Source organism: Rhinoderma darwinii, chromosome 6 (assembly GCF_050947455.1).
Source record: "Rhinoderma darwinii isolate aRhiDar2 chromosome 6, aRhiDar2.hap1, whole genome shotgun sequence".
Classification (NCBI taxonomy): domain Eukaryota; kingdom Metazoa; phylum Chordata; class Amphibia; order Anura; family Rhinodermatidae; genus Rhinoderma; species Rhinoderma darwinii.
In genome coordinates this window covers 13,537,795-13,648,936 of record NC_134692.1, presented here as the reverse complement: position 1 = coordinate 13,648,936, position 111,142 = coordinate 13,537,795, and the positions used below count along the sequence as shown (strand labels likewise).

General features: G+C 41.9%; 1 protein-coding gene across 1 annotated transcript; it reads right to left on the bottom strand.

The window, feature by feature from the left end:
* Positions 1–11,065: 11,065 nt before the first annotated feature.
* Positions 11,066–101,173, bottom strand: LOC142655268 (unconventional myosin-X-like). Its single transcript, XM_075829191.1, has 41 exons — positions 100,766–101,173; positions 78,262–78,360; positions 64,422–64,580; positions 62,833–63,020; positions 61,678–61,806; positions 60,282–60,406; positions 54,217–54,230; positions 54,011–54,095; positions 51,922–52,025; positions 51,150–51,279; positions 50,372–50,490; positions 49,373–49,519; positions 48,689–48,789; positions 47,263–47,329; positions 46,076–46,168; positions 45,479–45,547; positions 44,817–44,899; positions 44,615–44,723; positions 43,753–43,833; positions 42,550–42,674; positions 42,074–42,188; positions 36,990–37,096; positions 31,598–31,888; positions 31,250–31,289; positions 30,177–30,965; positions 29,726–29,849; positions 28,888–29,134; positions 28,708–28,803; positions 27,367–27,460; positions 27,136–27,191; positions 25,709–25,851; positions 25,044–25,238; positions 24,803–24,960; positions 23,056–23,179; positions 21,556–21,853; positions 21,222–21,429; positions 20,397–20,533; positions 18,611–18,737; positions 16,350–16,799; positions 14,359–14,550; positions 11,066–12,401 (listed from the first exon to the last, which is right to left on the bottom strand). The coding sequence occupies exons 1-41, from the start codon at positions 100,784–100,786 to the stop codon at positions 12,288–12,290; spliced, it is 6,153 nt and encodes a 2,050-aa protein (XP_075685306.1). The 5' UTR covers positions 100,787–101,173; the 3' UTR covers positions 11,066–12,287.
* Between the last annotated feature and the right edge of the window lie 9,969 nt (positions 101,174–111,142).

Here is a 111,142-nt window from a genome sequence, read left to right as displayed (position 1 = left end):
AGAATGTGGCCTTCTCTTCCCATCAGTGTATTTCTTCACCGCACCACCACCTGCAAGGTCACTGACTTGGTTTGTTGCCCGAATTGGAGAAAGCTTTAGTAGGAAATATTGGCTGCGGGAATTTTGGAGGTAGAAGGCACTCGGAGAGGCACACGAGGATGTTGGCTGTAAACTATGAAAAACGGAGAAGTCGCTCATACACTTGTATGATTATTATATGCGAATTTGGCCCAGGGAAGGGGTTGTACCCAGTTGTCATATTGAGCTGAAATAAAAAAGGCAGAGATAGTTTGAGCACTTGATTAATTCATTCAACTTGGTCATTGGATTGAGGATGGTACGCAGAGGAGAAGTCCAGTTTTACATCCAGAAGTTTACACAGATATCTCTAGAATTTGGATGTGAACTGGATGCCACAATCAGAGACAATGTGGAGAGGCAATCCGTGCAGATGAAAGACAGGCTGAATGAAGAGATTTGCCAGACGAGGAGCTGAGGGAAGACCAGACCGAAAAATGAAATATGCCATCTTGGAGAAACTATCTACCACGACGCAGACACTGGTGCATCCAGCAGAGGGAGGAAGATCTGTAATACAAATCCATGGAAATATGCTGCCAGGGACTATTAGGAACTGGCAGAGGTTGAAGTAGAACCGCAGGCTTGGAATGAGTAGCTTTGTTTTGGGCACACTTGGTACAGGTAGAGACAAAGTCCTGGACATCCTTGGGTAGCGTGGGCCACGAATAGTGGCAGGTGATGAAATTCTGGGTTTTTCGAATGCCAGAATGACCTGCCAATTTGGAATTGTGACCCCACGAGAAAACTTTCCTCCTGTCTACAGGAGGGACATGGATTTTCCCTGGAGGAATGTCTTTGATCTGCTTAGTAAGGGTATGTGCACACGGTAGCAGACTTTTACGTCTGAAATGACAGACTGTTTTCAGGAGAAAACAGCTACCTCGTTTCAGACGTAATTGCTTCATTGAGTTCAATGAAGAACGGCTCAAATTACGTCCGAAAGAAGTGTCCTGCATATAATGTATATAAGTGTCCCGCATATAATGTATATAAGTGTCCTGCATATAATGTATATAAGTGTCCTGCATATAATGTATATGTGTCCTGCACTTCTTCTGACGAGGCTGTATTTTTACGCGTCATCGTTTGACAGCTGTCAAATGACGACGCGTAAATGACAGGTCGTCTGCACAGTACGTCGGCAAACCCATTCAAATGAATGGGCAGATGTTTGCCGACGTATTGTAGCCTTATTTTCAGACGTAAAACGAGTCATAATACACCTCGTTTACGCCTGAAAATAGGTCGTGTGAACCCAGCCTAACAGTTATTATGTGTGAGGGTCAATGATGTGATGTAAATCCTCTTCGTGATCGGTTGTCTCAAATGATCGGGATAGCGCGTCTCCCTTGATGTTTTTGTCCGCTGGACGAAAATGAAGTTCAAAATTAAACCTGGCAAAGAAAAAAGTGACCACCTGACTGGACGAGGATTTAATTGAGGTGCCGACTGTAAGTAGGTAAGGTTCTAGTAAACCTTCCAACAGACGTCCCCACTCTTCTTGGGCCAACTTGATGGCTAGAAGATCACGATCTCCAATAGAATAGTTCCTCTCCGCTGCCGAGAAGAGTTTAGACAAAAAGCCACATGAGACAGCTTTTCCCTTAGAGTTTCTTTGGAAATTGAGTGCTCCATCACCAATTGAAGAGGCGTCAACCTCCAACGAGAACTGACGGCAGACATCTGGATGGTGTAAAACTAAGGCAGAAGTGAAGGACCTATTAAGCTCTGAGAATGCAGATTCAGCTTCAGGGTGCCAATCCTTTCCGTTGACTCCCTTTTTGGTGAGGGCTGAGATGGGAGCAAAGAAAAATATTAGGGATAAATTGTCTGTAGAAGTTTGCAAATCCCAGAAACCTCTGTATAGCTTGAAGACCTTGAGGACGAGGCCAATCTAGAAAGGCCTTTAACTTTTCCGGATCCATCTGAAGTCCATGATCACAGATAATGTAGCCCAGGAAGGGCAGGGATTTCTTCTCAAAGATGCATTTCTCCAGTTTAGCATAGAGGTTGTTCCCCCTTAACTGCAACAGTACTTGGCGAACATGCTTCTGGTCTGTCGTCAGATCAGGTGAGTAGATTAAGATGTTGTGTCCAGATAAGCCACTACGCAGACATCTAACAGATCCCGTAATATATCGTTCACGAATTCCTGGAACACAGCTGGAACATTACACAAACCAAAGGGCATCAGGAGATATTCATAGTGACCATCTCGGGTATTGAATGCGGCTTTCCATTAGTCACCCCCGCGGATACTGATCATGTTATAAGCCCCACGGAGATCCAGCTTAGTGAAATTCCTGGCTCCACAAATACGGTCGAAGAGCTCCGAGATCAGCGGCAAGGGGTACTTGTTTTTGACAGTGATCTTATTCAGACCATGACAGTCTATACAGGGCCGAAGGGATCCATCTTTTTTCCCTACAAAGAAAAATCCAGCTCCGGCTGGAGATATTGAATTTCTAATAAACCCCCTCTCTAAGTTTTCCTTGACATATGCCGACACGGCTTGGGTCTCGGGCAGAAAGAGGTGGTGAAGTCCCAGAAAGCAACTCAATTGGACAGTCGTATGGGTGATGCAGAGGCAAGGTCTCTGCCTCCCTCTTGCTGAACTCATCTATAAAGATTTCTGGGTCGTGGGTAAGTGGAGACGGTCTACTAAAGCCTTGTGTATGAACTTCCTGGCCGCTCCAGAGTTCAGACAGGCAGAGACGGAATGTGAAACTTCACCAATGAGGATAAAGACTGTGAGCAAAAGTTTTGGAGAGGATGTTATAGAAGACATGGGTTCACCAGGGTAGTCTCTCGGCTTCTGTGGACACGGATGCACATAGTGACCCTTCCTACCCCAGTACATACACAACTTAGCAGTGCATCTGTGCAGATGCTGCTGGTCCGATATTCCGACCCGTTCAACCTGCATAGGCTCTTCAGAAGCAGTACTGGAAGGAGGCAGCAGGGGTCTTTGAAACTTAGGTGCCAGTCTAGAAAATCTCTATCTTGAAGGGTTTCTTGAGAGCATTCCCGGGAACCTCAGGGGGATGGCTAGCAGAATCAGGGCATTCAGAGAAGATGGGAGATCACGACCTGCCAATTCATCTTTGATCCTACTAGCTAATCCTTGCCATAAGGTTGCCACCAGAGCGTCATCATTCCAGGCAAGCTCTGCTGCGAGAGTACGAAATTAGATGGCATACTCTCCACAGTGGAACTTCCCTGACTTCGATAGAGAATGGAAGTAGCGGCTGAGTATTTACGGCCCGGTTCCTCAAAGACGGTATGGAAGGCGTCCAGGAAGCGCTGCAGATTAGTGAACTCTGGTCTTTCACATTCCCAGAGGGGATTCGTCCATGCCAAGGCCTTACCAGACAACGATGAAGGCTATTTTTGTCTGGTCAGACGGAAACAGATGAAAATGCAGTTGAAAGTGGATTTTACATTGATTGAGGAAGTCTCGATAGGTTTTGGAGTCCCCATCATAGCGGTGTAGAAGTGGTAATTGAATTCCAGCTCTGGAGCTGACTGGAACTATGGCTGGCTGAGGAGTAGCTGGAGCTACCACTTGTGGAGCTGCTAGAGTAGGAACAGGAGCGATGTCCGGGCAACTGGCGATGGTATTGACCTCCTGCAGAAGCTGGTCCTGGTATAATCGTCAGTTTCGCATATCACCCTGAATACATTGAACCGCCGTCTTGGGTTTGCCAGCGGGGTCCACAGCCTGAGCAAACTGTAATGACCACTTGGGACGTGAACCCTCTGGGCTACTCCGCTGTAATGGAGTAGCAGTAGACCAGACAGATATAAGACAGTCACAGGTAGATGGTACCTTGGTGGCAGGCTGGACACAGTCCGATTGCAGGCATTGGAAGCTGGCTGGTGCCGGATTACTGGACTAGTCATGGACACTAGTCTCAGGATACTGGACTTGACACGGACACTGGACTCAGGATACAGGACTTGACACAGATACAGGACTTGTCACGGACACAGGTTTCAGGCAACAGGATACGGAACCTTCACCAACACTGGGTTAGTAACAACATTGCTCCGGCACTGGGCTAGTGGGCAGGGTTCCTTAAATAGTCCAGGGTATCCAGGGATAGACTGGGAACACTCTTATGGGTGCACGCTCTGGCCCTTTAAGAGGAAGCACTAGCACATGCGCACTCCTACAGGCAGAGTCCAGGGGAGGACGCAGAAAGCAGAGCGCGCCAGCATCCCTGGGAAGGGAGACACCGGCCAGGATTCACAGTTCTGTGGTAGCCTCTGACAGAGGGGAATGCCGGCGGTCAGCGACCACAGGGCATCAACCTTTGCTCTAATGCAGAGTACACAAAAAATTAAGCACCTTTATAATTAGTATATTCAAACGAGTATTGTGCTTACCAGGTGATGTTGTGGCATGCCATCTTAGGGATGGGTTCCACCTTGACTTACCTAAGAAAATCTAACATGCTAGAAGAGGTCAATGCACCATTGATGAAGTTTTCACGGTTTTATTTGGAGCACATAAGAAAATAACAGCGCCGTTTCAGCCAACCCAGTCTTTTCTCAAGCTGTTTAAATTGTGAAGTCCTGATTAAAAACCCCTACAGTTTAGTGTATACAGCTAGTATGTCTCCATAGTTACAGACTACAAACAAACTCCTGTAGTCTGATCCTACAGTCATATGTTATTCCCTGCGTCGCTTAGGCTTGCCACCTGGCTGGGAAACCACCGGCCCAGATGGTATTCAGCAATTCCATTGACAGGGCAGGGACGGAGGGACGGGACGCCGGGACTGACACGCCCATCACTAATAACGCACCAACCCACAGCCGCCATGTCAGAAGATTGAACAAGGGATTGGGACCAATTGTGGGTTCCCACGCATTGCAGGGACCAATTAGAGGAAGGAGGAGAGTCAAGGAGGCAGGTGCAGGGAGAGCGCACTGGCTTGATTATCTCGCTTCCTCTCCCCACTCCTGGGCACTGCTGCAGAAAGATGTGAAGAAACTGGACCGGTTGTGTGGGGTCTGTATAAAGGGAAGTCTGGTCTGGAATCTGTTTGAAGGGGTCTTTGATCTATGGGTCGGTGGTTTGTATAAGGACTGGTCTGGGGTCTGTTAAAAAGATCTTAAAATAATTATTGTTGATAATTAAAAAAGATCCAGACCGCAGTTCATGGGTCTAGTGATTAGTAATGGAGACTTGATTATTCCCAGTCCAGTGGTTACTTGGTCTGACTTAATGTGGGTCAGTGCATTCGTTAGCACCTCTTCTCACTCTACACTTTTTAGCCCTATTTTTCTGAGCCCTATTGGTACTATGCCGGAGCACCCACAACAAAAAGGGAGACCCAAGTACCACTGGATATCTAATCTTAACCTCCTATATGTCCCTCCCATCAGCTGCCAGAGGATCTGGTCCTGGGTTTACATTAAGGGGGTCTATTTTTTTTTCCATAGTTTGTGGTCTATTTTTTTAGGTGGCTGCAGGGGGATCTATTTAGGGGGGTCTGACGTTTCTATTGAAAGTCTTCCAGGGGTTTGTATTTATGGGGTTTAGGAGAAACTGGATTTATTTAGAGGTTTGTATTCATGGGGTTTTGGTGTGTCTGCTATGTGGAGTTTAAGGGATCAATACTTATACCAAACCAGGCCACAAAATTCATATAATGATCTACGTATATCAATACATAAACACAATCCCTATAATATATATGTAGATACTACCATGTTGAAACGGAAATAACATAATAGCACACCATAGGTACCATACGAAAAAGACTTTTATTATATTTAATCAAATGTTAAAAACAATGGCCATCAAGACCTAAAATGACACACAGGTAAAAAACAACATGGTGGTGGTGGGAGGGACTACAATATACAGACAGCACTGACATACAGTATTGTACTGTGTATACTTGTCTCTTGAAACCGTGTCTATCGTTATAGCATGTGATATTTTATGATATATATATTACTAGTGCTTCCTTGTTATATTACTGGTGTGATATGCGGTTTTGTATGTTGTAGTCCCTCCCACCACCACCATGTTGTTTTTTACCTGTGTGTCATTTTAGGTCTTGATGGCCATTGTTTTTAACATTTGATTAAATATAATAAAAAAAAGTCTTTCATATGGTACCTATGGTGTGCTATTATGTTTTTTCCGTTTCAACATGGTAGTATCTACATATATATTATAGGCATTCAGTTTAAGGGATGTGGGGGTCTATTTATTTATGGGGTTTGGTCTAGAGTCTATTTTTAAGGTCTGGTCTGGGGGTTTGAATTTTCTTCGGTTTCTATAGAAGCTGGGTGTGGCCAAGGCGGTTCAGGCCTGGTGGAGAAGAAAAGAAAAGATAACGACTCCCATCACAGAAGACATCACCTGTAAGTCATTGGATTTATAGAGGAGCGGTCACATCTCCTGACATGTCTGTTATAGAAAATCCATCTATTACACAAAAAGTCTGCAAGTAGCCCAGGACTAATTGACTACGGATTGCTACCAGTGCCCTTGTCTAGAGGATGTGTCTCTATATAATCAGCGATGATTGGACACGGTCAGTGAGTAATTACATAGCCCTTTGACAAGGGGAATGGTAACATCCAGTTCTCAATTTATTCATACAAGCAGAACAAGCACATACTGTGTAACCAGAATTACACCCGCTACCACGGAAAGTTGGCGTTCACTTTAGACGTGACGTGGCAGTGGGCAAGGGGGACCCCATGTTGGTGGAACAGTCCTGGGCCTATGGTCTACTTAACCTGCCACTGCTCATATCATGTGTAAAGTCACTGTAAACGGTCAGGAGAAACCATGTTTAATTCCAAGATGGAAGTATAATATCAGACTCTGCCTTTTTTGGGTAATAAGGTGGAAACCCTATATACGACATTATGCTATAGGTTGGTAATTCCTATATTAGGTATATCGGACCACCCCCAATTAAAGTGATGGCATATCCTAGCGAAACCCCAACAATTTATAAGATGGGAATACTCCTTTAAGACCACTCATACTTATACAATGAATACTATATACTGACCAAGTCCTGCTGGTTTAGCGTCCATATTACCGACTGTGCATGTGTAGCACGGCCTAAGCCTGAAGGAGTCAGTTGTTACGTTTTTCCACAAGCCTTGCAGTAGACTTGGGTCAGTCCTAAAGCTTATGGGAGTTTTAAGTAATATTATTCTAAGGAATTGCTATTTAAGTAATTGTAATTTATTTTTTGGATGGCCAGATCTGGACATTTCATCACAGCATTACAGTAAGTGAATCAACGGTGTAAATGAAGGAGGTAAAATGTTAGTTATGGACTCGCATTAAGTGCAGAACCTGTGATGATGAAATCGGCATCAACTCTATAATCTTCCTCCGCCTTAGGCCGTTCCTTCAGTTGTGCAAGAATTACGAGGTTGGCAGATCTCGCTACCAAATTTGAGATTTATAGCATACATTGCTAAACGGCCAGATATTCCTCTTCGCTATTAAAGAACATTTCATCCTAAAATCTTAATAGTCCCAATAAATATAATTCCTCGTCCGTTGGACGCCATCATACAATTAATACGGACAGTGTCAGGGCGGCTTGCGCTGTGTTGCCTCCCGCGAGAACACACACAGACTGGTGGTTTTGCAGAGAGCGCTCTCCCAGTCTGTGTGTATTCTCATGGGAGGGAACACAGCGCAAGCCGCCCTGACACTGTCCGTAGCTGATTGGACAGTGTCAGAGCGAAGACATCACACCCCCTTGCCATTTAGTTCTATAGAAACGCCCCATTGACAGTTTAGGGGCTTATTTACATATCGGACGCCAAATATAACGGCACCGATATGTAAATAACGGAGGAAGTTAGAAAAATTATTTCAAGTGAGACAGTGTTTGTGCAGCCCTGCCCATTACATGCTGCATTTAGGTTCTCTAACTTTATTCTCTGGGTCAATACAATTATGGCAACGCTAAATTGACATACATTTTTTTATGTTTTTAACACTTCTTACAAAGAAAAAAAAAAAAACTTGTTAAAAAATTATTTTGTCACCATATTCTGGGAGCCGTAACTTCTTTATTGTTCCGTCGGTGGAGCAATGAGAGGGCTGGTCTTTGCGGGACGAGCTGTCGTTTTTATTGGTGCAATTTTGGGCTACATGCGATATTTTGATCTTTTTCTTTTCTACTTTTTTGGGAACATAATGTGACCAAAAAACAGCAATTTTGGCCTTTTTCATTTCGGTTCTTTACGGCATTCACCGTGCGGGTCAAATAACGCTATATTAGAATAGTTCGAGTTTTACGGGCATTTTTTTTACTTTTTGAAATGTACAAAAAATATATTAAATCAAACTTTATTTTACTCTTTTGTCCTTTTTTCCCCACTCCCTTTAGGGGACTTGAACAAGTGATTATTTGATCGCTGGTACCATACACGTATTGCAGTGTTTGGTCATTTTTACCGGCTCCTCTTAATAGGACTTAATAGGAGCACAAAGATGGCAAACCTGGGGGCCTTCAGTAGGCCCCCAGACTGCCACGACAACCATCAGCACCCTGCGATCGCGTCGCGGTGGGGACGATAGGCTGATCGAGTGGGCCACCCCCCCTTTCTAACATTAGATGCCACGGTCGCTATTTTTAGATACACCCTGCCTCTTGTGACCAGTTCATGGAAGAGTCCCGTGGAAAACAGGACTGTTGGGGGGGAATAAGGTTACCTGCAGTGCTATGAAAAACAGCTTCAAATTAGTTATGAATTTCAAGCAGCCTGCAGCCACCACTAGAGGGAGCTTATTGCATACTGTGTCTCAGTGTATAAACAGAATGCAGTAAGCTCCCCCTAGTGGTAGGTTCAGAAACCAGAATTGTATCATTATGCAGGATATTTTAGTGAATCTAAACAAGCAGGTTGCAGTGCAAAGCATGGAGGAGGAATAGAGGAGCAGCCTGAGCCTATGATGAGAGAGGAGGTGGACTTTAGCTTAGCGGCATTGTCTAAAGACAGACTGGAGTCACTGAACATAGATGTGCTCTAATGGAGAAGAGCCGAACAGGCGGCGACACCAAATGAATCCTGTAATATGGATGTGAGATGACAATAATCTGCATTATATACAGTCACACACCGTGTGTTTAAACGCAATAATTTATTAGCAATATAATATAAATGCAGTAACAGTCAATTCCACCATCTATTATAATAAGCAAGATACATTCAATCCTGGGCACCACCGCCTGCAGCAGCCCAGGAGCACGGTCTAAGACTGAGGCCGCAGAGGTCGCACAGACATAAGTCAATGGCCTCCATTAGCCAAGCAGCAAAAAAAATATATAAGAGAAACTACCCCAGGTTGCTTTTGGATGACAATAGATCTCTAGATCGTGTGTTCATCTTAATGATCTGTATTTGGGTTGGCACTGCCAGCATCTGGATGCCATGTATGTTGGCCTTAAAATACAGTTCCCCTTTATAAAAAAAAAAAATCCAATTTGAATTGAAAGGGGTTGTACAGAAATATAAAAACATGACTGCTTTTTCAACAAACCGCTGTAATACCACATACAACCTGTGGACAGGTGTGGCGCTGTTTTTTGGACGAAAATAGCCATGTTATTCTAATCCTAAAGTCTTCGAGACGTCTTTCTATCCAGTTATATATGCTACAAGTTTGAAGTAAATTTTCTATTGGATTCATGGAAAGCTGAGCGACAACCAATATGACTGCTATTAAATCTCCCACAGCGGTTGTCAACGAGCTTTCCCATAGCAAATCAGTCATTGAATATTTAGGTCATTCAGGAGTCTAGACAAGTTGGCAGCCATATTGATTAATACCCGGCTTGAACAGCCAAAGAAGGGGGAGAAACTGACTTTAGGGTTACAGGAAGCAGTGATGAGGTGCAGCTGCTGGTGAGTCCATGTTTAACACTTTAATACACATCATCTCCAGAGTTTTTAGTCTTAGAGAGTCCTGATCCTTTTCCATAATTGTCCGAGGAAAGACGACTAAAACGGTTTAAAGAAATACTCCGGGCAAGACTGATGCATTGTGGTATGCCAAGTACAGGATCTGAAGGGGCGGGGCATGACAATAATTCTCTCTGGTATAGCTTGAATTCTTGTTTCATGCCCCACCTTCTTAAAGGGGTTTTCCAGTTTGCAAAATCCATTTTCTTAAAGAGGCTCTGTCACCGGATTTTGCAGCCCCTATCTGCTATTGCATGTGATCGGCGCTGCAATGTAGATTACAGTAACGTTTTTATTTTTAAAAAACGAGCATTTTTGGCCAAGTTATGACCATTTTCGTATTTATGCAAATGAGGCTTGCAAAAGTACAACTGGGCGTGTTGAAAAGTAAAAGTCCAAGTGGGCGTGTATTATGTGCGTACATCGGGGCGTGTTTACTACTTTTACTAGCTGGGCGTTCTGATGAGAAGTATCATCCACTTCTCTTCACAACGCCCAGCTTCTGGCAGTGCAGATCTGTGACGTCACTCACAGGTCCTGCATCGTGTCGGCACCAGAGGCTACAGTTGATTCTGCAGCAGCATCAGCATTTGCAGGTAAGTAGCTACATCGATTTACCTGCAAACGCCGATGCTGCTGCAAAATCATCTGTAGCCTCTGGTGCCGACACGATGCAGGACCTGTGAGTGACGTCACAGCGTGATCTCTCGAGAACACGCTGTGTCTGCACTGCCAGAAGCTGGGCGTTGTGAAGAGAAGTGGATGACACTTCTATACACAACGCCCAGCTAGTAAAAGTAGTAAACACGCCCCGATGTAAGCACATAATACACGCCCAGTTGTACTTTTACTTTTCAACACGCCCAGTTGTACTTTTGCAAGCCTCATTTGCATAAATACGAAAATGGTCATAACTTGGCCAAAAATGCTCGTTTTTTAAAAATAAAAACGTTACTGTAATCTACATTGCAGCGCCTATCTGCTGCAATAGCAGATAGGGGTTGCAAAATCTGGTGACAGAGCCTCTTTAAACCATTTGTGAATTCTGAGTTAATAGAGGGGCGTCCTGTTCAGGATCCTAAACCCTTGGACAGTGTAGAGACCAGTAACTAGGATCATCTATCTTTGGAGAACATGTGCTGTCCTGCAGTATAAAAAGAATCTATTGATGTGAATGAACACGGTGTAATGCTCAGTTTCCCCTGTGGCGGCACTGCAGAGAAATTGTACAGCAGGTTTCCCAACAGATGACACCTGATCGCCGAGGTCCTATCAGGGGGACATTTTCGGATTTGCCTATTGTCAAGAGAGCCTTCTAAGAATTAGGGATTGTCCGAATCCCTTTCAGCTCTGCACTAGGCATGACACAATGATTCAGATTTGCCTGGAGTGCTCCTTTAAAAAAGCATTTCTCAGATCATGGGATTGATAGTCCCCCTAGTAGTAACCTATGGCCTTGAGTCCCGTTTCTTATGCCGAACAATTATTCCAGGAACACCGTATAAGATGAGGAGAGAAGGTGTCTCAATCATGTCCTTCGGATAACAGGAGTCTTACCCCAGCGTGCCCATGTCACCAGATGCTACAAAGGGCACAACACTATTCAGTAACGTAAAACAGGAGGATGATGCCACACGGCACGAGACGTCACCATGGCGGCATTGGGAAGACAGATAAAATAGTTTTGAAAATAAATAATACTCCATGTGCTTTATATATTACAGAGAAGATCTCCCAAGCACGAAAACGGAAGACAATCTTTCCACAATTATCCACAATGGGTGGGGGGGGGGGGGGTAATACTGTCAAATCTCCATTGGGTACAAAGGCCTGGCCCCCAGTCAGCGTCTCCAGTAAACACCAGAAATCCATTCCCTGCTAATCTTAAATCCTGAAGAAGGATTCAGAGGATCGAACTGGCGCCGAGATGGCAGAATGTCGCGTTTTCTGCAGGAAGACAGAATTTTTATAGAAAAAAAAATGTATATTTTTGATTTTTTTTTTCCCATGTTGATTTAGCAGAAATAAAATTCATTGTGATGACAAGGCTCCAGTCTGTTGTGCAAGGAGCTCGTAGAAGATCATGGTCCAATTCCAGGTCTAGAGATACAAGTACAAAAAGAATCATCTACCAGTCTATTATGCCATTTACATAAACCAAGAAGTCTTCATATGAAATCAATTCCGTGACCGTCATTGGAGGGTGTCATGGATTCCCACCACCAGGGGGCGTGGCTTGGTCACCTGGCCCAGCTGTTGAATTGACTGTCCTGACTTGTTACGGACTTGACGCTGCAGCGCTTCTTGACGATCATATTGATGTAGGCTCTCATGATCTTAGTGATCTCCCCCACCTGGAGGAATAAGGACATGACAAGGATGGTGTTTTACTAAGAGTATCAATAAGGAGCAACTGCAAACAGAAACACAATATTTATTCACTGTGACTTCCATATCCAATTAGCAAAGTAGAGTCTGCAGGGAAACAAATTAATACTACACTACCACAATTATGCCACTACTACACTATTATTAGCCATACTACTACTATTAATAATATACTACTACACTACTATTAATACTAAACTACTACACTACTATTAATACTATAGTACTATTATTCATACCATACTAACACTACTAATGTTAATACTATACATTGCAGAATAATAAGCTGAACTGGATGGACATATGCCTTTTTTCAGCCTTACGAACTTTGATACTATGATATACTACACAACTATTAATGCTATACTACTACTACTTACTATTAATACTACTTACTCTGTTGATACTACAACTACTTACTATTGATACTACTACTTACTATTGATACTACTACTATTGCTGCTACTACTACTACTACCGTACTACTTACTATTGATACTACTACTAACTATTGCTGCTACTACTACTTACTATTGCTACTATGGATACTACTACTACTATTGATCCTACTACTACTTACTATTGCTACTATTGATACTACTACTATTGATACTACTACTACTTACTATTGATACTACTACTACTTACTATTGATACTACTTACTATTGATACTACTACTACTTACTATTGATACTACTTACTATTGATACTACTACTACTTACTATTGATACTACTTACTATTGATACTACTTACTATTGATACTACTACTACTTACTATTGCTACTATTGATACTACTACTACTATTGATACTACTACTACTACTACTTACTATTGATACTACTACTACTACTTACTATTGATACTACTACTACTTACTATTGATACTACTACTACTTACTATTGATACTACTACTACTACTTGCTATTGATACTACTACTTACTATTGCTACTATTGATACTACTACTACTTACTATTGATACTACTGCTACTACTTACTATTGATACTACTTACTATTGATACTACTACTACTATTGATACTACTATTGATACTACTACTACTACATATTATACTACTATTAATACTATACTACTACACAACTATTAATACACTACTATTAATGTTATACTACTAAACTACTATTAATACTATGAATGCTATACCACTACTCTACCATCAATACTTTGCTGTACTACTACACTACTAATACAAAACGACTACTTATACGACTACTATTAAAACCATACTGCTGCTACTAAACTACCACTATTAGGACTAAACGACTACGCTACACTAACATTAGCCATGAATAAGAACACAGACCGTGTTCGAAACGCGTAGGCTCTCTTATTTTGCCATCTGAGACCACCTTGTACTGCGTTCTCCTTCCCGCGTTCTATATTTTATTGTTTATCTTCAATAAAGTTGAAACATTGTTTTCCTTTTAACTACTATACCTCGCTGGATCCTACCTTCCTTTCTTCTAAACTACTACACTACTAGTAATACTATGATGCTGCTACTACACCATTATTAATACTATACGTCTACCACTAATCCTATACTATACTACTATTCATTTTATACTACTATTCCTTCAAATGCTGTACAACTAATGCACTACTATTATACTACTAATACTATACTACACTATTAAAACTCTACTAATACTATACTACCACTACTAATACTTTATTATATTACTACTACACTATTACTGAAACTACTACTACAAGAACTATAATGGGAAGTTTCCGATGCTCCTATTAATCCTTATACTATTTCTACTATTAATACTTTACTACTAATAATATAATATAATAGACTACTACTATAAAGCACACTCATTCGGACGTTTCTGACGCTCCCATTTATATCTAGGGAGAGGAAGGGGCTCACCCTATTCTCTGACACTGACCTGAGTTGTTTCAAAGAACATTTCTCGGTCGTCTACTGTAATCTTGAAGGTGTTGGGCTGTGGAGCACCAAAGAAAATGATGTGTTCATACTGAAACGTCTCCAGTGGCTTTGGGTCTCCACGTTTGTAAACCGAGACATTTTCTGCACTGACCCCGAGCCATAGATCATTAGGAAATCCTCCTTCTTTATACTGTAAAAGGAGGACAAAGAATGAGTAGACAGCAAATATGTATAATAATCAAACACCATAATTGCCTGGTGCACAGGCACCCAGTCCATACAGCCAGATGTCCATAGGGGGCAGCATTATAGTAGTTATATTCTTGTATATAGGAGCAGTATTATAGTAGTTATTTTCTTGTACATAGGAGGCAGTATTATAGTAGTTATATTCTTGTACATAGGGGGCAGTATTATAGTAGTTCTATTCTTGTATATAGGGGCAGTATTATAGTAGTTATATTCTTGTATATAGGGGCAGTATTATAGTAGTTATATTCTTGTATATAGGGGCAGTATTATAGTAGTTATATTCTTGTATATAGGAGCAGTATTATAGTAGTTATATTCTTGGACATAGGAGGCAGTATTATAGTAGTTATATTCTTGTATATAGGGGGCAGTATTATAGTAGTTATATTCTTGTATATAGGGGCAGTATTATAGTAGTTATATTCTTGTATATAGGGGGCAGTATTATAGTAGTTATATTCTTGTATATAGGGGCAGTATTATAGTAGTTATATTCTTGTATATAGGGGGCAGTATTATAGTAGTTATATTCTTGTATATAGGGGGCAGTATTATAGTAGTTATATTCTTGTATATAGAAGCAGTATTATAGTAGTTATATTCTTGTATATAGGAGTCAGTATTATAGTAGTTATATTCTTGTATATAGGGGCAGTATTATAGTAGTTATATTCTTGTATATAGGGGCAGTATTATAGTAGTTATATTTTTGTATATAGGGGCAGTATTATAGTAGTTATATTCTTGTATATAGAGGGCAGTATTATAGTAGTTATATTCTTGTACATTGGGGTCAGTAGTATAGTAGTTATATTCTTGTATATAGGAGCAGTATTATAGTAGTTATATTCTTGTATATAGGAGGCAGTATTATAGTAGTTATATTATTGTACATAGGCGGCAGTATTATAGTAGTTATATTCTTGTATATAGGGGGCAGTACTATAGTAGTTATATTCTTGTATATAAGGAGCAGTATTATAGTAGTTATATTCTTGTATATAGGGGCAGTATTATAGTAGTTATATTCTTGTATATAGGGGGCAGTATTATAGTAGTTATATTCTTGTATATAGGGGCAGTATTATAGTAGTTATATTCTTGTATATAGGGGAAGTATTATAATAGTTATATTCTTGTATATAGGGGGCAGTATTATAGTAGTTATATTCTTGTATATAGGGGGCAGTATCATAGTAGTAATATTCTTATATATGGGGGGCAGTATTATAGTAGTTATATTCCTGTATATAGGTGGCAGTATTATAGTAGTTATATTCTTGTACATAGGGGGCAGTATTATAGTAGTTATATTCTTGTATATAGGGGGCAGTATTATAGTAGTTATATTCTTGTACATAGGGGGCAGTATTATAGTAGTTATATTCTTGTATATAGGGGGAAGTATTATAGTAGTTATATTCTTGTATATAGGAGGCAGTATTATAGTAGTTATATTCTTGTATATAGGAGCAGTATTATAGTAGTTATATTCTTGTATATAGGGGGCAGTATTATAGTAGTTATATTCTTGTACATAGGGGGCAGTATTATAGTAGTTATATTCTTGTATATAGGAGCCAGTATTATAGTAGGTAAATTCTTGCACATAGGGGGCAGTATTATAGTAGGTAAATTCTTGCACATAGGGGGCAGTATTATAGTAGTTATAGTCATGTCTATTGGGGGTAGTATTTTAGTATACACAGTACATTACTCAGCAGGGAGAGCTCCTACCTCAACATCAAAGAGAGTGGATCCATATCCCGGCCACTCAATAACAATTGCCATATAATTCACCATAGCTTGGTGCTGGGACATCCCATGAAGACGGCTCCATTTCTCCGCTATACTTGTGCGGGCGGCAGAGAGTTCCTCTTTTACCCACATCTCCATCATCTGTTCTTCCTCCATCTTTTGTTTTTTCATAGAGCCCACTTTGAAGCCACGTTTCAAGGTCCCCTCAAGGAAGCTGGTTCTCCTCCTCTCCAGGGTTTGACCGGACGTGCTGCTGCTTTTGGTGGCCTGTAGAATCTTGTTTTTTAACCGCTGAACAGGGTAAACCGTTTCCAGGGACCATAAAACCTTGGAAATGTTACCATGTTGATATCGTAATCGTAAAGCAGCCAAGTGCTGTAAAGTGTCTTCAGGGGCTGGGAAGTGACCATTTGTAAGACTTTCATGGGCCTGGACAAATTAAAAACCATGAGCCAATCATTAGAAGCAGCACGTGGACACCTATAATAATCTAATTTCAAACAACACATTTCCTTTTGCTACAGATCTGATGCAGACTTACGAATTCATGTTCATGTTTTGTGTTGATTTAAAAAAGTGAAAAAAAAACCTTACAGGCCCAGAGCTTGCAGCATCTCTACTGCTGTGTCTCCATGACAACACTTCCGGCTTGTACTCTGTCCTCTGTACTTGATCAGAATTGTCATTGGGGCACTTCTTAAAATCCATGTCCATGTCCTTACTGGCAAAATAGTGGCAGTGTCGTTTTGTTTGTTGATTTACGGATGCCCCAAAATACTCAGGTAGTATATATTTTTTTACCTTTCTTTTTTTTGACATTAGTAAAGCATTTTTAATTGTAAAAAACCATTTTTGTTTTTTTTTATAGTTTTAAATATTTTAACTTATTTATCTTCTTTTTAGTCCCACTAGGGAACTAGACTTATTCGCTCATGTAATACACTCAAATACATTTGTACCGAAGTGTATTAATACTGGTTAACGTAGGTGTACTAAGAAAGCAGACCTTTGGTTCGCTGTCCCTCAGGCGCCATAGAAACCCATCAGCTCCCCATCGTGGGCCAATGTGGTGATGGAAGGAGCTCCCTTTATCTAAGGGGCTAAATAGCCGGGACTGGAGACCTCTCCGATACGGCAGTTAAAGCGGGGTGACAAATGTATAATATAGCTGGCACCCACAATTAATGGCGTGGGAATATCTCCTTTGCCCACTCCATCTATATCCTAGAAATTAAGGTCATTTTGCAGAACTGCATAGTTCCCATGACGTAAATCTACGTCTTAGGGCGGTAAGTTGTGAGTTCCTTTCAGTTGATCAGACTATTGCGCTAGGGGAAGCTTACAGCATCCAACCTGGCAGGAAGTGTTCAATTTCCCTGCAGCGCCACCACAGAGGAAAGTAAGTATTACACTGTTCTCATTTAAATCAATGTGTACTCTCTGCAATACAGGACAGGTCCTCCAGAGCGAGAGACGCCCTATGTAACTGCTCTTCACTCTGGCCAAGAGATGAGGATCCGGAACAGAGGACCCCCCTTTGTTACCTCAGAATTCGCTAATAGAATGCATAGAAATGGCTTTTCTAAACCGGACAACCACTTTAAAAGGGGTTTTCCAGCCAGTAAAAATTGATGGCCTATCATCAGGATAGGCCATCAATAGATGATGGGTCGGGGTCTGACTACTGGGACCCCCGCCGATCAGCTGTTTTGAAGGAGGTGCAGCATTCGTACGAGCGCTGCTTCCCCTTCAAAAAAGCTGTTCGGTGAGGGTCCCTGGAGTCGGACCCCGACCCTTCAGAGATCCATGGCCTATCCTGAGGATAGGCCATCAATTTCTACTGGCTGGAAAACCTCTTTAAGCTTCCTCTAGTTTAGTTATTTACTAAAAAACTATGCAGGAGATTTGGAGCTCTATCAGAAAACCATAAATCCCTATAAAGATATATTCTGAAATTAAATCAACACAGAATTTTTGACCCATTTACAAAAATATATTCAATATATTTCTCTAATTGAATTCCTTCCAGCACTTAAGATTTAATAAACCGCTTCTGGAAAGATATCAGATAAATAAATTTCACAATTTCTATAAAAATCTCGCCTTTTGTAGAAATTCCAATTTGGGTAGAAGAGATAGGGATCGTTTTAAAATCTTTTCACTGCATGACTTTCATCACCTAGCAAGATGAAACGCTCCATAGACTTTTATTGCTTAAATTACCATGAAATAGCACAGACCTGCTCAAACATGAAGGCAAATTCAACACCCTCCTTAGGAACGCTCTGCACATCCAAGAAGCAGTAGAGTTTGAAATACAGAGTCCACTGACCCAATTCTTCCTCCTCATCTACTGAGCTGACAAGTCTGAGGGGAGAGAGAGCGAGGTCAATAAGAATGATGATGTGCGTATGAAGAGAGCTAAACATCTGTATCTGGAGTGGTCATTTAAAGGGTATGTTACACCTTTGGACACCACTTTACAGTTTACACAGAATTAATAAAGTCAGGACTCATGCACATGAACGTATTTTTGCGGCCGCAATTCACCTGCAAATCTGTGGGGGAATGGCGTCCCCATTCATTTCAACGGGGCCCATGCACACGAGCGTGGTTTCCACGGTCCGTGCATGGCCCAGGAGCCTGGACCGCAAAAAGACCGAACATGTCTTATTACAGCCGTGTTTTGCGGTCCAGGCTCATAGAAATGAATGCACGCGGCCATGTGCACGGCCCTCGGGTGACACTCCGCAGCCGTCCGACCCGAAAATCACGCCCGTGCACATGGCTACGGTCGTGTGCATGAGGCCTTACTGTGTACATACATTACCTATCCTGTACTATACTCCAGAGCTGCACTCACTATTCTGCTGGTGGAGTCACTGAGGATCAGTACAGGATAAGTAATGTATGTACACAGTAAGGCCTCATGCACATGACCGTAGCCATGTGATATCCTGTTTAGTACTCCAGAGCTGCACTCACTATTCTGCTGGTGGAGTCACTGTGTACATACATTACATTACTTATCCTGTACTGATCCTGAGTTACATCCTGCATTATACTCCAGAGCTGCACTCACTATTCTGCTGGTGGAGTCACTGTGTACATACATTATATTACTTATCCTGTATTATACTCCAGAGCTGCACTCACTATTCTGCTGGTGGAGTCACTGTGTACATACATTACTTATCCTGTATTATACTCCAGAGCTGCACTCACTATTCTGCTGGTGGAGTCACTGTGTACATACATTACATTACTTATCCTGTACTGATCCTGAGTTACATCCTGTATTATACTACAGAGCTGCACTCATGAACAGGTCATCTTTACGTCAGGCACTGTACAGTTATAGAACGTTGGAAAATCTAATTTCCCCTGTATTATAGCTAAGCTGGTAGGTGGGTGTCTGACGGCAAGTTTGCTGACTGTTTCCACTGACAACCAGCAAAACTGAACGCAGAGTGGGAAAAGCTTCATCCTGTTGGTCTCCTAACTCCCTAGTGCTGCTGCGCGACTCTTGTGCTGCCAAGTTGGGGGTTTACTATATACAACAGTGTAAAACATTATTAAGTATTGTGCTGCAGAAAACTATAATTTAGGCATAAAAACCTGTGAAAATTCAATTTTACAACGCTTACAGCAGAGCTATTGATCCTACTGCAGCCCCACCAATATTCAGTTGCAGTGGTCAGTACAGATTGCGCCCCTTTGGACGTGTAGTAATACTTATCAGATTTAGGATACTGTTGTGGAGTTACCTGCAGTCCTACGTAAAACCACAGAAAACACATTTTGATACCACATTAAGATGGGCAGGAGTAAGTTCTGCTACTTTAACTAACTGAGCTCAGCTATATCCGTCTATCTTTTGCACGGTAACAGTATTTATTATTGCAGCACTGAGGACATTCTTTGTACAGAGCTACAGATTTGTTGGCCCCATGTAAACAGAAGGTTATGCCCTTTAATAAGAAACTAAGCACAAGATCTAAAGAAGATAAAAGAAAAATATCAAACCTCTCAAACTTTGCCAGAACGTCCGCCACAATAACCCGACTCTCCACCGCCCGGTCTGTCTGCTTGTTGCGTTCAAAGAGGGCGAACATGTTACGACTGTCATCCATGGACAGGCCACGGATTAATTTCTCCACCACCTGCAACAACATAAATCGTGACTTGACTTATTACTGGTTGCTAATTATTAATCATATTTAGCGGAACTACTACTGTGTGTGTGTGTGTGTGTGTGTGATTGTCAGCTCCTGGGCCAATAGATCAATCTGTAATGTATAATGCATGAGAAAACTAATTTAGAAGTTGTTTCTATGTATATGCAGATGTGTTAAATCCATACATATGTGCAGCACAAAGCCACCACTAGGGGGAGCAAACTGAAGACCAATTTATACAGCTAGTATAGAGTTCAATACTGAAATCTGTCTTCAGTTTGCTCCCCCTAGTGGTCGCCTTGTGCTGCAAAAATTGTGTCTCATTAAAGCTGCACACATTAATAATTGTTAACGATACGACAGGAAAGACAATCCATAACGATTATTGGTATTTTTCTAAAACTCAACCCAACCTGTGGATTCGATTGGACGTAATAAGACTAGGGGTTTACTTTAAATTTCCTGGGTTGTTATTTCATTACGTTCACTCATTATTGCAGTCGGCAGTGTATGCACCTTTAATGACCAGCATCCTAATGATAAAAAATATTGGAATTGGGGGAAGTTGACCTGTATATGTGGCCGGCTTTAAAGGTCCCTGTACATCTTGGGGCCATATGTCACTTGAACATGGCATACAAAGTCAATGCACCCCCCCCACCTTCGAACTAACCTCTCCGGCCGTGGTATGAGAGTGAATACTGATCTGACAGGAGCCTCCGCCGTGACAGTAGACCGTCGTGGTCATGTTGCTGCGTGTGAGCAGTGCTGAAATCTCTTCTTGTGATGGAACCAGCTCCCTACATTTAGTTTTCTTCAGAGCATCAGCAATAAAGTGAGCAAAATGTTCAACCTCCGTGCCAGGAAAGCTGTCCCGCAACCTGCAAGAGAAGAACAAGTCCGAGATCAGTCAACAAAACGATTCTTAACATTTCACAGTAGATCTGCAAGTCCATCTGCATCCACTAGGTGGCGGTAACATAGGTAAAATTGAATTTGAACTTCACCTTTTAAGGTGGAATTTAAGGTAGCGCAGGATGTCTCGACCGGGCAGGAACGTACAACTCATACAAGTGAGCAGCTGCCAGTGGCGCAGGTTGCCTGGGCTGTTGGGTTGAGGGACATGATTGGTCTGTTTGATCAGCTGGCAATAAACTTCATCTCTTAAGGGCTTCAGGTCTTGGCAGGTCTGCAGGATGCCCTGGATTATAGGGACTGGATCAGGGACAGTCTCAATCTCCTGGAGAGAGTTGAAGACCCTCACCGCCTCGTCCTGCAGTGTAGTGTAACCCTTTTCTTTTTGCACTATAGGAGAGGGAGAGAATTCTTAGAAGGGGAAATGTGTGCTCCGGTCCTATGGTGTATTGTGGACAGGGACACTCATGGTTATGAATCTGTAATAATGGAAAGTTTACACCAGGACCATCAACTGCTAGAACCGCCTCCCCCAGCCTATCACTGTGGGTAACAAAGGGGAGGACAATCCCACAATGTATTGATTATGCATTCAAGGACTATCAGGACATGTCTGTCTTCGTAAATACCTCTATTCGAAATAAAATAATTATTCTGGAGCACTTTTTCTTAAAACGCAGCATTGTGATGTTCCTCTATTGTTCCTCCTGGAAATGAATAAATGAACTGACAACTGGGAGTTAACCGTTTCCCTTTTCAATTGGGTGTGTCCCTACACATACAGATACTGGCAGCACTGATTGGACAATATCAGAGTGTGGTGGGACACGCCTATTTTACAAGGGGAATGCTAACATCGAGTTGCCAATTTACTCATACATTTCCAGGAGGAATAACAGAGGAACAGCACAATGTAGAGTCCTAAGAAAAGATGCTCCAGAATTGTTATTTCATGGGGAAAAACAAGTATTTAGTAAAACAGACATGTCAGGAGAGGGGACAGTGACATGTCAGAAGTTTTGATTGGTGGGGGTCTGAGCACGGAGACCCCCAACAATCGCTAAAACTAAGTGTCAGAACGCTCATGTGAGCGCTCAGCCACTTCACTTCTGTTCTGCTTTTTCCAGAAAGCCGATGTAGCGATGTAAGAGCCCATGGACTTTTTATTGAGCCCGTACTCCACTACAATCGTTTCCGTAAAAAGCCGAACAGAAACAAAGCGGATGAGCGCTCACACGGGAGTTCTGCCGCTTCGTTTTAGCGATTGGTGGGAGTCTCCGTGCTCGGACCCCCCACCAATCAAAACGTCTGACATGGCAGAGGTTTTCTGAAAGTTTAGTTACCCTTTAGGCCAAACCGTTTCAGGCTCAGACTCCAAAAGTTCCTACATCCCTTCTTTCTAGTATACGCTGCTGGACTTAGGTTGTGCACCACGTGAGCGCTCGGTTCTATTCATTGCGTTAATCAGTGGAGCAGTAAGACATGAAATAATAAACTCCACCTGAACTTTATTTTATATTGAACCCAATGCCGGGCACAGGAGACAGCTCATCGGCCCCTGCACATTACAGGAGGATGAGGCGGATACGTACAATTGAGGTTGACATCCCCATAAGGCAGCGGTAGAAGTGGCGAGTGCAAAGGATGCTGGGTATATCTTAAGATTGGGTTTCTTCTGTACGTCTGCTCCACAGCTTCACTGTTCAGACTGTTCTCCTGATGGAGGGGGAAGAGGACAATTACCACCTTATTATATTTGGAGGGGTAAGAAGCAAATAAAAAAGGAAACTTGGCATGAATATAAAATATAAGACATTGCTAGTATTATGAAGGTGGCGATAACCCGTATCAATATACTCTATTAGGACGTGGAGCAGAGAGCCATTGAAAATATTCCGGTATCATGCAGACAGCCCATTAAATTAAATTAGAGAAATATCAAGCTGCTTACCCATTTAAAAACAGCTGATTGTTGGGGGTCCAGCTGCTGGGATCCCCCAAAATCAGCTTAAAGTCGAGAGACCATTCTAAGAAAAAGCTTTGAGCTTGGTCAATTTTGAAGTCTGCAGTACCTCCTTTTCACCACTGGGGAACAATATAACATCAATCACAGAAAAGGATCATAGGATTGTTTTCAGATTACAAGATTATTTTTAAAGTGATGCACGCTGTGTGATAAATTTGATGCATCAGGCACTTTCTCTTCCTTCTGCCACCTATTATTTAGCTTAATTTAAGGCATTTTTTGCGCCTAAACTTTTAAAATACTTTTGACATATCATAGTGACATGTCAGAAGTTTTGATCGGTGGGGGTCCGAGTACTGAGACCTCCACTGATCGCTAAAATGAAGTGGCAGAAGCGCTCGCGTGGGCACCGGAGCAGCTTAGTCTCTGATCACTTTTTCCTCGGAAAGCCGAGCAGTTGGTGTACGGACTCAATAGAAAAAGTCTGAGCCCGTACACCAGCTGAAAACGAAGCGGCTCAGTACTCACCCGAGCGCTTCTGCCGCTTCGTTTTAGTGACCGGTTGGGGTCTCACTGCCCGGACCCCCACCGATCAGAACTTCTGACATGTCACTATGTCAGAAGTTTTTTGAATGTTTAGTTACCCTTTAAATAAATGAGACGCACAGCATGTACACCAGAACTCTGCCGCATTTTGAATAGTAAATCTGCGCCATTGTGACATCCGTACAGTTAGGCTCCGTTCACCTGGTGTCAGTTCATAGCGAAAACCAGGACGCTGTGCTGAATCTTTCGTATGACGGACACCACTGACCCACGATGGGGTCTGTCGGGTTATGTGGAGGTGTCTGTCATTTTTTCAGGAAAAATAGTGCTGCGTGCAGAACTATTTTCCGGTCAAATTTAAAGTAATCTGCAACCAGGTGTGAACAGAGCCTAGAAGATCTAGGCAATAACAAGTAGTATTTTACAGTTCGCGTATAGAATTCATTGACATAAAAGGCATAAAAAGTAACTTTGTAGAAACATTACATTACTTATATTTTATTAATCCTGAGTTATAGCCTGTAGCGCACTCTGGAACTGCGTTCACAATTCTGGAGGCTTCACAGCTGAAATCTCCCAGCAGACCTTGCTTGTTCAGTATCTGCACAGAGCTCACTCTGCTTCACCAGGCATTGTACAGCTATGAAAAACGAACAGCCTCCTCCCCCTGCATTATAGAAGCTCAGCTAAACTTTTTCCAATGAGAAGCAGCAGAATTGTGAATGCAGCTCTACAGCTTCTATATAGGTATATAGGTTTAAAGACTGGATTCGGTTCATCCACTTTGCATGAGTTACTTAAATTATATTCCTATCACTTGCATTTACCTTGATGTCCCGGATGAGTTGCTGGGTAGGAGTCTCTATGGGGGCTTTGCTGTCAATCACTCCCTGGATGGCGTTGGCCCACCTCATGGCCTCGTTGAGAAGCTTTGTGTACAGTCTGTAGGAATGTTTCCTCCCATACACGACAATGTTCCAGTATCCTATATAAGAAGGTGTAAAGTTACTGAGCCCAGTACAGGGAGGACAATGACGGTGCTTCCCTGCACTCCTCTGCTTACTGCACCTGTTTCGGTGTGAGTCTTCTCATCTGGCTGCACCACAGAGCACAGGCTGTTCAGGACCAAGGTGCCCAGTTTGGATGCCGTTCGCTCGGAGGACTTGTAATAATCTAAAGCATTTCGGGTCAGCACAAACCAGCGACGTTTTAATTTGAGAGACGCCATCTTGCTGCTGTTCTGCACTTCTTTATGAATCCAACCTGTGAGCAGAAACTCGAGCGATGAACAAGGCAGGAAAACAAAAAGTTCTTACATATTGAGAGACATACGTAGGCAAACACTGCCCCTCTGCAGCCAAGGTACCGAGATCAGCGCTCACATATTACATACAGTAGATACGTGTATTTTCTTTTACTGTGTCCCTATGACAACACTTCCTGCCCACGTGTTTTGGTAGCTCAAAATTGTCATGAAAAAACTGGGCCTCATACCTAATGGATTCCAGTTTTTATTTTTTAGTAAAAGAAAGATACTAAAGTATAAAACCGCAAAAGTGAGCAGGAAGTGTTGTCATGGGGACACAGACCCTACATTTTTTTCCTCGCAGGTAAAATATTTACAGCCGTTGATAACTAGGTACAGCTGGAAAGGATTACAATTTTTACACAGTATTAGATCTTGTATTCGGACCTTTTGCAAAAAAAACAAAAAAACTTTCCAATTCATTTACCTCTCACAAGAAACTCCTGTCCGTCCACCTTGGCTTCTCCTCGAGGTTTCTGCAGTAGAGAGATCCAGTGGTGCATTTCCTCAGGAATATCCGTGTTGCAGTGAATGACGCGGTTCGCAGTGATGATCACAAAGGAATTTGGTCTGTATTAAAGAGACATTACACATAAAATAGGTCAGTGGCCGGGGCAATGCAGAATTGAAAGAGGGGTGGGGGGGGGCGAGGTGACCGGCTTCATGCACTCAATCACATTTTTTTCATTGGGAGGTTAAGGGGTTAGTGACGGTATTCTTCTAATATTGCTGATATTAGTGCGGCAATATCCAGTAGTTCTGGTGGTTTATGGTGATGAATGGGTTAATGATGATTTCCATTATCCATGGTGGTCTAGACTGGTTATGGGTGCATTTAAAAAATCTCTGGAAGCCTTAAGTGGTTTAAGAGTTAATACCCAATATTTCCTGGTAGTGTGGGATGGTGAAGGGGTTAATGGAGGTGGTTCAGGGCAGGAGGGAACCTATAATTAAATTTTATGTAACCTTAATAGGTACAAAAAAAATGTTTTTAGGGGTTAGAGCTCTGTTTTTTTCGCACATAGAGCTCCAATTCCTAGCAGCCACCACTAGGGGGAGCTCACTACATAGGGATTTATACAGCAAGCGTGGGTTCCAATAATAAATCCATGTACAATGAGCTCCCCCTAGTGGATTTTTTTTCAAATGTCTTCTGCAAGGCTAGGAAGGTAAATGGGACTGTAATACCACCTAGTAGCCTGTAGAGGTAGCTCTGTTATACCACAATATTTGGATTCCGCACCATTTTCTAGTATTAAAGGACTACTATAACTTTTTACAAGTGCACACGGATCGAATGCGATTTAAGATGGTTCCAGACAATCACTGCTGTGGATTACAGATTAGCTTTTTGCAGGTCAGGGCCTAATTGCATATAGAAGTTATTCATTTAAAATCAGTAGTCTTGAATCTGTCTCTACAACTACAACCCACAGCATGACCGGACAGCCTGGTTTAAATGGATTGTACAGGATTAAAATAAAATACTTAGCTGCATTTTTTGAGAAACAGCGCCACACCTGTCCACAGGTTGTGTCTGGTATTGCAGCTCAGCTCCATTGAAGTGAATAGGGCCGAGCTGCAATACCATTCACAACCTGTGGACAGGTGTGGCGCTGTTTCTGGAAGAAAGCAGCCATGTTTTTCTAATCCTATACAACCCTTTGAAAATCCGCTCATACCAAAGCTTCATAACTGTATTGAACTGTGCACAATGAATTAACCAAAATACTTTAACATCTCTCCTTTATAGTACAGACCAAACATCATGAGATTTATGACAAGGGAAGTAGAATTTCTTATTTGTAGAATTGTTAATATAATTTAAGGGAAATTAAAAGGAGCGCTCGTTACCTATCAGGGCAGTCTGAGGCGCAGACAGAATCAATCAGCCCCACGTCCAGGGTTCCCTGCGGGAGACAGAAAGAAGAGCCGGATTCTCAGAATGGAGGAGACGCGGGATAATGACAGATTGCCGGCAGATTCATCGGGGAACGTCGTCCGCTCCGCCGGACACTTGAAGAATCTCTTCTGAAGGAACGGAGACTCCTGAGAACATGGAGTGACTCGCGCACGGACACTTACCACAGCGTTCTTGGGGTTGGCTTGTTCATCCCTCATATCGCGAAGCTGTTGGGAAGTCGCGCTGTGAACTCGGCTCAAGACATTAAACCAGCCGCTGCAAGAGGAGGATACGGCGGAGATTAAAGGGATTGTCTGGTCTTACTTCTAGGCCATGTTCACACAGGGCGGATACGCTGCATAAAAGCACACAGTGTACCCGCCCTGGTCGCCACAGGGAATTCCGACCAAAAAACCGCACCAAATTGTGGTGGAGTTTTTCAGCCGGAATGTCTTCAGCGGAAAACTGCACGTAAAGAAACGTGTGGAGGAGATTTGTTCAAACCTGATCCACGCTGCTGCTACTGTATTCTGCGGCCGATTTTCCGCAATGAAATCTGTTGCAGAAAATCTGTAGTATTTACTCTACGTGTGAATCCGGCCTTATGCTTTCTAATATACTTTTTGTTTCAACTTCTCACTATTTTAGACCTCTGTTTGCTGTCAATGATTGCCAACAATACTAGACTTAATATGTCTCACAGTTGAGGGTTTGCTATAATGTACCAGTGTAGAAAATCTCCTACGAGATAACAGCAGCAGCGCAAATCCACTCACCAACACTTAAATTCCACAAATCAGGACATTTAGGCCCTGCCCCTGCCCTGCTAGAACCCGTCTGTAAACGCCCACTTTTCTTGCACATTTGCATAATCCTACCCAATTATTGGCCAGGATTATCCTGACAAAATCGGGACTGTTGGCAAGTATGCAAATCTAACCCTTGTCCAGATCGTTTGCTACAATGTATCAGTGTAGGTAAAATGGTTCACACAGGATTCCGGGCTGTTTAGTTCGCTTAGGATTGCCTAGACTCGACACATTGTAGCAAACTCTCAGCAGTGAGACATATTAGGTTTCTACAGTTTTTTCAGCCTCTGGATGTAAACAAGATTATCATTCATTAACTGCAAGCATAGATCTGGAAAATGGAGACAAACTGAAACACAAAGTATATTTGAAAGTTGCAGAACTTTTCATTGTACAATCATTAAAGGGGTATTACCTCTAATATACAAAGGATATACCAAAAAATGACTGACAAGTGCAGGTCCCCGATGGGGGTGACCCCTGTTCATCACTTCATGGCTGCTACAGTCTCTATAGAGTTCATTGCAGAGGTTGCCCCAATAGCATGTGGCAAGAGTCTATGCCCCCCGATAGACGAGGGTCCCATGCCTATCAGGCATTTGTGACATGTACTGCAAATATTCCATAAATGCTTAAGATGGAAATACCATTTATTTCTGATTTTGAGTATTACAGCGCATGTTATAGGAGGGTTCATGGTGATGTAGCCTTTACCTTGCATCTTCAGGAGTCTCCGCCACAATATGATACGTTCGCTCCTCCGTAACGACATCCAGAGCGTTTTCCTTCTCGTGAATATCAATGATGGCTCTGAAGGACGCAGCACACAGAGAAGTCACACATATATTCATACTCTAATCTATCAGGCGTATCTCCATCAACGCTGGGACTCACTTGGCTCTGCGGACATCGATGGTCCCCCTTAGACGTTCTTCACTATCATTCTCAAAGTACATGAGCTTTGACTCTCGCAGCACAAACCAGCGACGTTTCCAGTTGCGTCGGGACAATGTTGACATCCCACCTCCCTTCTTATAGAGCCAGCCGGATTTCAAAGCCTCCTGCTTAGTCCGGAACCACATGAAGGTCTCGTCTTTGAGGACACACCACCGACGTCTCCACATGTTTATAAGGCCACCAGCTGGGAGGACAAGGTCAACACTTATGTTATAGCCAGGAAGATAAAGACAAGCCGGATATCATACACCATTAAGGGGGCCCAACGTCTGATTACTCCATCATCACGCAGCATGTGGACGCCTTAAAGGAGCACGAAGTAGAAACCTTCTATTAAAACCTAAAAAAGAGCATCTGATATCAGTCACATCTATGTATGAATGTTTCTGGAGGTTCTAAGCACTGGAGATACGTGACAAAGTAGCGATTATGGGGTGGGTCATATTCTTCTTTACTTCCAGTCAGTTGAGTATTTAGATGGGGGTCACCTGTTCAGGGCCCCCATTTATTAGCCTGGAGGATCAAGCATGCCCATGCATTATACTGACAGCCAATTCATTTCAATAAGATGTGTAATTCTTCATTTTCCCAAGTGGTGGCGCTGCAGGGAAAATTAACACTTGCTAATGGGTTCACCCACAGCAGATCGCTGTGGATCTCAGGAGTAGGAGATCCTGTGGTCATATTATGGTTACGAGAGGATTCTAATAAGCAGAGAATATCGAAAATGGACAGTCCATTTAATATGAACTGTCAGATAGATCAAATGCATTACCTTTCATATACAGGTAACTGTGAAAATAGGGTGGGCCCCCTCCATTAAACAGAGTGACACGTGAGGTCATCAGTTCTTCATCGGTGTCAATATGGCTGTCTGCTTCTTCATCGCTGTCCAAGAACTACAAAAAAATTGAACAAACTTCAAACAGTCAACATTGGGAGCATTTAAAGGAGTCTTCTCATAACCGTTCTGTGATCTCAGCACAGTCAACACTTCCTGCAAAGCTCAAGAAAAACCACTAAAGTCCAAGTACAGTAACAATAAAAACCTTTTCTGTGGTCACTAAAATACAGAGGAACTCAGAAAAGTCAATATAGCAAGTCTATGCAAGTGAAAAACAGGAAATCTACGCGTACCAACCCAAGAAGTGCCACCATATGCACAAGATTCTAAGAAGAAGATCAGGCAATGAAACATTATTTTTGGCCTAGCTGGGCATACTCACCGAATCCATACTTCCACACTGTGATCCATAGCTACCCGGTTTGGAGATACGAAGAATCTCCTCGTCAGTTAAGTGACCATCACTTGAGTTCCTGGCATCAGTAGAACCTGGAGGACCTTCATCAAACTCTTCATGGTCATAGTCCGATTCCACATCAGGGGGATAACTGTAGATGGGCTCTTGGGCCTCCTCGCTGTTACTCTGGACGTCTGACAAACATTGATAAATACTCTCAGATTTATCAGACAGGGCGCTATATACATCTTGAGTAGATGGAGGCTCTAGAGGGGACACCTGTGAATCAGTGGAGTTGCCAGGAATTTGAGTGTAGGTTCCATTCTCTGAGAAGCTCTCGCTGGTCTTAAGGACGTCATAGTCGTCTTCATAAAACATTGGGGGTGGAGGCGGTAAGATCTCATCATCTGCGTGAAATCCTTCATCTACCTCCTCTTCAGCCAAAGGTGCTACCATACTGCCTTCCACATTCAAGGTTCCATCAACTCCATTCTCCAAGTTGTTGGCGCTCTCATCCAAGTTTCCAAAGTCTAACAGCTCCAGGAACTCTTGAGCCACCCGAGAGGCTTCCTTCTCAAGCTTATGGATCTGCTCTTCCCGTTGTCGCGTCAACTCGTTCCGAGTATCCACGCAGGTGATGGACACTCCGTCTACCTTCTGTTGCTGATGCAATTTATCAATCTCTTTTTCCAGTCTCAAGATCTCGTCCATCTGTCTTTTTTCCTCTTCTTGTAAAAGAAGGTTCTCCAGGTTCCTTGCTCTCTCCTGTTCTTCCTGCAAATTAATGTCACAAGGTTAATACTGTACAGGTTTTCTTGTCCTAAATTAGGGATGGAAAAAAGGTTCATTGGATGGGAGAAGCCAAACAGTGTGTTTATCCATGGGTTCCATCCATAGAAGATTCAGTTGAATTAGGCAGATGGTGTTTTTACAGAAGAATGGAGGTGGACACCGATGTATGGAATTATTTGGCCAAGTTGGTAAGGACTGGCACATTCTCTGAATATATAAAGGGCCCAAAAGTAAAGGTGAACCCAGAATAAAGAGTAGATCCTCACCTGAGCAGCCCTGAGCTCAGCCTCCAACCTCTCATGTTCCCTAGAAGAAAAAAAAGAGTATTCGTAAATATTGAAGACCAACTCAAGCAAAGAGACAACTCCGAAGAACTTTAGAGTCTTCAGACCGAGGATTTAATTAATAAGAGTACGGCGCATTAGTCAGTGGTTCCCAACAACACAAGACTGTTGGCCGAATCCTACCAGAAATGGCCTTATTGAGCGATAGTAATCCACTGTCTATGGACAGCAACACAAGAAATGTCCTCCGAGTTGGAGCAGGATAAAGGATGTATGCTCCAACCAAGCCACCGAGGCAAGAAGAGTTCCAAAAAATGGAGGACTCATTACCGTCTTTCTTCCTCTTCTCTTCTTTTCCGCTCCACTTCCATCTTCCTTTGCTCTTCCAGTTCTTGCCTTCGTCTTTCCTCCTCTTCTTTCCGCTTTCTCTCCTCCTCCTCTCGTCGTCTCCTCTCCTCCTCCAGCATTTGCTGATACAAGCGTCTTGCAGTCCTCCCACGCCAGTGCTTCTGAAGCTGCAGAGCAGAGTGTCGGAGTCTTCGGAATGATTTTTTCCAGAAATGAGCACGATAATTCTTCTGAATTGTGAGGATGCTGAGATGCACGAGCTTATAATGCTTCCTGCAAGAAGAGGGAGAGCAAGTTAGTGAGTGGATGAATTGCACCAAGGACATTGTCAATATGTATGTCCAGATTCCTGCTATTCTGCACCTGCAGCCTCCCTGACCCACAGAATCATTATACACACCTTATCTCAAATCAAAAAGTAATGCTTCAGAAGGCTCAGAATACTTCACAGGTCATTGTCCATAGGGGGCAGTATTATAGTAGTTATATTCTTGTATATAGGAGCAGTATTATAGTAGATATATTCTTGTATATAGGGGGCAGTATTATAGTAGTTATATTCTTGTATATAGGAGCAGTATTATAGTAGTTATATTCTTGTATATAGGGGCAGTATTATAGTAGTTATATTCTTGTATATAGGGGCAGTATTATAGTAGTTATATTCTTGTATATAGGGGGCAGTATTATAGTAGTTATATTCTTGTATATAGGGGGCAGTATTATTAGTAGTTATATTCTTGTATATAGAAGTATTATAGTAGTTATATTCTTGTATATAGGGGCAGTATTATAGTAGTTATATTCTTGTATATAGGGGCAGTATTATAGTAGTTATATTCTTGTATATAGGGGAGCAGTATTATAGTAGTTGTATTCTTGTATATAGGAGCAGTATTATAGTAGTTATATTCTTGTATATAGGAGGCAGTATTATAGTAGTTATAGGTTTGTATATAGGGGGCAGTATTATAGTAGTTATATTCTTGTATATAGTGACAGTATTATAGTAGTTATATTCTTGTATATAGGAGACAGTATTATAGTAGTTATACTCTTGTATATAGGGGGCAGTATTCTAGTAGTTATATTCTTGTATATAGGGGGCAGTATTATAGTAGTTATATTCTTGTATATAGGGGCAGTATTATAGTAGTTCTATTCTTGTACATAGGGGGCAGTATTATAGTAGTTATATTCTTGTATATAGGGGTAGTATTATAGTAGTTCTATTCTTGTACATAGGGGCAGTATTATAGTAGTTATATTCTTGTATATAGGAGGCAGTATTATAGTAGTTATAGTCTTGTATATAGGGGCAGTATTATAGTAATTATATTCTTGTATATAGGGGGCAGTATTATAGTAATTATATTCTTGTACATAGGGGCAGTATTATAGGAGTTATATTCTTGTATATAGGGGGCAGTATTATAGTAGTTCTATTCTTGTATATAGGGGCAGTATTATAGTAGTTCTATTCTTGTATATAGTGACAGTATTATAGTAGTTATATTCTTGTATATAGGAGACAGTATTATAGTAGTTATACTCTTGTATATAAAGGGCAGTATTATAGTAGTTATATTCTTGTACATAGGGGGCTGTATTATAGTAGTTATATTCTTGTACATAGGGGCAGTATTATAGTAGTTATATTCTTGTATATAGGGGCAGTATTATAGTAGTTATACTCTTGTATATAAAGGGCAGTATTATAGTAGTTATATTCTTGTATATAGGGGTAGTATTATAGTAGTTATAGTCTTGTATATAGGGGCAGTATTATAGTAGTTCTATTCTTGTACATAGGGGCAGTATTATAGTAGTTCTATTCTTGTATATAGGAGGCAGTATTATAGTAGTTCTATTCTTGTATATAGGGGCAGTATTATAGTAGTTATATTCTTGCATATAGGGGGCAGTATTATAGTAGTTATATTCTTGTATATAGGAGGCAGTATTATAGTAGTTATATTCTTGTACATAGGGAGCAGTATTATAGTAGTTATATTCTTGTATATAGGAGGCAGTATTATAGTAGTTATATTCTTGTACATAGGGAGCAGTATTATAGTAGTTATATTCTTGTATATAGGGGCAGTATTATAGTAGTTATATTCTTGTATATAGGAGGCAGTATTATAGTAGTTATATTCTTGTACATAGGGAGCAGTATTATAGTAGTTATATTCTTGTACATAGGGGGCAGTATTATAGTAGTTATATTCTTGTACACAGGAGGCAGTATTATAGTAGTTGTATTCTTGTATATAGGGGGCAGTATTATAGTAGTTATATACTTGTATATAGTGGCAGTATTATAGTAGTTATATTCTTGTATATAGGGGCAGTATTATAGTAGTTATATTCTTGTATATAGGATCAGTATTATAGTAGTTATATTCTTGTATATAGGTGGCAGTATTATCGTAGTTACATTCTTGTATATAGGAGCAGTATTATAGTAGTTATATTCTTGTACATAGGGGGCAGTATTATAGTAGTTATATTCTTGTACATAGGGGCAGTATTATAGTAGTTATATTCTTGTATATAGGGGACAGTATTACAGTAGTTATATTCTTGTATATAGGGAGCAGTATTATAGTAGTTATATTCCTGTATATAGGGGGCAGTGTTATAGTAGTTATATTCTTGTACATAAGGGACAGAATTATAGTAGTTATATTCTTGTACATAGGGGGCAGTATTATAGTAGTTATATTCTTGTATATAGAGGCAGTATTATAGTAGTTATATTCTTGTATGTAGGAGCAGTATTATAGTAGTTATATTCTTGTATATAGGGGCAGTATTATAGTAGTTATATTCTTGTATATAGGGGGGCAGTATTATAGTAGTTATATTCTTGTATATAGGAGCAGTATTATAGTAGTTATATTCTTGTATATAGAGGCAGTATTATAGTAGTTATATTCTTGTATATAGAGGCAGTATTATAGTAGTTATATTCTTGTATATAGGAGCAGTATTATAGTAGTTATATTCTTGTATATAGGGGCAGTATTATAGTAGTTATATTCTTGTATATAGGGGGGCAGTATTATAGTAGTTATATTCTTGTATGTAGGGGGCAGTATTATAGTAGTTCTATTCTTGTACATAGGGGGCAGTATTATCGTAGTTATTTTCTTGTATATAGGGGTAGTATTATAGTAGTTCTATTCTTGTACATAGGGGCAGTATTATAGTAGTTATATTCTTGTATATAGGGGGCAGTATTATAGTAGTTATATTCTTGTACACAGGAGGCAGTATTATAGTAGTTGTATTCTTGTATATAGGGGGCAGTATTATAGTAGTTATATACTTGTATATAGTGGCAGTATTATAGTAGTTATATTCTTGTATATAGGATCAGTATTATAGTAGTTATATTCTTGTATATAGGATCAGTATTATAGTAGTTATATTCTTGTATATAGGTGGCAGTATTATCGTAGTTACATTCTTGTATATAGGAGCAGTATTATAGTAGTTATATTCTTGTATATAGGGGCAGTATTATAGTAGTTATATTCTTGTATATAGGGTCAGTATTATAGTAGTTATATTATTGTACATAGGGGGCAGTATTACAGTAGTTATATTCTTGTATATAGGGGACAGTATTACAGTAGTTATATTCTTGTATATAGGGAGCAGTATTATAGTAGTTATATTCTTGTATATAGGGGGCAGTATTATAGTAGTTATATTCTTGTATATAGGGGGCAGTATTGTAATAGTTATATTCTTGTATATAGGAGGCAGTATTATAGTAGTTATATTCTTGTATATATGGGGCAGTATTATAGTAGTTATATTATTGTATATAGGGGCAGTATTATAGTAGTTATATTCTTGTATATAGGAGGCAGTATTATAGTAGTTATATTCTTGTATATAGGAGCAGTATTATAGTAGTTATATTCTTGTATATAGGAGCAGTATTATAGTAGTTATATTCTTGTATATAGGAGCAGTATTATAGTAGTTATATTCTTATATATAGGGGCAGTATTATAGTAGTTATATTCTTGTATATAGGGGCAGTATTATAGTAGTTATATTCTTGTATATAGGGGGCAGTATTATAGTAGTTATATTCTTGTATATAGGGGGCAGTATTATAGTAGTTATATTCTTGTATATAGGAGGCAGTATTATAGTAGTTATATTCTTGTATATAGGAGCAGTATTATAGTAGTTATATTCTTGTATATAGGGGGCAGTATTATAGTAGTTATATTCTTGTATATAGGGGGCAGTATTATAGTAGTTATATTCTTGTACATAGGGGGCAGTATTATAGTAGTTATATTCTTGGACATAGGGGGTAGTATTTTAGTAGTTATATACTTGTCCATGCAGTCTGCTTTGTTCCCGTCAGGCTACATTTCCCTGGGTGCACCCACAACTGCAGAAAAGGTGAAGGGGGCACAGAAAAACATTTTCCCCCCTTCTGCTCTACTATTTTTGGATAATTCCTGGATGGACAGAGGTTCATAGGAACGTGCATCTTACATATGACTCATATCGCTTCCACTCATCCCTGTCGCACTGATTTTCTGCAGCAGTTCACCATCCTGAATTCTATTCCCTGAACAAAAACATCACCTTGTCCTACATCCTGCCAACTGACCCAAATAACAGCAAAGACTAAAAATAGGCCGGCGTGTTTATCGCCATCATCTACCTCCAATCACAGGACGACCCCTGACAATGAACGGCTATATCATAACTTGGAAGAATTTCTTTACCTGTCGACGTCTAATAAAATACTTCTGGTCGCTTTGCTCAATATTTTAAATATGTTTATACTTTATTCATAAAGATGTACGTGAAGAGGAAATTAGGCTGTAAGCTCTTGAGTTTGGGACACATAAGAAGCAATAATTACAGAATTTTATTAAAAGGAGAATAATGGGGGGGGGGGGCAGCGGGAGCAACCTGCATCTCCATGCCCAGCCAGAGTTCCAGGGTGATTGCTGGAAGGTCCCGGTGGGGGGGGGGGGGGATATCAATCGGTTTGTATGATGCAGAACTTAAGAGTCTGCCATATTCTGCACATCTAAATTCACATTTTATGAGTCTCTTAGTTGTGCCCCTTTCGAGGTTGGAGTAAAACGGGTCTAAAACACAATAAATATGGCGCATGCCATGTACTCCATTTGTTGGCGCAATGAAGTAAATATCACCCATTATTTTCCAGTCATTGATTAATGGTATTACCCTCACGTGCTCAGGATTGGGACCACGTCTGGTAAACCACGATATGTATTTATTGCCTCACCTTGGGAATATCTTCAAGGTCATCAAACATAACAATGATTGGAGTTCGCGCTGAGTGCACGGACATACGCCTTACCTAACAATGTATCCCTGGATGTGAGCTCGGATGACCAAAGCCGCTCTCCTCAGCTCCTGATCCCGACTCTTCTCCAGACGTTGCTCCAGAGCCTCTTTGAGGAACACCTGTGGGTGAGCAAAGACACCCCCTATGTGAGGAGACGGGAGCCATAGGACAGGTAGGAATCGCAGCAGTGAGGTCTGGGAGACTCTGTACTAGGATTTTCCTTTCACCCTCTAGCACCAAGTAAAGTCTGGAGTCATGGGGAGGGGTTGAGCAGAGGAGGAGTAGGGGGTGATCTTCAGATATGAGTCAGTGAATTGAAGCTGGTCACTACTCAAACAAGATAAGGGCATGCCCCAGATTATATAGAATGGAATTGCAGAAAACACACAGATGTAGCAGAGTCGGTCAGGGGCAGCGTTGGCCAGGGGCAGCAGGGCAGCGTTTGTCAGGTGCCACCACTCATTAGGAGGTCACAGCATGTTTTCACTGCTTTTACCTACAGATGTAGCAGAGCTGAACTTCTTAAACTTACCACATTGGAGCTTCATTATTCCATTGTCACTAAAGATAATGTAGTAGGCTTATTTGCAGTCCTATGTAATAACCCGAATACAGGAGTTGTGCCTAATGACAAATTAAACTCTGAAACCAGGGACAGTCTCAGCTCTGTATCTTTGTAGCAGAGGGGAGTTTGTCATTTGGCACAACTCAATCTTATAATGTATCATCCCTTATTCTTTTACCAGACTGCATGTAAAGCTACTAAATTAGTTTAACTCCGAGATATTGTAGTGATTGAACATTGCAGTCCCAAAGAGTTAAAATGACAAACTCAGCTCTGCTACATCTGTATAGGACACACAGGATGGGAGGGACACTAGGACATAGGAATGCACACAGGATGGGGGGAAAAAAAAAGACACAGGATACAGAGATGGGTTTGCAAGAAGATCCACAGACCCATACAATGCAGAACCGTATAAGATGCACCAGAAAAAAAAAAAAGATAAAAAAGACAAAAAGCACCAAAGACCCCAAAAAGAGGACAAGCTCAGAAAATACAGGCGCAATGATCTCCAGACATACACACCAGGGGTAGAGTCACAAGTAGATGGCACTGCCCAGCAACACGCTCATTACCCTCCAAGTAGCATTTTGTTCTCTATAATGCACGAGAGACTGCAGCGGTTTTATTTGGTTAAAAAAAATATGACAAAGTATCTGCCCCCTCCTTGTGCTCCCGGCTTCCTTCCAGAAGTTGTTCCTTCCGTTCACAAACAATCGACGGGAGAAAAAGCACATGGAGCAGAGTCAATGAGTTGGCTGGAAGTATGTATGCTATATAGTGCAATGTGGGGAGGGGGGGGGGGGGCTCCCATCTCAAACATAACCAGAACATGACATGGGGCGTTTAATGAAACAGTCACCATGTAATGGGGTGAACCTAATGTCTATCTTTCAATGGGCACCATGTAATGATTTATTTTGCCTGTGGTGGCGCTGCAGGGAAATTATACACTTGGTGGCACACACTACTGCTGATCGCTGGGGGTCCCTGCAGCGGGACCTGCTCTGATCAGCTTACAGTCAATAGACTCTTCTAATAAAAAGTGACTGTCCAAAGCAGAGAAGGTCTTTAGTTTGGTACCTGTGGCTGAGAGGGCGACTGTCATGGTCTTTAATGGGTTGACTGATCGGAAGTACAAAAAACTCCCCACGATCACTACTTCATATCACATAAAATACCGATGCCAAAATCATTGAGTAGCCGAATGCTTCCCACAACTATCCTCAGCAGCGTGAGATAAGGCTACACAGCGACTACCGCCATTTGACGAAGTGCATGGTGCCATTGAAATCCATTAAAGGGGTTGTCCCTCTAAAGAGATTTATCAGCTATCCTAGGGGTTAAATGTCTGATCGCTGGGGGCCCCACCGATCACTGAAACAGGTGTCCAGAGCCCTCCTTTCTCCACCCTGCACGACAGCAGGAACATTGAATGGAGCGGCAATTGAGCGTTCACGATGCCACGTTGAAAGTCAATAGGACTGACTGAGACGGCGGAGTACAGCGCTCGACTCTTTCCGTCGGCCCCATAGACATGGAACGGAGCAGCAGGCACATGCGTGACTTTCGCTCCATTCAAACACCTCAACTCTGCAGTCGTGCTGCGTGGATGTAGGGGGGAATCAGGACCCCTGTTCTTGTGATCGTTGGAGTCCCAGCAGTGGAGCCCCAGCGATCAGACATTTATTACCTACGATAGCTGATCAACGTATTTCGAGGGACCCCTTTAAATGCCATGTACACCTTTGAAATACATTTTTATTAAAAAGCAATTAACTCTCAGTGTGATTGGTGCAACTTTTTAATTACTTTTTATTTAAAATTATTTTTACTTTTTGGAGATACAGCTGCTTTGTATCCTGTATACAGAGCAGCTGTACGGCCTTGTTCACACAGCACTCAAAAAAACCGACGCGTAAACCTGTCAAAAACGATCGCATTTTTGTAAAGCGCTTTATGAAATACAGGCATTTTTGACACGTTTTTGTCGCGTAATTAGGACTCCCATTGACTATAGGAAGTAGGCACATTTTCGGGACGTTTTATGCGCCAAGAATTGACCTGACGCTTTTTTTTTTACACTACCCGTTTTTAAACACGCCTGCGTAAAAAAACACGTCGTATTTACTACAATGTGTTTTCCAATTGAGTTCAATGGAAAGCTTCAAGCATGCATTTTTGCCGCGTTTTTGGTGTGTATAACTTGTCAAAAACGTGCCAAATACACGCCGTGTGAACAAGGCCTATCTAGCACTGAAACCTGAATCTGTCAGTTCAGCGGGACTGACTGGTTCAGGGACAGTGGGTCCTGCGTGCCATCTGCTATCCATTACATCTAAGTTACAAACTTAGATGTGATCGATAACAGGTGGATCCTGCGTGTCAGACAAAGAACCCGCTGACACTGTACCCGTCAGTCCCGCTGAGCTGACGGATACAGGTTTCAGCGCTACATACAACTGCTCTGTATACAGGATACAAAGCAGCTGTATCTCAAAAAGTTAAACATTTATTTTAATTTTAAAAAAAAGTATCGAGAGTTGAACCAAACCCACTGATTTTAAAAAGGTGCACAGCCTTTAAAGAGGTTTTTTTAATTCCATGTAAAAAGTTCTGCAACTTTCTAATATACTTTGTATTTAATTTCTCATCATTTTTAAATCTCTCCTTAAAATTTCTGTTTACCTCTAGAAGACTGAAAATATTTTAGGACCATAGCCAGCTCACACAGCTGAGGGTTCGCTACAATTGTATCCAGTCTAGACAATCCTCTGTCAGTAAAACAGTCTGTACTTCAGGCTGATACATTTTACCTGCACTGATACTTTGTATCAGGACAGGAGAGCGATTTGTGCTGCTGATATATTTAGCTCAGGTTGACAAGACTGGATACAATTTTAACAAACCCTCAGCTGTGAGAAGCATTCTGTCTGTACAGGTTTTGAGCCTCTGGTCAGAACACCATCATTGACATCAAGCAGAGATCTTGAAAACGGTGAGAAATGTAAAAATTGGTATATTAGAAAAGTTACAGAACTTTCCACTCTACGATTATTCCGCTTTGTTGATGTGAACCGGAGATATATAGCGGAGCTGCAGGCCACGCGATAATTACAGGGAATCGGGGCTTTACGTAGGATGGACACTGCACAACAAGGGTTAAGATTAATATTAACTGCAATAACACTTCTCGACTGTCAAAAGAACACGTCCCATTCAAAGCTCAAATACGAACACACAAAAGGCGCAGCCCGTGACCTTGAGAAGACAAAGAGCGCTTTCTGTGCAGCATGCCCGAGGCAACGAGCTCCAGATCCCATCCACAATAACCCACTGTAACTACTCCGGCATCCACCAGCTCCCGACTTGTGCCACCCAACTGGGGCAAGCTCCATGTGACTCCCCGACGACTTTTTCTTTGACATATCTCCGCTTGATGTCACCTCATCCATGACCCACACATACCCCCCGTACCTCCCTCGCCCACTGCCTCATACCGCAGGGTGGAGCCCCCGCTGTCACAGGGCAAACACATCAGTCATGGCGGTTTATTACATGACCCTCAGCGCAGAAACAATACTTATTTCATAACACGCAGAATATTTAATAGGACTTGATCAGAAAAGAATTTGCCGCCCTATAAAAAATCCTTTTCTCTTATAGGAAGAATACGATTTCCTATCTGCCCGTCGGCTCCGCAAAAGTTTTATCTATAGCCGCAGACCATGCGCTTTGTAAGGAGAGGAGATGTAGACCGTGCCGAAGGACAATTCTACAAAAGCTGAACTTGTATTTTAAAGGCAATGTCCACCTTTGAACACCCTCTTTTTTCTTTTTTTATCTAAAAAGTTTCACAATTCTATGCTGTTTAATTTCTTAATCCATTTTTGTGGTCAGCGCTTTATTTTTCTAGCAGAATTCTCCAAATCCTCTACATAACAATTTTGCTAAAAGATAAAATTCTAGCTGCCTGCAGCCACCACTAGAGGGAGCTTACTGCATACATTTATACTTATAAGTTAATAAGACAGTATGCAGTAAGTTCATATGCTCCCCCTAGTGGTGGCTGTGGGGAGCTACAATTTTATCATTTAACTATGTTTATGCAGGGGATTTGGAGTTCAGTATAAAAAGAAAATGATGCGGTGTCTGTTATAAAGATATATTAAAGAAGTTATTCAGCACAGAATGCTGGACCTTAAAATGACATGATGATAAAAAGTGGAGATTCACAATTTCATTTGATTTAATTAATTATATCTAAATAGCTTTATAGGGGGTTCGAGCTCCGTTTTTCTGTTATAAAGCTCCAAATCCCTAATAGTGTTTATGGATAGGAGTAGTGTAAAGCAAACAACCCCTTTAAAATGATAATATTTATGGCTGTATGCACCCGCCACTAGAGGGAGCTCACTGCATATAGATTTATACAGCTCCCATTGAATTCAAATGAGAAGCCCGCATTTAATGAGCTCCCTCTAGTGGTGGCTGCAGATATAACACCTCCAATTACTCTTGGCTTTCATACCTTCGTTTTTCCAAGCTGCCATTCTTTCTTGGAGTCATCAAAGGTCTTCAGGAAAGCTGCACATTTCCCCCGATCATCATCTGTACTGGAAATATTCTTCAGAAGCATCTTATACCTGCATGCAGATAACTAAGCGTCAGAATTCCTCAACATCATAAATTCCAAATCTGTCCAGAAAATATTTTTATTACAATGCCCAAGTCTGCCTGGTAATGCCACAGCGAGGCGACCAATGCAAAGATGCCATAGAGCGCCAGTCACACTAATGATACTATAGCTGTAGTATCTCTATATATCCACAGGGGCATTATTATATGATGAACGTCCTGACATTTTCGAATATACTTTGCATCTTCACTCCTTACCATCTTTAATATCTCCGCTTGCGGTCAGTGAATGGGAGCATTATTGTCAGTTTGTACGGATACTCAGCAGTAAAGCTCAATGTGACCCTTAAATTATTCTGATGCACTCACCTACTCATGAAGTCTGGGTACTGCCTACGTACGGGATACCCGGCTCTCCTGATTTTCACCGTCTCCAACATTCCAGAGTAGCGCAGCTGATTTAGGACGACGTCCGGGCTGAACTTATCCGGCAGCTAAAAGAAATTTAAAAAATAATACTGATTAAGTAGTGACCATAGGGGTAAAATCATTTAAAAAAAGGTGTTCTGGTTTTAGGTTAATAAATCTCTGAAAAGTTCTGCAACTTTCTAATATATGTTGTGTTTTAATTTCTCACCATTTTTAAAGATCTCTGCTTGCTGTCAGTGAATAGGCTGAAAATCTAATAAATCAAATACTTCTCACAGATGAGAGTTTGTTACAATTGTATCTAGACAAAACCATAGCATCAGCAGCACAAATCTTTCACCAATTCTGATTGTTTACTCAAATGTATCAGTGAAGGTAAAATGTATCAGTTTGTAGTCCAGACTGTTTAACTCAGAATCTAGACTGGATACAAATGTAACAAACTCTCAGCGATGCAGGAATAACATTGGATTGTTACCACTTATAAAAGGACCAATTCCATTAATAAGTTATTAAAGGGGTATTTTGGTTTAAAAATAAAATATATATTATATATATATAGGCAATGTTCCAATATGCTTTCTGTATCAATTCATCATGGTTTTAAAGATCTCTGCTTGCTTCATGGTCTACTTAACAGTAGATAAAAATCTGTCCTGGTCATGTGATGGACACACAGGTGCACAGTTCGTTACAGTAAAGTTAGCAGAGCACTGTATTGTAAGGAGCAGTGCACCTGCGTGTCCATCACATGACCAGGACAGATGTGTGTCCACCGGAATAAACAATTAAGGTTACTTCTGAATGACAGCAAGCAGAGATCTTGAAAACAGTGAGGAATTGATACTTTGTTACATTTATATTAAATTAATAATTTATTTGCTGAAACTGGAATATTCCTTTAAAGAACGGTTATTTACAAAATTCTCTACTATAATCTTTCACAAGAGATTCATTTTACAAACGAGTCCAATTCACTTCGGCACAACATAAATCGACGTGTAATCAGACAGAGGATAAATGAATGTTAACATGGGGGTAGTAGTCCATGGGCAACCACCTCTTCATTCATAACATTAGTATCGGATTCTTCAAGAAAATGGAATAGGAAAGGTGACACTAATGACACACGGCATTTCTCACCTTCTCGGTATTGGGTTTTATGCAACGGATGAAGAAGGGGTTTGAGGTGTTGAGCATCGCCATGAGAGAATGGAGGGATTCCTAGAAGAATATAAGAAAACAGCATCACCACCGACGACGATACCAAGAGAAGCCAAAATATAAAAAGCACAGCACAAATCTAATACAAGGAGCAATCTAGCTCCCTCTAGTGGTGGCTGCAGGTAGCCAGAATATATTTATTTAAAGGGGTTTGCCCACAGGATATGCCATAAATATTAGATAGGTGCACCTTTGGGAAACTTAGAACAGGGTTTGGGGGGCCCCGTTCTACAGATAGGTGCGACCCGCGAACGTCTCTGATGGGCAAACCCCTTTAACGCTTTGGCCCACATTTATGAAAGTGACATCATTTTTTGCCAATGTTCAAGTCAAAGCTCATTGGGGCACGCTATCTGATAAATTTGGCGCATCTTGCTAGACATTTAAAACACTTTTCTCTTCCTTATACCACCTCCATGTGTTAAAAAAAATGTGGCACTTTGGTGCATTTTAAGCCAAGTCCCCTTTTCTAGTCACTTTAAAGTGGTCTTGTGAGGCGCAAAAAGGGTCTAAAACACACAATAAATCTACCGCAAGGCACGTACAACGGATTTTTTCGGCAATTTAAGCCAGAATTCGGGCGCATTTAGCTTCGTAAATCTCTGCCATTTCGCACCGGCTGAAATGACTCCACTTTCTATGCCAGGGCCCGTGTGTGGAGCAAAGATGCAATTTTTTTTTTTTAAAAAGCCGCATGTTAGAAAGGTGGCTATTGGCCAAGCAGTAAGCCCACGTTTTATTTTACTTTTGGAAATTGTCGTGCATGGCGCACTGCACTTACTCTGAACTGGGAACTGACTGTTGGCTTCTTCCTCAGTGTCCCCATCTTCAATGTTTCCTCTCCGCATCTGCTGGAGACTTTTTCGAATAGGTCATAGATAAAATCCAACCTAAATAATGAAGAAATAGGTGTGTGAGTTCTGTGTCGAACATGGGTCAGGTACCTAGGCGGGTACACGGTGCAGATATTTCAACAATCGTACCGGCTGTCTCTTAACATGTTCAAAACGTCGTCACGGAACGTGTCCCGGTTTTTCTCCAGGAAGCCCTTAACATCATACATGACCTAAAGGGCGAGCAAAAACAAAGGATAAGACCACAGTCAGCCTCACCCATGCATAAACATAGTCAGCCGCACCCATGCATCAACATAGTCAGCCGCACCCATGCATCAACATAGTCAGCCGCAGCCGTGTAGCACCACAGGTAGCCGCACCCATGCATCAACATAGTGAGCCGCACCCATGCATCAACATAGTCAGCCGCACCCATGCATCAACATAGTCAGCCGCACCCATGCATCAACATAGTCAGCCGCACCCATGCATCAACATAGTCAGCCGCACCCATGCATCAACATAGTCAGCCGCACCCATGCATCAACATAGTCAGCCGCACCCATGCATCAACATAGTCAGCCGCACCCATGCATCAACATAGTCAGCCGCACCCATGCATCAACATAGTCAGCCACACCCATGCATCAACATAGTCAGCCACACCCATGCATCAACATAGTCAGCCGCGGCCGTGTAGCACCACAGGCAGCCACACCCATGCATCAACATAGTGAGCCGAACCCATGCAGCACCACCAGGAGGCTCACCCGCACAGCACCAGGAATGTAAATATTTCGTATTCTCACCTCGCCTGCATAGTGCTTGATGCCAAACTGGTTCTCAGTCACTCTTGGCTTCACATAATGCGGGTTGTTCTGTGACACAAACAGAAGATCTTTATTATATAGTAGCATACTTGCCAGCAGTCCCGATTATCAAGGGACTATTCTGTGAACCAGGGTCAAAAGGGTGGCATCTATGCTAATTTTCATTAAAGGGGGAGTTCCTGGGTGGTGACTGGGAGAACACACAATCTTCATGCAGATGTTGCACCGGTCGCAGTCAAAAACTTGGTCACAGTGCAGGAAGGCAGCAGAGCTGGCAGACACCACTAGGGGGAACTCTCAGCATCATCCCATGGATCTCAATAATAGATCTGTCTTCATTAAGCTCCCCCTAGTGGTGGCTGCAGAGACAGAACTTTAATCATCTGTCTATGAACTGGACTTGGAGCGCGGTAGCAAATCAAAAAAATTAAATAGAGCTCTGACTGCTATAAAAATATATTTAGACATTAATTAGTACAGGATGGGTACACGAAGAATATTACTGAAATAAATTACTGGAAAACATACAGGCAACAATGGCCAAATTATGTATCAATAAGTGTAAAGAGCACTTACAGCATGCTGGTTATGGAGCTTCTCTAGCAGGGTGAGGTCTGTACCTTTAGGAAAACGACTCTCCTCATTGATCAAAGCCAATAAACCGAGTTTCTATAGCCGTGTGGAATGATGGGAGAGAGAAGAATTTGTATCAATTATGGATGGCAGAAGAAGCAAGGACATTTCCTAATCTGCTATTGAAGTATTAAAATATATGGAAGTCCTGCCTAAATCTACTCCTCAGAAAAATGCTGCAATTACATCAGAATGATAGAATATGAAATGTAGCCATATGTATCAAAGCCTATGTACACCTTAGACATTTTTATTAAAAGATTTTCAATCAGTGTGATTGGTGCAACTTTCGAATTAAATGTTATAAAAAAAATTTTACTTTTTGAGATACAGCTGCTTTGTATCCTGTATACAGAGCAGCTGTATCTAGCGCTGAAACCTGTATCCGTCAGATCAGCGGGACTGACGGGTTCAGTGTCTGCGGGTCCTGCGTGTCTCTGACATGCAGGATGGAGCAGCTATCGCTCACATCTAAGTTCAGAGACACGGAGGACACGTTGACACCGAAACCCGTCAGTCCCACTGACACCCGAACCCGTCAGTCCCGCTGACCTGACGAATACAGGTTTCAGTGGAAGATACAGCTGCTCTGTATACAGTATACAAAACAGCTGTATCTCAAAAAGTAAAATTATTTTTTTATTAAAATGTAATTAGAACGTAGCACCGATCACACTGATACACATTTTTATTAAAATGAAAAAAGAAAAAAAAGTTTCCAAAAAGGTGTACATGGCCTTTAATGTATTGCTCTATTCATTCCATGAAGTTCTAAAACTTTTTTCATTAATGAGAAAACCTACCTTGGAAAATGTAGAAAAAAAAAATTCCCTTTAGTGAACATTAGAAGTGTGAAAACCGTCTTGTAATATCTGTCTTCTAGGCGGATATATGAGAACTTTAAGTTACAGGCCTAAAGCATGAGGCTGCACTACTGAGAGGTTCTGACGACATCATGTCCCCTTATGTTCTGGCAGGTGCAGCATGGTCATGGAGATCTGATCTTATGAAATTGCGTTCTGTGCCAGATTTAAGGAATTTTACTTTGTATTTTTAGCAAGGCCGAACTGTAACGTGGACCGAGAATCCCCAGTGGATTGCCGGGAAGATCCACACAGAATAGGTCTCACCTTTTCCACTAGATCCAAGCATTCTGCATTGTCCATCCAGTCAATAGCTTCCCAGTGTATGCCTTCCCTGCAACACAAACAGTCTTAACATAAATAGAATAAAAAATTCTGCAACTTTCTAATGAACTATATGTATTAATTTTCACCATTTTCAAGATCTCTGCTGGCTGTCAGTGAGTAGAAACATTCTTGTTCCCATACGGTGGCTAAAAACCCATCCTGACATAGTTGATCTTCCACACAGCTGAAGGTTTGTTACAATGTATCAGTCTAGGCAAACCTTTGTGTGCTAAACACAGCAACTGTCAGGGGGCCGCTCTGTATAAGTGGGGCACTTCCGGACGGCCGGAACTGGGTTGAAGAGGTAAAATGTTTGTGGAGTGGGTAGGAACACACACCTGATTGGTCAGTGCAGGTCAGTTGTCTCCTCCCCATGTTATAAATTGTCCACTCCTTTATGGGTCGTCCTCCGTTTTCCATTCTGTCCCGATTTCAGGCTGATGGCTCTTCTCTACACGCATGCATAACAAGCCCATCAACTATGTGAAATTCGGACTAGAACTGTATGGATTTTTTTTGTATATACACACACGAATGTTTCTGTTCACTGACAGCAAGCAGACATTTTCAAAATAATGCGAAATTGAAATAAAATATATGTCAAAGTTAGAGTTCATTATCCAGTAATTTGGCTTTCGTTATATAAAACCTGGAAACCCCCTATAGGAGGTTATGACAGAAATGTAGAGGGAAGATTCACCTTTGCAAACATTTTTAATTTCCAAAGCATCTAAAATAAAAAATAAATAAGCTATGTAAATAGTCTTAATTAAAAAGTTGCATCTACAGCTTCTATGCAGACCTATAGGTTTTCATGGTGAGGGCCCCTGCACACGGCCGTAGACAGTCGTCCTGCATTTGCGGGCCGTGATCCCATTATAAAGTATGGGAGCACGGTCCGTAAAATAAAAAAAACAGGACATGTCCTATTTTTTACAGAAGCTTTCTACGGCCCTGTCACCTTCCTGTAAATATACCGGAAGGTGTCTGTCGGACATAGAAATGAATGGGTTGATAATTACAGTCCGTAATTACGGATGAAATCTACGGTCGTGTGCATGGGGCCTATCAGACTACAAACAAACTCTGTGTAGTCAGATTCTGAAGCCATAATGACTTTTATTTGTCCCCCTGTACATTTGGCAGGTTAGCAATAAGTAAAGGGTAGAGGGAAGAGTATGACTGCAGGATCAGACTACACAGGGCTTGTTTGTAGTCTGTTACCATGGAGACAAATAGGTCTACATAGCTGTAGACACAAAATGAGAATTTTTTTAATTAAGTCTAGTAGCAATAAAACAAAGGGGAGAAAAAACACAGAACAACCAACAAAACATACACAGATTAGATTGCCCGGCTTAGATACCTGTTATATTCCAGCTGTTCCAGAGAAAATATGTGTTTGTTGAAATATTCCTGGAGCTTCTCATTGGCATAATTAATATTAAACTGCTCAAACCGGTTCACCTGGAAAACAACAGAACAACAAGGCGTCCGAAGAAGCGCGTTATGGTCAGAATTCTTGAGATTCACGCAAATCGCCCACAACTTTTCCCTCATTGAAAAGGCTCAAAAACAGCGAAACCCGATTGATCGTTTCCAGTGTAGCAGTGACTGGGCATGAAAGGTCACCCTCCGATAAAGGGGTTGCGTAAGATTAAGTAACATGGCTGCTTCCTTCCAGAAATAGCGCCAGTCTTGTTCAAGTGCTGTGTCCGGTATTGCAGCTCAACCATAGTGAAGAGAATGGGGCCGAGCTGCAATACCACACACAGCCTATGGACAAGAGTGGCGCTGTTTCGGGTAGAAAGCAGCCATTTTTTCTGAATTTTATACAAACTGGTACTTGGCTGTTTCTTCAACTCCTGTTAACTTTAATAGAGAGTAACTGCTCATGTGTGAATACTTCTCCAATGGAAATGGCATATTGATTGTATACATCACACATGTATAATCTGTGGGGACCTATCATGGGAACACACACACACACACACACACACACACACACACACACACACACACACACACACACACACTCAAAGTGAATTACCTGGAAATTTTCAAATCCAAAAATATCTAATATCCCGATAGACTTGAAATTTTCTTTTCCTCGGATACGAACGTTTATTTTTCCCAGCAGCCAGGAGAAACACTGAGCATAGAGCGCCATCGCCAAAGAGTCCCGGGAGTCTACAGCCTGAAGAAGGGCAGAAGAACATTCATTTCTAAATCCTATAGAATTGAACAATATGTAACGCAATGTCTGGGCCACAGTGATGTTACAGCCATAGCATTGTGAGGTTTTGTGGCTTCACCATCCAAATCACTGCCACCAGGGTCAGATTAAAGTTGGTGGAGGCCCCTGGGCAAAATATTTGTGTGGGCTCCAACCCACATCTGGGACCTGGACCCACCCGACGACCTATAGGAGAGACGACCACACAACATGGCCCTCTCCACCGGCGTCTATGGGAGATATTGAGACAGCGAGACACTCACATGCATGGCCACATCTCCACTTCTCGGCTGGATAGGATTATTAAAAAAATATCAGTGAGGGTAATTGTTGGAGGCCCCGGGATGTGCCCGCCGCACCAAATGTGACTTTACTTTTGATTCCATTTCTTAGCAGGTAAAAGACCAAGCACGTGTCTGTAAATTTTCATTTTGGCAGCAATGCTATGTAATTTTTGTGTAATGCTGCCGCCATCTAGTGGCCAAACTAAATAGTGTTTAAAAATGTCCCGGTGTGTGTTATGCAGATAGCACCTGTGGTCACATGACAAGGATATGCATGTCCTTAAGTTTTGGTGATACTGAAGAGGATGTTGGTAGGATGTGGTGGTGCTCCCCTGGCGTTGGGAAGGTGTGTTGTCCCACCTCCACAGTATATGCTCTCCCTATATTCCGACCACTACACAAGGTTACATCACTAGGGACCAATGGCAGGGGACAGGAGAAGAAACTATTCCCAACCTCAGTCAGGGAGGGGTACAAGCTCCCACACCGCCACAAGGGTGACATGTCTGATTGACAAAAGAATTCTCACCTGCTCTATTGTCAGAGGAGAACTGATCTCTTCCCCCCTCAAAATCATGGATCTCTGGGTGAGAACCTCTGAAAGCTGGAATGAATCCAATCCCAAGAGATCAGCCACGTCATTCAAAACTGAGGGAGAAACAAAAAAGAAATATTGAAACAACTTCATATCCTAAACCTAAAGTCTGAATTCAACTGCACACCATTTGGAGAGAATTCAATCTATTGTTCCCAGTTATCAGCCATTTTAGGGTGGGAGGGGCTGATTTTAGGTCAATTGACCATTTAAATAGCATCTGCGCGCAGCACATTATAGAGACGCAATCAACAGAGACGTATAAACTAGATCTCAGGGATCTACATATTCAGATCATTAATATCCCCACATATGGAAGTATTCAAGCCAGGGAGCATGTAGATATTGATGTATTTGTTGATTTGGAACCACACCAGGTCTCCATGACAACACTGCATCTGACAGATTCTGATGACATGTCTACTTCTGATTTATCAGTAGTGCAGCCTCAGGTTTTGGGCCTGTAACTTCAATTGATTATATCTCAGTATAGAAATAAGATATTAGAAAACGGTCTTCACATTTTTAATGCACTTTTAGGGGCCTTTTGTATCCAGACAACGGCAGTCATGCAATTATTGTGCAACTTTTTAACCCTTTGTCACCTTTGTTATTTTTTGGGAATTCCGTCGAGTACTGTCGCTTTAAACAAATTTAACACATTCACCAGTGTCTAATACTCCTATTCAAGTCACATTATAATGCTCGTCACCTGCTTTGGTTGTGATCTGAGCACCTCCTGCAGTCATGAACTCCATATTCCCCAGTTGCAGCGTGCCAGAAAGCAGCTTCCATACTTCCCGTATTTCTTCATCACTAAAATCCATCACTTGCAGCGCAGTCTGTGGCCAGAAATCAACAATTACTACATAAAAGCCACATACGTAACAGACATATAATCGACTTAGACAGAATCCTAAATTTTTTATGTAATTGCACTTTGAGAGGAGAATATTTTTCCATTTGAAGATTTTTCCATTTTCCATTTTGAAAGGAATTTAAAAAGCTCAGACGTTGCAATTTCCAGCCAATAAACCATAATCATCTGCAATAACATTGTACATGCAATCAATTAAAAAGATACATGACATTTTATTTTAGTCTTTGATGCAATGCATTGTGGGAAATCTCACATGTACATCTCCCACAATGCAGCGGGCCTTGAAACGGCAGAGTTTCCAGTTTTTGTTACACGGGCACTGGAGAGGGATTTGTGGTGGTGCAAACTGAGAGCTAACAGTAAACCAGCATCCTTCTCAATGCATCTTTGGATGTGAATGGAGTATAAAACAAGAAATAACGGATGATAATATAAAGTATAGAAGCTTCTATTCAATTACAATCAAGAGAAACGCTCGACCAATATAGTAAATTATTTTATATATTAAATAGTTAATGCAGTGATCTGGGAAGGGAGAGTAATGTATGGAGAAGCCGATTTATAAATCATTGCCTACATTTCTGATTAAGGACATTCAACTCACCAAAACTTTGTTATACATGTCTTTATCATGGAGTCCTTCAGCCGTCACACACCCCGAGGAGCTGAGATATTGATAGGAGGAAGGATCCGAGAGGGCGAGCGCTTCTGTAATCACAGGGTAGCAAGGAGCCAATCGTTACACAGCAGATATTAAAGAGGCTCTGTCACCAGATTTTGCAACCCCTATCTGCTATTGCAGCAGATAGGCGCTGCAATGTAGATTACAGTAACGTTTTTATTTTTAAAAAACGAGCATTTTTGGCCAAGTTATGACCATTTTTGTAATTATGCAAATGAGGCTTGCAAAAGTCCAAGTGGGTGTGTTTAAAAGTAAAAGTCCAAGTGGGCGTGTATTAGGTGCGTACATCGGGGCGTTTTTACTACTTTTACTAGCTGGGCGCTGTGAAGAGAAGTAACATCCTCTTCTCTTCAGAACGCCCAGCTTGTGACAGTGCAGATCTGTGACGTCACTCACAGGTCCTGCATCGTGACGGCCACATCGGCAGCAGAGGCTACAGTTGATTCTGCAGCAGCATCAGCGTTTGCAGGTAAGATCGACTTCCCTGCAAACGCTGATGCTGCTGCAGAATCAACTGTAGCCTCTGCTGCCGATGTGGCCGTCACGATGCAGGACCTGTGAGTGACGTCACAGATCTGCACTGTCACAAGCTGGGCGTTCTGAAGAGAAGAGGATGTTACTTCTCATCAGAGCGCCCAGCTAGTGAAAGTATTAAAAACGCCCCGATGTACGCACATAATACACACCCACTTGGACTTGTACTTTTAAACACACCCACTTGGACTTTTGCAAGCCTCATTTGCATAACTACAAAAATGGTCATAACTTGGCCAAAAATGCTCGTTTTTTTAAAATAAAAACGTTACTGTAATCTACATTGCAGCGCCTATCTGCTGCAATAGCAGATAGGGGTTGCAAAATCTGGTGACAGAGCCTCTTTAAAGGGAAACTACGGTAAAAAGCTGGAAGTCACAATATCATTTGCTGATGTTATGTATTAAAAGTTCTGCAACCTTCTAATACTTTAATGCGTTTCAATTTCTCACCATTTTCAAGATCTCTGAATAAAAGCAAGAATGTTCACATTTACTGACAAGCAGAGGCTAAAAACCTGTCCAGATGTCAAGGCCCTGTTCACATGGAGTATTTTGCAGGCAGATTTTGACCTGCCTGCACTTTGCCACAGCTGCGAAGAACGCTTTTTCTGCCTCCCATTGATTTCAATGGGAGGTCAGAGGCGGAACCGCAGCGAAAAAAGAACATGCTGCTTTTGTTCCCCCGCCAGCGGCTAAAAGCCACCTTGAAATCAATGGGAGGTGGTTTTGGACGTTTTTTTTGGCACCGATAGGTCTAATACTGTTCACAGCTGAGGGTTTGCTACAATTATATCCAATCTGGACAATCCTCTGTGAGCTAAAGACATCAGCAGCACAAACCTCTTTCCTATCCTGATAGTTTGTTATAATGTATCAGTGCAGTAAAATGTATCGGTCTGGATTGTCTAAATAAGTGCTCCCTAATCTGTGGCTTTCCAGCTGTTGCAAAACTACAACTCCCAGCATGCAATCAGGAAATTCTAGGAGTTGAAGATTTGCAATAGCTGGAGAGAGCAACAGGTTGGAGACCGCTGGTCTAGACCCTAGGTTCCCAACCTGTCATATGTGTACCCAGCGGGTACATGCCATGTCTCTAGGGGGTGCTACTACTCACAATGTGCATGTCTCTAGGGGGTACTACTACTCACAATGTGCTCATGCTGTGCTTCTAATAGGCGGCTCACTAAAAGATCATAGCCTTTAATGTAATTTATTTGAGTAGGTGGTACTTGCTTCAGGAACATTGAGAAACGCTGGATACAATTGTAGCCCACCTACAACTGTGGACAAATTAGGTCTGGGTATTAATAGTCTGTATGTTTCCATTTACTGACCACAATCAGAGATCCTGAAAATGGTGAGGAATTGAAACACAAATTATATTAGAAAGTTGCAGAACATTTAGAAAACAATAATTAACTTCTCGATTTAGCAAATAAAAATATTATAATTAGTAAGATATACTCTGGCTCTACCTCTTTCTTCTTTACTGGTCCCCGCAAGAAGGGCATAGAATATATGATAGTTCCTCTCTCCAGGGCTCTGACGTGTCACTCGGGTCTGTTAGTGGAAAAAAGAAAAAGAACCAAGATGGTAATAATGGTTCATGGTTTTACCTGCAAAAATGAGTCACCACCACAAAGCAGAAAAGTTTCCCTTGCAGATAGTGGGATACGCTTACCTTCTCCAATAGATCTGGAAAACCATCAGTTAAGGATTGTACACAATATCATCATCATCTAAAAACCTAATGACATCATTTATAGGGCATTCCACTTCTCTAAGTGCAATGTCAGAATCAGACACTAGGGGGCAATAATCACCTTTGTTATATCGTGCTACAGCCATTAGACTCATCACAGCAGATGTTATACAATTTATAAAATGTGTAAAAACCAGTGAAGTCATTAAAGACACCGTATAACTCATTCCTTTTGTATAATATATTGGAATATAATGTACAAATATTACATTTTTGATGATCGGGTTGCAAAATAGTCAGTCAGGTGTTGTGAGGTTAATGATTTGAAATGCTCCATATTACATAAAAATTTCAACATTTTAAAAAATCTGGCTTGTAAGCAATCTAACCAGACCACTGCCAATAGACCACTTAAATATTATAATGCTTCAGCCTATCTAAAAGAATAAAACCCGTATAATTCTGCCCCCTATGTATAAGGATATAACTACTATAATACTGCCCCTATGTACAAGAATATAACTACTATAATACTGCCCCCTATATACAAGAATATAACTACTATAATACTGCTCCTATATACAAGAATATAACTACTATAATACTGCTCCTATATACAAGAATATAACTACTATAATACTGCCTCCTATATACAAGAATATAACTACTATAATACTGCTTCTATGTACAAGAATATAACTACTATAATACTGCCCCCTATATACAAGAATATAACTACTATAATACTGCCCCCTATATACAAGAATATAACTACTATAATACTGCCCCCTATATACAAGAATATAACTACTATAATACTGCCCCTATATACAAGAATATAACTACTATAATACTGCCCCCTATATACAAGAATATAACTACTATAATACCGCCCCCTATATACAAGAATATAACTACTATAATACTGCCCCCTATATATAAGAATATAACTACTATAATACTGCTCCTATATACAAGAATATAACTACTATAATACTGGCCCCTATATACAAGAATATAAACTACTATAATACTGCTCCTATATACAAGAATATAACTACTATAATACTGCCCCTATACACAAGAATATAACTACTAGAATACTGCCCCCTATATACAAGAATATAACTACTATAATACTGCCCCCTATATACAAGAATATAACTACTATAATACTGCCTCCTATATACAAGAATATAACTACTATAATACTGCCCCCTATATACAAGAATATAACTACTATAATACTGCTCCTATGTACAAGAATATAACTACTATAATACTGCCCCTATATACAATAATATAACTACTATAATACTGCTCCTATATATAAGAATATAACTACTATAATACTGCTCCCTATATACAAGAATATAACTACTATAATACTGCTCCTATATACAAGAATATAACTACTATAATACTGCTCCTATATACAAGAATATAACTACTATAATACTGCCCCTATATACAAGAATATAACTACTATAATACTGCCTCCTATATACAAAAACACAACTAAAATATGGAGGTTGAGGATAGAGTTGATGTTTCAGATCTATGTGGAGTTGCTCTTAATATATTATGAGGATTACATTGCCGCTTTCCCTTCTGGACTAACAGCTGCCAGCCTCTTGCTTCTTTGGTCCCCAGTGTCTACTTCCATTTTCTTACTAGATGATTATTTTACATTGGTCTTATCCACAGCAGCAGCCAATCAATTCAATGCAAACCCATAAATACTGCATAAATCTACTCATTCTTTGAATAAGTTGTAAAGAGGCGGCTTAATTATTTGAAGCACTATGGTAAGAGGGCAGGTGATTATTAAAGGGGTGCTCTAGAGATGTATTTAGAAAACTTAGAGGATCTGTCAGCTCTTCTGTGTGGTGTAGCATAGAGGATCTGTCAGTTCTCCTGTGTGGTGTAGCATAGAGGATCTGTCAGCTCTCCTGTGTGGTGTAGCATAGAGGATCTGTCAGCTCTCCTGTGTGGTGTAGCATAGAGGATCTGTCAGCTCTCCTGTGTGGTGTAGCATAGAGGATCTGTCAGCTCTCCTGTGTGGTGTAGCATAGAGGATCTGTCAGCTCTCCTGTGTGGTGTAGCATAGAGGATCTGTCAGCTCTCCTGTGTGGTGTAGCATAGAGGATCTGTCAGCTCTCCTGTGTGGTGTAGCATAGAGGATCTGTCAGCTCTCCTGTGTGGTGTAGCATAGAGGATCTGTCAGCTCTCCTGTGTGGTGTAGCATAGAGGATCTGTCAGTTCTCCTGTGTGGTGTAGCATAGAGGATCTGTCAGTTCTCCTGTGTGGTGTAGCATAGAGGATCTGTCAGCTCTCCTGTGTGGTGTAGCATAGAGGATCTGTCAGCTCTCCTGTGTGGTGTAGCATAGAGGATCTGTCAGCTCTCCTGTGTGGTGTAGCATAGAGGATCTGTCAGCTCTCCTGTGTGGTGTAGTATAGAGGAGCTGACAGTTCTCCTTTGTGGTGTAGTATAGAGGAGCTCTCCTGTGTGGTGTAGTATAGAGGATCTGTCAGCTCTCCTGTGTGGTGTAGTATAGAGGATCTGTCAGCTCTTCTGTGTGGTGTAGTATAGAGGAGCTGTCAGTATTCCTGTGTGGTGTAGTATAGAGGAGTGGTCAGCTCTCCTGTGTGGTGTAGTATAGAGGAGTGGTCAGCTCTCCTGTGTGGTGTAGTATAGAGGAGCTCTCCTGTGTGGTGTAGTATAGAGGAGCTCTCCTGTGTGGTGTAGTATAGAGGAGCTCTCCTGTGTGGTGTAGTATAGAGGAGCTCTCCTGTGTGGTGTAGTATAGAGGAGCTCTCCTGTGTGGTGTAGTCTAGAGGAGCTCTCCTGTGTAGTGTAGTATAGAGGAGTGGTCAGCTCTCCTGTGTGGTGTAGTATAGAGGAGCTCTCCTGTGTGGTGTAGTATAGAGGAGCTCTCCTGTGTGGTGTAGTATAGAGGAGCTCTCCTGTGTGGTGTAGTATAGAGGAGCTCTCCTGTGTGGTGTAGTATAGAGGAGCTCTCCTGTGTGGTGTAGTCTAGAGGATCTGTCAGCTCTCCTGTGTGGTGTAGTATAGAGGATCTGTCAGCTCTCCTGTGTGGTGTAGTATAGAGGATCTGTCAGCTCTTCTGTGTGGTGTAGTATAGAGGAGCTGTCAGTATTCCTGTGTGGTGTAGTATAGAGGAGTGGTCAGCTCTCCTGTGTGGTGTAGTATAGAGGAGTGGTCAGCTCTCCTGTGTGGTGTAGTATAGAGGAGCTCTCCTGTGTGGTGTAGTATAGAGGAGCTCTCCTGTGTGGTGTAGTATAGAGGAGCTCTCCTGTGTGGTGTAGTATAGAGGAGCTCTCCTGTGTGGTGTAGTCTAGAGGATCTGTCAGCTCTCCTGTGTGGTGTAGTCTAGAGGATCTGTCAGCTCTCCTGTGTGGTATAGTATAGAGGATCTGTCAGCTCTCCTGTGTGGTATAGTATAGAGGACCTGTCAGCTCTCCTGTGTGGTGTAGTATAGAGGAGCTGTCAGCTCTCATGTGGGGTGTAGTATAGAGGAGCTGTCAGCTCTCCTGTGTGGTGTAGTATAGAGGATCTGTCAGCTCTCCTGTGTGGTGTAGTATAGAGGAGCTGTCAGTTCTCCTGTGTGGTGTAGTATAGAGGAGCTGTCAGCTCTCCTGTGTGGTGTAGTATAGAGGATCTGTCAGCTCTCGTGTGTGGTGTAGTATAGAGGATCTGTCAGCTCTCGTGTGTGGTGTAGTATAGAGGAGCTGTCAGCTCTCCTGTGTGGTGTAGTATAGAGGATCTGTCAGCTCTCGTGTGTGGTGTAGTATAGAGGAGCGGTCAGCTCTCCTGTGTGGTGTAGTATAGAGGAGCTGTCAGCTCTCGTGTGTGGTGTAGTATAGAGGATCTGTCAGCTCTCCTGTGTGGTGTAGTATAGAGGATCTGTCAGCTCTCGTGTGTGGTGTAGTATAGAGGCGCTGTCAGCTCTCCTGTGTGGTGTAGTATAGAGGAGCTGTCAGCTCTCCTGTGTGGTGTAGTTCCTGTTTTCCCGCTAAACACCTGATGATTACAGTAAAAGACACATCCAGATTCTACTAACGGTTTCCATTTCCTTAAAACAGAGGTAAATGCAGCTTCCTGTTCAGTGACTAAAACTGGTTCTATTTTTAAAGGTCTCACGAATATATCACATAACAGACGACACTTAAACGGAACTAGATCCTATTCTTATATTTATATATTTACTGTAGAATCAATGCCTGCACCATCAGAGCTTACAATCCACATCCCAGTCAGAAAACGCACGGATACACTAAGAATGAAAACACGTGTCCATAGGGGCGGTATTATAGTAGTTATATTCTTGTATATACGAGCAGTATTATAGTAGTTATATTCTTGTATATACGAGCAGTATTATAGTAGTTATATTCCTATTAATAGGGGGCAGTATTATAGTAGTTATATTCTTGTATATAGGGGCAGTATTATAGTAATTATATTCTTGTATATAGGGAGCAGTATTATAGTAGTTATATTCTTGTATATAGGGAGCAGTATTATATTAGTTATATTCTTGTATATAGAGGGCAGTATTATAGTAGTTATAGTCTTGTATATAGGGGCAGTATTATAGTAGTTATATTCTTGTACATAGGGGCAGTATTATAGTAGTTATATTCTTGTATATAGGAGGCAGTATTATAGTAGTTATATTCTTGTATATAGGGGGGCAGTATTACAGTAGTTATATTCTTGTATATAGGAGGCAGTATTATAGTAATTATATTCTTGTATATAGGGGGGCAGTATTATAGTAGTTATATTCTTGTATATAGGGGCAGTATTATAGTAGATATATTCTTGTACATAGGGGGCAGTATTATAGTAGTTATATTCTTGTATATAGGAGCAGTATTATAGTAGTTATATTCTTGTACATAGAGGGCAGTATTATAGTAATTATATTCTTGTATATACGAGCAGTATTATAGTAGTTATATTCTTGTATACAGGAGCAGTATTATAGTAGTTATATTCTTGTACATAGGGGGCAGTATTATAGTAGTTATATTCTTGTACATAGGGGCAGTATTATAGTAGTTATATTCTTGTATATAGGAGGCAGTATTATAGTAGTTATATTCTTGTATACAGGAGGCAGTATTATAGTAGTTATATTCTTGTATATAGGGGCAGTATTATAGTAGTTATATTCTTGTATATAGGGGCAGTATTATAGTAGTTATATTCTTGTATATAGGGAGCAGTATTATAGTAGTTATATTCTTGTATATAGGGGGCATTATTATAGTAGTTATACTCTTGTATATAGGGGGCAGTATTATAGTAGTTATATTCTTGTATATAGGGTGCAATATTATAGTAGTTATATTCTTGTATATAGGGGCATTATTATAGTAGTTATACTCTTTTATATAGGGGCAGTATTATAGTAGTTATATTCTTGTATATAGAGGGCAGTATTATAGTAGTTATATTCTTGTATATAGGGGCAGTATTATAGTAGTTATATTCTTGTATATAGGGGGCGGTATTATAGTAGTTATATTCTTGTATATAGGGGGCAGTATTATAGTAGTTATATGCTTGTATATAGAAGCAGTATTATAGTAGTTATATTCTTGTATATGGGGGGCAGTATTATAGTAGTATATTCTTGTACATAGGGGGCAGTATTATAGTAGTATATTCTTGTACATAGGGGGCAGTAGTATTGCACCATTGATATAAGTTTTTGCGATATATTCTGACTATTCTTGAATTACTGGTGCACTGTTATTTTTAGCATGAACTGAATAATATTCTGATTCCACTCCTGCAGAGAATTCTCATGTGCTCGGGTTGATTATCGGATAGTCAGAGTGTCTCTGTTTATTTATAAAGTGAGAATTACATTTCCGCTTTTTCTGTATTTGACACAAAACAAACTCGTGCAGTTCCTCTGTGGTGAAAGGTTGGAGTAATTGGTTCTCTGCGCTGCGGTGTACTCTGCCCATGATATGAACCGTCACCATATGCTCGGTAAGAAGGATACAGTCCACCACTCGGCCCCCCTGGATGTGGCCCTGCTGGGAGAAGTGCAGCTGGATGAATTTTCCAAAGCGACTCGAGTTGTTATTGTAAACAGTCTTGGCATTTCCAAAAGCTTCGAGGATCGGGCTGTGGATGGAGACATAACTCAGAGGGCAAATCCAGCAAATACATACACAGAACCGGGATCATATTAATCCTATATATAAATAATGTACGATGTGGGAGATGTATTAACGCAGGGGCACGATCCGAGTAATGTATGTTAGTACATTGCAGGTCACCAAGTCATAACAAGCAGAATAATGAATAGGTCCTTACATTGACCTATGAAGGGTTAATGGTCATCAAATTACATCGAGATATTCTTCTAAAATCCAGGAAGCCAAGGCACCATGATATAGCGTAGTTATTCACTAATATTTGAATAAAATTTGCAAGTCCCGCCCTATTATATTTAGGAACACCCTAAATTAGGTAGACACACCCCTTTTAGGACAAAATTTACATAAAACCCGCCCATTGAGTCCGGTTTATAAGACATTCCTGTATAAAATTAGATTAGCAAATATACTATAGATACGAAAATAGTATGAAGAACTAATACGCAATTCTGCTCTATATGATCTTAGCTTCCTGATACATGATGAATTTTTTTATAAAGTTAAAGGAATTTTCTAATTGTATATATTTCAAGCTTAATTAATGTATAATGAGAAATTCTGCAACTTTCTATTATATTTTGTGTTTCAATTCATCAGCATTGTCAAGATCTTTGGATATGAACAAGATTCACTGAAGGCAAGCAGAGGTTAAAAACCTGTCTAGCTGACCGGGCTTGTTTTCTCTCCAAAGGAGCTCTGCAGCTTTGGTGTTTGTTATTGTTTTTGTTTTTGCAAGAATGTTTTCATTCACTGACTGCAATCCGAGATCTTGACAATACCGATGAAGTGAAACAAGTAGATGAAGTCAAAAGTATATTAGAAAGTTGTAGAATTTTTCATTATAGTATGATTAAAAGGGTTTACCAGGAATGTGAATTGATGGCCTATCCTCAGGATAAGTCTTGAATGTTTGATTGGTAGGGTCTGCAACCAGCCACTGACCAGCGGAACAGAGGGATCTCTGCGCTTTGTGGCACTTGTCCATATGTGTGGCTATGCCTGGTACTGCAGCTCCGCTCCATTCACCATTCTGCTGATCAGTGTGGGCCCTGGGGATCGAACACCCACCGATCACTCATCCCAAGGATAGGTTTTCAATGTATATTCCTGGTATATCTCTAAGATTTTAATACATAAAAGCCCTTTAATAGTAGGAGAAATCCTTCTTCTTATACATACTAGCAAGCAGAATACAGACTTCAACTACATTATAGGATGTTCTAGTTAATGTCTGACCTGCTCTCCATGATGGCCACTTCCACACGTGTCTGATTGTTCCCTCCACCTGCGCAGCTCTGACTCATCGAGGAAAGGAATTTTAGGAGCAGTTTGGTGCTTTCTGTTTTGCCAGCTCCACTCTCTCCACTGAAAGAAGACAACAAATGTATAAAATACTCCACTGTTATATATGTAAGAGCTTCTAAAAGTTCAGATTTAAGGTTCTCCCTGGAAAAACTCATAAATCTTATACATAGGGGGCAGTATTATAGTAGTTATATTCTTATACATAGGGGGCAGTATTATAGTAGTTATATTCTTGTATATAGGAGTAGTATTATAGTAGTTATATTCTTGTATATAGGAGCAGTATTATAGTAGTTATATTCTTGTATATACGGGTAGTATTATAGTAGTTATATTCTTGTATATAGGAGCAGTATTATAGTAGTTATATTCTTGTATATAGGAGGCAGTATTATAGTAGTTATATTCTTGTATATAGGAGGCAGTATTATAGTAGTTATATTCTTGTATATAGGGGCAGTATTATAGTAGTTATATTCTTGTATATAGGGGCAGTATTATAGTAGTTATATTCTTGTACATAGGGGGCAGTATTATAGTAGTTATAATCTTGTATATAGGAGCAGTATTATAGTAGTTATATTCTTGTATATAGGAGGCAGTATTATAGTAGTTCTATTCTTGTATATAGGAGCAGTATTATAGTAGTTATATTCTTGTATATAGGGGGCAGTATTATAGTAGTTATATTCTTGTATATAGGAGCAGTATTATAGTAGTTATATTCTTGTATATAGGGGGCAGTATTATAGTAGTTATATTCTTGTATATAGGGGACAGTATTATAGTAGTTATATTCTTGTATATAGGGAGCAGTATTATAGTAGTTATATTCTTGTATATAGGGGCAGTATTATAGTAGTTATATTCTTGTATATAGGAGCAGTATTATAGTAGTTATATTCTTGTACATAGGGGGCAGTATTATAGTAATTGTATTCCTGTACATGGGGGGAAATATTAAAAGTAGCTAGAGATGGTAGAAGAAAGATATTCAACATAGTTTATCATCAGGACAGTGGCTGAATGCGCTGGTTAGATGGTAGGTAATTGCTTTTAACTAACTGGAATAATTTTGCTTCATACCTGATGAGGACGCACTGGCTGTCACGTCTCTTCCACAAGCAGCGGTAACACTCATTGGCTATAGCAAATATGTGTGGGGGAAGTTCTCCTAAGTGATGACGACTGTATAACTCCACTGCACCCTCATCATACAATCCTGCGATCTGCTTATAGGGATTCACTGAAGCCAGAATAGAACCGATATTGGTCTAGAATAAAGTATAAACACTGTGAACAATATTCTCAACTATTACTGCCAAACATTCTATTGGAAATTATACTTTATTTCTGGAAATGTTCTAGCAGCTTCAAATAAAAGACAACATTGTGACATGAACCTTAGAATGAAGAATCAGTTGTATTTTGTTAAAGCGTAAATCCAATTTCTAGGAGATTAGTTTCTAAAAATAGTTACATAATTATTATTATACATTGATCTCAATAATGAAACAGTATGCAGTAAGCTCCCCCTAGTGGTGGCTGCATGAAGCCAGAATTCTAGAATTTAATATCTATGCAGGAGACGGAGAGCTCTGACTAATATAAGGAAAAGATCCAGAACAGAATATTGGACCTCAGAATGGTGTTAAAAAGGTGGAGATAAAGGAAGCCTGCTGTTCTGCTAGGCAGCAACGTTCTCATGTGCCACCCCGGAGCATCCATAGGAAATACTTTGCTTGCAGGACGGCACTCATGTAGTGTGTAGCCAATGTACTAGTGTCGGTAAGAGCTGGAGAGTTGGAGTCCAGCACAGGGAACCGACAGGCACTTCGCTATAAGGGGTGCAAATCTAACAGTCGCAACCCAGATCCTGGTGTCCAAATGTCTATCTGCCAGGTAAGAAGACACCTATAGTTTTATAAATAGCACATAGTAGGTGGGGGGCCCGGTTACAGATTTTTGCATTGGGGTCCAGGAGCTTAAACCTATGCCTTTAGAGACAAATTTGTGTTTCTCCTGTCTTTAGTTTACAGAGGATCGCTTATACTGATACAATGTAACACACTGCAGCTGTGGGAAAACAGGACTAGGTCAGGACAGGTTCTCAGACTTTAAACAAGGAGGAATCAGAGATCTTTATAGAGAGAAATCGTAACACAAAAAGGGGAGAAATTCTGAAGACTGGCGCTTTATACGCACTGGAGTAAAATGCGCCTGATTTATTAAAAGGCGCATGCCTCGTAATAAATTAGGCAGACCTCTGGCTGTCAGTGTGCCAGAAGGGGAAATCTACGGCAGCTGTGAGCTGGAGTAGATTACCGCTAATATTTACGTCAGTTTTTAGCGTAAATTATAGTAAACTTTTTGAGCCGTTAGTGACCACGCCCCTTCTCTAAGCCCCACCTACTTTTGGGGAAAGTGGCAAAGACGGCATAAAAATGTAAAAGTCGCTAAAAATTTCTTTCAACTTTTAGATTTAAAGAAACTGGCGTAGAGTATATAATAAATTCCCCTCAAAGTATAATCACAAGATGGCAGAACATTTCATTATGCAAGGAGTCCTTATTGTAGAAATGTGGCAAGAAGCAGCAGAGAAAGTCGTACACAAAATGATGCTTATTTATTGACGCTGTTCATTGCATCGTGGAGGTCGGCAGGTCACGACTTACATAGATTTTATCATCTTTGTAGCGTTGATGAAGATTCAACATGATGGCAGCTTCATGTAGGTCGGCCAGCAAGGACATGTCCTCCACACCTTCCCTGTTACTCCGATGCATCGGAAGCACCAAGTCCCTGGTGAGGGCATTTCGGGGGTACATGAACTCCTGAAAAGACAGAAGGAAATACTTCTAATTAGCAAGTTCATACAAATATGAAGACCCTACATGTTCAGCTCCAAATTTTTGTGCATAGGGGGCAGTATTATAGTAGTTATATTCATATATATATAGGGGCAGTATTATAGTAGTTCTATTCTTGTATATAGGAGGCAGTATTATAGTAGTTATATTCTTGTATATAGGGGCAGTATTATAGTAGTTATATTCTTGTATATAGGGGGCAGTATTATAGTAGCTATATTCTTGTATATAGGGCGCAGTATTATAGTAGTTATATTCTTGTATATAGGGGGCAGTATTATAGTACTTATATTCCTGTATATAGGGGCAGTATTATAGTAGATATATTCTTGTACATAGGAGGCAGTATTATAGTAGTTATATTCTTGTATATAGGGGGCAGTATTATAGTAGTTATATTCTTATATATAGGGGGCAGTATTATAGTAGTTGTATTCTTATATATAGGAGCAGTATTATAGTAGTTATATTCTTGTATATAGGAGGCAGTATTATAGTAGTTATATTCTTGTATATAGGGGCAGTATTATTGTAGTTATATTCTTGTATATAGGAGCAGTATTATAGCAGTTATATTCTTGTATATAGAGGGCAGTATTATAGTAGTTATATTCTTGTATATAGGGGGCAGTATTATAGTAGTTATATTCTTGTATATAGGGGGCAGTATTATAGTAGTTATATTCTCATATAGGAGCAGTATTATAGTAGTTATATTCTTGTATATAGGGGCAGTATTATAGCAGTTATATTCTTGTATATAGAGGGCAGTATTATAGTAGTTATATTCTTATATATAGGGGGCAGTATTATAGTAGTTATATTCTTATATATAGGGGGTAGTATTATAGTAGTTATATTCTTGTATATAGAGGCAGTATTATAGTAGTTATATTCCTGTATATAGGAGCAGTATTATAGTAGTTATATTCTTGTATATAGAGGGCAGTATTATAGTAGTTATATTCTTATATATAGGGGGCAGTATTATAGTAGTTATATTCTTGTATATGGGGGCGGTATTATAGTAGTTATATTCTTGTATATAGGGGCAGTATTATAGTAGTTATATTCTTGTATATAGGGGGCAGCATTATAGTAGTTATATTCTTGTACATAGGGTGCAGTATTATATCAATTTACTATGGAACATAGGGGGGGGGGGCGTATTTTTTGTAATTATATTCTTGAGCCTTCCAAACCAGTATACAAAATAATGTAAAGTAAGAATAACAACTTCAGGCCACACACTACTCAATACTTCCATAGCTCAACTTTTCGCCACCTACTGGTGATTTTGGAAACTACATGTGATTGGAGCATTGATCTGAATTCCCGGCACGGCCCTTTACTGGAATTCTGCTTTTACAGCTTTCAGTCAGCAGCTATAAACTGTAATGACTGACATCAATGCTGCCCTGTAAAACACACACAGAATACTGACAACTGGCTGTTCACGCCACAGCCTTCTCTTTAAAGGCACCACCTGCATTTCTCTTTTCATGGGCACGGCGTGACGTTATTGGCTTCATGTTTGTCAAGTTTACAGGAAATGGAGATTTCAAATGTATAATGGGAATTGTTGCAACAGAATTGCAATCCTCACTGGTTTTGAAACACTCGCATGTTAACATAATTATGATTTTTAAGAGCATGTTCCTTGAAATTAAAACATTCCCGGGAAAGTCCTTGACTCATCTTCTCTAGTTATGTTGGGAAAATTCTAGTCAGCGGTTTCTTGGAAAGATGGATGACAAGTAACATGACCATAACGGGTTATCACCAAGCTTTCCAGACTCCCTGATTGGTACATTCCTTTAAAGGCTATGTACACCTTCGAAAGCTAATTTTTTATCATTTTTTTATATATAAAACATCTATCAGCGCGTTTGGTGCAACTTTCTAATTCGTTTTTATGAAAAATGATTTTTACTTTGAGATACAGCCGCTTTGTATTCTGTATAGAGCAGCTGTATCTAGATCTTAGACCTGAATCCGTCCAGTCCACGGGACTGACAGGATCAGTGTCAGCAGGTCAGGATCCACCTGTAATCTATCACATCTAAGTTATGAACTGTCAAAGACACTCCGGACCCGCTGATCTGACGGATTCAGGTCTCCACACTGGATACAGCTACTTTGTATACAGAATACAAAGCAGCTGTATCTCAAAAAGTAAAAATACATTAATAAAATGTAATTACAAAGTTGCAAACACACTGATACATTTTTTCTATTTAAAAAATAAATAAAAAAGATAAAAACCGCTTTCCAAGGTGTACATAGCCTTTAAAAGAAGTTTCCACTGCCGGACAACTAATGACCTATCCACCGGATAGGTCATCAGTACATGATCAGTGCGGGTCCGACACCCGGACCCTGTACCGATCAACTGCCTGCGGGCACCGGATGTTATTGAACATTATGCAATGTACGGAGCCGGAAGCAGTTGGCTCCGTACATTGCATAGCGGGCGCGCTGCATAACTGCTCCTATTCATTTGAATAGAAGCATAGGTGCAGTACTGCAGCTCGGCCGCTATTCCGTGAACGGAGCCAACTGCTTCCAGCATGGACGTCCAGTGCCCAGAGGCAGCCGATCTATGTGGGGTCCGGGTGTTGGACCCGCACCGATCTTATACAGATGACCTATGTGATGGATAGGTCATTAGTTGTACGGTAGTGGACAACCCCTTTAAGTAAATCTGTCCCTGATTTCGGGCGGCCGGTGGTATGTCCCTGACTCAACTGTATCTGCATACTCAGGACACAGATACAGTTGAACCCAATGCTGAAGCAGGGAACCGTCAGTTCCCTGCTTCAGCATTAGTACAGAGGACTCCCAGGGCACAGTGATACTTTAAGCGCCGAGCCCGGGGAAACCTGTGACGTGACGGTCCATATATGAACAGTGATGTCAGGGGCTCCTCCAGGAGTGGAAACCCCGGCCACAGCGTGGGCCAATGCTCTGGCTGGGGATTCCACCTCTAGAGGAAGCCCCAATGGCTACAGGGAGGGGGTAGCACTGTCTACGGGGGGGTGATACTATGTACGTGGGCACTGGCACGAAGGGCAGCTATGGGGAATTCTACTGTATGGTGGCAGCTGTGTGGCATCTCTGTGGGAATGATACTGTATGGGGGCATCTCTGTGGGCATTATACTGTATGGGGCAGCTATTTGGAATTATTCTGTGCGGGAGGCACTATGGGAGCATGATACTGCGTGGGCTGACCCAGGTGCGTATGGGTGGGGATTGTGCATGGCTTAAAAGGGAAAACAACTTGCTGCGGCATCGGTTGTCCCTCTTTGTGTTAGTACAACAACATCTCCACAAACTAATAACGGCTGCTATTTAGGCCAGACAGGATGTAGATATTGATGTATTTGGTGATTTGCAGCCACACAGTCTCCATGACAACACTGCACCGGACAATCTCTCAGTAGTGCAGCCTCAGGCTCTGGCCTGCAACTGATCATATCTCAGGCTAGGAGTAAGAGAATTAAAAAAAAAACTGATTTAAAATTTTTAATGTTCACTAAAGGCACCCTGGAAAAAAACAAAAAAAACAACGTCTAATAAACATTTTTATAAAAAAAAAAAAAAAAGGGCTATACCCACCTATATCCATGGGGAATGCCATAAATGTCTGAGAGAGAAGGGACGCGCACCTGTTTCCAGAACAAGGGTCATCTGACCCCCCCCCCCCCCATTCCATTTGGTGATGCGTCCGTCGCTGTATTGAGGCAGAGAATAAATGGAAAGTTACGCGGCTCTTTTTATTGATTCCTATGGGAATTACGAACAAAGGCGAGCAAGTGGGCCATGCGGTTTCATAACGCTTGTAGAAATTAATTAATTGTGAGAGCCACGCACATGTGCATTCTCCATCTTAGTGTGGCGCCGTTTACTAGGCGGGACGGGGTTGGCTGCCCCCCGTTCTGGAGGTAGGTGCGGGTCTCAGAGCTGGGACCTGCATCCATCAGAAATTTATGGAATATCCCGTGGCCGAGCCATAAATGTCTGAGATCGGAATAACCCTTTAAACATCTAAGGGGGGAACTTAATACAGTTTACAAACCGCGCAAAAGTTGCATTTTGTAGTAAAAATTGTGACTGTCTGCAAACTTCCCCCGCTTACAGCACCTTTCTATAAAGTGGGCAGAGCTTAGCAGAAGGGGCGGGCCATCCGCAGCCCAACGCATTTTCTATAGTTTAGGCAAGAAACTGGCGTAAATCTACGCCAGCTGGCATAGATTCCACTTTATTAATTAGGTGCATTTTACTCCAACTTTCTTTATACTAAGGACTTGTGCACACGTGAAGGAATTGCTGCAGAAAATGTCAGCAGCAATTCCGTTGAAAGTAGCAGACAAGCCGCCGCGGGAAAAAACGGTTTTTACGGCAGAAAATGGTGCGCATTTTACTGCGTTTTTCACAATGTTGGGAGATGGTGACTTCTCCGAAAAACTAAGCAATTCAGTCCACTTCCCGCAGCAGGAATGGACATGGTGCGGTACGAAACATAGTCAATTTGGAGGCGTAATTTTTACGCAGGGTGTGGGTGAGATTTATTTAATCTCACCCACTTTGCTGCTACTGTATTCTGCTGCGTATTTTCCATCCGCAATTCCAGACGGAAAACATGCAGCAATTCTGTTATGTGTGGACAAGCCCTGAGACTCGTGGATGAAACGCCAGTCTTCATAAATTCCCCAATAAGTTCTGCATTTGAGTGAGGGGCTAGGAACCTTTACACACCGCTGCCCAAATGCCTGAACAGTCAGTCCTTCCCCGATCACCGAGTTGCACCAGGAATTTTATTGCACAAGTTAAAAAGGCATTTAATTTTTTATTTTTTTTTAACACAATTTCACTTTTTCACCCCCCCCCCCCCCTCCCCCTTGTTGGGTAACAGTCCAGAATAAGGGAATGGCAGAAGTCAAGTGGTTGTCACATTTGTGCAACATTTACCATTGGCCTTTGGTGGACTGCAACCATTGCACAACTCTGCGGTGTCAGTGATGTAGGATTGTACGGCATTCACTATGGAGGTTGTCTTTATCTGCAACCCGCTGCCATTAAATCACACGTTTTGTGCGGCCCGGTGCGCTGCCGCATTTCCCGGGCTTAGTAGTATTCTGGTATCAGCAAATAATCATTCAATAAAAAGTTATACAATTTTCTAATACACAGTAAAACTCATGTAATTCAGCCGCAATGAGATCGAACATGTGCCGGATTATCAAATATTCTGGATTATCAGCCAGACAGTCACAGTGATTTCTGTTCTGTGCTGGAAACAAGTGCTGGATTATCAGATGGTGTATTATAGGAATGGTATTGTACGCTGTATCAATTCTGTGTAGTCCATGCTTGTAGTCATTGAACGGAAACCTTCATCAGATGAAAATCTGTCATGGTCAGGTGATGATCACAGCTGCACGGCTCGTTACAAGAACGAGCTCTGATAAGGAAAAGTCCAACGTCGCAGCGGCCGCATGTGGGCAAAACACCACTGATTTGTGGTAGCCATTAACAGAGCAACGCGCAAAATCGTGGGGCTATTGGCCACCACAAATGGACGGAGATTCTGCTGCTACGTCGATCTGTGTCCTGAAAACCGTACTGTAACAAGCCCTACACCTGTGTGATGATCACATGACAGACAGAATAAATATTCATTTCCCAGGAACAAACAATGAAGGACCCTACTCAATGACAGCAAGCAGAGGTCCATGAGAAAAACTGAATTGATACAGAAAGTATATCAAACAATTTTACAATAAATACGATTTTATTTGCGAATATTCCATTAAACGCTTTGTTTTTTTGCTTTTCAATTGACGCATTCCAAGTTAGTTTTTACGTTGTTCACCGTGCTGTATTTAGGACAGGTTTACATATATATGGCAGTGTATTAGCGAAGGCCTCATGCACACGACCGTGAGGTGTTTTTTACTGTCCGCAAATACAGAGCCGATAGCTACGGATACAGATCTGTAGCCGTCCACAATTGCGGAAGAGCCCATAGACTTCCTAGGGCACATATACGGACAATACAACCTAATCCATATTTTGCGGTTCATTTCTACGACACATCTGTAAATATTACGGACTAAATCGCGGAACCATTTATTCTATTGGCCACGGACACCTTTCCGTATATATACACGGATGTGTGTCCGTGCCGTAGAAATGATCTGCAAAATATAGAACATGTCTCATTCTGGTCTGCACATGTGGCACGAAGTCTGTAGGCGCTCCCGCAATTGCAGACGTCTACAGATGTGTATCCATAGCCGTCGGATTCGGGGACAATAAAAACCCTTACGGTCGTGTGAATGAGGCCTTATTCTGTGCTCTCCTATAAAGCCTTGCCTCCTTCAAGGCGGAAGAGCATAGAAGTCAGGCCTGACAGCCTTCACTAGGCCTCCAGTTGCCATGACAACCAATCAGTGCCGAAGGGAAAGCTATCAGGGAACAGAGGTAGCCCCCCCTCCCTCTGTTTAATCGCTTAGATGCCGCTAGTCACAATTGACCGCTCTATCTAAAAGGGGTTAAACGGCCGGGATCAGTCCGATCAGTTTTATATCCGATCCCAGCCGTTGCAGTCGGGTGTCAGCTGTATAAAACAACCATTACTAAACGGGTACGGTGCAGGCTCAGCTCCTGTGTTGTATCGTCAGTGCGTATATTCACCGTACACGTACGGCGCATGTCGCCCAGGAGTTGCAAGACAAAGATGTTAGAGGGGGGACAGTTCCCACAACAAAGAAGGGACTTTCTGGCAGCCATGATAAATTAGATTTCACAGACAACCTCTTCTTAGTAAATGATAGATAATATAAAAAGCGACATGACGGGAGACAACAGAGCCTTGCACAAGGTCACGGAATGCTGCGTGACATTACACAGACATACATGTAACGCTCATGCCTGGATTTGTATTATAAATTAATCTCTCCGTATCAACCACAGACTCGGCTCTGCTTTCACTCACACTCCCCGAACAGCAGGGACCGTGTCTGAAACCACAAATACCTTCTATGTTATTACACTAACTAATTTTTCAATGCCCTGCCTAAGTGTCAGTCTTCACTGTATTTCCTGGAATTATATTCATGCATCAGGATAAACCGTGCTCAAATTCCATGTTCAGATAACATGTGAGGCAGTGCAAGGAGTTCTCGGAGTAGCGTTTCATCATTGTTTTCGTGTAAATACAACACCTCCCTCCCCCTGGATAAGACCCCAAATAGACGCTCCAAAACAGCACAAGGCAGAAGTGATGAAAGTTGCCCAGTGTTACCCAATTATCACTTTCTAGGTCATCTGTGGCTGCTTTGTTCCCCCTTTCAGTTCTTTAATTTGTCCTAAATTGCTGCCAGTCTTCCCAGATGATGTGCGGAAACCTAAAAATAGGTTAACCCTTTTATGATCAGATAGAAGTTGAGAATAGTTGGTCAACAGAATTTTACTCTTCCAGTAGTGAATAAATTAGCTCTCCCTTACTAAACCAGGGCTCATATGTAACACCCCCAAAATAAATCAGCCCAATGATATGGAGATCACAACATGGTTAAATGGCCAGACCAGTGTATTGCTCCCGGTCTAAAATCAAACCATTTGATGGCTTACATCACCAAGGACTGAAACCGCCAGCGAATTGGTAATAAAACGGCTGCCATCAGCGTACCGTCATGAATACTGGTCCAAGTGACTGCCACCACTGTACCCTCCTAAGTATTAGTCCAACCCATGAAATAGCTGCCACCAACTTATCCTTATGAATATTGGTCTAACCAATCAAGTATCTGTTGACGCTTCAACCCCAGGGACTTTGTTCTAATCCATGTGATGGCCACCACCATAGTATTATCATGAATATTGGTCAAACCCAAAAAATATCTGCTGCCACTTCAACCTCATGGACATAGGTCAAACCCAAAAAATATCTGCTGCCACTTCAACCTCATGGACATAGGTCTAACCCATGAAGTGGCTACCAATACTAGATCCCCATGAATATTGGTCCAACCCACGTCATGGCCACCACCATAGTATCATCATGGAGATTGGTGAAACCTATAAAATATCTGCTGCCACTTCAACCTCATGGACATTGGTCCAGCCCATGAAGTGGCTGCCAGCACTATTTCTCCAAGAATATTGGTCAAACCCATGTGATGGCCACCACCATAAGTATTGGTCCACCCCATAAAAATATTTTCTGCCACTTCAACGTCATGGACATTGGTCCAACCCATGTGAACGCCACCACTTTAGTATCATGAATATCACTCAAACCCATAAAATATCTGTCACTTCAACGTCATGGATATTGATCCCTCCCATGAAGTGGTTGCCACCACTACTTTCTCGCGAAAATCGGTCTAACCCACATGGCAGCTGACACCACCGTATCTTGTGAATATTAGCCCAAACCATGTGATCGATGCCACCACAAATATTGGTTAACTCCTTAAAGTAGCTACCGCTACATGAACCCACTGAATGTTGGCCCTAACCATGTGGTGGCTTCCTCCAAAATGTAGGATTTTCTTCTAATACACGCAATAAAATATATTTCCCACATTGGACTTCGTCACAACCCAACCTCACTGCGATTTGGTCAACGCAGAACACATTTTGCCTTGGTCACTACCGGTGAGGTAATAAATCTACTTTTATGATAAATATCTCAAGTAGTCTCCAAAGACCAGTCACACCAGCATTAATTAGTCACTTCCAGGGAATAAATCTGTCAAATTGTGTAAAGTCGGCTCCACTGACTGAACCAGCGCTGCCCCATCCCGGCCCCTTCCTGCAGGAAGCTCATTATCCTGGTCTGTTTACTTCTGTTTTGAACTAAAAACATTGTTTGTAAGACCTTAGAGAAAAAAAAACATCAGAGGAACATTAAAAAAAACACAAAAAAAGCCATGACCGACGAGAAAATGAGCTACACAATAAAAAAAAGATCATTTGTTTTGTTTCCTGCATGCTAAATAGGGATGAAGATACCAGGTGTTTAATTCAGATGTGATCCGGGTCATGTCTGCCCTTCTTCACCACGGGTTCCAGGGAGAGAGACGTAAATAGACGACAGGGGTCTCATATCAACGACAAAAATAAGGTCCCTTTCAGGAGCTGCTTGACACCAGCACACTCCTAACCAGACAGTAAGAAGGTCTTGGTGCCCTCATTCAATCATTAGGACCAAAGTACATTGTCCACTTTTTTGGTTGCTACCATTGCAGTATCTCCTTGTACAGGTTCACATCACCCATTAAATGGGAGAACGCCAAACTGGAATGGGCCCCTCTACAGGGGCTCTATAGCAACCACGTGGGCTGCCTTTATAGTACGTACGCCCTTGACCAGGGTGCAAGGGTTGATATAAAGCTTCAGCTTTTATTTCCAAAGCTCACCCTTCATTGCCATTCTATTTTGGGGGGTAAGGTTTTTAGAAAGGGTTTCTGAGACCACCAAGTTTGAAGCCCTGGCAAATTGTATCATGGTCCAACATAAGGATCCAATTTAAGACCATTGCCCCATAATGCTGAATTTATACATATACAATTATTGTCAAGGGCCACCGGCATTACCCAACCTGTTGTGGAGCTACGGATCTCAGCAGGCCACAGACGACCTAGCACCTCTGAGATATTTGCATAGACCAAGATCCTAAAAACAAGGATATTATAGCGTGAAGATCAATTTGCTAACATAGAAGTATTATCTAGCTACCATTTACATTACAAAGATCTTCCCCCTTACACACGTGGTGACAATTCATTAGAATACGTGGCCGCCATTGTCTAGCCTGACAAAAGTCACAGAAAATGGTAATTGTATTAAACCAGTTAATAAGCAAACGAGGGAGAAGACAAATGTCTCTGTGCATTATGGGTAATGATATGCAAATGAAGAATCCCAGCCAGGCGTCTATGAGGAGTGGCCGGTAATTTTATCTCTGCTAAATAGGCCATTTGGCCTGTGGAAATGACATTACCTGTGAACTAGATCAAGCCTGAAAGAGATCAAAGCAGTGAGAATAACCAAAGTGAAGGGGTGAGGACCCCACAGGGCTCTCACAGAGGGGGGGGGGTATTATGGCCGCCCACTTAAATTACAGAGAAGAATTTCTCAATGAGTGTCCTGAGAAAGTATGTCTTAGAATAGACCCAGTGGATCTTATTTTTTTGGAGTATATATATATATATATATATATATATATATATATATATATATATAAATAAGATAATACTAGTATTGAGGGGGTGTTTATTAAAATATTTGGGGGAAAAAAATGGAAAAAAAAAAATCTGACAGAAGAGTGAAAAGATGAATAGTTGTATATTGGACAATTGCTCACAAGACAACGCCATAAAACATAAAAGGAAGGTTTAACACCTGTTTTAATGTCTTGGGGCACGTTCACAAAGCGCTAGAAAAACAATGTGTAAACGTGTCAAATACACCAGCAATTCTTAAAGCACTTTTTAAAAATACTGGTGTTTTTGGACACGTTTTCCACCTGTTTTTTGACATGGTTTGTGCTCACTTTGAGTGTTTTTTTTGGCGCATAATTAGGACTCCCATTGACTATGGAAACACTTGGCACGTTTTCGGCATCAAAGAATTGACCTGATTCTTCTATTTTACACAACGCGTTTTTTTAAATGTGCTTGCATAAATTTTTTTTTTTAAAAACACGTATGTACCAACTGCGCACTTTCCCATTGATTTGAAATGGAAGTATAATCAAGCATTTTTTGACGCATATGTCGGCGATACACGCCATGTGAACAGGGCCCAACAATTGTCAGATCCACTGACTGATATTTCAGGACGTTTTGTCTTCTCTTTGATCCCTTTGACTTGTAAGATTCACTGTGAAAAGTGTCGTAATGATCTGACCCCGGGGTATCAGCTTTCCATAAGACCCGCATGTCCTCCCCTCCGCATATGTATGACTGGCGCTTCAAAGGCGTGATCACAATAGCGGTCCATTTACCTGTAATGCACGTCACTATGGACTGTTTAAAGGGCCATTACAGCTCAAAAAGGGGTTGTCACCCAGCTCTCCAAGACTCTTGACTGACGAATCGGTCTAGCAACCCTGGAACTCTAGGGGCCCAACTTGTAACAATGACACCCCCCCCCCCCCCCCAAACTATGAAATGTCAGTAACAGTCCTACTGTCCTCTTATGGGGCATAGGGGTAATTGGGTCATCCCCCCCGGTGTGCACCCCTATAGTTACATCCCTGGATTTCCCCCCTATCCCCTCATTGCTGTGATAAATGGCAACTATGCCTACTAGGGCAGCAACTCAGCTTTCCCGGACGCCTGAAAGGCACAGCCGATATGTTATAAACAGAAATGTTGGACTAGGGGAAAGAATATAGTATTTCCTATTTGATGCTCAGAGGTTTGGGAAAGCTGGGCCTCTGCGGGAGCTGTAATGTTGACCATATTTATAGTCACCCATCTTTCCTAGGCAGAGATCTAACTAAGACATGGTCGAATAGAGAAGTATAACAACCTAAAAAATTATATTTTCTGAGTTTTTGTTGGTTTTTTTTTTAGGTGGAAATTCCCTTTAAACAGCAGTACAGAGTGTTTAAGGCTAACACAGTTTCTATGAGGATGCTTAGCTTTAATCAGAGTATCTAAAAAAGTTACCAGTAGCATCGAATATTGGATTGTTTTTCAATTCCATGATGCTACAACGCCAAAATGAATTCTAGATAAATCCTAAGGCTATGTTCACACGGCAAACAAAAATCGGCTGTAAAATACGGAGCTATTTGCAAGGAAAAACAGCCCGATTTTCAGCCGTTTTTTTTATTCATCAAGCGGTTTTTACGGCCATATTTTTCTATTAAGACAATGAAAAACGGCTCCAAAAACGGCTCAAGAAGTGACATGCAGTTCTGTTTAACGGGGCATTTTTTTTACGCGCCATTTTAACAAACGGCCTTGTAAAAAAACACCCCATAGGAACGATAGTTTTTTTCCATTGAAATCAATGAGTAGATGTTTTGAGGCGTTCAGCCCCCCATTTTTAGCCGTTTTTCGGGGCTTTTACGGCCGAAAATAAGCAGTGTGAACATACCCTAAATCCAACGTGAATAAATCTAGATCTTGATATTTTGCAGATTTTCTCCCTTTAGTTCAGGATTTCTCATTCTCGTCATGACACAGGGATCGTCTACGGCTCATTCCACGCAGCAATAACCACATCCTGCCCTTTAATAACTATCCCAGGACCCAGTAAAGGGCATTCACACCCACCGGAAATACATGGGGACACACGCACCCCGAGTCTGGGCGCCGGGCTGGAAGTCCCCGATTTTTTTATTATTATTATTTGTACGAAAAACGCCATCTTAGCACGAGGGGTCCGTCTTAGGAATGTGAAGCATCTTCTACAATAACATCAACCACATCTGTGAACAGCTGGTTATCTGTGTTATGTCGCCTTACTCAGCACAAAAATCGATGACTAAATTCACTAAGTGGTGGAGGGACCTGAGGCAGAACAGCGGGACATCACATCCTGGATCAATGGGAAGCGCAGAGTTAAAAACCGCATCAGCAAAGGACATATTAGTATTCTTTTCTTGATGCGGAGGAAGGGAGGGCAGACAATGGCTGCTCTGCTATTCTCTACCGCACAATCTCAGCAGCATTATATTAGGCGACACAGTGATTAACGCCATGTGATGGGCTGCGAGGTTTTATAAAAATTTCTACAACTTGGTCATACACTCAAGATCTCTGCTTGCTGTCAGTAAATCGGACCATATTGGTTTACATAAACGTGTCAGAGCAACTTACACAGCTGAAGTTTCGCTACAATTACAGCCACTCTAGACAATCCTGGATAAAAAGTCTCAGCTGTGACAATTATTAACTTAGGGTAGATTGTGAAAAAAAAAAAAAAAAAAGTCTGCACATTTTGTTTTCTCATATCAGGAGTTTAAGGCGGTGGGGGTCCGGGTGCGGAGACCCCCATCGTCGCTGAAACAGGTGCAGAAGCATTTTCAGCTGTAATCAGCGTTCCTCGTATGGCTGAAGATAAAAACTTCTGATGTGTCTATGACACATCAAAAGTTTTTTGAAAGTGCAGTTTCTCTGGATGAAAACAGGAATGTTCACATTCACTGACAGCAAGCAGATATATTGAACATGGTGAGAAAGTGCAACAAAGTATATCAAAAAGTTGCAGAACTTCATATACACAGAACCTCATTGAAAATTGTATCCTTATTAAAAATAAAATGCAACATATTAAATGTGTATATTAGTATACTGGAGCATAGCCAACCTTCCCACCCGGCTTCCCGCGCACTCACTTGTGGTTTGCTAGTGCTTATACACAACCAAACTGAAGAAGAGCTGCAGTGTAAAGAATGGGAGAAGGACAGAGCAGCAGGCGGAGACAAGAAGTGGATTTCAGACTACAACAAACTCCAATAGACAAAGCTGCAGTAACTGATCAGAGAGCTGTGCCCTAATGTGACCTAAAAAGCAGCCAACACGAAGGAAACAAATTAGCAGGTGATGTAGCGACATACTGGATGTGATATGCCGGTTTTTCTATTCCTTTTATCCTCTAAGTCTATATCTTACCTGTTCATAGTCACTAGTAAACAGAACATCTCCATCACTGCAAGAGGTGACCGTGGCCGGTACCAAGCTGCCATTTACAACAAGCCACACGCGGCCTCCCTGCAAAATAATGACACAAAGGAACAGATATTAATATAAACAATAAACGAAACATTCCTAACTTCTGACACTCATCACCTCACGATGGAGCACAACATGCATATTCTCTTTATCCTAGAAGAGCTTTTCTTGTTCTTCAGTGAGGAATAAATTTTTTCAGGGCTGCCAAAGAGTGCCCCTATGTACAAGAATACAGCTACTAGAATACTGCCCCCTATGTACAAGAATACAGCTACTAGAATACTGCCCCCTATGTACAAGAATACAGCTACTAGAATACTGCCCCCTATGTACAAGAATACAGCGACTAGAATACAGCCCCTATGTACAAGAATACAGCTACTAGAATACTGCCCCCTATGTACAAGAATACAGCTACTAGAATACTGCCCCCTATGTACAAGAAGACAGCTACTAGAATACTGCCCCCTATGTACAAGAATACAGCTACTAGAATACTGCCCCCTATGTACAAGAATACAGCTACTAGAATACTGCCCCCTATGTACAAGAATACAGCTACTAGAATACTGCCCCCTATGTACAAGAATACAGCTACTAGAATACTGCCCCCTATGTACAAGAATACAGCTACTAGAATACTGCCCCCTATGTACAAGAATACAGCTACTAGAATACTGCCCCCTATGTACAAGAATACAGCTACTAGAATACTGCCCCCTATGTACAAGAATACAGCTACTAGAATACTGCCCCCTATGTACAAGAATACAACTACTAGAATACTGCCCCCTATATACAAGAATATAACTACTATAATACTGCCCCCTATGTACAAGAATATAACTACTATAATACTGCCTCCTATGTACAAGAATATAACTACTATAATACTGCCCCTATATACAAGAATATAACTACTATAATACTGCCCCTATATACAAGAATATAACTACTATAATACTGCCCCTATATACAAGAATATAACTACTATAATACTGCCCCCTATATACAAGAATATAACTACTATAATACTGCCCCCTATGTACAAGAATACAGCTACTATAATACTGCCCCTATGTACAAGAATACAGCTACTAGAATACTGCCCCCTATGTACAAGAATACAGCTACTAGAATACTGCCCCCTATGTACAAGAATACAGCTACTATAATACTGCCCCCTATATACAAGAATATATCTACTATAATACTGCCCCTATATACAAGAATATAACTACTATAATACTGCCCCTATATACAAGAATATAACTACTATAATACTGCCTCCTATATACAAGAATATAACTACTATAATACTGCCCCTATATACAAGAATATAACTACTATAACACTGCCCCTATATACAAGAATATAACTACTATAACACTGCCCCCTATATACAAGAATATAACTACTATAATACTGCCCCTATATACAAGAATATAACTACTATAATACTGCTCCTATACACAAGAATATAACTACTATAATACTGCCCCCTATATACAAGAATATAACTACTATAATACTGCCCCCTATGTACAAGAATATAACTACTATATTACTGCCCCCTATATACAAGAATATAACTACTATAATACTGCCCCTATATACTAGAATATAACTACTATAAGGCTGGGTTCACACGACCACATTAACGTCTGTAATGAACGGACGTATTTCGGCCGGAAGTCCCGGACCGAACTCAGTGCAGGGAGCCGGGCTCCTAGCATCATAGTTATGTACGATGCTAGGAGTCCCTGCCTCTCCGTGGAACTACTGTCCCGTACTGAAAACATGATTACAGTACGGGACAGTTGTCCTGCAGCGAGGCAGGGACTCCTAGCTTCGTACATAACTATGATGCTAGGAGCCCGGCTCCCTGCACTGTGTTCGGTCCAGGACTTGCGGCCGAAACACGTCCATCCATTACGGACGTTAATGTGGTCGTGTGAACCCAGCCTAATACTGCCTCCTATATACAAGAATATAACTACTATAATACTGCCCCTATATACAAGAATATAACTACTATAATACTGCCCCTATATACAAGAATATAACTACTATAATACTGCCCCCTATATACAAGAATATAACTACTATAATACTGCCCCCTATGTACAAGAATACAGCTACTATAATACTGCCCCCTATGTACAAGAATATAACTACTATAATACTGCCCCCTATATACAAAAATATAACTACTATAATACTGCCCCCTATATACAAGAATATAACTGCTATAATACTGCCCCTATATACAAGAATACAACTACTATAATACTGCTCTTATATACTAGAATATAACTACTATAATACTGCTCCATTATACAAGAATATAACTACTATAATACTGCCACCTATATACACGAATATGACTACTATAATACTGCATCCTATATACAAGAATATAACTACTATAATATTGCCCCCTATATACAAGAATATAACTACTATAATACTGCCCCCTATATACAAGAATATAACTACTATAATACTGCCCCCTATATACAAGAATGTAACTACTTTTACTGCAGTCAGCCATATAAGAGAACAGCATTATTATAAAGGGGCAGAGCTGTGGTGACATTTCAGTTATAATTCGAGACTGGTAAAATGTATGCGGTTCGTACACAATTTGAATTTGCTGCACATAATTACACAGGAGGATCAGGAGATTGGCCCTTGTTCAGACTGTCAGGGGCCCAGGAGCTGATCCTTCTAATGACAATCCTTATGTCAACTCTACAACACAAGAGCAGTAGGATACACAAGGGGATAAATGGAAGATGATCTATAAGGAGCGCGTCTGCCAGAATAGATGTGTCACTGCAGAGTGTCATCTCTGGGATAATCCGGTCAGGACCATGGACTCTAGGACACCAGGAGAAGGACTGTCACCTCTGGGGACTGAGAGACAAGATGACTGACACATAGATCCAGCAGCGCAGAATAGGGGAAGGATGGAATAAATACTCTTATCTCTCGGTTCCTGAGCGTGCAGAGAATTTACGCCAAACGGCAGACACTGCACTTAAATAATTTAGGAGATCTTATGTCATTTACCACACATTTAACCCATTGCGCCAGTGGCATACATAGAAGATGATTGCCTGATAGCAAAGATATAAATGTGGTGCCTTTAAGGAGCTGCTTGACACCAGGACACTCTTAAATGGACAGGAGGTTCTGGTGTCCCCATCGCATTTTCATGACTCAGGTACATGGTCAGTATGTGGGAAAGCGGAGACACAACCAGTATGGCCGCCATAGCAATTCCTGCAATGGTTGTCACCCAACTTTCCATGGATTCCTCAATGACCTATCTTGCAACAATTAAGAATGAAAAGTTCTGTAACCTTCTAAATTTACTTTGTGGTTAAATGTTTTCAGACTTCTGCTTGCTGTCAGTGAATGGGAATATTGTAATTCTAACGTCACTGGATACTACGAGCAACAACTTGTGTTTAGTCAAGCATTACTATAGGGTTCTATGTTCAGCTCTAAATTTGATCCAGTACGATCACGCTTATGGGGTCTAAGTGTTGCGGATGTAATATGGACCCCCGAAACGCGGTTGTGTTACTGCTGTATGATGCTGCTACATGTCACAGCTCCTCACTGCAATACAAATAATTGGACAGGACACAGACAGCACATGAGATTTTCTTGTACCCAGGTCCCTCTTCTCCTTCAGATACCCCAAGTGGCCAGTTTACTGTATAGACTCATGTGAAACCATTACAGCTAATTAGATTAATGCACCAGTGAACGGCTGTCACAGAGCGCTACCAGATAGGACATGATAGGGACAAGCGAAAACGTCTGCCCATAGGCGACCCGAACAATCATGGCGAATTATAGAAATCGTACTCATCCAATGCGGCCTTGTGATCCTAAAAACTCATTTAGAAAAAAAAATTCTTGTGTTTTATTTAAAAAAAAAAAATTTATATATATATATTTCTAAACAGTTGTCATGTTGACCTATCAGGGCCACCGGAATATATTACACCAAACCCTTCTATATACATATACTACAAGGAAGTTCTCAAATTTTTTAAATTTTGCAGAAATAAAAAATGTGAATTTAATTAATATTTAATTTTGTTAATAAAAATAATAATTGTAATAATGACAGAATAGAACATTTTATTAGTAATACATTTTTTTAAAAATAATAATTATTATAAGTTTATTCAAAATCTGTCTAGATAGGAAACAGAAAAACATTTTTGTTACATAATTATTAAATATAATTGATTTGCCATAATTCATTATTGCTACAATATTTAAATATATTTTTTTTACAATGCTAATATATTTTTATATACTGCAATCAATATTTTAACTAGAATAATGATTATATTTTATATTTGTATTTACGGTATTTTATTTCAATACTGTTTATTTTACTTCAATGATAATATTCTTTTAATTTTGCATTCCTTTTTTCTTATTAATACAACATATTAACCAGACTTTAGAAAATAATAACTTAATAAAACGTAAAATCTTCCTCAATGTCTCCCCCTCTACGGTCCCGGACCATGAATTATTGCAGTAAACACACAAAATGCATTTATGTCTCTATTAAAGCACAAAAACAAAGAAGACACAATCCTAATATCCGACAAATCGGTGTTCAGCATTTATAACCCATCCCCCATCAACAGAGAACTTGCATCCCCTCCTAGGTGTACTGGGATTGGGGGGGCTTTGATCAGTAATATCTGCAGAGCCCCCGTGATGTTACATTGCTGCGTGCCCACCGCCTCGCACATCTGACAGATGCCGCACTCTTTACACTTCTTATTAATAGAGTGTCGGATCCACAGGAAGAAGCGGAGATCCAAGGAGGAAGAGTCTAATCATGTAGAAACGCTGAGGGACCCCCAGTAAATTGCCCAGTCATGTACCCAGCAGGGGGGCTGGTATCCTGCGACATGCTGCAGGCAGATTCATAGACAGGCCTAGGAGGAATTAGTAAGGGGGGGGTGGAGATATGTGGAGGTGGGAAGGAAAATACAGGAACAGAACGATCCAATCATACCGGCTTTGTTTTTTGGGAAGAAGTCTTGGTTTACACTCTACATGTGATCGGTTTATTTCCAACCTTCAGGATGTGCCATAAATCTGATCGGCGGGGTCCCCCCACCTATTGGGAGAACTGGGGTCCCCTGACTCCTGTTTAACCAGGTGAACAGTCACTGGCAAACTTGGCTGTTTCTGTAAAGCCCTGTTCACATTCTCAGCTACCTCTTCAAGTACAGGTTGGGGTCTCAGAGGGGCAGCCAAATTTGTTGTACTGCTCAAATCCATCCAAAATAAAAGGAAGCAACTTTACAAATAGTCTTAAGGTTGTATGTTTTGTGTATACAGCTCCTGTGCTGGCCTATGTGTCTCTATGGTTACGGACTATAAATAAACCCTGCAGTCACATGTTTCACTACTCCCTTCCATCTGTCCTCTATTCGTGATAGCCTACAGTCAGTAGGAGAGGGAGTAAATGGAAGAGAACACCACATGACTGCAGGTTCAGACTACACAGGGTTTGTTTGTAGTCTGTAACCATGGAGACACATAGGAGCTGTATACACAAAACCATAATAGACTTTTAAATGGTAGACGTGTCACAAGATATCACTGGTGGGGGGGGGGGGGGGGCTGTGCCCTGTGAGTCCCACTAATTGCTAGAATAAAAATTGATTATTATTTTAAAATTTAAAATTCTAGTTCATTACTAATGACATTCATTTATTTTTATTGCTACAATATTTTAATATTACATTACTAATATATTTATATACTGTAGTTAAGATTTGTATATAATTTAACATTTTTAATCATTTAAACATTTCAATAAATGTATAGATTTTATTATTACCATCATTAATATATTAACATTTTTATATTAGGCTTGAGAAGGCTGGATGCCTAGACTGGATACAATTGTAGCAAACAGCTGGGAGAAATATTAGGACGGTTTATTTTTTTCCTCTAAATAAAAAAATAATTAAAAAAAATAAATATATAAATACATTTTTTTTTTAAAAAAAAGGTCAGATTCACTGACAGCAAGCAGACATTTTAAAAATGGCGAGGAACTGGAACGGACTAATGACTGCGCCCATGTGACCACCCCAGTTCCCAGCGTTCATTGAACATGGCGCTATTTGAGCTGCCAGAACAATACCGTCTGCAGCTGCTCTCAGGGGACGAGGTTAATTTAATTGTCTGTTTCGTGTGCTCAGTAAGCGAGCTGCAGTCACCGCCTGATTATAACATCCTGCGAGATTCTAGGAAGCGGAGCCGTCTACAAGCCCCCAACATGACACGTGGTTACTGCGCTGTATTACAGGGGACGCTGGGGAAATGTTCTATACATTATATTATACACGCCTAAGGAAAGGCACCGCGCTGGCGGCCATCACTGGAACCGCAATACAGAAGAAATTATTAGAGTCTGAGGTCGCAACAGAATCTTTATATTATCCATCACCCACAATCATGTAATATTATCCATCACCCACAATCATGTCATATTATCCGTCACCCGCAATCAATCATGTCATATTATCCGTCACCCGCAATCAATCATGTAATATTATCCGTCACCCACAATCATGTAATATTATCCGTCACCCACAATCATGTAATATTATCCGTCACCCACAATCATGTAATATTATCCGTCACCCACAATCATGTAATATTATCCGTCACCCGCAATCATGTAATATTATCCGTCACCCGCAATCATGTAATATTATCCGTCACCCGCAATCATGTAATATTATCCGTCACCCGCAATCATGTAATATTATCCGTCACCCGCAATCATGTAATATTATCCGTCACCCGCAATCATGTAATATTATCCGTCACCCGCAATCATGTAATATTATCCGTCACCCGCAATCATGTAATATTATCCGTCACCCGCAATCATGTAATATTATCCGTCACCCGCAATCATGTAATATTATCCGTCACCCGCAATCATGTAATATTATCCGTCACCCGCAATCATGTAATATTATCCGTCACCCGCAATCATGTAATATTATCCGTCACCCGCAATCATGTAATATTATCCGTCACCCGCAATCATGTAATATTATCCGTCACCCACAATCATGTAATATTATCCATCACCCACAATCATGTAATATTATCCGTCACCCACAATCATGTAATATTATCCGTCACCCACAATCATGTAATATTATCCGTCACCCACAATCATGTAATATTATCCGTCACCCACAATCATGTAATATTATCCGTCACCCACAATCATGTAATATTATCCGTCACCCGCAATCATGTAATATTATCCGTCACCCGCAATCATGTAATATTATCCATCACCCACAATCATGTATTATCCATCACCCACAATCATGTAATATTATCCATCACCCACAATCATGTAATATTATCCGTCACCCGCAATCATGTAATATTATCCGTCACCCGCAATCATGTAATATTATCCGTCACCCGCAATCATGTAATATTATCCGTCACCCGCAATCATGTAATATTATCCGTCACCCGCAATCATGTATTATCCATTACCCACAATCATGTAATATTATCCATCACCCACAATCATGTAATATTATCCGTCACCCACAATCATGTAATATTATCCGTCACCCACAATCATGTAATATTATCCGTCACCCACAATCATGTAATATTATCCGTCACCCACAATCATGTAATATTATCCGTCACCCGCAATCATGTAATATTATCCGTCACCCGCAATCATGTAATATTATCCATCACCCACAATCATGTATTATCCATCACCCACAATCATGTAATATTATCCATCACCCACAATCATGTAATATTATCCGTCACCCGCAATCATGTAATATTATCCATCACCCACAATCATGTAACATTATCCGTCACCCACAATCATGTAATATCCGTCACCCACAATCATGTATTATCCATCACCCACAATCATGTAATATTATCCATCACCCACAATCATGTAATATTCATCGCCCATAATCTCCTAACATCCATCGCCCCAGATCTCAAAATATCCATCACCCATGAGCTCGTTTCATCCATCGCCCAGTGACTAAAGTCAATCAGATAGGATTATATTAGGAAGTTGCTAACTATGCAACCCCCCCCCCCCCTATACAGTTTTTCTATCTGGAGAAGTAGATTGACCATTAATGATTGAGGGGGCTGAATATTTATGCATTGTAGATCAATGAAAAATTGGGGGGTGGATTGGTTTTCATAGGCACAGTTTGTATTGATAATTTGCGGCAGGGAATTCTAGTCAGACTGAAAAGTAGTTCTGCTCTTCAATGTGAAATGGCTGATAACAGAGAACACCAGATGTCAAACTACACAGCCATGGTAGATCAGATAGACTTCGATGTAGTGTTCCTTTAAATGAAGCAATGAGGCCGCCTTCTCATGAACAGAACGTTGGATTAATGTTTGCACCAGAAATTTCCCCTTCCTATAGAAATGAGTGAAGTTCCGCAGACAATGGGTGACATTCAGCTGGTGATACATTTACCCACATGGCGAGGGCATCACACGGCTTTATTGTGTTTATGACGCAGACAATGAGACATTTTATGGACTCAGTGATGACTTTGGTTTGGTCTCCGTGTCAAATAATTTCTTCCTTGAGTGAAGCGCGAGAATCGTTTTAGTCACGGTGGAGAAAGCGTCTTCATACGTGGTCTCTAGAAGCAGCCGCACACATCACCCGTGCCCACATGACCAAATATTAGCCAGCTACACCCCTCAGTATGCCACATAGACGATGGCAGCTTTATGCAATTCAGGTTGCACACTTCTTACATAAATAATCGACTTCTTCTCACAGCAGAGGGTTTGCTACAATTGTATCCAGTCTAGACATTAGCATCACATATCTCTATCCTGTCCTGATAATTTGCTACAATGTGTATGGGTTTTCAGCCTCTTGAGGAAAGCAGAAATGGTTTATTTTATTGACAGCAAACAGAGATCTTAAAAATAGTGAGGAATTGAGAAACAAAGTATATATGAAGGTTGCAAGTGATTCAACTTTATTTATAGAACACCCAGAAACTCCTATTTAGTAAATACTTGTGCACAATAACGATGATGGAACAGGTTTTCCCTTTTTATTCCTCCTGGAAATGTGTGAAAAAAAAATTGACAACTAGGCACAGTTAGATCCGGTTAGCAGTAATTTTACAGTGTAAGGCATCGTTTACACGAGCGCGATACACGTCCATGCGACACGCGTGCTTTTGACGCGTGTCGTACGGACCTATATAAGTCTATGGGGGCAGTGCAGACAGTCCGCGAGTTTCTCAGCTTGAGTCCGCTGAAAAAAACCTCACGACATGTCCTAAATTTGTGCGCTGTTCGCGCATCACACACCCATTGAAGTCAATGGGTGCGTGAAAATCACGGGCACCGCACGGAAGCACTTCCGTGGGACGCCCGTGATTCGCGCAACAGCAGTGAAAAGTATGTTTGCAAACAGAAAAGCACCACGTGCTTTTCTGTTTACAAACATCCAAACGGAGTGTCATCATGATGGAGGCTGCGCGAAAATCACGCAGCCGCGCATCATACAGGGCTGACACACGGAGCTGGTAAGTGCCTTACGGTGTTCTGTTCCGACGGGTTGTTTTTTACCCGGCCATTTTTTAAAAACAGGTGCGTAGAAAAAACGCCTCGTAAAAAGAAGTGCATGTCACTTCTTGAGCAGTTTTTCATGGACAATAAAAAAACGGCTGTAAAAAACGCTGAGCTGGCGAGCTGAGGGGGGGGCCCCGTCGGCGAGCTGAGGGGGGCGCCCCGTCGGCGAGCTGAGAGGGCTGAGAGGGTGCTTCGTTGGCGAGCTGAGGGGGCGCCCCGTTGGCGAGCTGAGGGGGCGTGCCCCGTTGGCGAGCTGAGGGGGCGTGCCCCGTTGGCGAGCTGAGGGGGCGTGCCCCGTTGGCGAGCTGAGGGGGCGTGCCCCGTTGGCGAGCTGAGGGGGCGTGCCCCTTTGGCGAGGTTTGTAAGTGGAGAAGGTGCTTTAAGCGAGCTAAGGGGGTTCTCACTAGGTGCTGGATGTGAGCGGAGAACGTGCGACATGGCATCATGGGGTGGGTCTTTGGCCAGTCCTGCTTGTAGTCTGGTAGTACCCGAATGCCAATTTAATGAATTGGTACCACAGCTGGTGTTTAACTGGTATCAGAGCCCTAATCAGGCAAGAATAACCTAAAAGAGGACGTCACATGTTATTAAAAAAAAAAAAAGAAGGACGCAGGACCCATTTTCACTTACAAACTCTCTCTTCAAAAATACCCCTTAGAACTTTTTATATAAAAAAAAATTATAATTTGCCAAAAGGACTCTCAGCAGATTTTTTTTTCTGCAATGTTACAGGCCATGACCCAGAATATTTCAGCAGATAATCGCACAACCGTGGCAGCCACCCGGATGTATACATTCCAGAAGTGTTAGGAAATACCAGATCATTGACTATTGCAACATAAAAGAATTCAGGATGTCAACAATTCTGCCTTAAACATGAACTGCTTCCCCTACAGAGAGCGGGACTGACGGATAATGTACATTACTCTCCCCTGTGTCCTGACCCCACTGATGTCTTATAAGTAATAGCCCCCTTACATGTCCTGACTCAGCAATAGCGCCCCCTGCTGTTCCAGGGTCTGTATTCCTGTCAAACTTCACATACTGCTCAAGGGTTAAACTTCGCATCACGGGTTAAGCGGCTGATCGTCCCATGAACGGGTGACATTGTCTTCCTAACATTCAGAACTGGCGGAGCGGTGGATATGGGAATCAGATAGGAGCGACATAAGGGCAAGTGGACGAGGATAAGGCGATCATATAAAGTCCGAAAAGTCCTCGAGCCGTCCTCTTCTGGCAAATTTCTTACTTATATCTGTTTCTAGGAAAGCTGGGTGATGAAAATGGCCGCTATTACAGTTCCCACAAGAGCTCTCACCCAAAATTTCCCAGGAGGATAGAATATACTGCTATATTAGCCCAAATCACGAGGATTACAGCTCCCGCAGCAATCACCTAGCTTTTCCAGGGTCCTGAATGACGATTTTGCCGATTAATAGTAAGGGATGGAAATCAAGGATGCCTCACTGCCCAATTAGGCCGACATGCCATGCAGGGATCTGGGAAAGATCGGTAGGAGTTATAATGACCAATATGATCTGAATTACAGCTCTCGCTGGGGTTTTCATCCAGCTTTCCCAGACTCCTGAATGACGATGCGGCCTAGCAATGCAAAGGAATGAGAGTCAAGGATCTTTCAGTGACCAACTAGGCAGACTACCCCTTGCAGACCAGATTTTAGGAAGCTGGGTGGAATATAATGATGAATGTGGTTGTCACCCAGCTTTACCAGACTCCTGAATGACTATTCTGCCTTAGTAATAAAGGAGGTATTGGAATCAGGGCTGTATTGTTGGCCAACAAACCAGTCTTGCCATGCTGGGGTTTGGGAAAACACAATAGCGAATTCTCAGGGAAACAATAGAGATCACCCATCGGTCTGCGTGGCGCAGTGCGTGGAATGGTCACCGGTGGGATGTCACAGCCCGATAACGGGAGAGGCCATGACAGCAGAACCAGACACACAACGCGGCCGCGGCTTTCATACCAAAACACGGAATGAATAAAATATGAGGCGGATGGCAGGAATCTGCTAATGGAGGAGAAAGCCTGGGGGAGGGGAGCAGAGATTGGAGAATGGGGGGGGGGGGGGGATATGCCCATGGAGGTCTGATACAGCAGAGAAGGTAAAGCCTGGTGGCAAGAAAGACAATGTCACATCATTAACTCTTACTGCCCCAGGCAGACGCATAGACGAGAGGAAATACATTATAATAAAACCTAGTGCGTGACAGCTGGATACGGGTACGGCTATTAAAGGGGAACGCTACATTTTAATATAACCTGGGATATGAGAGTTACAACTTGTTGTACCCAGCTTCAGGGGTTACGTGTGGCATGTGATGCCCAGCATTGTAGAGTGTTGTGACACTCACTTTGCACCATCCGTGCGATTTAAGTTGTAAGTCTTTTTATTACGCCTGAAGGGCTAGTCCACACGTGGCGTAAATGCGGCTGATTTTCCGCAACGTATTTAGTTACGGAAAATCCGCAGAATAATACAGTAGCGGAGCAGTGGATGAGACTTCAAGAAATCCCATCCACACGCGGCGTACGGGATACGCGGAGATTCGGCAAACAAATTGACCTGCGGTGCGTTTTTTTTAAGCTGCAACAAACAGTCAAGTGCTGCAACTTTTGCAGGGGAATCGCAGCGTTTACGCCGCAAAAATCGCAACTAATAAAAAAAAAAAAAAAAAAACACCTTATACTTACCTCTGACGTTTCATCCCATGTGACCGCCGCTGAAACGTCATGCCAGCAGGTCGGCTAATTCTGTAGTTTTCCGCAGTGGACATTCTGGGCGAAAAACTGCACCAAAATTTGGTGCGTTTTTTTGTCCGGAATTCCCTGCGGCGCACAGGAGGGATACGCTGTGTACTTTTACGCAGTGTATCCGCCCTGTGTGAACTCAGGCCAAGTGTACGACCAGAGCAATCCCTATACAATTCAAGTTTCTTTCTTCTATAAAAGTCAGAGGGTAAAGCTGCGCCACTGTCTTGGTCCCTATTCACTGCAGGAGTCTGACGGTCATGTGATTAAACAGTTAAAGTTGTAGAACGGTGCAAATTCCGTTTTTACTAGATGACGCAAATTCTGTGAACACCATGCATTCCTACGGGTACAGCTCTATCAATGAAGTGCAGATAAAGTCGTCGTCGTCTTGACAAGGCTCGAGCGAGAGTGATTTTCTATGGAAGGTGGCACGGTCAGAGGACATTAGGTTTCCTTCACGTGATGTTAAGTCCCCTTTACACGGGTCAGTTATCGGGCAAACGAACATCCGCAGAACAGTCGTTCCCGATCATTGCTCTGTGTGAACAGAACAACGATCAGCCGATGAATGAGAAAAACGCGCGTTCACCCACTGACTGTAAGGCTTATGCTGCAAGAAATATCATCAATGTCGGCAGCGCATATCCCTTTAAACAGGGACACGCGCGGCCGACACGATAGAAACGTATGAGGACGAGCGATCGTAGTAACTTTATTTTAGGAAAGAATTGAAAATAAGCAGCTGTTCCGGCATTGTTTTTCACGTTATAAATTTACGCCGTTTACTATGCGGCATAAACAGGTTACCTTTAATCTATGGGTCGGCACAATTACGGGGATACCAAATATGTAAAGGTTTTAGGTTTCCTATGTTCGCAAAAAAAATAAAAAATATGACTTGTTTTTTCATCGCCGCATTTTAAGAGCCGTAACTTTTATTTTTCCGTCGATGTAGCCGTATGTGGGCTTGTTTTTTGCAGGATAAGGTGTAGCTTTCATTGGTAGTATTTTGGGGTACATGGGACATATTGATTAACGTTTATTTTTTCCGGGGGGGGGGGAATGGGAGAAAAAAAAAAAGGAATTTTGACTTTTGCAGGATTTTTTTTAACGCCTTTCACCCAGCGTTTTAATTAACATGTTAACTTTATTGTGTGAGTGGTTACGATTACGGCGATACCATATATGTATATGTTATTTTCTTTTTTTACACTTACTAAATAAAACCAGTTTTTTGGGGGAAAAAAAATTTGGTTTTATTTAATCTTTTTTTTTTTCATAAACTTTATTCAACTGTTTTACTTTTTTTTTTCGTCCCACCAGGGGACTTCACCATGCGATCTCCTGATCGCTTATATAATGCTTTGGTATTCTTAGCATACCAAAGTATTATTGCCCGTCAGCGTAAGAAGGACAAGCAATCTATTGGGGCGTGCCTCAGGCATAGCCTAATAAGGCAGTTGCTGAAGGCAGACCTTGGGGCCTTTGTTAGGCCCCCGGCTGCCATGGAAATCCAACCGCGCCAGAGGGAGCTCCCTCCCTCTGTCACACACATTAGATGTCGCTGTAGCTATTGAAAGCGGCATCTAATGGGTTAAACTGCCAGCATCGGAGATCGCTTCGATTCCGGCAGTTGGGGCAGAAGCCAGGCTGTGTATAACAGCCGCGCTCCTGCCGCTGTTCGCGTGGGTACACTGGCTGTACCCTCACGATCAGAGCAACGGATATATCCATTGCTCGTCATTAAGGGGTTAATGGAATTTTCAGCATTTTGTTAGTCAGGGAAAGAAAATCCCCAGTGACCACCTTGTTCCTTCTATCTGACAGGCAGCACATGGACAACTCAAGCAGCTCCACAGTGTGAGGACCCCAACATACAGCTTCCCATATCTCAGCTTCCTGAGCCTTCGAGATATTGAGGTCAGCTGCAGTCACCCCTGAATTTTCAAGCTTTGAGGGGAGTTGTACTTTAAAGGGTTTGTCCAGTATACAAAACTTATTTCCATTTACCCTATTATGGAGTTCTGATTTAATAGAGGGGGGTCCGCTGTTCAGGATCCTCATCGTCCGGAGTGGAAAACAGTTACATAGAGCGTCTCTCGCTCTGGAGGACCTGTCCTGTCCTGTCTTACATGGACAACGCACGTTGATTGAATGGGCACTCTGTAATGCTTAGTTTCTCCTGTGGTGGCGCTGCAGGGAAATTGAACACGAGGTTTCCTCAGATTACAGCTGATCGCTGGAGGTCCCAGCAGGAGGACACTTTGTGATCTGCTTATGGTCAAGGGAAACTTCCAACAAGCAGGGATTGTCCAAAGCGGGGACCCCCTTTATGTGTTGGGAATATCTGAAGAGCAGATTCAATGATTCTTTCTGTTAGGAAGTGTCGGCGTATAACATGCAGATAAATATCTCCGGTCAGAGAGCCCGGGCCCTCACCGCACAGCTGGGCATCTCACATCCTATTTTTGTATGTCCAACAATGGCCGAGACGTCTGGACCCATTATTATAGGATTTATTTATATATAGAACCAAAGCATTTTCCCACACAATGTGCTCAGGGACATCCCAGCCCCAAAGGTCACCAGCCCACGACAATAACATTTCAACGCACTGACACAGTAACACTACTGGATTCTGATCATACAGGTAACGGCTCTTGGAGATTGGGGTGGAATTAAAATTGGAGCGACAACTTTAAAGATGTGCCCCAAAAACACTGAAAGGTCATCCTGGGACTTGTAGTCACTGCAGTCCTGTCAATGTAACAGATCGAACACCTTTGGACCTGTACGCTCTCCTGACTTGTCTCTTTTACTACATACTTGTATCCCCCATAAAATAAAATTTTCTTAGAACTGCTGTTCCCCTTTTATTCCTCCTACAAATTAATACATTGACAGCTGGGTGTTACCATTCACCTTGTCATAGAGGCGTGTCACACAATCTAGCACGGTCAGCTCCGATTGGACAGTGTCAGTCTGTAGGGACACACCCCCTAATATATAATTTATTCATAAATTTTTAAGAGGAATAACAGAGGAACGGCACAACCTGGAGTTAAGGAAATATATTTTAGGATTGTTAATACAAAGAACGCAATGATTTACTAAAACAGACATGCCAGGAGAGGTAACAAGTCCTCTTTAAATAAAGATGACCAAAAATGTACTACTTAAAGCGCCCCCTTGTGGCGAAAGTCTTATGGACAGAAATGTCAGCTATGGGAGCACCTTCAGCCAGTGGAAAGATTCAGTTTTTGCCCTAACCTTGAATCTAAAACACTTTTCAGAATAGATTAGACAATTGCTTAAATAGTAACCCCATATACACGATACCAGAATCTCCAAGGGGGCGATACAAACGTACCGCAGCGCTGCCAATGTGAACAGCAATGTCCTGTGGTCAACCCTACTGACCTCCTTAAGGCCTCAAGCACACTTCAGTGATATTCTTCAGTGGGCTATCCGTTTTTTTTTAACGGATAGCACACTGATCCATTCATTTCTATGGGGCCATGCACATATCCGTTTTTTTGCGGATCCATGTGTCTGTTCGGCAAATTATAGAAAAGGTCTTATTCCTGTCCGTTTTTGCGGACATTCTATGCGTTGGTCTGTGTTTTGCGGATCCGTGATTTGCGGCCGTATAAAGGGCCACGGATGCGTTCTTGAGGCCTTAGTCATCATTCTGATGATCCCATGCTGCATATGCTGTTGACGGATCCTGGTGGAGACTGCAAAACTCAGTTATATAGTCATGTAGAAGATTCAGATCTCTTCTGCAGCAAGTGAGGACAATTTAGAGAGTAATATAAGGGTATGTGCACACGTAGTGTTTTCAGGCGTATTTCGGGGCATTTACGCCTCGAAAAACGGAAGCAAAACGTCTACAAACATCTGCCCATTGATTTCAATGGGAAATACGGCGTTCTGTTCCGACGGGGCGTTTTTTTACGCCTCGTTTTCCTAAAACCAATTAAAAAGACACCCACGAAAAAGAAGTGCATGTCACTTCTAGGGACGTTTTTGGAGTAGTTTTTCATAGACTCTATAGAAAAACAGCTCCAAAAACATCCGTAAAAAACTCTGCGATAATCGCGAGTGGCTTAAAAAACGAAATGAAAATCAGGAGCGGTTTTCCCTTGAAAACAGCTCCGTATTTTCAGACGTTTTTGATTTTGCGTGTGCACATACCCTAATAGGGAGTTGTTACGTAAGCAATTGCCTAATGGTCTGAAAAGGGAAGCAACTGGGAGCGATGCTGAAAAATATACATTCTATACACATGGCAAAAATGTCAAGCCTTGGACATTTACTACCCCTGTCTATTAGAGATAATTGGAGGCTCGGGTGGCGGAGACGAGTCTTGAAGTTTTTTTTTTTTCCATGGGAAGTGGTTACCGTGACTCATGAGGTGGCAGCTGGGTCACCCCAGGAATGCGGCGGCATATTTGCCCACAGACCAGGTTGATATAATTGGCAGCAGATCAACAACCAACATGACCTAATGACAACCAGAAATATCATCCGGGACTGAAATAGCAGAAGGACCGGCCGGCCGCCTGTAATATTACCCGCAATCCACACGACTCGCTGTAATCCCTTCACTGCCCCGGGGGATGGAATTTGTTACTCTTCAGACCAGATCTGTGTCATTATTACTTGCTAAATCAGGGACTATAAACTGCAAATGAGCAGCTACTGTATTAACCCTGTGGGCGCCTGGTACCATAGTGTGTAAAGCAACCCCGTGCGCATTGCCAGGGCTGATTGGCACATACATAATTGTCATTGCCGGGTAAACTACAACCAGAGGCGAAACTTCTGGGCCCAGATGGAAAATTTATAACAGGTCGTTTATATTACTGCGATACGGCTCTAACCTATGCATATAGTTATGCCTCTGGCGACAATTGCCTGATCCAGTACAAGGTTAGGATCAGGCAACAGTCTACAGTTTCCATAAAAAAAAAAAAAAAAAACTAAAATTGACAGCACTTAGGGGGACTTTTTTGGACAACTACCATCGGTTTCTTTAAGATTAGCTTCCTGGTTGGCATCTTCACCCCTTATAGTAGCATCTTTCTGGAACCCAGCGTGGAGTTACCACTCCCAATATCACAAGGGCCTTGGTATAATGGATTCTGATGCCTCAGCTGTTAATATATACAATGGTCTCACAACCAGAACGACTGATATTCCAAACTTGTAGGCGAATGCTACATGGACGACAGTATTTGAGCAGTGGAGAGGTTGAGACATTGCGGTCAATGACCCATAATCCCCAACGCCGGTGCAATATTGCATTATCTCAGGCAGGGAGCGGTCTAGCATAACTATCATGGATGGTGAACCATCTAAATAAGCCGTAGAGCCATTACCACATGGGCTCGGATCACAGGACACGTTGATCTAGCCCAAAAAGTGTATAAGGAATAGCAATATTTGCTATAATAGTCAAATACATAATGAAATTCTTTACCATATCTTGGATGCATTGAGTTGAACCCAATTCAGTTCATTCCTAGGAGATGTTGCATAAAAGTCTCAATTTAACATTACACTATGATGATTATATGTAGATTGAACTGGAAACAGTGACCCCTATAGGTTGTTAGAAGTGATACACTCCAGAAATTAAAATCTTTACATTTACAGAATATTCATGACATTTAGGGCAGATACAGACGGACGTTGCGTTTTTGCGCGCGCAAACAACGCAGCGTTTTGCGCGCGCAAAAACCATTTGACAGCTGCGTGTGTCATCCGTGTATGATGCGCGGCTGCGTGATTTTCGCGCAGCCGCCATCATAGAGATGAGGCTAGTCGACGCCCGTCACTGTCCAAGGTGCTGAAAGAGCTAACTGATCGGCAGTAACTCTTTCAGCACCCTCGACAGTGAATGCCGAACACAATATACAGCAACCTGTTAAAAAAAAAGAAAAAGTTCGTACTTACCGAGATCTGCCCTCCCGGCCGTTGCCTTGGTGACACGTCCTTGGTGACGCGCCTCTCTTGACATCGGGCCCCACCTCCCTGGATGACGCGGCAGTCCATGTGACCTCTGCAGCCTGTGCTTGGCCTGTGATTGGCTGCAGCTGTCACTTGGACTGAATTGTCATCCCGGGAGGTCAGACTGGAGGAAGAAGCCGGGAGTTATCGGTAAGTCAGAACTTCGCTTTTTTTTTACAGGTTCATGTTTTTTGGGATCGGTAGTCACTGTCCATGGTGCTGAAACAGTTTAACTCTTTCAGCAACCTGGACAGTGACTATCTCCTGACGTCGCGTACCGGACATTTTTTTGCCGGGTTCGGCCAAAACGAGTTCGGCCGAACCCGGTGAAGTTCGGTTCGCTTGTCCGGCTTCGCTCATCTCAAAGACACTCCGTTTGGATGTTCGGAAACAGAAAAGCACGTGGTGCTTTTCTGTTTACATTCATCCTTTTGACAGCTGGTGCGCGGTTTCAGTCGGTTCACACGGAAGTGCTTCCGTGCAACCTGCGTGGTTTTCACGCACCCATTGACTTCAATGGGTGCGTGATGCGCGAAATACGCAGTTATTGAACCTGTCGCGTTTTGTACGCAGCGAACAAACGCTGCGCAAAAAGCACGGACTGTCTGTACTGCCCCATAGACTTGTATTGGTCGATGCGTGGCGCGTGAAAACCACGCGGCCCGCACGGACCGAATACACGCTCGTGTGAATCCCCCCTTAGATACACAAATCAGGCCTGAACAAATCCTAGGAGTCAGGTAGCCTAGAAATTAGATTCTGGCACAGACTTCTTGGGACTTTTCCTATTGATGTTAATGGAAATTCTTATTATCTGGCTACTATAAACAAAATATTTCAGGCTGGCACTTGGGGTGGTCTACCTGGCCTCATGCAGAAGACTGTATTACAGCTCCATAGTAGGGGCGGACATACCATAGGTGCAAACTGTGCAGCGGAGCATTGCATTTAGGGGCTAATGAATTTAATTTGCTTATGCTGAAGTATTTGAGAGCAAAGGGTCCATATACTATTTTTGCACAGGGGTCCTCTGCCATCTGTGTCTACCCCTGCTCCATAGATAAGGAGACCTAATATGGCACCCAACGATCTTTCTTAGCCCATACTGTATCCTTATGCCCCAGATTTCATGTAAAATCCAACTTGGGAAAAAAACATTGTAGCATACCCCAATACTTCAAATAAATATGGCGGCAATAAATATGACAGCTCACAAAGCGCCTATGGATTCATACGCATGCCGCCATACAGGCTCAGATATTATATAATCATACGTGCCAACACTCCCGAAATGTCCTGGAGACTCTTGGAAAAATATGGGACCTCCCGGACTCCTCTAAGAGCAGGTAATTCTCTTGGGTGCCCTGCGTCCTTTAAAATATACATCTTGGTCCCTGCAGTCCTCTTCACTCCCGGGGTCAGGCTGTAGTCTGAGGAGGCGCCCGGGAGGACTGCAGAAACGGGGAGAGGAGAGAATCTACACATCTGGTCTTGGGTTTGCATTTAGAGGTTCTGGCTTGGGGGGTCTATATTTATTCAAGGGATTTGGTCTGTGGTCTGTTTGTTTAGGGGGTTGTTTGGGGGCTTGTCCTATTTAAATGGGTGGGACCTAAGGGAAAACCTTTCGCTATTCTATTCCAAATCTCCCTCATGTCAGGTCTCAAAAGTTGGCAAGTATGTATATAATTCTCTATAGGATATCGCACGCATTTCTGCATCCAGATCACATAGAAAAAGAAAAATAGATAAACCAGCGCGACGCTACAGAATTCTCCTACTTTGTTTTGAACATAAAAATCATTAGAATTATTTCCACCTTCCATACAAGTCGGTTTTGTGTCGATGACAATCTTATTTTTTACATTCCTCTAGAAATAAATGAATCAAACCCTTAAACTTTAGGCTCGGGAACAATATGACAGCGGATGTCGCTTATCTAGACTGGAGCTGAATGATGGGGGCACGCGAGGAGCCAGATTTAATTAATTCCCTGCACAGCCAGACAGCGGCCCTGCAAAACGACCAAACAAAGTGGACGCTTTCAGGAGAGCGCGTTGCAATTTTTTTCCAGGTAAAAAGAGAAGACGGAGAGACGGGGGGGGGGGGACGACAACAATGAAGAACAAATAGGCGCGACGGGAGAACAAAGCTTTCTTCTCCATCACCAATGTGACAGGAGAATACAGGCACAAAGACTGAAGATAAAGCCTCAGCATCCCAAAACTGCACTGCAGGAGAAGAGAAGGATCATCACATTCATCTACACACGTCCATCGTGCCAAGAAGATTTCAACTTCATACCCTGTGGACACAACCATTGTGCCACCAGGATCCTCAAAGTGCCACAGTCCGCAGAGTCCTTTCCTGGAAGTGACTGCAGCATCCTTGTGTCATTATTTTAACCTATTTGCGTCATCTGGTCTACAGTAACCTAGGTTATACAATGAATCCTAGGATAGTAGGAGGCGGAGCAAGAACGAGTACAGTGACATCATCACAGCTGAGGTGATGTCACCTAATCCTGTAAAATGCCTCCTATGGGGTCTAATATCATCACCGCAGAGGAAAATACTTCATACAACTCGTAGCTTCAGGTTAGGTTGACCGATGGGATCCATCATTTTGCATGGAGCAAAGGGGAGACCTCCCCATTAGTCTCTATGATACAGCCTGGTAGTCATATCGGTCAGTCGGTCCCATGTACTAGCTAGGTGGCACATTGGATATTAATTGAAGATCCCGGCTCTCACCTCACGACACGTTTCAGGATTTAATCACATAAGTGATTTCGATATGTGACACTAAAAATACGCAAAGGACGCCGAAAGTTGCAGTGACACTTTCCATAGCAATCTAGGAGAGCAGAACCAATTTGTGATAGTAGCGCAACTTTCCAGTGGCGAAAAGTAAACTTTGGTGACTCCAAGGCCTTGGCATGCAACTCAAGTCGTACAACACTTGTCCGAAACCATCATGGCACATTGACTCGCGTGGAGTTGCACAATATGTAACATATGACACATTCTATTGGAATTCCTGTGATATTTCTATTGACTTCTATAAGGGAAAAGAAAAAAGTTGTGGGACTCGAACACAACAAAAGATCACAAAAGTGTAGACCAAACCTGGAGGGGACGGAGACATTAGAATTTGGCCGGCTGACGCCTTATTGAGCCATCGCCCCCTGACGACGACTCACTATTACCAGCCATTGGAGTGGGGGCAAGGCTCCATGCATAACAGTAGCCCACAACAATGACATTGCTAATATACCGGAGCTGCCCTTTAAATACTTTATGTGCATCATCATTGTCATAGGGTACGGTGTGATGTTACCGCAATATTGTAAAGGGCAGGATATGACTCCCACACTTACTCAATATTAGTTATTCCATAACCCTCAGTGGTGAGGATAGATATATATGCGGCTGGGCACAGAGTCCTGCATTGCAGTTCTATAGATACTCATCATCACTAACTGTTGGAAGTGACCTCTACAGTGTCCTGTACGGATAATGGGTGTGGTGATCCACCCCTCACCTCGATCATGTGGCTCCTGGTCAATGCATTCAAATCATCCACCTAAAAAATAACTACCACCGACCCAATTCTAAACCCCCTCTCCGATAAATTTACCATTAATTCACCAGTTTTCTTTCGGTCGTAAACGATCATATTCACAACCAAAAGGCACACATGCCCAACATCCGTGCCATCGCCATCAGTTTTTGGAAATTTAATTATAACCTCTTCCAAAATCCACCATTGACGATCTCTAAATTCCTAGAAAGCGATACGGACTGCGGGCGATTTCTGTGCCGTGATGGCGCTATTAGAGAATCCCCCTTGTAGCTTAGACCCTACTTTTCAAAAAAGAGACACAAAAATATTCCAGACACCGACATGTGACCGATGTCCCATCACCTGGAGAACAGATGTTGAGTCCCGCACTTACCTCAATGAAATACTCATCCATTTTCCTATACGTTCTGCAGCTTTACTATAATCCAGGGCTCCAGTTTTCACAAAAATCCAAAGAACCGGCAATAGGGTTGAAAAAATAATTGATCGCCAATCCCTCTTGGGATAGATGATCAGAGTCAGAGGGACCAGTCGCAGTCCATGTGCTCCAGCCTTGGTGTCAGTGAGTAGTCACCAGGGTTAGGCTGGCTTATTTCACGTACAAAGGGCTGGTGCGGGCGGACAGGCAAATAACAGTCCCAGCTCCCTCTATGTCCTTTGTTCTCAATTAGGGGGGTTAATTGGGGACATAAGCCGGACCTGCACCCCACCTCCCTGTGCAGGAGCAGCATAGCCTTCAATAGAAGATCCTTAAAGACACACTCACATCTCCCTGTGATCCCTGCATTGACCAAGGCTTTAACTGAACTCAGCTGCTCCCAGGCAGCTCCTCCTATAGAGGCCGGGCCTATGTACAAACCCCTCCTGAGCTGCTGCTTCTTCTCTTCCTTGTGCTCCATCCGCAGTGATACACTCACAAAGACTCGCTGAAGCTCGCATTGTGCAAAAATCGACAGATGCAGCAGAGCTGGGTTTGTCTGGTATAGCAGCGCTAACATTGGCGCAACTCATGATGATATCATTTTATTTTTTTTACATGGGACTGCAGGAAAATCTATTGCATTGAATTGACTCGTTGAGCTCTCATCATACAGAAATAATACAGCCGCTGAAAGTTAAAAACAGAAGTCTTGATGAGATGTCTCCTGTAGGCTGCATTCACACATTACAATTTTGATGCAGTTTTTGGAGCCAAAGCCGGGAGTGGATACAAAAGAGAAGAGATGTATCAATATTTCTTTTTACTCCTGGGTTTGGCTCCAAAAAGTCTTAAAAAAAACTGCACCAAAAACTGCATGTGTGAATATTGTCTTCGGGGACCCAGGCCAGCAGACCCGCACACAAGGGGGATATATGGATCGGACAGGTTGGATTTTTCCTAGTTGATCCTATTGTTTCCAGTGGAGATAAGCGGTGACTGATGCGCATGTTAGGCTTCGTTCACATCTGCGTCGGGGCTTCGTTCATGGGTTACGTCGGACCTTTCCGTCAGGGGAACGGAATCCAAACTGACACAAACGGAAACCATAGGTTTTCGTTTGCATTATCATTGATTTCAATGGTGACGGATCCGGTGCAAATGGTTTCCGTTTGTCACCGCCGTGTAAGGGTTCCGTCGTTTTGACGGAATGAATAGCGCAGTCGACTATGGTAATGATTCAGTCAAAACGACGGGAACCATGTGACGCAGATGTGAACGAAGCCTACGTATATTCACTGATCATTCCTACAGAGTGACGACTACTCCTGCTCGGAAAGGGAGAGATTGCTGTAATACTGTGACGGGGGAATTTCTAGTTATGAGCTTCATTAATAAAAGCATATATAAAGGGCGTTTACGGTTTCATGTAGAACAATTTGGAACTTTCCAATATGATTTGTATTTCAATTAATACTTTTCAAGATCTCTGCTTGCTGTCAGTAAATGGGAATAATCTCATTTACATCCAGAGGCTAAAAAAAAACAGTACAGACCTAATACTTCGCACAACTATATACACTTTTATCCGGTCTAGACTATCCTATGTGAGATAAACACAAATCTCTTCCCGGTCCTGATAGTTTGCTACAATGTATCAGTGCAGGTAAAATGTATCAGCACACAGAGTATTGTTTATTGTTTAGACAAGATACAATTGTAACAAACCCTCAAGTATGAGAAGTAATAGGTCTGTATAGGTTTTCCAGCCTCTGGATAAAAACAAGAATTTACTAACAGCAAGCAGAGGTCTTGAAAATGGTAACCGATTTAAATACAAAGTATATTAGAAAGTTGCAGAACTTTTTATTATACAATGAAATGTTTTGTGGTTGGTTATTTTCTGATATTTTTTTTAGATGTCTAGCCGGACATCTGCTCGGAAAGTTTGTCGTCATCCATTGGTCCAATTATCATTAGTGTCCATTTAATCTATGATGAAAAATTACATAAAGGTCCCAAACTTGTACCAGGGTGGTCAGGACTTGTAGGAACATTTTCTTGAAGGGTCCAATCGATCACGGGCCTCACAGCCTTCATCTGGAGAACAGACAGCGCAGCCTTGGGGGGCTATCTCACCCAATGTCCCCCTCCCCCTCCTTTGAGGATAGCTTCTCTAGGGACTCATTGTGTGGTTGACCTCAAAGACAACTGCAGAAGCCTCTGAAGCTTTTCACTGGTTTCCTCCTGACGACTCATCCTGATTTGGAGATTTTTTTTGTTACCTTGATGTAAAATATGGAGTCAGACCCGACGATGATGTCATCAAAGCCAAAATGGACAAAGCCAAGGGCAGGGGGGGAGGGGATGCATACATTTGGAGCCGCATGATCTGCAAGTGAGAATGAGAAATTAGATTAGTATAATCTGCAATGGTTATCTTCCTCTGGTCAGGCTGTCAGCCCCCTCCCTGTAGATACAATCATGGGTGGGTATGGGGACCCCGGGATGGGGTCTGCACAGAGAGGCAGATGTGCCTAAGCCTGGTGGCCCATTTATCTCAGTATTAATTAACAGGGGGACCACCAGGCTCATCAGCGGGAGTGACAGCTCATTAACTCTTGCAGCTCAAGTTCACATCTAGGCACCGCATCTACACAGACGTCAGCCGTAATGGACAATTCCAACTTTTTTGGACACCGGTCGGAAGGAAATTTTATATGAACAAATGACGCCCAGACGGCGATAGATATCCACTGTAAATGAGGTCCGATTCTTGTTTTTTTAATTGTCTATATATATGGCTATGGCGATTTTTCGAGTATATATATATATATATATTGTATATGGTTCCTATTGTTTTTTGTTTTAGACTTTCATTAGACTTTTTTTTGACGATAAACCATATATTTATGTGTTTACTACCAAAGGCTGAAAACCGGTACAGACCTAAAACTTCTCACAGCTGAGAGTTTGCTACAATTGTATCCAGTCCAGATAATCCTATGAACACGTCAGCAGCACAAATCTCTTTCCTGTACTGATCGTTTGCTCCAATGTATCAGCATAGGTTAGGCTAGGCTCACGCCACGTTTGGGGTGAACATTTCGAGCATACGCAAACATTTCTGACATATGTATCTATGTAATTTTGGCATGGACTATAATTACCCAAGGTGCATTTCTGGTATAGGTTTGGCCAGAATATATCAGTACACCGCTTCCGTAGCTTTTTAGTACAAAAAAAATAATGTGTGGTATTAAAAAAAAATATATATTAATTGGAAATATTTGCAACTCTATAGGCATACATATGAGTATTTCTGGAGCATATGTTCAGCGGACTGTTTTAAACAATGTATTTGCCAAATGTGGTGCGAAAATAGACTTAAATGTATCAGCTTTTAGTCTGTTCCCATTCACTGGCACCAAGCAGAGGTCTTGAAAATGGTGAGTCTATCAAAAAAGTCTATTGTAATTTTGCAGAACCTTACAATAATTTAAAGGGGTTGTCAGGCATGGGGCAGTTTTTCATACTGATGACCTATCCACAGGATAGGTCATCAGTATATGATCAGTGGGGGTCCGACACTTGGACCCCGCACCGATCACTGCATAACTTCCGGTGCCCGGAGGCAACCGGGACAGCTCATCGGTGCGGGTTCCAAGTGTCGGACCCTCACTGATCATATACTGATGACCTATCTCAGTCATCTTCTCTTCCATCTGTCCCCTGATTAGTGATAACATACTGCACCAAATGTAAGTTTGGAAGAAGTAGGGGACAGATGGAAGAGAAGATGAGTGCAGGATTATACAAGATTCTAGAAATCGGCCGCAAGCAGTCATGGCATGATGGGAGTTGTAGTTTGGCGACAGCTGGAGAGCCACAGGTTGAAGACCTTTACATTACAGAAAAACAGCAAAATCCCATCTGCTGTGATTCCCTAGAAGCGTCAGAGCTCGGGTGTAATTATATCAGGCTACAAAGAGTAGTGATTCCTGGTGGTCTATATCCAGGTACATAGTCCACCATCATCTGTGTAATAGTATACCCTGCTGCCTTGTAATTAACCATTTACAGCCAGGGGGCTATTAATGCATGGAGTGCTGACCACTGAAGGGGTTGTGGTGGGGGGTTACTGTGTATTTTTGGCAACTATTTTAAGCCTTCCCTTCTCTTGTATTCCCCATAAAACAACAATTATGGAGCTTCTGTTTCTTAGAACTCTGCATTGTATTGTTCCTCTGTTATTCCGCCTGGAAATGCATAAGTAAATTGACAAATAGTAATTATCATTATGACACCATCAGCACTGACTGGACCATATCAGAGGCCATATCCAAAAACATACTCGTAGTGTCATGATCACCTGAGACTTTACATGTCATATATTTACTGACCGTAATTACTCTAAAAAACGAAAAAGCATTGCTATAAAAATGTTACCAAGGAATAGCATTGCCAAAATTGTTTTGCGTCTACTCCTCCTATGCGTCTCCATGGTGACAGACAACAAACCCCGTGTAGTCTGATTCAGCAGTTATACTCCCTTACTATTTTCTAAGCTATCATAAGTATATTAGCAAAAAGTTGGAGACAGATGGAAGGAGGCATGACTGCAGTATCCGACTACGAAGGGTTTGCTTGTTGTCTGTTACCATGGAGACACATAGTTCTGCATAGAAGCTGCAGAAGGAAAATGTTTAATTAAGACCTATTGCAAAGTTCGTTCATTTTTTCATTTTAGATGCATTAGGACAATGGAAAAAAATTGCTTTCAAAAGGGTATATAGCCTTTAAGGGCGCATTTGTAACTGAGTAACTAAGCATCTATGTGTTTATGTTTAGCGCTGTATTACAGTTCCATATGGAGCCAAAGTACTGCACCCATAAAAGTGTACTGGACCTTCATATGCCTATACATCCATAGATTAATGATGCCGCGCTCCATCCAATACTGTAATATGGGACCATAAAGAGGCAACATATGAAAGCTCCATATAGCAACACATGCAGCGCCCGTGGCCCCATAAACACAAAACCACAGGGTCTGTGCACATAGCTCTGCAATGGGCATGGCACCTGTGACTGGGGCTTATGGCTTATTTTTGGGTACTTTGGTGCCAATAAAAAAGGGCTGTAACAGTTCTGCATTTTTCACATGGCGGTGGGTACGGATTCCTTGTAGGGCTATTCATATGTTAAGTTTAGATGACTATAGTGGAAGGTCCTCCTGATATATTCGTGTCTACGGCCATAGTATCTTCTTCGTCTTCGTCGACCATAAGAATAAGACAACATAAAAAGGGCATTTATGGTGCAAAACTTTGTAAATAACCTTAATATTTACTCGCTCTAAGATTCTTCCTTAGAAAATATTGTATTCATATAGGGTACGTAAATGATACTTTGGGGAATGAGGGGTTAACGTGGCTGGTAATGAAATTAGAGTCGCTGAAAGCTTCTTGCGGTCCGGTCTCAGCTGCACCTGCCCCCCTTGTTATCCAGTGACCTCCCCCCCAATAGTGATAGGACCTCTCTCCATCTGACTAATGCATCCCGGACTTTTAGCAGAGAACTATTAGCAATCCCCCCAGGAGGACACCACATAAACTATGGGCTTTTATCTATTACTCAATAACCAAATGTAACCATGAATAAAGATGGCGCCATCATCTGACAGCTGCTGGTATTATTCTGCCAGTCATATGTTGTGGCCGGGTTCACCAGCTCTAGCTATTGCAACACCCGCGTTAATCCCAGTTCATGGATTTATGTTATTTGCAATGTTACATTCAGTTTGGAGTTCCCAGTACCCCAGTAAAACAATTCCTTGGGTCGAAGCTTGTATCACATGTGTCATTCTGGACTGTAGGAAAGTTGTGTGACAGTCCCTGTGGTAGTTGTAGTGGTAGAATAGTCATTGTCACTCTGGATTTCCCAGTGTGGGTTGATGTGGGATGGAGTTTACTGCAAATAAAAAAACATATAGTGAACATAAATATCTACGAAACGCATTATATAAATAAAAATATATTATTCCATTCACTGACATGTGACATCTCGACGCTGTGGTTTTAGTCGCAAAACAAGAATTGCCATCCAACAGACCCTCCAACATAAAATAAAATAAAAAAGTGAAAATCACCCATAAGTGTGCCAGCCAGAGAATGACCCATAATAGTGTGCCAGCCAGAGAATGACCCATAATAGTGTGCCAGCCAGAGAATGACCCATAATAGTGTGCCAGCCAGAGAATGACCCATAATAGTGTGCCAGCCAGAGAATCACCCATAATAGTGTGCCAGCCAGAGAATGACCCATAATAGTGTGCCAGCTAGAGAATGACCCATAATAGTGTGCCAGCCAGGGAATCACCCATAATAGTGTGCCAGCCAGAGAATGACCCATAATAGTGTGCCAGCCAGAGAATGACCCATAATAGTGTGCCAGCCAGGGAATCACCCATAATAGTGTGCCAGCTAGAGAATCACCCATAATAGTGTGCCAGCCAGAGAATGACCCATAATAGTGTGCCAGCCAGAGAATGACCCATAATAGTGTGCCAGCCAGAGAATCACCCATAATAGTGTGCCAGCCAGAGAATGACCCATAATAGTGTGCCAGCCAGAGAATCACCCATAATAGTGTGCCAGCCAGAGAATGACCCATAATAGTGTGCCAGCCAGAGAATGACCCATAATAGTGTGCCAGCCCCAGAATCACCCATAATAGTGTGCCAGCCAGAGAATGACCCATAATAGTGTGACAGCCAGAGAATCACCCATAATAGTGTGCCAGCCAGAGAATGACCCATAATAGTGTGCCAGCCAGAGAATCACCCATAATAGTGTGCCAGCCAGAGAATGACCCATAATAGTGTGCCAGCCAGAGAATGACCCATAATAGTGTGCCAGCCAGAGAATGACCCATAATAGTGTGCCAGCCAGAGAATCACCCATAATAGTGTGCCAGCAAGAAAATGACCCATAATAGTGTGCCAGCCAGAGAATGACCCATAATAGTGTGCCAGCCAGAGAATGACCCATAATAGTGTGCCAGCCAGAGAATCACCCATAATAGTGTACCAGCCAGAGAATCACCCATAATAGCGTACCAGCCAGAGAATCACCCATAATAGTGTGCCAGCCAGAGAATGACCCATAATAGTGTGCCAGCCAGGGAATCACCCATAATAGTGTGCCAGCTAGAGAATCACCCATAATAGTGTACCAGCCAGAGAATCACCCATAATAGTGTGCCAGCCAGAGAATGACCCATAATAGTGTGCCAGCCCCAGAATCACCCATAATAGTGTGCCAACCAGAGAATCACGCATAATAGTGTACCAGCCAGAGAATCACCCATAATAGTGTACCAGCCAGAGAATCACCCATAATAGCATGCCAGCCAGAGAATCACCCATAATAGTGTGCCAGCCAGAGAATGACCCATAATAGTGTGCCAGCCCCAGAATCACCCATAATAGTGTGCCAGCTAGAGAATCACCCATAATAGTGTGCCAGCCAATGACCCATAATAGTGTGCCAGCCAGAAAATGACCCATAATAGTGTGCCAGCCAGAAAATGACCCATAATAGTGTGCCAGCCAGGGAATCACCCATAATAGTGTGCCAGCTAGAGAATCGCCCATAATAGTGTACCAGCCAGAGAATGACCCATAATAGTGTGCCAGCCAGAGAATCACCCATAATAGTGTGCCAGCCAGAGAATCACCCATAATAGTGTGCCAGCCAGAGAATGACCCATAATAGTGTGCCAGCCAGAGAATCACCCATAATAGTGTGCCAGCCAGAAAATGACCCATAATAGTGTGCCAGCCAGAGAATGACCCATAATAGTGTGCCAGCCAGAGAATGACCCATAATAGTGTGCCAGCCAGAGAATCACCCATAATCGTGTACCAGCCAGAGAATCACCCATAATAGTGTACCAGCCAGAGAATCACCCATAATAGTGTGCCAGCCAGAGAATGACCCATAATAGTGTGCCAGCCAGAGAATGACCCATAATAGTGTGCCAGCCAGGGAATCACCCATAATAGTGTGCCAGCTAGAGAATCACCCATAATAGTGTACCAGCCAGAGAATCACCCATAATAGTGTACCAGCCAGAGAATCACCCATAATAGTGTGCCAGCCAGAGAATGACCCATAATAGTGTGCCAGCCAGAAAATGACCCATAATAGTGTGCCAGCCAGGGAATCACCCATAATAGTGTGCCAGCTAGAGAATCACCCATAATAGTGTACCAGCCAGAGAATGACCCATAATAGTGTGCCAGCCAGAGAATCACCCATAATAGTGTGCCAGCCAGAGAATCACCCATAATAGTGTGCCAGCCAGAGAATGACCCATAATAGTGTGCCAGCCAGAGAATCACCCATAATAGTGTGCCAGCCAGAAAATGACGCATAATAGTGTGCCAGCCAGAGAATGACCCATAATAGTGTGCCAGCCAGAGAATGACCCATAATAGTGAGCCAGCCAGAGAATCACCCATAATAGTGTACCAGCCAGAGAATCACCCATAATAGTGTACCAGCCAGAGAATCACCCATAATAGTGTACCAGCCAGAGAATCACCCATAATAGTGTGCCAGCCAGAGAATGACCCATAATAGTGTGCCAGCCAGAGAATGACCCATAATAGTGTGCCAGCCAGGGAATCACCCATAATAGTGTGCCAGCTAGAGAATCACCCATAATAGTGTACCAGCCAGAGAATCACCCATAATAGTGTGCCAGCCAGAGAATGACCCATAATAGTGTGCCAGCCAGAGAATCACCCATAATAGTGTACCAGCCAGAGAATCACCCATAATAGTGTACCAGCCAGAGAATCACCCATAATAGCATGCCAGCCAGAGAATCACCCATAATAGTGTGCCAGCCAGAGAATGACCCATAATAGTGTGCCAGCCCCAGAATCACCCATAATAGTGTGCCAGCTAGAGAATCACCCATAATAGTGTACCAGCCAGAGAATCACCCATAATAGTGTGCCAGCCAGAGAATGACCCATAATAGTGTGCCAGCCAGAAAATGACCCATAATAGTGTGCCAGCTAGAGAATCACCCATAATAGTGTACCAGCCAGAGAATGACCCATAATAGTGTGCCAGCCAGAGAATCACCCATAATAGTGTGCCAGCCAGAGAATCACCCATAATAGTGTGCCAGCCAGAGAATCACCCATAATAGTGTGCCAGCCAGAGAATCACCCATAATAGTGTGCCAGCAAGAAAATGACCCATAATAGTGTGCCAGACAGAGAATCACCCATAATAGTGTGCCAGCCAGAGAATGACCCATAATAGTGTGCCAGCCAGAGAATGACCCATAATAGTGTGCCAGCCAGGGAATCACCCATAATAGTGTGCCACCTAGAGAATCACCCATAATAGTGTACCAGCCAGAGAATCACCCATAATAGTGTGCCAGCCAGAGAATTACCCATAATAGTGTGTCAGCCAGAGAATGACCCATAATAGTGTGCCAGCCCCAGAATCACCCATAATAGTGTACCAGCCAGAGAATCACCCATAATAGTGTACCAGCCAGAGAATCACCCATAATAGTGTGCCAGCCAGAAAATGACCCATAATAGTGTGCCAGCCAGAGAATGACCCATAATAGTGTGCCAGCCAGGGAATCACCCATAATAGTGTGCCAGCTAGAGAATCACCCATAATAGTGTACCAGCCAGAGAATCACCCATAATAGTGTGCCAGCCAGAGAATGACCCATAATAGTGTGCCAGCCAGAGAATGACCCATAATAGTGTGCCAGCCAGGGAATCACCCATATTAGTGTGCCAACCAGAGAATCACCCATAATAGTGCGCCAGCCAGAGAATCACCCATAATAGTGTGCCAGCCAGAGAATGACCCATAATAGTGTGCCAGCCAGAGAATGAACCATAATAGTGTGCCAGCCAGAGAATGACCCATAATAGTGTGCTAGCCCCAGAATCACCCATAATAGTGTGCCAACCAGAGAATCACCCATAATAGTGCGCCAGCCAGAGAATTCGCCCATAATAGTGTGCCAGCCAGAGAATTCGCCCATAATAGTGTGCCAGCCAGAGAATCACCCATAATAGTGTGGCAGCCACAGTAACCCACATAAATGGCAGCCATAGAATGCCCCATAACAGTGTGACAGACGCAGTATTCCTCATAAGTGACAGACACAGAATCCCCCATAAGTGGCCAATTACAGAAGCCCCATAACAGGTGCCAGGCAAAGATGTCCCAATAACAGTGTGCCAATGACAGAATCCCCAGAGGACCTCCAGAAATACAT

Bases quoted from the DNA above. Each gene is read 5' to 3' on its own strand.
- LOC142655268 (XM_075829191.1), bottom strand. From the start codon at position 100,786: ATGGATGAGTATTTCATTGAG. The intron at 44,900-45,478 runs GTGAGAATACGA...CTCGCCCTTTAG, and splicing joins TCAAGCACTATGCAGGCGAG to GTCATGTATGATGTTAAGGG. The intron at 12,402-14,358 runs GTCAGTGTCAGA...TTATTCCTCCAG, and splicing joins TGTTCTTTGAAACAACTCAG to GTGGGGGAGATCACTAAGAT.